The sequence below is a fragment of the Scyliorhinus torazame genome, chromosome 14, assembly GCF_047496885.1.
Source record: "Scyliorhinus torazame isolate Kashiwa2021f chromosome 14, sScyTor2.1, whole genome shotgun sequence".
Taxonomy (NCBI): Eukaryota; Metazoa; Chordata; class Chondrichthyes; order Carcharhiniformes; family Scyliorhinidae; genus Scyliorhinus; species Scyliorhinus torazame.
Genome location: NC_092720.1, coordinates 123,473,774 through 123,617,952, shown reverse-complemented (window position 1 = coordinate 123,617,952; position 144,179 = coordinate 123,473,774). Strand labels below are relative to the sequence as shown.

General features: G+C 50.8%; 1 protein-coding gene across 1 annotated transcript; it reads right to left on the bottom strand.

Annotated features, from left to right (window-relative positions):
- Window positions 1–30,629: 30,629 nt before the first annotated feature.
- LOC140390001 (kelch-like protein 6) lies at window positions 30,630–99,797 on the bottom strand. The gene is made up of 7 exons (XM_072474763.1): window positions 99,519–99,797; window positions 83,020–83,185; window positions 70,029–70,478; window positions 54,197–54,434; window positions 42,470–42,672; window positions 41,768–41,981; window positions 30,630–33,592 (listed from the first exon to the last, which is right to left on the bottom strand). The coding sequence occupies exons 1-7, from the start codon at window positions 99,776–99,778 to the stop codon at window positions 33,291–33,293; spliced, it is 1,833 nt and encodes a 610-aa protein (XP_072330864.1). The 5' UTR covers window positions 99,779–99,797; the 3' UTR covers window positions 30,630–33,290.
- Window positions 99,798–144,179: the final 44,382 nt, after the last annotated feature.

The window sequence follows — 144,179 nt, the reverse complement described above, 5'->3', positions numbered from 1 at the left end:
TGGGAAGACACTGATACATAAACTGGAATCTCTGGAGGACCGTCATCTTCACCGTCTGCACCCTCCCAGCTAGTGACAGCGGGAGCACGTCCCACCTCCGAAAATCGTCTACTAATTGGGCCAGATTTGGTTTGTGCAGCCGCTCTCATTCCCGTGCCACTTGGATGCCTAGGTACCTAAAGCTTCCCCTACCACTCTAAACGGCAGCTCCCTCAGTCACCTCTCCTGCCCCCTTACCTGGATCGCAAACATCTCGCTTTTCCCCATGTTTAGTTTATACCCCGAAAACCAGCCAAATTCCCCCAGAATCCTCATGATTTCTTCCATCCTCTCTGCTGGTTCCAATACGTACAGGAGCAGGTCGCCTTCGTAAAGCGAGACTCTGTGCTCCACCCCCCTCCGGACCATCCCCCACCAGCCCCTTGAGGCTCTCGCCAGCGGCTCAATGGCTAATACGAACAACAGTGGGGAGATGGGGCATCCCTGACTCGTTCCCCGATGCAGCCTAAAATAGTCCGATGTGGTCCTATTCGTCCGTACACTTGCCACAGGAGCCTGATACAGCAACCTGACCCAGTCAATAAAGCCCCACCCAAATCCGAACCGTCCCAGCACCTCCCACAGATATTCCCATTTTACTCGATCAAAAGCCTTCTCTGCGTCCATTGCGATCATTACCTCCACCTCCCTACCTTCCGGGGGCATCATGATCACATTTAACAGCCTTCTTACATTGGCCACCAACTGCCTTCCCTTAACAAACCCCGTCTAATCCTTCCCAATAACGTCCGGAACACAATCCTCAATCCTAGAGGACAAAATTTTGGCCAGCAGTTTGGCGTCCACATTCAATAGGGATATCGGCCTGTAGGACCCACACATGCTCAGAGTTCTTGTCCCGCTTCAGGATCAGCGAAATAGTGGCCTGTGACATCGTTGAGGGAAGCACCCTTCTCTCCTTTGCCTCACTGAATGCCCTCATCAACAACGGCCCCAAAATCCCAGAGAACATTTTATAGAACTCCACTGGGTACCCATCCGGCCCTGGGCTTTACCCGACTGCATGGCCTTCAGACCCTCCACTATCTCTTCCATCCCAATTGGGGTCCCCAACCCTTCTACCAGCTCCCCGTCCACCTTCAGGAAATTCAACCCCCCTAGGAAGTGCATCATCCCCTCAGGCCAGGGGGTTCCAACTCATACAACCTACTGTAAAACTCCTTAAACACCTTATTCACCCCTGCTGAGTTTCCAACCAGGTTCCCATCTCCAACCTTTACATTCCCTATCTCCCTGGCTGCCTCCCTCTTTCTAAGCTGCAGTGCAAGCATTCTGCTGGCCTTCTCTCCATGCTCATAAATCCCTCGCCTTTCTCAGCTGCTCCACCGCCCTCCCTGTGGTTAACAAGCCGAATTCCGCCTGTAGCCTCTGCCGTTCCCTTAAAAGCCCTGCCTCTGGGGTCTCCGCATACCTCCTGTCGACCTGTAATATCTCCTTTACCAGTTGGACTGTCTCTGCCCTGTCCACCTTCTCCCTGTGGGTCCGTATCGAGATCAGCTCCCCTCTAACCACAGCCTTCAATGCTTCCCAGAACTCCACTCCTGAAATTTTCCCCATGTCGTTGACCTGCATGTAGTTCTGAATACATTTCCTCAGCCGCTCACACACCCCTTCGTCAGCTAAAAGACCCACATCCAACCTCCAGTGCGGACGCTGGTTACTGTGTTTACTAACTGTGGTGTTGGGCGTTCTGACTCACAGATGAGCCAACACAGTTGTATTTGGTACAACGCTGTTTTATTCAAACTTACTATCTACAGTTTTGTCTTGATACTCTGCACGTGGGGACTCCCTGTCTGTGATGTTAAAACAGGTCCTGTCCTTGTCCTTGTCCCCAGATCTACTGGCCACCAGGTGTCGTGTTTGTCCTTTTATACTGTCCCTGATCTTGTCTGTGATTGGTTGTGGTGTTGTGTGTTCTGATTTGTCTGTTGGTGTGTCTATCATGATGTGTGTGTTTGAATATCATGACATCCCCCCTTTTTACAAAGATATGTGCCTACGTGGTTATAAATATAATCGTGAGACTTCCGGTTGCGGCAGGGATGAGCTAGCCGCACGTTTCGGCGGCTCCAGCTCCGACGGAACTTCGGGCTCTTTTAAGAGCCCCAACGGGGACTTGGACGGCCGTAAAACCCAGTGCAAGGCGCGAGGGAAGGGAGCCCCCCCCCGAAAGACGGAGGTGTAAGGTTTTCGGGCAATTCGGCCCTTTTTGGACTGCCCAAGAATAAAACTCAGAGACTGTAAACTGACTTTTCAGCCAAGAGAACGTAACCAGATTTCCCAGCAGGCTTGGTCCGCTGAGCTGAGTAGGGGCATAGGTATTTACAAACCCCCCCCTAGGAGCTACAAGGAAGAAGGAGCCAGACAACGAGATAAGATTAACACACAGACAAAGGGGCACGGGAATACACAGGGGGCCTGCCTGCAAGCAGGACAATGGGATGGTCATAGCCCCATGCAGATGTAAATGACCTGGCCTCCACCAGAGCAGAATCCAATTAACACCCCATCAACATAGCAAGGTGAGAATAGCAGCCATCTCCGGAGCAGCTGGAAGACCCTTTGAAAATCTTCACAAGAGAGCCTAACCTTGTTATCCTAAAAAACAGACTGTCTGGGTTCAGTATATTGCGCTGGAAAAGCCCCTTGAAGATAAGCGGTAGAAAAAACCAAGTTGGAGGCGGACCTGGGGGAGGTACTCCAATCTTGACAGAAGCCACCGGCAGGAACTCACTGGGTGGAGGGGGCGGAGTCGGCGCCAAATTCAAATCGCGGACGGTAGAAAAAACCAAGTTGGAGGCGGACCTGGGGGAGGTACTCCAATCCTGACAGAAGCCACCGGCAGGAACTCACTGGAAGGAGGGGGCGGAGTCGGCGCCAAATTCAAATCGCGCAGGTCTGCCTGGCTGGAAGGAGCGGATCTGCGAGGGATACCCGGAAGCAAACAGCTCTGACCGGCTCAAAGGGGGCGGGACCAGCGGGAACTTTAAACTTGGACTGATACAACGCAAAGGAGGAGGAAAACCCGGAAGTCGACAGCTCTGACCGGCTCAAAGGGGGCGGGACCAGCGGGAACTTTAAACCTTACCTTTTCAATGCAAAAGGGGCTGGCCGAACACAGGACAAAGCCTGGTAAAACAATATAAAAGGGGCTGTGTTTCGATTGAGGGTCTCTTGGCTCGACCTCTCCACCTTTGACTTGACCTCTGCAGCCTGTGACCGTAAGTACCCTGCAGCAGCTTGCGAAACTCCCTTGACTTTAATAGTGGTTGAGGCTTTGGGGAAGGGGACTTGATTTGTGTTTTGTGCTATTGCTAAAACTGTGTAACCATAAGATTTTTCGTTGTGTCCGTTATAGTACTTTCTGAATAGACTTAGTTTGTGTTAGAGTTTAAGATTTTATTATATTTTCTTCTGTTGATGATTTTGACCTGGGTTTTGCAATAAACCTTGATTTGCTGATAATTGGAGTCGTTTAAATTCTTCAATCTCTCACCAGCGATCTCTGACCAAGTCATTGTTAAAATATTCCTCACCTTAATTCCGGGTTCAAGAATCAAGGGTCATCTTGAGCGATTCACTCAGGACAGGCTGCTGGTTAGGTAATAAACAGCAGTGTCCTATTCTCTCTCTTGGGAAAGCTACTCCAGCGAAGTAGGAACCGGGTGGGTGTTGCACCACCGGCAAGAGAGAGAATCACCTGGGTATTGGTAGGGGTCTGGAGATCTGTGTGATATAAGCCTCAGGCTGCCGGTTAGGGATAAACGGCAGGCTTGATTCAGTGCTCTCTTCAGTGGAAGTGTCCCAGTGCGGCATCCCCTGGCCTCTGAAGTTTCAGTGCCAGCTGGAGAGAGACACACACAGATACTCAAACCCCAGATATCGGCCCAGTAGTGGAGTAGCAGAGATGGCACCCTCTACAATGGCGACCGCGGCAGGACCCCGGTGGTTTGGAGTATGTGACTTGGCAGAGGGGGTGAGGGAACGAAGTAAAATGGAGGAGAGAATCTCCTCGTATTTGTGGCAAAAGGTCAACCTCACCAAACCTTGGGTCTCAGAACTAATCAATGCGGAGCAACCGGTAATGGCAGCGGCTGCATGGACAGAAAGTAAGGCGCACAAAAAGCACTTGGAGAAGGCAGTTTGGCTGGTTTGCCTGTCTCAGCAGGTAGTCAACGCAGAGCAAAGGATCGAAGAGTTAGAGCAGGAGGCTAGCGCAGCGGAACGACTGCGGGGGGAATTGGCAGAAATGAAACAGGAAAGCGAGTCTAACAGGTGTGAGAAGGACTATCTCCACTGCCAGATAGTGGAGGGTAAAGAAAAGGAACGGAGGCTCCAGGAACTCTATGCTCGGAGTACAGAGCAGTGTAGGAAGCTGGAGGGGAAGTTCCGGGACATCCAGGCAGCGTACCGAGTGGCTCGCGAGGAAGTAGGGGACTGTGCCCATGGGCCGTGCCGGGCACGAATCACGGAGTTGGAGGAGACCTTGTCCAAGTTCAGGGGACAGATACACCTGGTAGGTCCAGGGGGGTTCCCAAGGGGCAAGGTGCTCCTCGCAGCGGATGATTCCCCAAAGGCCAAGGGGAATAGACCGCCTCCTGAGGCACCGGGATTGTGTCCGGGTCGGCAGGGGGGGATCGGGCTGCACGTTCAGGGGCAAGTCCAAGGGGGGTCGGCAGTGTATCCCCAGATAGCGGCGTCTCCTATATGGGTAGCTAGCCCGGGGACAGGGGGGCTACCCAACGGGGCAGGAGAGCTGGACAGTGGGGAGGAGGAGCAGGAACCCCAGGTAGGGCAGATGTGCCCTGTCAGGCAAAGAAGGTATGGTCCCCCGGCGGGGCTGGCAAATAGGGGACCGGTTGAGGGCGACATTATCGTTCCTCATGGGGCATCCGCGCTCAGGGGGATGGTGGCCCACGTTCCCAGACTAATTCCAAAAGGGGATCCGTCGCTTCATTTTATGGAGGTGGAACAGGCAGCCAGCATCAATGACTGCGACGAAGGGGAGCAAATAAGGATGCTCCTGATGACCCTAGATGCCCAGCTATGCAGGACAGTGACCTCTGGGAATGGGGGAAGATCTGACACATGGGCGGCAGCACAGACTGCTGTTCTGGAGGCGATGGGCTTGAATCTGGGGAGCCCTTTCATGAGGGTGGGGGAAACCAACCAGCAACCAGGGGAATCTCCCACCATGTTCGCAGACAGGCTGTGGACTGTGGAGACTATGGAGGCATGCGGGGTTCAAGCGGATAGACGGAATTTAGGGGAAAGAACCGCCCACTGGCTGAAGACCCTAGTTGCAAACTGTCTCCCTAACGTTAGGGCAAAAGCCGAACACTGGTTCGACCCGCAGACCCCGGCCCTTAATGAGGAAGAGGTCCTTAGGAAACTTACCCTCGCATATCGTAATGGGGAGCGGGGTGAGGACAAGCCCCTTAAGGGTAAAGTGCACGAAATCGTGCCAGCAGCCCCTAAGAGAGAGTGGAAGCATGAGGGCACCCGGACCTCCGACAAGAAACCGGTATGCTACGGGTGTGGGAAGGCCGGGCATTTCAAGAGGGAATGTAAAAACCCCAGCAAGCAGGAGAGGGCTCCCGCAGTAGAGAGTCAGACCCCGGTGGCAGGAGCAGCTGCCCCGGGAACCATCGAGATAAGTAAAATTTTAGCCCTTTTGCAAGGCTCAGGACAGGTGGCTATGGCAACGGGCCAGGGTCAGCCCGCCCCCGCACCCAGGGAAGCCTCCGAATGACTAGCCCCTCAGCAACCCACCTTTCTATGCCCACTGGAGTATGGCCCATGCGGGAGACCCTGGGTCAAAATGGAGGTCCAGGATACGGTCGGGAGTTACCTACTGGACACAGGTGCTTCCAGTACTATAGTCCACATGGACAATCCCCGAGCATCCCCTCTGTCTAGCGGGGTACCCTATAGTCTCATTGGATTTACCGGGAACGAAAAAATGGGTTTTTTCTCTGTTCCCCTGTCTATCAGGTTAGGGGCACTCCAGGCGCACTGGAAATGCGTCCTGATGAGATGGGAACAGGAGGGGAAAGGGATCCTAGGAGCTGATTTCATAGTGGCTCATCAGATCCTGGTGGACCTAAGAAATCACTGCCTGTGGGGTGCAGCAACGGAAGGGACTGAAAGGGAGTTGAGGGTAATTGACAGAGCCCAGGAGAAGGGAGCTTTGTGCGTGGTACAGCCAAAGGAAGGGTACGATCTAGAAGCCCTGGAGAGGAATACCCCGGAAGAGTTCAGGGAGTATGTCCGCAGGAATCTGGCTGCTTTTGCCACCCACAAGCATGATTGTGGGAGAGTTACTGGGACAGAGGTCAGGGTAGATGGGGACCCCATGTCCCAGCCCCAGAAACAGTACCGCTTCCCCCGGGAAGCAGAGGCAGACTTGGAGGTGGCCCTAAACTCACTGGTGCGGCAAGGGGTGTTGAGGACAATTGCCACCCATGTAAACTCCCCGCTCTGGCCGGTGAGGAAGCCGGACAACTCCTGGAGGGCCACCGTGGACTACAGAGTCCTGAATAAACACATTCCGGCCTGCGCCCCAACGGTGGCGGCCGTGGCAGACTTGCTAGGAGAAATTCCAGCATCCGCCTCAATTTTTACGGTGCTGGATATTTCGAATGGATTTTGGTCCGTCCCGGTCAGACGGGAGGACCAATACAAGTTTGCCTTTACCTTTAAGGGGCAACAGTACACATGGACCTGTCTCCCGCAGGGATTCCATAACAGCCCGAGCATTTTCCATCAATGCATGGCCGAATGCTTAAAGGGTTTCAGTGAGCCACACAAGCTGGTGCAGTATGTGGACGACATCCTGTTGTTCACCAGTAATAGTGAGGAGCATGGGCCCCTAGTGGACGAGCTGTTGGGGTTATTGTACAAAGGAGGGCTGAAAGTTAACCCTAAAAAGGCACAGATCGGGCTAGGAGAGGTGAAGTTCCTGGGGTTAACCCTGAGAGCTGGAGAGAGAGGGATTGACACTGCCAGGAGACAAACAGTGCAGGAACTCCCAGTCCCCGTAGATGTAAAGGGGATACGGTCCTTTTTAGGAATCACCGGCTACTGCAGGGATTTCATTGAGGACTATGCCACCACAGCAGCGCCTCTGCTTAGGCTGCTGCACAAGGGGGTGGAGTGGGACTGGGACAGTAAGTGTGAGACGGCGTTCGTCCGACTCAAGGAGGACTTGCAGAAAGCCCCAGCCCTGGGAGCCATTAACCCCCGGGAGGAGTTTTTCCTGGAGGTGGCCGCAGGCAGTGATGGCCTGAGTGCTGTGCTCCTCCAGACCCGGCATGGCAAGTTGAGGCCAGTGGTATACTCCTCTCGGGTCCTCACAGACGTGGAGCGGGCATACTCCAACTGTGAGAGGCATCTGCTGGCCACCCACTGGGCGGTAAAGCGGATGCAGGTATTTGTTAGGATGGGCCCCATCACCCTCCTGACACATCACACCCCGACCCAAATGCTGCTGGACGGCCGGATTAAGGACGGCACGGTCAGCAGCGCCAGAATCACCAGGTGGACCCTCCTGCTGTCTCAAATGGCCCTTCAGGTAAAAGGGCTGAATGAGCCACAGCTCGCAGCCAACCTGATATACCCCGGGGAGCCACACCACTGTTCCGTAGAAGGGGTATGGGAGGTAGGGTTCGGACTCCGGGCAGGGCTGCACCCCACAGGGAGGGAGATCTATGTGGATGGGTCCAGTACTGTAGCAGAGGGCGTCAGGTTCACGGGCTGTGGGATCTGGGACCCCGATGCAGAGATAGCCCTGGCCCTTAAACTCCCCCATACACTCAGCGCCCAGCAGGCAGAGCTGGCTGCAGTGATGTATGTGGTGACCCACCCCGACCGTTTTCCCACGCCATATACCATCTGCTCAGATAGCATGTTTACATGCAACTCCTGCACGGAGTACCTGGCTATCTGGTCCCGCCGAGGATACACCTCCTCGGATGGAAAGCCACTGGCCACAAAACCCCTCCTCGAGAAGATCGTGGCAGCAGTTGGGCAGGGGGAGGACAGGTATATCCTGAAGGTGAAAGCTCACTCCAAAACAGAGCCACGGGGCGAGGGGAACCAGAGAGCAGACGGCCTGGCTCGAGAGGGGGCTAAGAATGGGATAGCGTGGGACCCGTACGAAGAGGGACAGGTAGCGGCCGTTACAAGACAGCCCCAGAGGGGGGATGGAACGAGTTTGGCCCCAGATCTAGCCACTGCCCAGGGACAGGACCCCGAGCTAAAGAAAGTCATAACGGCCATGGGTAGGCAGGAAAGGATAGAGGGGCCCTATGGGGGAAAGGACATCACCCTGAAGGAGGGCATGCTCTTCAGAGGGGACCAGTGGATAGTGCCTTCCCAGCACCATAGGGAATTTATCGAAATGGCCCATGAGAGCCCCGGAGCGGGACATCCCGGCCCTGAGACCACCTGGCAACGGGTGGAGAAGGTGGGATGGTGGCCGAGCCTCCGGGAGGATGCTCGCGATTTCTGCGCGAGCTATTTGGTGTGTGCTACTAATAACCCGGATCCCAAGAAAAGAAAGGTCTCGTTGGGGCACATCCGCAGGGTGGAGGGGCCCTGGCAGTCGATACAGATCGACTATATTGGACCCCTTCCCCCAGCGGCAGGGGGTTACAAGTACTGTCTGGTGTTGGTGGATATTTTCACAAAGTGGGTAGAAGCCTTCCCCTGCCGAACAGCCACCGCAGCAGGCACAGCCAGGATATTGGTCAGGGAGGTATTCTCGAGGTGGGGACTCCCACAGTTTGTGGAGTCAGATCAGGGGAGTCACTTCACGGGACAGGTGATGCAAGCGACCCTGAAAGTCCTGGGGATTAAGGCAAAGTGGCATGTGGCTTATAACCCTCAATCCTCAGGTCCTGTAGAAAGGTTAAATAGGACCATAAAAGAGAGGATCAGGAAAGAAACAGGCAGCTCGCCCAACCGGTGGGTAGAAATCTTACCCCTAGTTTTAATGGGGATCCGGGCAAGCCAGTCCAGGAGCACAGGGTACTCCCCGCACGAGCTCATGACAGGGAGAGTTATGAGAACCCCGATCCATGTCAGGGTACCTTCCCTGACAGAGGGGCAGCTTAGGGAGGTAAACCGAGACAGGTTCGCTAAGAAGCTGATGGAGCAGCTGAAGGAAATTAATTGGCAGGCAGCGTTTAACATGGGAACCCAGCACCGGAGGAACAAGCTGCTGCTCGAGCCCCACACTACCCAGGAATGGGCCATAGGGGACCAAGTAATGGTCCGGAATTTTGCACGGGTAGGAGCCTTTGAGCCACTGTACGCGGGACCGTACAGTATAGTGGACAAGGCCAGCCCCATGGTTTACGCAGTACAGCTCCCCCGGAAGATTAAATGGTTCCACGTGAACCAGTGCAAACTTTTCGACCCCACCAGGGCCGGTAAGAGCAAGTTGGGGGGGGGACTGGGGGTGATAGTGGAGAAACCGCCCGCAGAATTAACGACGGTGGGGGAGGTCCCTGACTCCACGATCACACAACCGGTGACAAGGTGCTGTCCCGAAGGGGCAGTCCCAAAGAGACCGACAGTGCTGCAAGCACCCAGCCCAGGGACAGTAACGATCCCCAAGCCCTTACCTGTGGGTCAGGTAGCCTGCCTTAGTATAGAGGCTAAGGAGGCGGAGGAAGTGGAGGTATCACCTTGGGCTTGGGAACCAGTCAGGGGACGAAGGAGCAATCGGGTCTCCAAGCCCCCTCTAAGATGGTCCCCATCACACCTCCCTAGAACCCGGTCCCGCAGCAAGGGGGCCCGAGTAGGAGGGAGCGCTGAGGGATCTCCGAACCCTGTTGGGGAAGGAGAGGCAAGGGGCAGCCCGAACCCCCGGGAGGGGACGGTCTGGCCCGAGCCGTTGGACCAAACAGGCGAACTGCCCCAGTTTAGCGGGGCACAGTTTTAATTTGGCCACCCGGAGACGGGTGGCATTGTATATATCATTTTTTTTTTTTTTTTCCCCTGCTAGTTCTAATTAGTGTGTAGTGGTGTGTGAATTATTTAGGATCGTGGGAACACAGAAGCGCCTAGTGCAATGGTAAAATGATGAAGCAGCAGGCACTAGGACCCTGGTGCAGCCGGGCTGTGCACACAGAATCACAGACAGGCTGCGGCAACTTCAAAGCGGGAGCTGCTGCTGCCGCCGGATAGCAGCAGGCACTAGGACCCTGGGGAGCCGGGCTGTGGACACAGAATCACAGACAGGCTGCGGCAATTTCATGTTGATTTCACAACTTCAAAGCGGAAGCTGCTGCTGCCGCTGGATAGAACCCATGCACTTTAAGGTAGGTAGTTCTGTAGAGGCAAGGATGTGTTTTGTTTTTTTTTACAGATGGGGCACCCGACGATGTGGAGTTTGCTGATCTTGGCGATGGTGGGACCGGGAGAACTCCGCAGAGGCGAGACAGAAGAGTCCTTCGACTGACCGGGTTAGGGTGACTGAGGGCAGGCGGGTGTGTTTAACCTGTGAGGGGGACGTTCCTTTGGGGAGATGGTGGTGGCCCAGGAAGCTGAGGCTGGACATGAGGGATCGGTCCTCGGACTGGGAACGCCTGGACAGCAACACCTACCGGACCATCACGGGGTCACCGGGTAGGATCACCGTTTGCTGGGATAAGTGGTGGGCTTCTGACCAGGGCATTTATCTGTGTTTATGGGGATCTACCAAGGCATGTCCACAAGGGGCATTAATCACTTTTGTAAGGTGGTGGCAGAACCCAGGGAACGGGATAAATTGACCGCAGTGGGGAGGGATGTGTAACGCCCAGGGAAGGGATGACTGTAAAAGCTACCGAACTGCTGGTTCAGGTAAAGCGACCCCTGCCCACAGCCCAACCGATCGACCCTCACAACTGTCCGATCACCACCAGGGGGGGCCTGAGAATGGTTTAGTGTTTGCCCCCACAAAGAAAATGTTGTACAGGGGGTACATTATGCTGTCGCCTCAGTTGGACTAAACCCCTCAGCTGCAGGTATCGACGACGGAGGAAAAATGAAGAGCCTTCAACGGGAAGAAGCGAAGTGCAGCCAAGAAAGGAGGATCCTTGGTGAAATAAAGAGATGCAATTGTAAATAGTTGTATGGATTCGCGGGTTTCAGTTACTTGATTGTGATATATGTACAGGGACCCTTACGTTTGGGGTTCCGGTGAAATGTGTATATGTTACTGTGTGTTTGAATTAAGTATGGTCTTGTCTTTCCCTTTCATTGAAATCAGGGGTAGCCTAGATTAAGGGAACTGTCTTGGGACTTGTAGTTTCGCATGTTGTTGAGGGGGGGCCTACGGTCCACACAAAAGGAAATGATTGCCCTTCACCTGTGTCGATACGGTCCAAGCAGGTAGGGACGTATCGAAGGGGCATCTGTAAGGTTTTCGGGCAATTCGGCCCTTTTTGGACTGCCCAAGAATAAAACTCAGAGACTGTAAACTGACTTTTCAGCCAAGAGAACGTAACCAGATTTCCCAGCAGGCTTGGTCCGCTGAGCTGAGTAGGGGCATAGGTATTTACAAACCCCCCCCTAGGAGCTACAAGGAAGAAGGAGCCAGACAACGAGATAAGATTAACACACAGACAAAGGGGCACGGGAATACACAGGGGGCCTGCCTGCAAGCAGGACAATGGGATGGTCATAGCCCCATGCAGATGTAAATGACCTGGCCTCCACCAGAGCAGAATCCAATTAACACCCCATCAACATAGCAAGGTGAGAATAGCAGCCATCTCCGGAGCAGCTGGAAGACCCTTTGAAAATCTTCACAAGAGAGCCTAACCTTGTTATCCTAAAAAACAGACTGTCTGGGTTCAGTATATTGCGCTGGAAAAGCCCCTTGAAGATAAGCGGTAGAAAAAACCAAGTTGGAGGCGGACCTGGGGGAGGTACTCCAATCTTGACAGAAGCCACCGGCAGGAACTCACTGGGTGGAGGGGGCGGAGTCGGCGCCAAATTCAAATCGCGGACGGTAGAAAAAACCAAGTTGGAGGCGGACCTGGGGGAGGTACTCCAATCCTGACAGAAGCCACCGGCAGGAACTCACTGGAAGGAGGGGGCGGAGTCGGCGCCAAATTCAAATCGCGCAGGTCTGCCTGGCTGGAAGGAGCGGACCTGCGAGGGATACCCGGAAGCAAACAGCTCTGACCGGCTCAAAGGGGGCGGGACCAGCGGGAACTTTAAACTTGGACTGATACAACGCAAAGGAGGAGGAAAACCCGGAAGTCGACAGCTCTGACCGGCTCAAAGGGGGCGGGACCAGCGGGAACTTTAAACCTTACCTTTTCAATGCAAAAGGGGCTGGCCGAACACAGGACAAAGCCTGGTAAAACAATATAAAAGGGGCTGTGTTTCGATTGAGGGTCTCTTGGCTCGACCTCTCCACCTTTGACTTGACCTCTGCAGCCTGTGACCGTAAGTACCCTGCAGCAGCTTGCGAAACTCCCTTGACTTTAATAGTGGTTGAGGCTTTGGGGAAGGGGACTTGATTTGTGTTTTGTGCTATTGCTAAAACTGTGTAACCATAAGATTTTTCGTTGTGTCCGTTATAGTACTTTCTGAATAGACTTAGTTTGTGTTAGAGTTTAAGATTTTATTATATTTTCTTCTGTTGATGATTTTGACCTGGGTTTTGCAATAAACCTTGATTTGCTGATAATTGGAGTCGTTTAAATTCTTCAATCTCTCACCAGCGATCTCTGACCAAGTCATTGTTAAAATATTCCTCACCTTAATTCCGGGTTCAAGAATCAAGGGTCATCTTGAGCGATTCACTCAGGACAGGCTGCTGGTTAGGTAATAAACAGCAGTGTCCTATTCTCTCTCTTGGGAAAGCTACTCCAGCGAAGTAGGAACCGGGTGGGTGTTGCACCACCGGCAAGAGAGAGAATCACCTGGGTATTGGTAGGGGTCTGGAGATCTGTGTGATATAAGCCTCAGGCTGCCGGTTAGGGATAAACGGCAGGCTTGATTCAGTGCTCTCTTCAGTGGAAGTGTCCCAGTGCGGCATCCCCTGGCCTCTGAAGTTTCAGTGCCAGCTGGAGAGAGACACACACAGATACTCAAACCCCAGATATCGGCCCAGTAGTGGAGTAGCAGAGATGGCACCCTCTACAGAGGGAAAAACCGGCGGCGGCGGCTGCAGCCCAAAGAATCTGCAGCCAGAAGATCAGAGAGAGAGAGAGAGAGGGAGTGAAACAAAATGGCGGCGGAGAAACCACAGGTGACATGGGGGCCTGAGCAGGGCGAGGTGGTGAGACGGTGCGTGGACCTGCTGAAGAAGGAGGTAATGACCCCGTTGTTACAGGCAATTGAGGGGCTTAAGGAGACTTTAAAGACCCAGGAGACGGAACTTCGCGTGGTGGAGCAGAAGGTGTCAGGTATTGAGGACGAGGTCCTGGGCCTGGCGGTCAAGACTCAGACGCACGAGGCACTTCATAAAAAGTGTGCTGACAGGACTGAGGCCCTTGAAAATGGAGCGCGAAGGAAGAACCTTAGGATGCTAGGTCTCCCGGAGGGTGTGGAAGGAGTGGACTGTGGAGTGTACGCAAGTAAGATGCTGAGCTCACTGATGGGTGCTGAGGCCCCTGCGGGCCCCATGGAGGTGGAGTGGGCAAATCGGATCCCGGCGAGAAGACCAAAAGCGGGAGAACCACCGAGGGCGATAATCGTGTGATTCTACCGCCTTAAGGACAGAGAAGAGGTCCTGAGATGGGCCAAAAAGGTGCGGAGTAGCAGATGGGAGAATGCGGTGGTAAGGATCTACCAGGATTGGAGTGCGGAGGTGGCGAGAAGGAGGGCGAGCTTCAAGCGAGCCAAAGAGGTTTTGCACAAAAGGAAGGTGAAGTTTGGGATGCTGCAGCCGGCAAGACTATGGGTCACGCATCAGGAGAGACAATATTATTTCGAGACGGCGGAGGAAGCATGGTCCTTCATCAATGAAGAGAAACTGGACCGGAACTGAGGGACTGATGCTGCAGGGAACTGTTATTGTTGTTATTATTGTTTTTGTTAATGGGATGGTGAAAGTTAAGCGAGAAGTAAACAGGGGAGGGGGGGGGGACACTGGGGAAATGTGGGCGCTGGTGAGGGGGGAGAGGCGGGACATAGTCAGAGAATGGGGAAGGAGAGGGGGAGGGGAAAGGGAGCTGCGCCATAAGAGGCGGGACAGGTAAAGGGATGTTCCCGCGCTAGAAAGAATAAGGCGGGAAAACAGGCGCAAGGCGGATGGGAGTTCCCTCACACCGGGGGGGGCGAGGAGCGAGCAGGAGTAGCCGGGGTCAGTTGAAGTCAGCTGACTTACGGAAGTGATATGGGGGGAGTAATCAAGCTATAGAGGGATCTAGCGGGGGGGGGGGGGGGGGGGGGACAACTGGGTTGCTGCTGCGGAAATCCAAAAGGAAATGGCTAAAGAGAAGGTGGTCGGGGGCGGAATGCGACGCTGGGGGAGCGAGCTGGAGTGCGGAGGCGGGATATGGGACTGGCCTAGAGAAGGTAATGGCTAGTCGACACGGGAGGGGGGCAGGTAGCCCCCCAGTGAGGCTGATCACGTGGAACGTGAGAGGCCTGAATGGGCCGATAAAAAGGGCCCGAGCGCTCGCGCATTTGAAAGGACTAAGGGCAGACGTGGTTATGCTCCGAGAGACGCACTTAAAGGTGGCGGACCAAGTTAGGCTAAGGAAAGGATGGGTGGGACAGGTGTTTCAGTCAGGACTGGACGCAAAGAACAGAGGGGTGGCCATTTTGGTGGGGAAACGGGTAGCATTTGAAGCAAAGAACATTGTAGCAGATAGTGGAGGTAGATATGTAATGGTGAGTGGTAGGCTGGAGGGAATGGAGGTCGTGTTGGTTAATGTGTATGCCCCAAATTGGGACGATGCGGGGTTCATGAGACGGATGCTGGGGCGTATACCGGACCTGGAGGCAGGAAACTTGATTTTAGGAGGGCACTACGGTGCTGGACCCGGGGCTAGATAGATCCAGCTCAAGGACTGGAAGAAGGCCGGCAGCGGCCAAGGTACTTAAGGGGTTTATGGACCAAATGGGGGGAGTGGATCCATGGCGATTTCTTAGACCCAGGGCTAGGGAGTATTCCTTCTTCTCCCACGTCCATAAAGTGTACTCCCGGATAGATTTTTTTGTTCTAGGAAGGTCGTTGATCTCTCGGGTGGAAGAAGCTGAATACTCAGCCATAGGGGTTTCGGATCATGCCCCACATTGGGTGGACCTGGAAGTAGGAGAGGACAGGGAGCAGAGAACACTCTGGCGATTAGATGTGGGACTGATGGCGGATGAGGGAGTGTGTGCAAGAGTGAGGGGGTGTATCGAGAGATACCTGGAGGTCAATGACGACGGCGAGGTCCCTGTGGGAGTGGTCTGGGAGGCGCTAAAAGCGGTGGTCAGAGGAGAGCTGATTTCTATTGGGGCCCACAAAAGGAAAATAGAGGCCAAGGAAAGGGATAGATTACTGGGGGAGATTTTAAGGGTGGACAGGGAATTTGCAGAGACCCCGGAGGAGGAGCTGTACAGGGAGAGGAGACGACTCCAGACCGAGTTTGACCTTCTGACCACCAGAAAGGCGGAGGTACTGTGGAGGAAGGCACAGGGGAGGAGGTATGAATATGGGGAAAAGGCTAGTCGCCTGTTGGCGCACCAACTGCGAAAGAGGGCAGCAGCGAGGGAGATAGGAGGAATTAGGGATGAAAGGGGAGACACTGTGCGAAGGGCAGGAAAGATAAATGAGGTGTTTAAGACCTTTTATGAAGAACTGTATAGGTCTCAGCCCCCAGAGGGAGAGGAGGGGATGCGGCAGTTCCTGGACCAGTTGAGGTTCCCAAAAGTGGAGGAGCAGGCGGTGGCAGGCCTGGGGGCGCCGATTGAGGTGGACGAGGTTATTAAGGGACTGGGAAGCATGCAAGCAGGGAAGGTCCCGGGCCAGACGGGTTCCCGGTGGAATTCTACAGAAAATATGTGGACTTGTTGGCCCCGTTGTTGGCAAGGACGTTCAATGAGGCCAGGGAAGGGGGGACACTACCCCCAACAATGTCGGAGGCGACGATATCGCTAATTTTGAAGAGGGACAAAGATCCGATGCAGTGTGGGTCCTATAGACCTATTTCACTATTGAACGTGGACGCCAAACTGCTAGCAAAGGTGCTGGCATCGAGGATAGAGGACTGTGTCCCGGGGGTGGTGCACGAAGACCAGACAGGGTTCGTAAAAGGGAGACAATTGAATGTTAACGTACAACGGCTATTAGGGGTGATAATGATGCCCTCAGTGGAGGGGGAGGCAGAGATAGTGGCGGCAATGGACGCAGAGAAGGCATTTGATAGGGTGGAGTGGGAGTATTTATGGGAAGTGTTAAGGAGGTTTGGGTTTGGGAACGGATTTATTCGCTGGGTTAGACTACTTTATGGGGCACCAACGGCAAGCGTAGTTACAGGTCGACATAGATCGGAGTATTTCCGATTATATAGGGGAACAAGACAGGGATGCCCGCTGTCTCCATTGTTGTTTGCGCTGGCAATTGAACCTCTGGCCATGGCGCTGAGAGACTCCAGGAAATGGAGAGGGGTGACTAGAGGGGGAGAAGAACACCGAGTCTCGTTATATGCGGATGACCTATTGCTATACGTGTCGGACCCAGCGGGGGGGATGATAGAGGTTATGCGAATCTTGAGGAGGTTCGGGGAATTCTCGGGGTATAGGTTAAACATGGGGAAGAGTGAATTATATGTGATACATCCAGGGGACCAGAGTAGAGAGATAGAAGGCTTACCGCTAAGGAAAGTGGAAAGAAACTTCCGATACTTGGGGATTCAAATCGCTAGGAGCTGGGGAACCTTGCACAGACTTAATCTGACACGGCTGGTAGAACAAATGGAGGAGGACTTTAAGAGGTGGGACATGCAGCCTTTATCGCTGGCGGGCAGGGTGCAGGCAATTAAGATGATGGTCCTCCTGAGGTTCTTATTTGTATTTCAATGTCTCCCTATTTTAATCACCAGGACCTTTTTTAATAAAATAGATAGGAGCATTACGAGCTTTGTGTGGGCAGGGAAAGTTCCGAAAGTAAGGAGGGGGTTCCTGCAGCGCAGTAGGGACAGAGGAGGACTGGCACTACCGAATTTGGGAGATTATTATTGGGCCGCCAATGTGGCAATGATACGTAGATGGATGATGGAGGGTGAGGGAGCGGCGTGGAAAAGGCTGGAGAGAAGGTCCTGTAAAGGGACGAGTCTAGAGGCGCTGGTGACGGCGCCGCTACTGTTCTCACCGAAAAAGTACACCACGAACCCGGTGGTGGCGGCAACACTGAACATATGGGGACAGTGGAGGCGACAGAGAGGGGTGCGGGGAGCCCTGGTGGGGTCCCCTATCAGGAACAACCATAGGTTCGCCCCAGGAAGAATGGATGGAGGATTTCAGAGCTGGTACCAGTTGGGAATTAGGAAGGTGGGAGATTTATTCATAGATGGGACTTTTGCGAGCTTGGGAGCACTGGAGGAAAAGTATAAGTTACCCCGGGGGAATTTCTTGAGATATATGCAGGTGAGGGCGTTTACTAGACAACAGGTGAGGGAATTTCCGCGGCTCCCGACACAGGGGATACAGGACAGGGTGCTTTCAGGGGTGAGGGTCGGAGAGGGCAAGGTGTCAGAGATTTATAGAGAGATGAGGGAAGAGGGGGAGGAGTCGGTGGGCGAACTAAAAAGAAAGTGGGAAGAAGAATTAGGGGAGGAGATAGAGGAGGGGATGTGGGCTGATGCCCTAAGCAGGGTAAATTCCTCTTCCTCATGCGCCAGGCTTAGCCTGATTCAATTTAAGGTGCTACATAGAGCACACATAACTGGGGCAAGATTGAGCAGGTTCTTTGGAGTGGAGGACAAATGTGGGAGGTGTGGCGGGAGCCGGGCAAACCACGCACATATGTTTTGGGCGTGCCCGGCACTGGAAGGGTATTGGAAGGGAGTGACGGGAGTGATTTCGCAGGTGGTGAAGGCCCGGGTCAAACCAGGCTGGGGGTTAGCTCTATTTGGAGTTGCGGAAGAGCCGGGAGTGCAGGAGGCGAAAGAGGCCAATGTCGAGGCCTTTGCGTCCCTCGTAGCCCGGTGCAGGATCCTACTCATGTGGAAGGAGGCGAAACCCCCCGGACTGGAGGCCTGGGTAAACGATATGGCGGGGTTTATTAAACTGGAGCAGATAAAGTTTGCCCTGAGAGGATCGGCTCAAGGGTTCACCAGGCGGTGGCAGCCATTTCTCGACTACCTAGGGGACGTTAGAGGGAAGACGGATGACCAGCAGCAGCAACCCAGGGGGGGGGGGGGGGGGGGGGGGGGGGGGGGGGGGGAGCGGGGAGCGGGGGGGGGGGGGGGGAGGGGGGGGGAGGAGGGGAGGCAGTTGAGTATAGGTCAATAGAGTATGAGGTTTTGTTACTTGTATATTATTACTACTATTATTATTATTGTTAAAAAGTTTAAAAATTTCTGTTTTGTTACTGTTATCGTTTCGCTTGTTTTGTAAGCGGGAAAAATGTTGCTCAGGGAAAAAAATTTCAATAAAATATATTTTTTAAAAAAATAAATATAATCGTGTCGTGAGTGCATCTAAGAGTGTGTGTGTGTTGTGTACAGCATGTGCATATGACGTAACTATTTACATGGGGCGATGTCGGGTGCGTCATGCTAACGAGGTTGTACCATAACAAAACATGAATGCAAAAAAGACTTTGAATAGTGGTCCGGTCAAACGATATCTGGAACGATAAACAACAGGTTATAATACAGTAGTGTTTAACTTTTTAAACGTATGAACAGTGTTATAAGTCCAGTCTAATGGATGTGCGACGAATTCGGATTGACCGCCTCAAGGGTGGGTCAAGAACCACCGGCTGATGTGCAAGCCTGGCCATGGGTGGCAATGGAAGGGGCGTGATATGCGGCAGCTCCACAAAGTCATCCTCGGAAGCCTGTTGAGGATCCGGCGTGTGTGTACAGTGTAGCTGCGAGCGTGGAAGTCGGCGAAGGGCGCGCCGATTGCGGCGACGCACTGAACCATCCGGCATGCGTATCAGGAACGAGCGGGGAGCCACACGTCGGAGAACTTCGGCCGGTGCTGACCAGCCACCATGCGGTAGATGGATGCGTACTTTGTCTCCGGAGGACAGGGGGGGAAGATCCGTCGCCCGTGTGTCGTACAGACTCTTCTGGCGATCACGCTGCATTTGCATCTTACGAAGAACCGTATCATGGTCCGTTGTTGGTGCCAGGATGGACGGTAACATCGTCCTGAGGGAGCGACCCATCAGGAGCTGTGCTGGCGAGAGGCCCGTGGCTAGCGGGGCCGATCGATAGGCCAGCAAGGCGAGGTTAAAGTCCGATCCGGCAGCAGCCGCCTTGCAGCGGAGCCGCTTGGCAATGTGAACGCCCTTCTCTGCCTTCCCATTCGACTGTGGATGTAGAGGGCTGGACGTCACATGAGTGAAACCATATGCTGCGGCAAAGGACGACCATTCACGGCTGGCGAAACAGGGTCCATTGTCCGACATGACAGTCATTGGAATGCCATGGCGAGCAAATGTTTCCTTGCAGGCCCCAATGACTGCGGATGACGTCAGATCGTGTAGAGGCATGACTTCCGGGTAGTTTGAGAAGTAATCTATAATAATGATGTAATCCCTGCCGAGCGCGTGAAATAGGTCAACACCCACCTTCGCCCAGGGGGACGTCACCAACTCGTGTGGTAGAAGCGTCTCCGGAGGTTGCGCCGGCTGAAACCTCTGACAGGTTGTGCAATTGAGCACCATGTTGGCTATGTCTTCATTAATACTCGGCCAATATACCGCCTCTCGGGCCCTCCGGCTGCACTTCTCGACTCCCAAGTGGCCTTCGTGTAGTTGATTAAGAATCATCTGGCGCATGCTGTGCGGAATGACAATCCTGTCTAATTTCATAAGGACCCCGTCAATGGTGGTAAGGTCATCTCGCACATTATAAAACTGCGGGCACTGCCCTTTGAGCCACCCTTCCGCCATGTGGCGCATCACTCGCTGTAGGAGGGGGTCAGTCGCTGTCTCTGCGCGTATGCGGGCCAGACTTGGGTCATCAGCCGGCAGATTTGCTGCTGTCAGAGTAACGTGTGCCTCAATTTGACATACGAACCCCTCCGCATCTGATGGTGCACTCACTGCTAGGGAGAGAGTGTCCGCCACGATGAGATCCTTCCCCGGAGCGTAGATCAGTTCGAAATCATACCTCCTGAGTTTAAGTAAGATGCGCTGGAGGCGAGGGGTCATGTCATTCAGGTCCTTGTTTATTATGTTGACCAGGGGGCGGTGGTCAGTTTCGACCGTGAATCATGGAAGACCATACACATAATCGTGGAACTTGTCCAAGCCAGTTAACAAGCCCAGGCATTCTTTTTCTATTTGCGCGTAGCGCTGTTCCGTAGGGGTCATGGCTCGTGAGGCATATGCAACCGGGGCCCATGACGACGTGCTATCTTTCTGCAAGAGCACTGCTCCAATACCAGATTGGCTGGCATCCGTTGAGATTTTTGTGGGGCAAGCCGTGTCGAAGAACGCCAACACTGGTGCCGTGACCAGTTTGTGCTTGAGCTCCTCCCATTCCAGCTGGTGCGATTGTTGCCATTGGAATTCTGTTGATTTCTTCACGAGATGGCGCATAGCCGTTGTATGAGAAGCAAGGTTGGGAATGAACTTCCCAAGGAAGTTGACCATGCCCAAGAATCTTAGGACAGCCTTCTTGTCAGCCGGCCGTGGCATGGCTGTGATGGCGCTAATTTTGTCTGCATCGGGACGGACCCCTGATTGTGAGATGTGATCCCCGAGGAACTTCTGCTCAGTCTGGCCAAAGGCACACTTGGCGCGGTTGAGACGCAGGCCATTTTGTCGTATGCGGGCGAAGACGCGTCGTAGACGATGCATGTGCTCCTGCAGAGTGGTGGACCAAATGATGATATCGTCCACATATACACGTACCCCTTCGATGCCTTCCATCATCTGCTCCATGATTCGGTGGAAAACCTCAGATGCCGAGATGATGCCGAATGGCATCCGGTTGTAGCAGAATCTGCCGAAAGGGGTGTTAAACGTGCATAGCCTTCGGCTGGCCGGGTCAAATTGGATCTGTCAAAATCCTTTGGACACATCCAGTTTGGTAAATACTTTGGCTTGGGCCATCTCGCTGGTGATTTCCTCTCGTTTGGGGATGGGATAGTGTTCCCGCATAATGTTGTTATTTAGATCTTTAGGATCTATGCATATGCGGAGCTTGCCAGAGGGCTTTTTTACACAGACCATGGAGCTGACCCATGGCGTGGGCTCCGTGACCCTGGATAGGACCCCTTGGTCCTGAAGAGCCTGCAGCTGCAACTTGAGGCGGTCTTTGAGTGGCGCAGGAACCCTGCGAGGTGCGTGAACGCCCGGGATGGCGTCCGGTTTGAGGCGAATCTTGTAAGTGTATGGCAATGTCCCCATGCCTTCAAATACCTCCTGGTCGTGAGCAAGGAGGGAATGGAGATTTGCGTGGAACTCAGCATCCGGGAAGTCGGATATCTCATCTGGAGAGAGAGACATAATGCGCTGTACAAGGTGAAGGACCTTACATGCCTGTGCGCCCAGTAACAAATCTTTTGATGAGCCAACAACTTCGAAGGGGAGTGTGGCCGTGTGCGTTTTGTGAGTTACCTGTAGCTGGCAAGAACCCATGGACAGGATGACGTTCCCGTTATAATCAACCGTCTTGAGCCGGGATGGCGTGATGGGTGGTTTGACCTTCATGGCCTGGAATTCAGAATATGCAATCAGGTTGGCGGATGCGCCGGTGTCCAGACGGAAGGTGACGTGCGATCGGTTGACCGTCAGGGTGACACGCCACTCATCGGCCGGATTGATGGTGTTGACCCTGTTTACATCGATGACGGAAACCCGGAAGGCATCCTGGTCATCTGCATCATTTAGCTGGAAGTCTTGATGCGTGGGCTGGACGGTCCTGACGTGTCTGCGAGGTTGTCGGAGTTGTGTAGGATCCATGGGTTGAGCCGCACGACAGTCGGCATCATAGTGGCCCATCTTGCCACATCGGAGGCACTGTCGGTTTTTAGCAGGACATTGCCCTTTTAAGTGTACAGCTCCACAGTTGCCGCACGTCATGACGTCACGGCGTTCGTTGCGCCACTGCGCATGCACAGTGCGATCTTGCATCGGGCGCGCCTGCGCGGTGTGTCCCTCGATGTTGCCGTTGGTTTTGGCGCGCACAAGAGCGGGAGACCGCGAAAAGCGCAGGAAACGGCCGCTCTCGTCGGGGCCGCGGGTCGGGAGATAATCGATGGCCTGGATGCGTTCGGCGTCGTGGGTGGCCTGGCTTGCCGATTCGACGGCAGGGGACCCCCTCCGTGCCAATTCGGACGCCTGAAATCGGGCAAAACGGCTGGTTGCATTCTCGTGGAGGACACAGGCTTCCACTGCAGACACTAAGGTGAGGCTTTTGATTTTAAGAAGCTGCTGGCGTAGGCCACCGGAGGCAACGCCAAAAACAATCTGGTCCCTGATCATGGACTCTGAGGTGTTGCCGTAACCGCAGGACTGCGCTAGAATTCGGAGGTGCGTCAGAAAGGGTTGAAAAAGCTCCTCCTTACCTTGCAGGCGTTGCTGAAAGATATATCTTTCAAAACTTTCATTCACTTCAACATTAAAGTGCTGGTCTAGCTTGAGGATGACTGTGTCATACTTGGATTGGTTTTCGCCTTCCTCGACCACCAGTGAGTTGAAGACATCGATGGCGTGCTGACCTGCGGAGGAGAGGAGCATCGCAATCTTTGTTTCATCCGAGGCACTCTGTTTCTCGTTGGCTCGGATGTACAGGTCGAATTGCTGCTTGAAGAGCTTCCAATTGGTACCAAGGTTCCCCGCGACTTGCAACGGCTGCGGTTTATTGGTGAAGTCCATGTCCAGAATGGCAGGTTAGTCGGCAGGTATCGATCCACTCCTGTACCATGTGGTGTTGGGCATTCTGACACACAGATGAGCCAACACAGTTGTATTTGGTACAACACTGTTTTATACAAACTTACTATCTACAGTTTTGTCTTGATACTCTGCACGTGGGGACTCCCTGTCTGTGATGTTAAAACAGGTCCTGTCCTTGTCCTTGTCCCCAGATCTACTGGCCACCAGGTGTCGTGTTTGTCCTTTTATACTGTCCCTGTCCTTTTCTGTGATTGGTTGTGGTGTTGTGTGTTCTGATTTGTCTGTTGGTGTGTCTATCATGATGTGTGTGTTTGAATATCATGACACTAACCTGTAGATCAACCCAGTGCGGGGCAAGGTCTGAGAATGTGATCGCCGAGTACCCCGTGTCCACCCCCCCCCCCGTCAGTAAGGCCGTGCTCAGAATAAAGAAATCAATCCGGGAGTACACTTTATGCACGTGTGAGTAGAAGGAGAACTCCTTCATCCTCGGCTGCCCAAATCTCCATGGATCCAACCCACCCCCCCATCTGCTCCATGAACCCTTTTCGTTCCTGGCACCCTGCCCGTTTTTGAGCTTGACTGGTCTAAACCAGGGTCAATAACTGTACTGAAGTCCCCTCCCATGACCAACTTATGCGAATCCAGGTCCGGTATCTTCCCCAGCATCCTCTTTATAAACTCCACATTGTCCCAATTTGGCGCATACACATTTACTAGTACCACCTGCACCCCCTCCAATTTCCCACTGACCATAATGTACCAGCCTCCCACATGCAAAACTATTCTTTCCCCCTCAAACACCACCCGCTTGTTGATCAGGATTACGACCCCTCTAGTCTTCGAGTTGAGTCCCGAGTGAAAAACCTGTCTGACCCAACCTTTCCTGAATCTAATTTGGTCAGCTACTCTCAAGTGCGTCTCCCGCAGCATTACCATGTCCGCCTTCAGTCCTCTCAAATGCACGAACACACGTGCCCTCTTGACCGGCCCATTTAGCCCTCGTACATTCCAGGTGAAAAGCCTAGTTGCGGGGGCTCATCGCCCCGCCCTTCGCTGATCACCTTTCTTGGGCCAGTCTCCAGCCCGTGCCCCGCGCCGTCGAAACTCATCTTTAATGAAGCTCATAAGCGATGCGACCGTTGACGATGACCCATCCCTCTCTGTCATCTTTCCCACTGGTGCTGCACCATGAGGCACCTCCAACTCCTGGGCTAGGTCTCTCACCGACTTCGGCCGGGTCTGGTACCACATCGTCATCCCACACTGACGGAGAATCCACCATCCTCCTCACTCCTCACACTTTGTCACCAGCAATCACCCCTCGAATGGGCGGAAAGTTCCAAAACCATCACCTCTAAGCAGGAGCCACCCTGTGTGTGACTGGTCAGACCATGGTCGCCGCCGGAAATCCTGTCCAGGGTTCTAACTTTATGTCTAAAATTTTCTAGGACATAATTAGTAGTTTAGGTATCAAATAATTAAAATCAACCGCTTATCATCCACAAATTCAGGGAGCTTGGGAGAAATATCATTAGGTTCTCAAAACCATGATTAGGGCCTACTGCCATGAATATCCAAGAGATTGGGACAAGGGATTGGACTTTTTACCACATACCACCAGAAATTCTCTGACCAAATCTACTGGGTTTAGCCCATTTGAATTGGTCTATGGCCATAAAGTACGGGGTCCATTAAAATTGATGAAAGAAAAGTTTCTAAAACAACAGCTCGAATCCTCAATTCGATTACGTGTCCACATTTCTGGAAAGACTCTCAAGAGCTCATCAGGTAATCCAAGAGCTTTAAAGGTCTCAGGAGCAAGAATGAAAAAGTGGGCAGACAAACGTTCCAGATCCGGAACATTCCAGGCTGGAGATAAAGTGTTAGTATTGTTGCCATTGCAGGGTGAACCCCGAAAGCGAAATTCAGTGGCCCCTATAAAATGGTTAGGAGTGTGAGTAAGGTGACTTACCTAATAGATACTCCAGACCGTAGGTAGAAGGACCGATTGTGCCACATAAATATGTTAAAGAAATACCATCGTAGGAACGAGAATAGAAAGGGACAAGTGTGTCAGGTGGTACAAGTTGTGGAAGAGGACAGAGATGGGAAGAGTGAGGTAGGAAAAGAAGTCGATAGTTCATGGAATGACCCTTCTGTGGTACGACAAACAAATACGGACAACTTAGAGCAATTAGAGGCCCAGTTTGCCTATTTAGAACAGCAAAAAGATCTAACAAGGCACTGGAAAATATTTAGCAGATTTGTGGGGATGCACCGGAGTGCACTACGCTAACTAATCATGATGTAGACATAGGAAACTCCAAACCAATAAAGCAACATCTGTCTCGACTAAACCCATGGAGACTGCCTCAGAAACACACTGCATGTTGGATATGTTACGGAAACAAGCAAAAACGGTGCTGTCCACAGAACATCAAATAGATTTTGGGAGATTCAGGGCCATGTTAGTGGGTGAATCAGTGTTGACCGCCCCGGATTTTTCCAGGCTTTTAAAATGGCCAGGGATGAGATAATAATAATTGCTTATTGTCACAAGTAGGCTTCAATGAAGTTACTGTGAAAAGCCCCTAGTCGCCACATTCGGAGCCAGTTCGGAGAGGCTGGTACGGGAATTGAACCCGCGCTGCTGGTCTTGTTCTGCATTACAAGCCAGCTATTTAGCCCACTGTGCTAAACCAGCCCCTCGAGATCGAGCTGGGTATGGGGCAGTACTACGACAAGGCAACGAAGCTGGAATACAGAAGCCAGTGGGACTTTTTCAAAGAAAATCTAAGTGCGTGCCAAAGAAAGCATTCCACCATTGAAAAGGAACCCTTAGTATTGCTATTAGCCCTTAAGCACTTAATGTCCGACATGACAAGAAACAAAGCTTAGTTTATACGGACCATAATTTGCTTATGTTTATAGAAATATGTATAGAGATCAGAGGGATTCAGTTTGATTAGTTGGCTGGTGGCCAATGAATTGCCTGAGGGCCATATTCTGTCCTGCGACGGGCGGTAATTGGGTCCGACCCATGAGGATGGTTTTCAGAGAACCCAGGAAGGGCAGGCGGGTCTTGGATGCAGCGACAAGGAACTGTGAGCTCCTGTCTGTCTCCCTCTCTCTTTCTCGAGAAATGCTGCCTAGCTGCTGTTTTCTGAACCTACAGAGACGTTTTGAGACCTGGATGAAGCTACAGTGAAAACCATAACAGACTGAAAGCAAATACCTCCAACTGAAGATCTAGAGTGAAGAAAGGTGTACTGGGAGACATCCATCTGAAACAAAGATTTTTTATCCTTTTTATTTTTCTTCACACCCTTCTTTCCCCTCTGTTTTTGTCTTTTGTGTAAAGGGTAGGGCGAGTTAAAGAGGGGGTGTTAGGAACTAGAGAATAGTTAACCAGTTAGATTTGCTGCCTATTTACTCATAGTTATTGTTGTTGATAAAAATTTATTTTGTTTAGTTTACGAACCTGGTGAATGTCATTATTGTGCAGCCGAAGTCCAAAGACTTTGGCCGGGATTCTCCGACCCTGCACCGGGTTGGAGAATCCCCGGGGGGAGGCGTGAATCTTACCCCTTCGCCCCGACACCGACTTCCTTATTATCCGGCGCTGTTTTTCGGGTGGCGGCGGGATTCCCGCCACGCCGGTCGGGCCGTTGACAGCGGCCTCTCCGACGATTCTCCGGGCCCCGATGGGCCGAATGGCCGACATGTTTTGCCAAGTTTCTCCAACGTGGATTACTCACCTCACACACGGCGAGACTTGGCAGGTGAGTGTGCGGGGGCCGTCCTGGGGGGGAGGGGCCACGGTGGCCTGGCCCGCGATCGGGGCCTACCGATCTGCGGACGGGCTGGTTCTGTGGGGGCCTTCTTTCCTCCTTGCCGGGCCCCTTAGCCTCCTAGAAAGGGGAGAATTCATCACTTTCGGGTCCGTTGACGCCGGAGTCGTTGCCGCCTGTTTTCCTGCCGGCGTGGGGACATAGCCCCATTTTTAGAGAATCCTGCCCTTTGGGTATTTTCTAAGTATTTGTTCATTTCAATTGTGTTGCGACTCCGGGTAAAGTGGGATTGGCATTGACCACGCACTAGGCCTTGGTGTCATAACAGGGGTGAACGTTGTCGGGAGGCTGGTGAACATTGTCGGAGTCAACATTGTCGGGGGGGGGGGCGGGGGGGGGGGAAGGGGGGAGGGGGGAGTGAACATTGTCGGGAGGGGGAGTGAACATTGTCATGAGGGAGTGGAAATTGTTGGGGAGTGAATATTGTCAGGGGATGAATCTTGTCAAGGGAATGAGCATTGTCGGAGGAGTGAACATTGTAATAATAATCTTTATAATCTTTATTATTGTCACAAGTCGGTTTACATTAACACTGCAATGAAGTTACTGTGAAAAGCGCCTAGTCGCCACATTCCGGCACCTGTTCGGGAACACAGAGGGAGAATTCAGAAAGTCCAATTCACCTTACAAGCAGGTCTTTCGGGACTTGTGGGAAGAAACCGGAGCACCCGGAGGAAACCCACGCAGACACAGGGAGAACGTGCAGACTCTGCACCGACAGTGACCCAACCGGGAATTGAACCTGGCACCCTTGCGCTATGAAGCAACAGTGCTAACCACTGTGCTACCGTGCTGCCCTCACAGTATTCCAGGTGTGATCTAACTAGTGCCTTGTATAGTTTTAGCAGGACTTCCCTATTTTTATACTCCATTCCCTTTGAAATAAAGGCCAACATTCCATTTCCTTTCCCTATCACCAGCTGAACCTACATGCTTTTTTTGTGATTTTTGCATGAGAACCCCTAAATCCCTCTGAGCTGCAGCTATCTGCAGTCTTTCCCCATTTAAATAATGTTCAGAACCTTTATTCTTCCTACCAAAGTGCATGACCTCACCTTACCCAGCTGGCACCGACTCAACTGACATCCTACCCACCTACATATCTCGCTCACACCAAAGACTAACAAGATATTTAAATGTCCCAACGGTTTACAACTTTTCTCTGCGTTAGTGAATGAAGACTTACCAAAATATGACAACTAAAGCCATAAAGAGAGGGCGTGGCTTGGCATCCCCACCAGCAATCCTGCACTGTGAGGGCGGTCACCGAGCACAGGCAATTCTGAAGAGGCTCGGTTCAGAGGTCTGGGCGAGGAATTTTGAGCTCCAGCACTATTTAAAAAATAGGAATGGGTTGGCATCCTGACGGTGATTGCCACTCCGCAGAAGATTGGGCCCCAGAAATGTAACTATCCTGCGTAGGTAACGTGGATGTGAGCACGGTGGGACTCCCTTAGGGCCCACAGATGCATCAATGACGTCGACAGAGTTGGAGGCCTCTCCCAATATCAGAAGATTTTTACAAAAGACATTAAATATTTTAAAATACTTTAAGAAATGTCAACTGCCCAGAACTTTACAGCTCAACTCACAATTTATTTTCTCCTTTGGTTGCAGACCTGTTTAATTACTTTTTCTTCTGGCACTTCATATAAGAATCTTTTCTTATCTATGAGATTTTTGCATAATTTAATTTTAATCCCTTCATCTTCCTTGTATTTTATTTGCGCTTCAAGCCCAAGTTCCTTTATGGTTCTCCTAGCGAGTTCAAATTCTCCCCCCGTCTCTTTCTCCCAACCTATCACCCTTTTCCCCATAAATGAGCTGATCAAGCTGGCAGATCTCAGAGGTGACATGTGGCCAGTCTGGGCTCTGAGCCCAGCAACAGCACTCCTTGAGCTTCTCAAGGACCATAACCATGGGAATAAACCCAGGCATTGAACTCAAGAGCCGGGCAAAGTAATGCTGCCAGGCATAGGCGGAAGAACTGTCCATTGTCGCTGTTAGACCAGTGTTGCAAGTATAAGGACAGCAGTCTTCATTAGTGTGTTTCTGCGCAAGACTTTTATTGAGCTGATCTCAAGATGTCTGCCTCCGGAGGGAGACCCCTCATGGCAGAGTCACAAGACTATGGCAAGCCAGTTACAACATTGCATTTCCAAAACCCAAACATCCTCTTTTTCAAATAAAAAAATACAAACAACCCCTTTTTCGTATAAAAAAATACAAAAATCCTTTTGAACAGAAGGCACATTTAGATGCACAATCCTGTGTGATTGTGAGTTACCCAAGTTACCCACTACATACCCACTGTTATACATTAACAACTGTTTGGTCGACTAGTCCAAAGGGGCATCTTGACAAATATATGAATAGGATGGGAATAGAAGGATACGGACCCAGGAAGTGTAGAAGATTGTAGTTTAGTCGGGCAGTATGGTCGGCACGGGCTTGGAGGGCCGAAGGGCCTGTTCCTGTGCTGTACATTTCTTTGTTCTTTGTTCTTTGTAGTCGGTCTCTGCACGTGCATTGCACACACTGGGCAGGATTCCCTGGCCTCCCAGACACATGTTTCTTGGTGACGGGAGGTGGTACGCCATTCGCTGGCAGCGGGATTCTCCGCTGTCAATGGGAATTCCCGTTGAAACCACCTCACGTCGCCAGGAGTGTGCTGCGGGCAGGACCAGAGAACCCCACTGCCTGCGAATGGCCATAGAATTCTGCTCATAGTCTTTAAACCTTGCAGGTTTCTTAATGGAATGCACTCATTTTGACATTGACAATTCTTCTGGGTGATTTACTTTGTACAGAGAGTGTCATTCCCGTGACTCTTCTTGCCTTGGTGATTTTTGTGGTTCCACTGCGGTTATTGGGGACTCATGGACCTCTGGGATTGATGATAGTTCTGTACTCAGTACAGCTGGTGAAATCCTTTCTGCCTGACATCCCATTTTCTGCAAAGGAGCAGCTTTGCTTATTGATCGACCATGCCTGCAGTTACGCCTGTACATCTGGTTGAGTTTTCTCAATTCTGCTTTGAGTTGCCAACTGTGGAATTTTTGGATCATTCTTTCCTCCTGGCACCTTTGTGTTGTCCCTGAAATTTGTATGGTCAGATCTCACACAGCATGGACCATTGAAGACTCAAGTTTATTGTGCGTTTTCAAATTTGTAGACACAGCTGAAATCTTGCATTTCAACACTTCTAGTTTAGATCTGATGAGAACATTTTCCTGCAGAACATTTACCGCGGTGCAGTAATATCAGCAACCATCTGGTGGTTTACTACTGCCTCACTCTCTCTGAGGACTTCTGAATCCCTCTCTCTGGATCTTTGTTTCCTTCTCTCTGGGGTCTTTTGCTGCCCTTTCTCTGAGGCACATTCTTTACGCTTCATTCAGGGTTAGCTTTAGACTTGCTCCCAATGAGATCAAGGACTGATGCATCCCATCTACGATCTGGAACTTGGGATCTTCCTTCTTGCCATTGCATTGAGCTGTCAAACTAATTCTTCCTCTCGGTATGAACCTTGTGCCATCATATAGTCTCAATCTTACTTGCATTCTTGAATGGCCATGTTGACCCACTTAACACAGATCGGTGAAGGTCAATATGTTGCATGACACCCCAGTGTTTATCTGACACCTCTTGTTCATTTGATATCACCCCCTCCCCCCCCACCCCTCCCTCAATGTAACAGTCATAAACCATTTGTCACCTATGGTCTTTACTGAATTAGCCTGTCTTACCGTGTATAATTCTTCATCAGACTCGTCTGCTGAAATCGCTACAGTGGTAGGCTTGTTTTGCTTTTTTCTTGCCATCCACTTGTGCGTGAAATGGTTTTGCTTGTTGCCGTTAAAACAAACCATTCCCTTGCCTGGGCGATCCTTCTTTTCCTCTGTATGCTGTCCTCTGCGGCATTTGCATCCTGCCCCTTGTTTGCAGTTACTCAGCACTTTTGGTTTGATCTGTCCCTCAGCAAACTGTAACACCTGGTTTGCTCTGTCATACATGTGCCCTAGCTGATGTTTCACAACTTCAGCATTCTGACACATGTCTATCACTTTCTTTAGCATCAGTTTCTCATCTTTCAGTAGACTTGCTCTCACTATGGGGCCTCTCACTCCTAGGGCCAATCTATCTTAATCAGAACATCTTTTAGCTGTCCAAATTTGCATGATTCTGCTAGCTGTGTTACTGCTGTGAAGTATTGTTCAGTTGTCTCTGATCTCTAGTTTTCAATACATAACTTGCATATGGAACATTCGCTCGCCGTTCAAAATGTGCATTTAGGGTTTCAAAATCTCTGCTGTCTGTTTTCTTTGCTTGCCTGTTTTGTTTTCTTTGCTTGCCTGTTAGATTTAGGGTGGTAGCAGTCATTACCCAGCAAGTATTAACAGTATGATTAGTTTTTTCCATCTCTGACACAATGTTGCAAGTGTAAGGGCTGGGATTCTCCCCTACCCGGCGGGGCAGGGGAATCCGCCGTAATGGAGTGGCGAGAACCGCTCCGGCGTCGGGCCGCCCCAAAGGTGCGGAATTCTCCGCAACTTTAGGGGCCAAGCCATCACCTTGTGGGGCTAGGCCCGCGCCGGAGTGATTTCCGCCACGCCGGCTGGCGGGAAAGGCCTTTGGCGCCATGCCAGCCGGCGCCGAAAGGACTTTGCCGGGCGACGCATGCGCGGGAGCGTCAGCGGCCGCTCACGGCATCCCCGCGCATGCGTAGTGGAGGGGGTCTCTTCCGCCTCCACCATAGTGAAGACCATGGCGAAGGCGGAAGAAAAAGAGTGCTCCCACGGCACAGGCCCGCCCGCCAATCGGTGGGCCCCGATCACGGACCAGGCCACCGTGCACCCCCCCAGGACCCCGGAGCCCACCCGCGCCGTCTGCTCCCGCTGATAAGGTAAGTGGTTCAATCCATGCCGGCTGGCTAGGGTTGACAGCGGCGGGACTTCGGCCCATCAAGGGCCGGAGAATCGCCGGGGGGAGCCCGCCGACCGGTGCGGCACGATTTCCGCCCCCGCCAATTCTCTGGTGGCGGAGAATTCGGGACACGGCGGGGGCGGGATTCACGCCAGCTCCCGGCGACCGGGTCGGAGAATCGCGCCCAAGGACAGTAGTCTTCATTCATTAGTGTGTTTCTGGCTTTTAAAAGAGGCTCTTATGGAACTGACCTCAAGCTGTCTGCCTCCATGGGCGGACTCCTCATGGCAGAGTCACATGATTATGGCAAGCCAGCATTGCATTTTCAAAACCCAAGCACTGGGGCCTGAAAACAGCGGAGAGACCAGGGGATGTACACGACTTCACCTCTGAACCCAGACAGCCCAACAAGGTGCAACCTGTGTCAGGACTTCACCTGGGGGCTGCATAAGCAGAACCTGCAGTGCGCAAGTAAGTTCGAAAGAAAACACATACAATAAAACTATATCGACATTGTATAAATATGCAATCAAAGACAGATTAAGCTGAAACTGTTTTAAAATGTTTGGGAAGTAGCTTTGTTCTGCATTGGAGGGGGTCACGTTGCAGAGATGTGTAATGCATTAAAGGGATTTTTGTATCAAATACATGGCCCATCAGTTCCCTGTCTGGCTTTACGCCTGTTAATATCGGCTCAAATTTATTTAGCGTTAAACCCTGTGTTATATGTGGGCAGTCAGCCCAGATTCATTCGATACAGGTTCCTGACACTTGACAAAGTGGCCCAATATGACTATCATTGAAGGCAGGAATGGAGCACATTCTCACCCACCACAATTTACTTTTCCCGGTGTAAGCCTGTGCACATGTTGGAAGCTGTGGCTCCCTTTTGAACCCCAATAGCATCACCATTATTAGCTCCACAAAACCTGGGCCATTTGGGTCAATCTGTATCTTTGCTCTAATTAATCACCTTAGTTCCACAATCCCTTCACCTACCAGCTTAGTCCGTGCAACCTGTCCCCATAATTTAACTCTTTAAACCAGTGTTGTACCCTCCCAGTATGTTTACTCCATATCTTTCTGTTCCCCAAAGTGTTTCCAATATATTGCAAAGTTTACCCACTGTGTATCCCCCTACGTCTAGTGTGTAGCTGCTTCATCAGCCAAAGAAAATGCAAGAAATCCTTTTGGACTATATTCCAGTTCCCAAATACTTTGACGATGCAGTGTTTGTCCCACAAGGTTTGGCTGCAACAATTGCACAGCCGATTCTCCGGTGACCTCCAAAAGGATCAAAATCATGGTGACAGGAAATGTTTTGTCAAACGCGTCCAAATGTTAAGATAGACGTTGAGGAGAGCGCAGACTCCAGGAAAGCCCCGAGGCCGGCTCACAGGAGGTCAGTAAGCCGCCCACGATTGTCATACCGAGACAGCTCCCGGGACGATGCGGCGGATGTGTGTGTAGGACTTCCTAACGGTGACGCTGCCGTGGTGCGATACCCCACGGGGCAAGACGCACTCCTCCGTCAGCTTTTTGTTCTCCGTGTCCCAGCACAACACAGTGGCAATAACCTCGTTCTTCTCGTCACGGCCCCCCGTGATGAAGAGTTTGTTGTTGCACGCCGCAATCCCGCAGCTGGCACGCTCGTGGCCAAACTGCGTGACCAGAGTCCATGAGTCCTCCGCGGGGCTGTAGCTGTAAAGGGCCTTCATTGCACCACCTTGGAAAAGAGAGAGAGAGATTAAAGCAGCGCTCGGAGAGTACTCAGGTTGGAGCATGCTAGAATGGAAACAAAAGATATAGGTTTGGACCAAGGATATTCCAGCACAATACAGTATTCCATTATGACAATGTAAGGAATACTAAAGGGAGATTAAAGTTCTTCCCGCTCATGTACCATGTATCTAGGCCATGATTACTCTCACAACCCACCCTACCTTCTGATGCGACCATCAATTCACTCAAAGACACGAGGAGAAGTAAACCATGGTTTTAACAAGCTTAGAACAGTGCCTGCCTATGACTGGTAAGATACTGGGAACCGCCTGCAGGTCAGCTGCTCTTTCTACTTACTTTCAAGGGGAGGAGCCATGGGCGGAGCCCTTACACGCCCCAACATCTCCCCCTGTGGGTGATGCCACACAATGGCCCATAGGTGGAGCCCACAGGGTTAACATAACACAACAGTAGAACATGATACAAATGCACTGGTGAATTATTAGCACTATATGTTCGCCACATTCACCCCCTGTTAAAAAAATGAAGTCAGGCGGGGGTGACGGGTTCATAAGTTAAGCCGGTTAGGCGCACGGATCGTGCACTGTGATCGCCGAAGCACTGGTGTTGCAGCCGGTCCGGATGGCTGTGGAAGTGGGGCCCGGTGCGGGCACAGGCGTGGACTCCGGGAGCAACTCTTCTGGAGCTTCATTCCTGTGGACCGGTGTGGCGGGCGGGAGGGAGCGCGGGAGCCATATAGGGGTGGGGGCGCTGGACATGGTAGGTTGGATGGGATATAGTGTGAGGGCTGCAGTGGTGGTGGTGGTGGTGGAGCCTGCGGGCGCCAGGTCCCGGAGAGAGACGGTATCTTGTCGGCCGTCGGGGAGTTCGACATAAGCGTATTGTGGGTTGGAGTGCAGGAGCTGGACCCTCTCTACCAGGGGGTCGGTCTTATGGCTCCGAACATGTTTTCGGACGAGGACTGGTACCGGCGTCTTCAGCCAGGACGGAAGCGAGGCCCCTGAGGTAGCTCCTCTAGGGAAAACAAACAAGCGGTCTTGAGGAGTCTGGTTTGTGGCCGTGCAAAGGAAGGACCTGATAGAGTGGAGCTCATCGGGGAAGACCTCCTGCCAGTGAGAAACTGGGAGATTCCTGGACCGCAGGGCCAGTAGGACGGTCTTCCAGACCGCCGCGTTCTCCCTCTCCACCTGCCCGTTTCCCCTGGGGTTATAACTGGTCGTCCTGCTCGAGGCAATGCCCTTACTGAGCAGGTACTGACGCAGTTCATCGCTCATGAACGATGAGCCCCGGTCACTGTGGACATAACTGGGGAAACCAAACAGGGTGAAGGCACTATGCAGGGCTTTAATGACAGTGGGAGTGGTCATATCGGGGCATGGGATGGCAAATGGGAAGCGGGAGAATCATCTATGATGTTGAGAAAGTATCTATTGCGGTTATTGGAGGGGAGGGTCCCTTTGAAATCGATGCTGAGACGTTCAAAGGGCCGGGATGCCTTTACCAGGTGGGCCTTATCCGGTCGATAGAAGTGCGGTTTACACTCCGCACAGATTTGGCAGTCCCTGGTCATGGCTCTGAACTCCTCGGTGGAGTAGGGCAGGTTGCGGGCCTTGATTTAATGGGCGAGCCAGGTGACCCCCGGGTGGCAGAGGTCATCGTGGATAGCCGGTAGTCGGTCATCTTGTGCGCTAGCGCATGTGCCGCGGGCCAGGGCATCTGGTGGCTCGTTGAGCTTCCCAAGACGATGTACTATATCGTAGTTATAGGTAGAGAGTTCGATCCGCCATCTCAAGATCTTATCGTTCTTGATTTTGCCCCGCTGCGTATTGTCGAACATGAAGGCTACCGATCATTGGTCGGTGACGATGGTAAACCTCCTACCAGCGAGGTAGTGCCTCCGGTGCCGCACGGCTTCTACGATAGCTTGGGCTTCTTTTTCGACCAAGAAGTGTTGAATTTCAGAGGTGGTGAGGGTGCGTGAAAAGAACGCTACCGGTCTGCCTGCTTGGTTGAGGGTGGTGGCTAGGGCGACTTCAGATGCGTCGCTCTCCACCTGGAAGGGGACGGATTCATCCACCGCACGCATCGCGGCTTTGGCGATGGCCGCCTTGATGCAGTTGAAGGCCTGGCGGGCCGCAGTTGCCAGTGGAAAGAGGGTGGCCTTGATTAGTGGGCGGGCTTTGTCCGCATACTGGGGGACCTACTGGGCGTAATAGGAGAAGAACCCAAGGCACCTCTTCAGGGCCTTAGGACAGTGAGGCAGTGGGAGTTATAGGAGGGGGCGCATACGGTCAGGGCCGGCCCTAAGACCCCATTCTCCAAGACGTAGCCGAGGATGGCTAGTCTGGTTGTGCGGAAAACGCATTTCCCTTTGTTGTAGGTGAGATTGAGTTTTTGGGTGGTTTGGAGAAATCGGTGGATGTTGGCGTCATGGTCCTGCTGATCATGGCCGCAGATGTTGACATTGTCCAAGTACGGAAATGTGGCCCGCAGCCCGTACTGGTCCACCATTCAATCCATCGCTCGTTGGAACACCGAAACCCCGTTCGTGACGCCAAAGGGGACCCAGAGGAAATGTAAAAGGCGGCCGTCTGCCTCAAACGCCGTGTAGTGGTGGTCCTCCGGGCGGATTGGGAGCTGGTGGTATGCAGACTTCAGATCCACCGTGGAGAACACGTGGTAGTGTGCGATCTGATTTACCATGTCTGCAATCCGGGGAAGGAGGTACGCTCGAGTTGCGTAAACCGGTTAATAGTCTGGCTGTAATCAATTACCATCCGGAACTTTTCCCCGGTCTTGACGACCACCACCTGAGCTCTCCATGGGCTATTGCTGGCCTCGATGACCCCCTCCCGCAAGAGACGCTGGACCTCGGACCTAATGAACGTCCTGTCCTGCATGCTATACCGCCTGCTCCTGGTGGCGACTGGCTTGCAGTCGGCGGTGAGGTGTGCGAAGAGAGGGGGAGGGTCGACTTTTAGGGTCGCCAGGCTGCATATGGTGAGTGGGGGCAGGGGCACCCCGAACTTAAGAGTAAGGCTCCTGAGGTTGCACTGAAAATCGAGTCCCAATAGGAGAGGAGCGCAGAGGTCTAGGAGCACATATAGTTTAAAATTAGCATACTCAGAGCCTTGTATCGCTAGGGTTGCAGTAGTGCACCCTTGGATTTGCACCGTGTGCGAGGCAGAGGCGAGGGAGATGGTTTGTTGCGTCGCGAAAATTGGGAGCGAGCAGCGTCTTACCATATCTGGGTGAATGAAGCTCTCTGTGCTCCCGGAGTCGAAGAGGCAAGGTGTCTCGTGCCCGTTACCTGGACGGCCATCATGAAGCTCCGAAGGTGCTTGAGTCACGACTGGTCCAGGGTGACCGCGTTGAGTTGTGGGTTCCGGCGGTGTGGTCGGAGGTGCTAGGGCGGCCCCACGATGACTGTCCGTGTAGAACGTATGCGTCGAGCGGCGTAGCAGATGGCGGCCAAGATGGCAGCCGCCATTGATCGAGTGTGGCAGGCGGTGAAGAAGATGGCGTCCAAGATGGCGGCCCCCATGGATCGCACGTGGCCGGCCGCGTGGGGGAGGATGGCCAAGATGGCGGCCCCCGTGAGTCGCACGTGCTGTGAAGAGGCGGAGTCGGCAGACACGCTGCCACATTGCGGGGTCTGCGGGCCTGTGAGTCTGATGACCGGGTCTACGAGTAGAGTTCTTAGACCTGGCCAGGCAGTCCTTGGCGAAGTGTCCTTTTCACCCGCAGCTGCTGCAGCTCGCGTTGCGGGCTGGGCAGTGCTGTCGGGGGTGTTGAGACTGGCCGCAAAAATAGCAGGGTGGCACCCCATGATGGGCGGGCGGCCGCGCGGCACAGGCCTGGGGTAGTCTCTGGTCGGGGGCCCACAAGGGAGTCGCGTGGTCGGCCAGGAACGCAGTAAGGCTCTGAAAGGCAACCTCCAGTGAGGTGGCTAACATTATCGTGTCGTCCAGGTCCTGGGCCCCTTTTTCGAGCAGGCGCTGTCTCACATAGTTCGACCGGACTCCCACCATGTAGACATCGTGGACGGCGAGCTCCATGTGCTGAGTGGCCGTAACAGCCTGGTAGTTACAGTTGAGTGCGAGGCCTTTGAGGTCGCGTAGGTAGTCATCTAGCGACTCCCCGGGGCGCTGGCAGCGAGTGGTGAAGACGTGTCACGTGTAGACATCGTTCACAGGCCGTACGTAGAGGCGTTCGAGTATCGCGAGGGCATCTGCACAGGAGGCGGCCTCGTCGAGCTGAACAGAAATGCGATGGCTCAGCTGTGCGTGGAGGAGGCTCAGCTTCCGTTCATCAGTGATGGAAGGCGTGGACGACGCGGCGAGGTAGGCCTTGAAGCATCGAAGCCAGTGCGAAAAAATTTATTTCGCCTCCGCGGCCTGCAGATCGAGTTCCAGTCTGTCAGGTTTGAGGGCTGATTCCATAGTTGTATTTAAGCTGATTAAATTGATGCGACCATCAATTCACTCAAAGACACAAGGAGAAGTAAACCGTGGTTTTAATCAGCTTAGAACAGTGCCTGCCTGCGACTGGAACAATACTGGGAACTGCCTGCAGGTCAGCTGCTCTTTCTACTTCCTCTTAAGGGGAGGAGCCATGGGCGGAGCCCGTACATGCCCCAACATCTCCCCCTGTGGGTGATGCCACACAATGGCCCACAGATGGAGCCCACAGGGTTAACAACATAACACAACAGTCGAACATGATACAAATGCACTGGTGAATTATTAGCACTGTACATTCACCACACCTTCCATCTACTTATAACCCTTCATCCTTTGACTCCATTCCCACACTACATCCCTCACCTACCCATTTCACCCTATTCCTCTCCCTCACCTACTCACTGTACCATATCCCTCACCTTCACCTGCCCAATTCGCCATATCCCTCACCTACCCACTGCACCGTATCACCACATCCCTCAGCCTCACCTACCTACTGCACCATATCCCTCACCCTCACCTGCCCACTTCACCATATCCCTCACCCTCACCTACCCAATGCACCCTATTCCTCACCCTCACCTACCCACTGCACCATAGCCCTCACCCTCACCTGCCCAATTCATCATATCCTTCACCCTTGTTCACCATATCCCTCATCATCACCTACTCATTGGACCCTATCCCTCACCCTCAACTACCTGCACCATATCCCTCACCCTAAACTACCCACTGCACCAGATCCCTCACCCTCACTTACCCACTCCACCATATCCCTCACCTTCACCGACATGCTTTACCACTTTACCATATCCCTCACACTCACATATCTAACTCATCATATCAGTACTCGTATTGATCCACCCTCTCACCAAATCCCTCAATCCCACCTTCTCACTCAATCCCTCAATTTTATGTTTCTCCAGAATCTGTCCTATGACTCCATAAACATTCTCTGCTCCACTCTCCTACTCCAGGCAACCTATTCTTCCACTCGACTGTTCCTTTTCCCCTACTCTTCTCTCCTTTTGAAATTAGAACCCTTTTTCTCACAAACAGTTCCGTCCATCCGCAGCTCTTCTTGTTCCGATATTGGAATATTAACTAACTAATCCATCTGATAGTTACAATGGATGGAAACTAATCTGAAGTTATTGTAAAGCAGCTTCTTCAGTAACAAAAGATTGTCCAGAGGATGGCGCTCTTGTTTGCTCTTAGCACATGTCCCACAACAAAAAGAGCATCTGCTGTTGATGCCAATGTGTGAGAGCTGCATTTTCGCACTGAAGCCAACGTAAGAACCTTGGAAAAGTTGACTCGCAGCTCAGAAAATCTGACACAGCCCGAAAGATCAGGCAACTCATTATAACAAAGTACAGCTGAAACACGGGGCTGAATTTTACCAGCCCCCCTGCAGGCGGCTGGGAGCGGCGAGGGGGGTGGGATTTTGCACAATGGGGGCAGAAGGCATTGGGAGGGGCAGCCCTTTGTCTTCCTCCTGCCAGAGGGTGTTCTCGACACCGGGGACATCAGCAGGGCAGCTGCATTCCGATGGAAGTGGGCATCTAACCATTTCCTGCCCCCACTGGCATTCGACCAGCGCCAGAATGGGTCCCACTATGCAGGGGCACCACCAGGTAAATAGGGTTCCCAGAACTCCAGAATTGGCCTGTAGTCTCCAGGAAATGAAGGCACTGCTGTGTGCAACCTTCGGAGAGAAATCATCGGGTTGTTAAAAAATATTGTTTATGTGCCTCTTCATTAAAATATTGAGAATGGAGGGGTGGGGTGGAGAAAACAGGCTGACAGTTAAGCATCATCCAATTGGGTAATTTAATGTAAATTTATTTCACGTTATAGTCATCCTTCCCTAAAGCCTCCTTTACATCGAGATTATTAATTTACATTAATAATCTAATTGGCTTTGCCTCGGTCTATTCTGTACCTCATGATTGCTGGTCTGCTTCCTGATGCTGGTTTAGTAGCCTTCTCTGTTGGTTGTGCTGCCGAGCTGCCAGACCTCAAATCGGGTCTCTTAATTGGCCACCGCTGGTGAATTGCATCCCAGGGCCCCTCGCCCGTTCACCCAGGGTTCGGACCCACTTTAGGTCCCGGAGACAGTGGGCCAATCTGGGATTTGGTAAAATACCAGCCACAATCCAGAACATAGGCCTGTGGCCTGTGGATATAGGCATGGGTGCTCACTTTTATTTTTATTGTCACAAGTCGGCTTACATTAACACTGCAGTGAAGTTACTGTGAAAAGCCCCTAGCCGCCACATTCCGGCACCTGTTCGGGTACACAGAGGGAGAATTCAGAATGTCCAATTCACCTAACGAGCACGTCTTGTGGGGCTTGTGGAAGGAAACCGGAGCACCCGGAGGAAACCCACGCACACACGGGGAGAACATGCAGACTTCGCACAGTCAGTGGACCAAGCCGGGAACGAATCTGGGACCCTGGAGGTGTGAAGCAACAATGCTACCCACTGTGTTACCGTGCGGGAATGGGTGGTGGTGGGGGGGGGGGGGGAGAGGCTGGTCAGGATAGCATTGTGCGTACAGCATAGAGATGGGCCAAGATTGCTGCTCGCTCACTCATTAAGAAGCACTTGGTTGGCAACTGTGGCATTAGAGCATATGTGGAGCAGAGGAATGCAACAGCTAGCCAGATGTGGAGGAGTCCAACATGACACAACCCAGAGGATAAGGGGGTGGGGGTGGGGTGGGAGTGGAGAACTGAAAGTTATTGGGCAAACAATGCATGGGAAGAATATCTGGAAAAACAATAACGATGCCATCACCAGTGTCCAAACAATTAGTTAGCTCCTGCATTAAGAACAGATGTTCTGCACTGAACTCGACTGAAACTGGGAAGTGTCAGTTCCAAATGGCCGAACAACAACCAAAGAACTGAGCAGTGTGGACCCATCCGTACCCTGCAGTAAATTTCAAAGCTCAGATGAGGCCTACACAATTTGAAATCTTCAAAGTTGTTCTGCTGCTACACCGAGAGCGGGGAGCCGCTAACTTGATCTGTTGTCGGCATGCTGGGGACAGCACATGGGGTAATTGGCCCATATTATATCCCGCCATTCAATCTATCAGGCCAACAAGGCAGAAATATTCACTGAGGAACAAGAAAGATGCATCTCCACTGCATGCAATACACACAGCCACCCTCCGCAAAGCTTAAAACCATCTATTGATGTGGAGAAGTATCAAAGGGTCAACAAAGATCACTCGGAGATAGTTGGAATTCAAGTTTTGAGTGATGGGGGAGGAATCTGTGCCAGATTTCTTTGGATAAGAGGCGTTCCTGACATTGACCTACCCAGCAAATGAACATGAGAAATCTTGATGTGGTAAACATCGCAAAATTGGAAACATCAGGAAGGAAATCAGGAAATACCTTTTCACACTCAGGGTAGTGTAAATTCAGAACTTTCCCTTCCAGAAAGCTACCAGTGCTGTGTCCTTTGAAATTTTTAATTCTGAGCTCAGTGGGTTTTTAATACGTAAGGGCGACATGGAGCAAAGGTGGAAAAATGGAGCTGAGGTATGGATCATCTGTGAATGGTCAAACAGACTTTGTATGTTCTTGAACAGAAAGTTACATGCAAACTCTAATCCCAGGTGTTAACGTCTGCACTCATCACCCACAGGCCTGCGACAAAGCATCAAAGTTTACATACCTACAACATAAATGTGGTCATTGAATGTGACGGCATTGATGCACTTGGCTTCAACAGGCATAGGTGACTTCAGGCTCCATTTATTTGCTGCAGGGTCATAGCATTGGGTTCTGTCGGTGGCCAGCTTTCCATTGGGCCCTCCTCCAATGACATAGAGTTTTTTATTATAGGTGGTGGCAGCAAACGAACTCACATTTACGAGGAGCGGAACCACCTGCGGGAGAACATAAGAACATAAGAACTAGGAGCAGGAGTAGGCCATCTGGCCATTCGAGCCTGCTCTGACATTTAATGAGATCATGGCTGATCTTTTGTGGATCAGCTCCACTTTCCCACCCGAACACCATAACCCTTTATTTCTTTATTCTTCAAAAAACTAACTATCTTTATCTTGAAAACATCTAATGAAGGAGCCTCAACTGCTTCACTGGGCAGGGAATTCCATAGATTCACAACCATCGTGGTCCGAAGGGCATGTACTGCGCTGTAATGTTCTATTTGGGTAAAGAAGCTCCTTCTAAACCCAGTCCTAAATCTACTTCCCCTTATTTTGAGGCTATGCCTCCTAGTTCTGCTGTCACCCGCCAGTGGAAACAACCTCCCCACATCTATCCTATAAAGTGAGAAATGTACACAAGGTGCAAAAGAACAGGTTGGCATTAACACAGATAATACAACAGAGACGGTCAGCACAATAGGTACCTCTGACCAGCAGTTGTGAAAGGGGTCGTACGCTTCCACGCTGTTGAGGCGCGTAATGCCATCAAAACCTCCCACTGCGTACACCTTGCCACTCAGAACGGCCATCTTGTGTCGCCACCGTCCAATGTTTAAATATTCAACCTGAATCCATTTATTTAAGGAGGCGTTGTACTTCCACACCTCGTGCTGTGTTTCTTTACCACCTGGAAGGTCCAACAGAAAGACAAACTTTAATCTTGCAGACTCATAAACCTTGGCCTTTTTATTTTCCCAAGCTGAGTCGGGGGGAAACCTCTGGCAGCGGCACGCCTTGAACCCTGGGGCCTCATGCCTGAAATTAAACTTCATTGCTTAAAGAATGTGAGCAACCTGGGCAGCTACTCATACTGAGAAACATCAGGGTCCAGGCCACCAAAGTGATACATACTGCATCATTCACTTCATTTCTGTTCGTCATTTTTAAACCTGGGACAGTGAGAGATGTAATCAGTAGGATTTGAATCTGTGAAGGGAATCAATGGATTCCAAACCCATTGCATTAACCACTCAGCCACATTCCCAAGTCCTGGAAGGAGCTGGGCTAGGATGTCAGTGTTACAGTCACCAACAGGCCTCTGATCTACCTGCTGAGCTATCGGAGGGGAAGTTGAGGCACTTTGATTGGACCCAGCAAGCCTGGACACAGAAATCAGCCAATGTTTCACTGACCCATTAGAAAATGTGCATGTTGCAGGTTTGGGGCTCAGCAAAGATTCCTCCTCACACACATACACACACAGAAACACACACACATACACACACACAGAAACACACACACAACTGCTGTCCCACTGCCCAAGAGTCAGGAAGATCAGCTGATACAAACCCACTCCACTCCGTCGTAAAGAATGGTGACTTAGGGGGAGCTACCGGAGTCGGTGCCCAACAAGCTGAACGCTGGAGAGCAATTAGGAGTTATAGAGGAGCAGAGGGATTTGGGACTCCAAGTACACAAGTGACTAAAACAGGGATTCGCAACTAGGGGTCACAGCCCCCGCCTACCCAATAGGTTCATGAGCTCTGCAGCAGCAATGGATGCAGGTTAGATGGGGTAACATGGATAGGGTAGGGCAGTGGACCTAGGTAGGGTGCTCTTTTACAGCATCCATGCAGAAACGATAGGCCGAATGGTCTCCTTCTGCACTGTAAGGTTTGAAAGAAATCATGAAGGGTTATAATAGTGTAAATAAAGAGGAACGGCTCCAATGACCAAAGGGGCAGCAGCCAGAGGACAAATATTTAAGGTGATTGGCAAAGGAACCAACACAAGAAGAATTTTCTTTACATTGCACTCTCTCAGTAATGACCTGGACTGTCAGCCTAAATGAATGCGATCAAGTCTCTGTCACGGGATTTGAACCCACAACCTTCTGGTTCAGAGTGAAGAGCCTTTGGCTGATGAAAGATAATTGGATAAACAGGTAAAGGAAAAGAGGTTGCAGGGCTATAGGAGAAAGAACGGGATTTATAACTCTATCCCAGGCACATAAGGATGAATGGTTCTATTCTACGTTCCATCATTCTATAATGGGCTGTGTAGACATCTACTCCCTTCAGTCTAGAAGGAGATCTAATTGAGGTATGTAAAATGAGGAAAAGATTTGAGAGATGTAAATAAAGAAAATGTGGGGCGAATTTTAACCCACTCAAAATCTACCCATTTGCACAGACTTAAAATCGAGCCCAATATACTCCGGTGAGGGAATCCAGAAGGAGAGAATATTGGGCGGGATTTTCCGGTCGTCGACACCGAAATCGCATTTGGCGATCGGCCGGAGAAAATCCGTTTGCGACCAAATCGGGGGCGGCGCCGCTTTCACGATGCTCCACCACCGACCAGCCGAGTTCCCGACAGTGTCGGTCGCGTGTGCTATCATCCGTCGTGAACTCGGTGTGGCGACTCCGGTCTCAGTCCCGTACCGCCGCGTCAGGGGAGGGCCAATCCATGGGCAGTGGGGACATTGTCAGGGGCTGGGGGCACTATTCGGGGGTGGTCTGGGGCTCGAGAGACGGCCAAAGGGGGGGGGGCACTATTTTGCAGGCCAGGTCCAAGCGTGGCCGGTGCCATGTTGCACGGTGCGGCCGCTGCGGGCCCCCACTGTGCACATGCGCGGCCACGGACCCAGCAATTCTCCGGGATGTTTCGGCAGCTAGAGTCCGGTGCACTACGCTGCTGGCATGCTAGCCCCCAGCCAAACGGAGTATCGGTGGCCATTTTGCGTCGCATTTCCGGGCGTAAAACACAAGAGTGAGGACATAGCCTCAGAATTGGAGAATCCAGCCCTTAATCTTCAAAATAGAGCTTGGATATTTTGAAACAAAACCTCCGCACAAAGGAAAGCGAAAATCTGGAACTCTCAACATTGCTGGAACAATTTAAACTTTGAGCACTCGGAACTACAGATATCGGTTCGGAAAGGGTATCAGAGTGGGGGAATGAGGGTGAAGTACAGATCATCCATGATCAGATTGGCAACTGTCTGAAGCTCAACCAGACTGTTCACAACTACGGTGTCATATTTGATGCTAAGATGAGTGCCAGTCACATAGCCACACCGTCACGAAGATCACCCATTTCCAACTCCGCAACATTGCTCATCTCTGCTCCTGTCTCCACTCCTATACTGCTGACACCCTGAAACATGCTCTTGTTACCTTTCGTCTTGACTATTCTAATGCTTGATCATTCCCGTCCTTCATAAATCGACCTTTATTCCCTGCTCCCCTCACTGAAATCTCACTCCTTATTCTCCACTCTCCACTCTAAAGTCTCACTCGTTATTATCCACTCTCCTCACTGAAATCTCACTCTTTATTCCCCAATCTCCTCAGTGAAATCTCACTCTATTCCTTCCTCCCCTCACTGAAATCTCGCTCTGTATTCCCCACTCTCCTCAGTGAAATCTCACTCTATTCCTTCCTCCCCTCACTGAAATCTCGCTCTGTATTCCCCACTTTCCTCAGTGAAATCTCTCTCTTTATTCTCCTCTCCTCACTTATATCTCGCTCCTTATTCCCCACTCTCCTCACTGAAGTCTCGCTCTTTATTCCCCACTCTCCTCACTGATATCTCGCTCCTTATTCCCCACTCTCCTCACTGAAGTCTCACTCCATATTCCCCACTCTCCTCACTGATATCTCGCTCCTTATTCCCCACTCTCCTCACTGGAATCTCGCTCTTTATTCTCCTCTCCTCACTGAAGTCTCGCTCTTTATTCCCCACTCTCCTCACTGATATCTCGCTCCTTATTCCCCACTCTCCTAACTGAAGTCTCGCTATTTATTCCTTGCTCTCCTCACTGAAATCTCGCTCTGTATTCCCCACTCTCCTCACTGAAATCTCGCTCTTTATTCCCCTCCCCTCACTGAAATCTGGCTCTGTATTCCCTGCTCCCCTCACTAAAATCTCGCTCTTTATTCCCCTCCCCTCACTGAAATCTCACTCTTTATTCCCCACTCTCCTCACTGAAATCTCGCTCTTTATTCCTCATTCTCCTCACTGAAATCTCGGTCTGTAGTCCCCACTCTCCTCACTGAAATCTCGCTCTTTATTCCCCACTCTCCTCATTGAAATCTCACTCTTTATTCCCCTCCCCTCACTGAAATCTCGCTCTTTATTCCTCACTGAAATCTCGCTCTGTAGTCCCCACTCTCCTCACTGAAATCTCGCTCTTTATTCACCACTCTCCTCACTGAAATCTCGCTCTTTATTCCCCTCCCCTCACTGAAATCTCGCTCTGTATTCCCCACTCTCCTCACTGAAATCTCGCTCTTTATTCCTCATTCTCCTCACTGAAATCTCGCTCTGTAGTCCCCACTCTCCTCACTGAAATCTCACTCTTTATTCCCCACTCTCCTCACTGAAATCTCGCTCTTTATTCCTCGTTCTCCTCACTGAAATCTCGCTCTGTAGTCCCCACTCTCCTCACTGAAATCTCGCTCTTTATTCACCAGTCTCCTCACTGAAGTCTCGCTCTTTATTCCTCGTTCTCCTCACTGAAATCTCACTCTTTATTCTCTGCTCCCCTCATCAAAGTCTCACTCTTTATTCCCTGCTCCCCTCACTGAAATCTCACTCTTTATTCACCAGTCTCCTCACTGAAATCTCGCTCTTTATTCCCCACTCTCCTCACTGAAATCTCGCTCTTTATTCCTCGCTCACCTCACTGAAATCTCACTCGATTCCTTGCTCTCCTCACTGAAATCTCACTCTATTCCCTGCTCCCCTCACTGAAGTCTCGCTCTTTATTCACCAGTCTCCTCACTGAAGTCTCGCTCTTTATTCCTCGTTCTCCTCAATGAAATCTCGCTCTTTATTCCTCGCTCATCTCACTGAAATCTCACTCTTTATTCCTCGCTCATCTCACTGAAATCTCACTCGATTCCTTGCTCTCCTCACTGAAATCTCGCTCTTTATTCCCCACTCTCCTCACTGAAATCTCACTCTTTATTCCCCGACTCTCCTCACTGAAATCTCACTCGTTATTCTCCGCTCTCCTCACTGAAGTCTCGCTCCTTATTCCTCGCTCATCTCACTGAAATCTCAATCTTTATTCCCCACTCTCCTCACTGAAATCTCACTCTTTATTCTCCGCTCCCCTCACTGAAATCTCACTCTTTATTCTCCGCTCTCCTCACTGAAGTCTCGCTCCTTATTCCCCACTCTCCTCACTGAAATCTCAATCTTTATTCCCCATTCTCTTCACTGAAATCTCGCTCTTTATTCCCCACTCTCCTCACTGAAATCTCGCTCTTTATTCCCCATTCTCCTCACTGAAATCTCTCTCTTTATTCCCCACTCTCCTCACTGAAATCTCGTTCTTTATTCCCTACTCTACTCACTGAAATCTCGCTCTTTATTCCCCACTCTCCTCACTGAAATCTCACTCTTTATTCTCCGCTCTCCTCACTGAAGTCTCGCTCCTTATTCCCCACTCTCCTCACTGAAATCTCACTCTTTATTCCCTGCTCCACTCACTGAAATCTCGCTTTTTATTCCTCGCTCTCCTCACTGAAATCTCGCTCTTTATTCCCCACTCTCCTCACTGAAATCTCGCTCTTTATTCCCTGTCATAATATCCACTCATGTATATAATGAGATGCAGACAGGCAGTGATTGACACACAGGATTGGATTAGATTGGATTTGTTTATTGTCACGTGTACAGAGGTACAGTGAAAAGTATTTTTCTGTGAGCAGCTCAACAGATCATTAAATACATGAGAAGAAAAGGGAATAAAAGAAAAATACATAATAGGGCAAGACAACATATACAATGTGATGCGCGATCAATTAAAATCGAAGATGAGGTTGTATCATAACTGAAGGCTTGAATAGACTAGATCTGTTCCCCAGCAGCTTCGGTACAGAATGAGGGCTGCTGGGACGGCATCTGTTCTTATAACCCGCCTGTCAGGGCGGAGCCACATACCAAACATCCAATGGCAAGCTGCTAGGCTTACCCAATGGTGTACAGAGTCTCGGGTACTGCAATACCTGATACTACCACACAATGTAACTACATAAGCACTGGCATCGGATGAAGTATACAGGGTGTAGTGTTAATGAGGTCAGTCCATAAAAGGGTCATTTAGGAGTCTGGTCACAGTGGGGAAGAAGCTGTTTTTGAGGCTGTTCGTGTGTGTTCTCAGACTTCTGTATCTCCTGCCCGATGGAAGAAGTTGGAAGAGTGAGTAAGCCGGGTGGGAGGGATCTTTGATTATGCTGCCCGCTTTCCCCAGGCAGCGGGAGGTGTAGATGGAGTCAATGGATGGGAGGCAGGTTTGTGTGATGGACTGGGCGGTGTTCACGACTCTCTGAAGTTTCTTGTGGTCCTGGGCTGAGCAGTTGCCACACCAGACTGTGATGCAGCCAGATAGGATGCTTTCTATGGTGCATCTGTAAAAGTTGGTAAGGGTTAATGTGGACAAGCTAAATTTCCTTAGTTTCCTGAGGAAGTATAGGCGCTGTTGTGTTTTCTTGGTGGTAGCGTCGACGTGTGTGGACCAGGACAGATTTTTGGAGATGTGCACCCCTAGGAATTTGAAACTGCTAACCATCTCCACCTCGGCCCCGTTGATGCTGACAGGGGTGTGTACAGTTCTTTGCTTCCTGAAGTCAATGACCAGCTCTTTAGTTTTGCTGGCATTGAGGGAGAGATTATTGTCGCTACACCACTCCACTAGGTTCTCTATCTCCCGTCTGTATTCTGACTCGTCGTTATTCGAGATCCGGCCCACTATGGTCGTATCGTCAGCAAACTTGTAGATGGAGTTGGGACCAAGTTTTGCCACACAGCCGTGTGTGTACAGGGAGTAGAGTAGGGGGCTAAGTACGCAGCCTTGCGGGGCCCCGGTGTTGAGGACTATTGTGGAGGAGGTGCTGTTGTTCATTCTTACTGACTGTGGTCTGTTGGTCAGAAAATCGAGGATCCAGTTGCAGAGTGGGGAGCCATGTCCTAGGTTTTGGAGCTTTGATATGAGCTTGGCTGGGATTATTGTGTTGAAGGCGGAGCTGGAGTCAATAAATAGGAGTCTGATGTAGGAGTCCTTGTTTTCGAGATGCTCTAGGGATGAGTGTAGGGCCAGGGAAATGGTGTCTGATGTGGACCGGTTGCAGCGGTATGCGAATTGCAGTGGATCAAGGCGTTCTGGGAGTATGGAGGTGATGCGCTTCATGATCAACCTCTCGAAGCACTTCATTACGACTGAAGTCAGGGCCACTAGACGGTAGTCATTGAGGCACGTTGCCTGGTTCTTCTTTGGTACCGGTATGATGGTGGTCTTCTTGAAGCAGGTGGGGACCTCGGAGTGGAGCAGGGACAGGTTAAAGATGTCCGCGAATACCTCTGCCAGCTGGTCCGCGCAGGCTCTGAGTGCACAACCAGGGATCCCGTCCGGGCCCGTCGCCTTCCGAGGGTTCACTTTCAGGAAGGCCAATCTGACTTTGGAAGCTGTGATGGTGGATATGGGTGAGTTATGGGCTGCTGGGGCACTCGCCAGTGGATTGTTGGTTACTTGCTCGAACCGAGCATAGAATGCATTGAGTTCATCGGGGAGGGGTGCGCTGCTGCCAGAGATACTGTTCGGCTTCGCTTTGTAGCCCGTTATGTTGTTTAGTCCTTGCCACAACCGCCGAGAGTCTGTCTGTGACTCTAGCTTGGTTTGATATTCTCTCTTGGCATCTCGGATGGCTTTGCGGAGGTCGTACCTGGATTTCTTGTATAGGTCAGGATCGTCTGCCTTGAACGCCTCAGGTCTGTCCTTCAGTAGGGAGTCAATCTTGCGATTGAGCCATGGTTTCCGGTTGGGGGACGTACGTACTGCTTTCTTTGGCACGCAGTCGTCCACACGTTTGCTGATGAAGTCTGTGACGGTGGTGGCATACTCATTTAAGTTGGTCGCTGAGTTCTTAAATATGAACCAGCCCACTGTCTCTAAGCAGTCACATAAGAGCTCTTCTGTCTCCTCGGACCAGCACTGCACAACCTTCTTAGCTGGATTCTCCCGCTTGAGTTTCTGCTTGTATGCTGGGAGAAGGAGCACTGTCTTATGGTCTGATTTCCCAAAGTGCGGTCGGGGGATGGAACGGTAGGCGCCCTTGATTTTTGAATAGCAGTGGTCAAGAGCGTTGTCACCCCTGGTTGGACAGGAGATGTGCTGGTGGAATTTTGGCAGTACACTCTTGAGGTTGGCCTTGTTGAAGTCTCCGGCCACGATGAACAAGGCCTCCGGGTGTTCTGTTTCGTAGTTGTTTATAACTGTGTATAGTGCGTCCAGCGCCTTCCTCACTTCTGCCTGGGGTGGGATGTAGACCGCTGTGATAATGGCTGAAGTGAACTCACGTGGAAGATAATATGGGCGGCACTTCACGGTCAGATATTTCAGGTCTGGGAGCAGTAGGTTGCCAGAGTCGCCACATCCAAGCACCAGGAGGAGTTGATAAGGAGGCAAGCCCCTCCACCCTTCGCTTTGCCTGATGATGCCGTGCGGTCCACCCGGTGAATTGAGAAGCCTTCAGGTTGTATGGCACAGTCCGTATGCAACCTTCAGGTTGTATGGCACAGTATGGTAACACTTGGCAACAGGGCCAAGTGCTCATTTGGTCAATCGGATATTAAGTTCCTGGGTGACCACATCTCGCAGCAGGGCATGTGGCCAGATGCCGACAAGGTCTCGGCGATCAACGCCATGAAGACCCCGGAGGACAAGAAGGCGGTCCTCCGCTTCCTCGGGATGGTCAACTTCCTGGGGAAATTAATTCCCAATATGGCATCCCACACCACGGCCCTCCGCCACCTCGTCAAGAAGTCGACGGAATTCCAGTGGCTGCCCACACATGAAGCGGAATGGCGTGAGCTGAAAGCAAAGCTCACCACAGCCCCGGTTCTAGCGTTCTTCGGCCCAACCAAGGAAACAAAGATATCGCCTGATGCAAGCCAGGACGGCATTGGGGCGGTGCTCCTTCAGCGAGATGACTCCTCGTCCTGGGCTCCAGTGGCGTATGCCTCCAGGGCCATGATGCCCACTGAGCAACGGTACGCTCAGATTGAGAAGGAGTGTCTGAGCCTCCTGACAGGGATAGTCAAGTTTCCCGACTACGTTTACGGCCTGCTAAAATCCACGGTAGAAACGGACCACAGGCCTCTAGTCCATATAATCCAGAAGGATTTAAATGACCTGACACCTCGGTTACAGCAAATTCTTCTTTAACTACACCGCTATGCCTTCGAACTTGTCTACACGCCAGGCAAAGAGCTGGTCGTTGCAGATGCCCTATCCCGGTCCATTACCACACCATGTGAACAAAGTGACTTCATCTGCCACATAGAAGCACAAGTGCAGTTGTGTGCCACCAACCTTCCGGCCTCTGACGAACGGGTGGTCCAAATTCGTGAGGAGGCGGCCAAGGACCCTCTGCTGCAGCATGTGATGCAGCATCTTACCAATGGCTGGCCGAAGGGACAATGTCCCCAGTTCTATAACGTAAAAGACGACCTGACGGTGGTGGAGGGAATCCTTCTGAAACTCGACAGGATCGTTATTCCTCAAAGCATGCGGGCTATGGTGCTGGGTCAACTCCATGAGGGTCACCTTGGAGTCGGGAAATGCCGACGCAGAGCTCGGGAGGCGGCCTATTGGTCGGGCATCAGCCAGGACATTGCCGACACAGTCCTCAACTGCCCTACCTGTCAGAAGTTTCAAACGGCTAAACCCAAGGAAACACTGCAACAGCACGAGATCGTGACCTCTCCATGGTCCAAAGTAGGTATACACCTTTTTCACGCCAAGGGGCGTGACTACGTACTCCTGGTCGATACTTCTCCAGTTACCCAGAAGTGGTGAAACTGTCCGACCTCACGTCGAAGGCGGTCATCAAAGCCTGCAAAGAAACGTTCGCCAGGCACAGGATACCGTTCACGGTAATGAGCGACAATGGTCCATGCTTTTACAGCCAGGAATGGTCTGATTTTGCACAGTCCTACAACTTCCATCACGTTACCTCCAGTCCCCACTACCCGCAATCAAACGGGAAGGCCGAGAAAGGGATCCATATTGTCAAGTGGTTGCTGTGCAAAGCTGCAGACTCAGGCTCCGACTTCAACCTGGCAATGCTGGCATACAGGGCCACCCCACTGTCCACTGGGTTGTCCCCAGCGCAGATGCTCATGAATTGCACTCTGAGGACCACAGTTCCAGCCATCCATGTTCCAGACCTTGACCACCTCACGGTACTACAAAAAGTGCAGCAGTCCCGGGCCCAACAGAAGGCCGTATATGACGCTCATGCCACGGATTTACCTGAGCTGGCTCCAGCCGATCATGTTCGCGTCCAGTTGCCTGAGGGCGATTGGTCAGCCACAGCTGTTGTTGTCAAATAAGTTGCCCCGAGGTCTTTCATTGTTCGCATGGCTGATGGCTCCCTGCTACGGCGCAACAGACGGGCATTGCGAAGAGTTCCATGCCCACCACCTGACCGAAGTGCCCCGCCGCGCACGATGCTTCCTCCGGACATACCCTACCACGAGGCTACCGATCTACCAGCAATCCTGCTGGCCCATGCGACCACCGCGATGGCAGCGATCCTGCCTATCCACGTGCAGGCGGCTCCTGATCCACCTCTGCGGCGATCGACAAGAATTCGTCGCCCACCACAAAGATTGAATCTGTCGACTTAACTTTTGTACATTTTGTGACTTCATCAATTTAACCTCTGTAAATATTGTTTCATTTGCCATGTCTCTGCGCTATCGACACCTTCCTATGTATATACGTTCATTTAGACACCTTTTGTATATAGTCAGGCATATATACGCACACCTTACTTAGTATTTATTTATCTAAAAAAAGGGGGAGATGTCATAATATCCACTCATGTATATAATGAGATGCAGACAGGCAGTGATTGACACACAGGATGACCAGTAAGCACACAATACTGTGCAGCCAATTACCAGACAGGACATTACCACTATAAAGCCAGAGGGCACTAAGTTTCCCGCTCTCTCGGGACCCAGCCACTGAGACAGTCAGAGTCCACGAGCTAGCTAGCACAAACACCATGTGGTAGCTAGTAAGTCTGGTCAGGCTACTAAAAGATCTCCAGTCAGTTCAGTATAGTGTCGACCCACAGCTGAATATGTATATCAGTTCTATCGTTGAATAAAACAGTGTTGGATCTTCTCCAGTGTTAGACATCTGTTTCTAGCTTCCCTGCATCGAGTGCAGTCCACATCGAACCAACCTGCCTAACATATCATTCTCCACTCTCCTCACTGAAATTTCGCTCTTTATTCCCCACTCTCCTCACTGGAATTTCGCTCTTTATACCCCACTCTCCTCACTGAAATCTCACTCTTTATTCCACACTCTCCTCAATGAAATCCCGCTCTTTATTCTCTGTTCCCCTCACTGAAATCTCACTGATTATTCCCCACTCTCTTCACTGAAATCTCACTCTCTATTCCCACTCTCCTCACTGAAATCTTGCTCTTTGTTTCCCACTCTCCTCACTGAACATTCGCTCTTTATTCCCACTCTCCTCGTTGAAGTCTCGCTCTTTATTCCCACTCTCCTCACTGAACATTCGCTCTTTACTCCCACTCTCCTCACTGAACATTCGCTCTTTATTCCCCACTCTCCACTCTGAAATCACGCTCTTTCTTCCCTGCTCCCCTCACTCAAATCTCGCTCTTTCTTCCCTGCTCCCCTCACTCAAATTCCGCTCTTTATTCCTCGCTCACCTCACTGAAATCTCATTCTTTATTCCCTGCTCTCCTCACAGAAGTCTCGCTCTTTATTCCTCACTCTCCTCGCTGAAATCTCTCTCCTTATTCCCTGTTCCCCTCACTGAAATCTCACCTCTTTATTCCCCTCTCTCCTCACTGAAATCTCATTTTTTATTCCCCTCTCTCCTCACTGAAATCTCATTTTTTATTCCTCTCTCTCCTCACTGAAATCTCATTTTTTATTCCCCACTCTCCTCACTGAAATCTCACTCTTTATTCCTCACTCTCCTCACTGAAGTCTCACTCTTTATTCTCTGCTCTCCTCACGGAAATCTCACTCTTTATGCCCCACTCTCCTCACTGAAGTCTTGCTCTTTATTCCCCGCTCACCTTGGTGAGTGAAATATAAGAGAATGGAAAGAATCATTGCATTTGACGGTGGTTCTAAACTCACAGCTCACCTGAGATGTAGACCTCATTACGGAATGTGATACAAGCAAACTCCACCCACTTCTTGTTCTCGCTCTCCATTTCCAACTCTGTGATGGGCAACTTGGCCACTTCCAGGCGACTTCGCCGGAGAGGATCCAAACAGGTCACTTCTGACACAAACCTCTCGTCCTTGGTGCAGCCGCCGATTATCATGAAGACTTCCGACTGGAACTCCTGCATCCTGGGTTTCGTCCTCTCTGAAATGATCTGCACCAATGAGAAAATAAAGGGTAAGTATCGGGGTCGAGTTATTCCTTTCTTCTGAATTATCCTGAACCAGCTTCAAGATCAGAAACTTTATTCTTTTCTGTCACACCAAGGTTTCAGGCTCAATCATTGAGCCGATCGCCACTGTTGCCTCAGGTGTTGGCACCAGGATGGGCCTCAGATGTCAGCCATGGCTCAGTGGGGGGAGTTAGAAAGTTGTGAGTTCATGTTCCAGGAGGTTGAGTACATAATCTTGGCTGGCAGCGAAATGCCAGTTTGAGGAAGTGCTGCATTGTCAGACGGTGCCAACTTCTAGATGAGATGTTAAGCTGAGATCTGTCTGCCTTTCTCAGGTGGACACCATGGGCGGGATTCTCCACTCCCGCGCCGAAGTGGCCGCGCCGTCGTGAACGCCGTCGAGGTTCACGACAGCGCGAAACGGCCCCGATCCCGACCGATTGAGGCCCTGACAATGGGCTAGGATCGGGGCCACATCATCTACACGCACCAGGCCTTGTCGCCCGCGTAAAGGCGGCGCCGCATAGGTGACGCGGCCGGCACCGCATAACTGGCGTCATCCGCGCATGCGCGGTTGCTGTCCTCTCTAAGTCCGCCCCGCAAGAAGATGGCGGACGGATCTTGCGGGGCCGCGGAAGGAAGGAGGTCCTCCTTCAGAGAGGACGGCCCGACGATCGGTGGGCACCGATTACGGGCCATGCCACTTTAAGGTACCCCCCGGTGCAGGATCCCCCCCCCCCCCCCACCCCACCCCCCGCAGGCTGCCCCCCCAGCGTTCACGCACCGTTCACGACGGCAGCGACCAGGTGTGGACGGCGCCGAGAGGAACCCGCCGTTTTGGCCTGGCCGCTCGGCCCATCCGGGCCTGAGAATAGCGGGGGTGCCGGAGAATCGCCATTTTGGGTGTGTCCGGCGATTCTCCGGCCTGCGGCCCGCGGAACTCGACGGGGCTGTTCCCGCCGCTTGGGAGAATCGCGGGAGGGCGTCGGACCAGCGTCCCGGGAAATTTTGGCGGCCCAGGCGATGCTCCCAACCGGCGCGGGAGTGGAGAATCTCGCCCCATGATCTGAGGGCACTATTTTGAAGAGCTGCATGGGGAGTTTCCCAGATGTTATAAAAACAGAAAGTGTTGGAAATTCTCAGCCAGTCTGGCAGCATCCGTGGAGAGAGGAGTTTCTGTTTCGAGCCCAGCATGACTCTTTTCTGAACTGACAAAGAGCCATATTCAACTCAACAGGCTATCATTGGGTGGGATTCTGTAAAGGTCCCACATGGAGACTGATCAGGAAGGTAAAAGTCCACGGGATCCAGGGCAATTTGGCAAATTGGATCCAAAATTGGCTCAGTGGCTGGAGGCAGAGGGTGATGATCAAAGGTTGTTTTTGTGATTGGAAGCCTGTGCCCAGTGGTGTTCTGCAGGGATCGGTGCTGCATCCCCTGCTGTTTGGAGTGTGCATTAATGATGTAGATGTGAATGTGGGGGGTATGATCAGTAACTTCGCAGATGACACGAAAATTGGTGGTGTGGTAAATAGTGAGGAGGAAAGCCTTAGATTACAGATATAGATGGGTTAGATAGGCAGAACAGTGGCAAACGGAATTTAACCATGAAAAGTGTGAGGTGATGCATTTTCGGAGAACTAACAAGGCAACGAAATATACAATGGACGGCAGGATGCTAGGAAGTATAGAGGATCAGAGAGATCTTGCGGTGTGTGTCTCTAGATCCATGAAGACAGCAGGGCAGGCAGATAAGGCCGCTAAAACAACCCCAGCCTATCAAGCTTCATGCCCCAAGTGTCATCGTGGACGGAATTCTCCCACTGTTCACGCGGCGGGATTCTCTGGTTCCTGGGGTAGCACACCCCTGCCCATGGATTTCCTGGTGGCGTGGGGAGGTTTCAATGGGAAACCCCCATTGACAGCAGTGGGAGTCGGGAATCCCACCGCTATCAAACGGGGTGCCAAAATTCTCCGACCTGGCTGGCAGCGGGGCGGACTCACAATGGAGAATCCCAACGTCATTTTCCCTCCTTTGATTCAGTGATGATTTTGTGCCTTGAGTACGTTCCTCTGAAGTGCTTTAGGACATTTTACTACATTACTGGTTCTATCTAAATGCAAGTGGTTGATGGGATATCAGGTAATTACCTATGTCACCATAACTAATACAAGACAAATGTAATGCTTGTAAAACATATATATTCCTCTGGTGCAGTATTGAGGACAGTGCAATTAGCAAAGGAGGCACTGGGCAGCACGTGGTGCAGTGGTTAGCACTGGGACTGCGGCACTGAGGACCCGGGTTCGAATTCCAGCTCTGGGTCACTGTCCGTGTGGAGTTTGCACATTCTCCCCGTGACTGCGTGGGTTTCACCCCCACAACCCAAAGACGTGCAGGTTAGGTGGATTGGCCACGCTAAATTGCCCCTTAATTGGAAAAAAATATATAATTGGGTACTCTAAATTTATAAAGAAAAAGGAAAGGAGACACTTCCCTTAAAAAGATTAAATGTGTCTCTCCACCTCGATTAACAGGGAACATAGATGGGGCGAGAGATGAGGCTGGGGATGGAAACCTTGTTTTGAGGTCAATAGTTGAAACTGTTGTATAAAGGGTACTTATTTCAGCACAGTCCATAGAATACCTATGGTGCAGAAGGAGGTCATTTGGCCCATCGAGTCTACACCAACCCTTTGAAAGAGCACCTTACCTAGACACACTTCCCCTCCCTTTCACAGTAACCCTACCTAACCACAGCAAGGGACAATTTATCGTGGCCAATCCACCTAACCTGCACATCTTTGGACTGTGAGAGGAAACCCACGCAGACACAGGGAGAGCGCACAAACTCCACAGAGACAGTCACTCAAGGTCGGAATTGATTTGGGGTACCTGGCGCTGTGAGGCAGCAGTGCTAACTGCTACGGTGACAAGGTGCCCCACCAATTCACTCAAAATGACTCAGATGAGCTGTTTGTAGATTTTCCCTCTCACATGAACCACATCAGAGATTTCTGTCAGTACTTAACCTCACACAGTGTCTATTCTCTTCATTTGCTCTCCCCTCCCTTTCACCCTCATGCTCCATTTACTGTCTGCAAGAACTCCCCCCCCCAAAAGATCTCTCACACTGCACTGCACCCTGCAAATCGGAATACCGACCATTAAGCAGTTTCACCGAGACGCTCCCACATGCGCGGAAACTCTGGCATCCAGAGCGGGCAGCAAATGTTTTTCCCTAACAGGTCTTCCACGAGACAGCTCTAATTGTGTTGTTCCTCTGGCACTGTCCAGCCGCATTAACTTTATTTGTACCCCAACTCTTATATCATCCCCCACAAGAAAAGAAAACAGATTGCCTTTTCTCGCCCACCCCAGGAATATGTCCGACAACCTTCATCCTGCATAACAAGGTGAATACCAAGGTGATTGGCCAGTTGGAGTGTGCCACCATGTTCCGTGCAACGGACAGCTGAACTTGTTAATCAAAGCAAGTCAAATTTGGTCTCTGGGCAGTTGAAATCCTCCCAGCACTCCCAATGCCATATAGTTTAACAGGCAGTGATGGTAGATCTGGCTTGTTCTTATGGTAAACACCCTTTTCACTGCTTTAATTGTTTCAAGGCCACATTGCCTCTCCAAGGAGTTGGGTGGGTGGGTATGAGAGTGATTGACAGTGATAAGGGCCAATCACAAAGGCCCAAGCGGAGTACAGCTGCAGGATAGGGTCCCCCTTGTCCTCACTTTCCACACCACCAGTCTCCACAACCAAACGGTCAACCTCCATCATTTAGCCAGCTCCAGCATGATGCTACCACAAAACACATCTTCCCGTCACCCCAGCTGACAGCATTCCACAGGGACTGCTCCCTACATTACACTCTGGTCCTCTTCTCTATCATCCCAACTCCTCATTCCCCTCCCACGGCACCTCCGCTTGCAATCACAGAAGGTGCCACACCTGCCCCTTTACCTTCTCCCTCCTCACTGTTCAAGGCCCCAAAACAATCCTTGCAGCTGAAGCAGCATTTCACTTGCACCTCTTTCAATTTGCTCGACTGTATTCACTGCTCCCAATATGGTCTCCTTCACATTCAGGAAACTAAATGCAGACTGGGTGACCACATTGCAGAACGCATTCGCTCAAATCGCAAGCATGACCCTAATCTTCCTGTCTTTACTATTTTAACTCAGCACTTTGCTCTCATACCCACATGTCCCATCCTTAGCCTGTTGCAATGCTCTAGTGAAGCCCAACACAAACCAGAGGAGTAGTATCTCATCTTCCGATTAGGCACTTTACAGCCCACAGGACTCAACATTGAGTTCAAGAATTTTAGACTCCGACCTTTCTCCTCCATCTCAATTTTCTTTTAATATCCCAAAACATTTTTTGTCCCAATGAAAAAATTAATTCTTCCCCTCCCCCTCAGGGCCATCTGTCACTTGTTCTTCAGTTTTGCTTTCATTGAACACTGACTTTACTCTCCTAGTTCCCACCGATCACTGACCTTCTACTCTGCTTCAGCTGATCCACTCCCTTTTCCACCATACATAATCCATCACATTTCTCCCTCGCTTTAACTCTGAAGAAGAGTCACATGGACTTGAAAAGTTAACACTGCTGGGTATATTCCAGGAGCTTTGTCATTACGTTACCTCCCACCTTCAACTGCCCCTCCCCCAGACTCCTGCCATTGGTCACCAACATGTCAATGCCAAGGCTTTTCAACATGCTCCAGTTGTTGCTTTTGAGGCCTTCCTGGATTTATATCTTGACATTTTTGAGGCCTCGCTGATTTTCAGGCCTCGATAGTTTTGAGGCCTCGATGGTTTTGAGGCCTTGCTGGTTTTGAGGCCTTGCTGGTTTTGAGGCCTTGCTGGTTTTGAGGCCTCGCTGGTTCTGAAGCTCACCTGGTTTTTTTGCCCACAAGACTGCATTATCCATATTTGGATACTTTATTGTCCACGGCACAGAATGAAAACCATCTGTTAAACCCAGGAAACCAGATATTTATTGTCCCACAGATATCAGGATACATAATGGAGTCTGCTCAAAAAACACATACTCTGGACAAGATTCAGCAGGGACAGCCCAAAGTGGGAGAAGGAGAATATAATCAGGAGTGGGGATAGCATCCAGGAGCACTACTAACCAATTGGCTAAGGTCTTCATAGAATCATAGAATTTACAGTGCAGATGGAGGCCATTCAGCCTGTCGAGTCTGCACCGGCCTTTGGAAAGAGCACCCTACCCAAGCCCACACCTCCATCCTCTTCCCATAACCCAGTAACTCCACCTAACCTTTTTGGACACTAAAGACAATTTATCATGGCCAATCCACCTACACTGCACATCTTTGGACTGTGGGAGGAAACCGGAGCACCCGGAGGAAACCCACGCAGACACGGGGCGAGCGTGCAGACTCCGCACAGACAGTGACCCAAGCGGGAATCGAACCTGGGACCCTGGAGCTATGAGGCAACAGTGCTAACCACTGTGTTACCATGCCGCAGCTGTTCGACCTCAGACCTGTCCTGAGGTTCATTTAAACACAAGACTAAGCTATTGTTGTCCTATTACTGTATTTTGTCCCCGAATGGCCTCCTGCCAGCAGTAACAGCTCTTGTCTCCTGTGTTGTACCAAGTCCAGGTTTATTTGCTCCCGGTTTTGCTGGATCTTCTCCACCTCTTCGTAACCCTTTTCCCAGCAACTAATAGCTCCATGATTTACCCACATATGTTAGTGCTGCTGAGACGACAGATAAGCCTCAAGGATCACCACGACTTGCACCATTTTACGGGCAGGGATCATACACACAGAAACATGGTTCAACGTCTGTGTTGGGTTGCTGCCAAGAGACAGAAGAAGCAGTGTAGTGATATATCTTTCAGCAAAAATAAACTGGGTCTAAAATATCCCTGGGTATGTTCATGAAACTGAGCTCTTTTAATGACATTCTTTAACACCAAATAATTTGCACATCCAAAAATAGGAACGGAGATGAAGACTCAATGAATGTGGTATTGCATTTATCTTCTCAAGATAACCCAACCCATTATGCCCTTTTATCACTTATTTCCACTTGCTGTACTTTCCCCTCCTAATATATCCCTATAACCTTCTGTCTCTCGTTCTGTCTCTCTCTCTCTCTTACAGATAATGGGGGACAAGTTGGTCTATGTTGGCTGTGATCGTACGGCCTTGTCATGCTTAACTCAGTGTCGCGACAAGGCTGGTAAATCTCGTGAGAGGCCTCTTGCGAGATTTACAATGCTCGGGATGCTTCGCGAGGTCTAACGAGAAATCGCGAGACATCACGATCTGGATCTGGATCCTGCATATTTAAGTGTGCAGTTAAGCTCACTTAAATATGTTCGCACTGGAGCCTCCCAAGGCACTGGATAGAACGCCTGCGCCTCGGAGACCTCGCCTCCAGTGCCACCTGGGCCAGGGGGTAGACTGGCAGTGCCAAAGTGTCCAGGTGGTAGGTTGCCCATGCTGGAGATTGGACCCAAGGGTGCCCTGTCCTTATGAGGTGGGGTGAGGGAGACTCAAGGACCCACTAATCAACAAGTTGGGGCATGGCGGTGGGGGGGGGTATCCAGAAGACCCGGTGGGGGGGCCGTGAGATTGGGGCACCATCTAAAAATGGCAGCCCGATCTCTTCCTGTACTGACAATCAGGCTCAGTGTGGCCTCAGCAGGGCTTTCCTCACTTGAGGCCCCCCAAAAAAGCCCAGTTTAATAGCAGGGTCACAGTGCCGAGAAACACCCCGCTAAACATGCCCAAAATGGGCCTCTGCTTTTCCCCCCCATTAAACACCCATTATGTCTGGTTAAAGATGTAAAATGATTGCAACATATACCAATTTTTGGGTGCAAGGTCCTACGCCCAATATGCCTGACCGGCATGCCTGCTGCTTTGTTGATCTCCATTGTTTTTAGGTGTCCCTTTAATTGGACCAATTTAAATATGCAAAGATAAGTCCTAAGTATGTCTCAGGACCCTTCTGCAATATTTGTCCAAATCTAGGTGAGTGTGCACCATATATGTTCCAATTTTTTTCCCCCAGTTTCACAATGGTCTAACCAGTGATCTTTTAGTTTGGTTCTTGTAATAACCCCCGTGAGACCCAAGGGGACGACCCACTTGATGTTCCCATGGGGCTCGTGGAATACGAGCTCCCCCAATGAGGGGCTGAGGTCCAACAGCGGGGCTGGTTAAAACCCACCGATAAAAGCCAGGCAGGAAGGGAACATGCATCTTCGGATGGTCCTGCCTGGGGCTAGATGTATTCCCTGCCTCAAAGCAGCATTGCTTTCGTTTGTTGACTGAACCTTTCTATTTAAATCCTTCTCGGTACTCCTGTGACTCATCGTTCTGCAGATGTTAGGAGGTGAAGTGAGAAAATGATTAAGTGAGGATAGCTTGATGTGAGCAGAAGGCATTACGGGTGAGTGTGATGAGAATTTCCAAAGTTGCAATGGGGCAAACTCGTTGGAGGATAATGGAAAAGTATAACAATGAGCTCATCGTGATCATGTAAAAAATGTTAGAGCAATTTTCGGACGGAGAACTGAAACTATCTGATACAAATAAGGTTAGAACAAGAAATAAACAAAGGGAGCAGTTGAGGGGGTGTCAAACATGTTGGAGGAAGAACACACTGGGTATGAGATGGAAATACAGTCAAAATGGAAAAGCCATGTGTGCTGGATAAACTGAATTTGTGGGTTCAGGTTCGTGGATTAGAGCCCCCCCCAAAAAAACGCATAATGTATTTGAAAATCATTTGGATTCCAGGAGGTTTTGAATATCAAAGCAAGGTAGTTAGAGTCCTTTCAAATCTCAGGGTGGGGAGCCTCACCTCTGAAAGCAAGAATTGGTCAAACTTCAATATTGATTGAGTAGGAGGACAGTTTGTAGTTTCCTGAATCTGCCGTCTCAGCCGTGCGTTTTGCCCACTGGGAGCAGCAGGGAATCGGGCCCACGCATACTGTGACTCTCGGCCTAATATTTCTCACAACTCTGCACAGAAATACAGGTGCAAAAATTCCCCCAGAGAACTGAAGACCCAATGAAACTGGAAATCTTGCTTTATATTCCTTGGGGATGAGGCCGCACGAGGTGGAAGGGAAATCTGGTTAAAATGTTTGAAACACTGGAGGGGACTAGTAGGCTATGTGGGCCTGGCCCCATTAGAGTTAAGGTCAAGGCAGTTAAAAGGCACTCCAAAGGTTTCACCAAGCTGCTCGACTGTAGGGGGCATCACTTTCAGGCCCAAACCTTTACTCAACTGTCAAGTGCATAAACACACTTTGAGGGATTCACCAGAAAAAAAGTGGCTTTTCCACACTTTGGAAGTCACCTATTGCTCAGTTGATATCAGTTTATGTTGAAGCAGGGTTGTCTGTACTGTCTGCCCCAGCAGCACATTGGGCAGTGTCTTTTATCAGGCGAACCATCGAGAGAGTTCATTCTTCGCCACCTCGACTGACTGAATCCAACTATCAGACCAGTGGTAGCTCAGAATCAGAAGGATCTGGGTTCAAGTCCCAGTCCAGCACCTTCAACACACAATCCAGGCTGAGACTGCAGTACTGAGGGAGTGCTACACAGTCAGATTAGATCTTTCAGACTAGGTATTAATCTGAGTCCCCTCTATCCTCTCAGATGGACATGAAAATCCCAGGGTACTGTCTCAAAGAAGAGCAAAAGAATTCTCCCCCACCATCCTTGTTCAATATTCATTGCTCAACTATCACTAAAACAGATTAACTGGTCAGGTTTCTCACTGCGAGACACCAATTGGCTTCCACGATTCCCTACATTAAAACAGTGACTCTATGTCGTTGATTACAAGGCACTTTGGGATGCCCCTGACATTGTGTAAATGCTATAAAAATTGCAAGTTCTTGACTTCCGGTGGCGGCCATGGTGTGAGTGGTTGCATATTTGGTGGCTCCTGCTAGTGGTGTTTTTTTTCTTGACCTTTTCCCCGGTGAATAGGTGGATGTGTGGAGGAAAAAAGGTGCAGGAGTGCTGGTAGGAAAGAGTGTTCCACCAGTGCATGGAGCTGAGAACCAGAAGCAGTCGCAAAAGAGGGGAACAGATAGTAAAAGCTGGTGTGATGCCAGTGACACGCCTGGAGATGGCAGAGGGGCAGGGAGCGGCCCTGCTGGCTCAGTGGTCAATGGAGCAGCTGGTGGGCTTCCTGAACGGGATGTTCACCCAGCAACGAAAGGAGACAGGGCAGTGGACCCGATTAAGGCGGTGATCGGCCGCGTGGAGACGAAGCTGGATGCCCAGGGTCCGGCGATCCAGAAGATGGAGGGGTGGCGGGGGAACACAAGGTGCAACTCGCCTCGATGGCAGCGGAGTTGGGGGTTGATGCGGGATCAGCAGAGGCGGCTGCAAGAGAAGGTTGAGGACCTGGAGCATCGGTGGCGCAGGCAGAATCTAAGAATCGTGAACCTGCCGGAGGGAAGCGAGGGAGCAGATCAGATGCCGGCGCATATGTGGGGAAGACGTTGGAGAAGCTGCTGGGATCACACGACCTCTGGAAGTGGGTCGAGCGCACAGGGCGCTAATGAGGAAGCCGCAGGGGACTGAGCCGCCGAGGGCGACGGTGCTGCAATTGCACCGATTCCTGGACAAGGAGTGGATCTTGAGGTGGGCCGGGCAGCTGTGGTGCTGCACCTGGGAGAGCAGTGAACTTCGAGCATATCAGGACCTGGGTGCAGAGATGGCCAAGAGGAGAGCGAGCTTTAATAAGGTCAAGCCGATGCTCTTCAAGAAGGGGGTGAAATTTAGGATTCTGTACCTGGTGCGCTTGTGGGTGACCTATGAAGGCCGGGAACTGTATTTCGGGACGCCGGACGAGGCGATGGAGTTTGTCAGAGACAATGGACTGGCAGGGAAGGGGGACATTGAATTTTGGAGGAGATTTGGCGCTGTGTTTCTGGGGTTGGGTTGGGTCACTGTGATACTGTGTTTGGGACCACTGTTTTGCTTTGGGTTTGATTCTGTTCTTTGGTGGGGGATGGGGGGTTTGTTCTCTTTGATTGGGTCTGGGGTGGGGTTGTTTTGTTTGCACTAGCAGGATAGCTGAGCGGGGGGGGGTAGGGAAATCGGGGGGGTAGGATGCTAGGCACCATGGGCGGGGGCTACCAGGCTAGCTGGGAGGGCTAGTTCACGGAAGCGCAGTTGGGGGTGAGCAGGTGGTTAGTGGGGGTTTGGGATTGTTGTTTTGGGGGCTTGGTGGGAGGGGGAGGGTGGATAAACTGCTGACAGCAGTAGGAGGTGGATTGATAACAGTGGGTACCCGAGGACGGGCCTGAGGAGGTGCAGGACGCGGACTGGTGGCTGACCTAAGAGGGGCTATGGGTGATCGGCCATAGGGGGGGGGTCCCCAGACCAGATTAATCACGTGGAACGTGCAAGGGTTGAATGGGCCAATCAGGAGGGCCCAGGTATTCGCACCATTTAAAATCTTGAAGGCGGACGTGACCATGCTACAGGAGACCCACCTGAAGGTGGGAGACCAGACTAGACTGATAAGATTAACAAGCATGTGGCATTTGAAGTGGTAAATATAGTGGCTGAGGTATATTATGGTGATTGGGAAATTGGAGGGGATGCCGGTGATATTAATGAACATCTATGCTCCGAACTGGGACAACGTCGAATTTATGAGGCGGGTGCTGGGGAGAATCCCCGACCTGGACTTGCATCGGCTGGTCATGGGGGAGGATTTAGTTTAGTTCTGGATCCGCGACTGGATCCGTTGGGTTCGAGGTCGGGGAGGGTGTCGGCAGCAGCGAAGGAGCTAAGAGGCTGCAGATGGAGTTTGGGCTTCTATCTACGGGAAAGGTGGTGTGACTGTTGAGAAGGGTGAGAGGGGCGGTGTATGAGTATGGGGAGAAGGCGAGCAGGATGTTAGCACACCAGTTGAGGAAGCAGGAGGCTGTGAGGGAGATCGGGAAAGTAAAGGACGCAGGAGGGAATATGGTATTGGACCTGGCGGCGGTGAATGGGGTGTTTAGAGTTTTTATAGCAAGCTGTACGAACCAGAACCTCCAGCCGGGGCAGAAGTGATGTGGCGGTTTTTCAAGGTGTTGGAGTTCCCGAAGGAGCTGCTGGAGGGCCTGTGGACCCCAATTGGGCTGGTAGAAGTGGTGGAGGAGCTGGAGGCAATGTAATCGGGCAAGGCCCCGGGGCCAGATGGGTACCCAGTGAAGTTTTATAAGACGTTCTCGGGGGTATTGGGGCCGCTGCTGGTGAGGGCTTTTAATGAGGCAAGGGAGCTGGGAGTGCTCCCCTCAACATTGTCGCAGGCTTCGATCTCCCTCATTTTAAAGCGGGACAAGGACCCGGAACAAGGTGGGTCATACAGACCGATCTCTCTGCGAAATGTAGATGCCAAACTATTGGCTAAGATCTTGGCCTCGAGAACAGAAGGTTGTATCCCAGGGGTGATAGGGGAGGACCAGTTGGGGTTTGTGAAGGGGAGGCATCTGGCGGCCAACATCAGGAGGCTACTCAATGTGATCATGATGCTCCAGAGGGACGAGAGGTAGACGTGGTGATCACCACGGACGTAGAAAAGGTCTTTGATCGAGTGGAGTGGGACTATTTGTGGGAGGTCATGGGGAGGTTTGGGTTTGGGCAGGGCTTTGTGGACTGGGTCCGGTTGTTATACAAGGCACCGGTGGTGAGTGTGCGGCTGGACCAGGTGAGTTCAGATTATTTCAGGCTGCACTGGGGGACGGGTCAGGGTTGCCCACTCTCCCCACTACTGTTTGTCCTGGCTATAGAACCATTGCCGATGGCGCTGAGTGTCAGGGGATCTGGCAGGAGATAGTCCAGGGGGCTGGGAGGGGAGGGGGAGGGGCGGGGGGGGGGAGGGGGGGGGGCGGCTGGAGGGATTTAGAGATACTAGAGGAATTCGGCCAGTTTTCGTGATATAAATTGAATATGGGCAAGTGCAAGGTCTTTGCGATCCAGGCGAGGGGGCAGAAGAGATTGGAGCGATGCCGTTCAAGGTGGTAGGGAGGAGCTTTCGGTATTTGGGCATCCAGGTGGCGTGGGAATGGGAGCAGCTGCACAAGCTGAATCTTGGTCGGTTTTGGTAGAGCAGATGAAGGGGGACTTTTGGAGGGATTCGCTCCCAGCAGTCATTGGTAGGGAGGGTGCAGACAGCGAAGATGACGGCTCTTCCAAGGTTCCTGGTCGGCTTTCAGAGCCTACCAATTTCTAGCCCCAAGGCGTTCTTTAAAAAAGCGAATGCGGTGATCTTGGGGTTTGTATGGACAGGTAAAACCCCACGGGTGAAGAAGGTTTTGCTGGAGTGGGGACGAGGGGGGCGGGGTTGGCGCTTCCGAACTTTATAAATTATTATTGGGTGGCGAACATAGCGATGGTCAGGAAGTGGGTAGTGGAGGAGGGTCGATTTGGGAGCAGGTAGAGGCGGCCTGATGTAGGGGCACGAGTGTCGGGGCACTGTTAACGGCACCTCTGCAGTTCGCGCCGGCCAGGTACTCCACAAGTCCGCGACTTCCAGTGACGGTGGGCGGGAGGCGGCCGCACAATGGAGAGCCCCCTTCTCGGGAACGGCAATTTCAGGGCTTTAAGCCCGGTCCCAGGGTCCGCGGAGGCGGCAGAAGAAGGGAGAAGGCACGGAGGAGGCACTGAGAAGACACAGGAGGGAAAAAAAAAAAGAAAAATGTCGAGGGTGTGCAGAAAAACGGCCGAAAAAAAACCAGCTGGAGGTCCGTCGGGGAGTGGAAAGGTCACCACGGGGTCACCAGGAAAAATGGAGGCTGGAGCACCAGGGAAGGCCGCCCTGCTTACGCTGAAGAAATAACCAAGGTGATGGCTGCGGAATTTGAAAAGCAGTTGGCGCAGATTGTGAAATGCATGGAGACGGTGAGGAAGGAGATGAGGGAGGTTTTGAGTGTGCTGGTGGAGGAGGCGGTTTCCCCGGTGAGGACGGAGGTGGCGAGCGCAGTGGCGGAGGTGCGAGAGCAAGGGGAGGCGCTGAAGGAAGTGAAGGAGACGTTATTGCAGCACGGTGATTAACTTGCCTCGATGGGGAAAGAGATGCGGAAGGTGATGGATACCAACAAGGATCTGCGAGGAAAAATGGAAGACCTGGAAAATAGATCCAGGCGACAGAATTTGAGGATTGTGGGGCTGCCCGAAGGAGTTGAAGGACCGAAGCCGACTGAGTATTTTGCCGCGACGCTGGCAAAACTACTGGGGGAGTGGGAGGACCCCATCCGATATGAACTGGATCGGGCTCATCGGTCGTGGAGGCCTGTACCAAAGGCGAGTGAGCCGCCAAGGGCAGTGACTCTGTGCTTCCATAGGTACAGGGTGAAGGAGAAGGTCCTGAGCTGGGCCAAGCAGAAACGGGTGGTGCAGTGTGCTAGAGCTGGTATACGTGTATACCAGGACTTTACGGTGGAGCTGGCAAGGAGGCGGGCTGCCTTCAACCGGGTGAAGAGGGCACTGTACATTAGCAAGGTGCGGTGCAGCATTGTATATCCAGCTAAGCTGAGGGTGACTTACAAGCTCAGGGACTTTTATTTTGGAACGGCGGAAGCAGCGGAGGAGTTTGCGAAAGCAGAAGGACTGTGGCAGAACTGACAAATTGAGGAATGGCCATGTGCCGATGTAACCTCATGACTGTATTTTCTTCTTTTTTGTATCACTGCGCGCGGGTGTAGAGACTAAAGGAGCCAATGTGGTATATATTTGGACAAGGGAAGAGGCGGGACTTTCACTCAAAATGAGAGTTCTTTGGGGTGTAGGTGGATAGGCGGGGTTTGTGTGCTAAAAGGGGATCTTTGGGCTTTCCTGGGGCCGGGCAAGTGAGAAAGGGACCCGGGCGGGGGCCTCCACGCTGGCCGGTGTGTGCCGGCCAGTGAACGGGAGTGAGGTGGGGGGAGGGGCTGCGGCCATCGGAGTCTGGCAGAACAGGGTCCGAGTGGTCTAGCCGGGGTGGAAAGTTGGGGGGGAAGGAACCGAGGGTAGGGGGAGGAGTTTTACAAGAGGCAGTGGACGGGAGGAGCTGGAGACCTGGGGTGGGGGGGAGCTGTGTAAGATTAAGGGTGACTACGGGTAATCCCTGATTTATTTTTGTCATTTGTTTATGTAAACATGCGGGTTGAGGTTTGGAGGTTGGTGGGTAGATGGGATCGTTGTTGTTATTATGGGGACTGGCATATCTTGCTGATTATTGTTTATTGTTGATGGATGTAAATGTGGGAGAAAAATTTGAAAATGGAGGAGAATTTTTTAAAAAAAATTTTTTTAAAGGTACTCCACAAGCCCGGTAGTAGTGGCAACCCTGAGGGTTGGGGACAGTGGCGGCAGCACATTGGGCTGGAGGGGGTGTCGGTGTGGGCACCGATATGTGGTAACCGCCAGTTCGCTCCCGGGGGTCTGGATGGGGGGTTTCGGAGGTGGCAGCGGGCGGAGATCGAAGGATTTGGAGATCTTTTTATCGATGAGGGCTTCCCGAGCTTGGAAGAGTTTGAGCTGTCAGGTGAGAATGGGTTCCGGTATCTGCAGGTGAGGTACTTTGTGCGGAGGCCGGTGTCGACCTTCCCCCACCTGCTGCCCCAGGGGCAACAGGACAAGGTGGTGTCGAGAGCAGGAGTAGGGGAAGGAAAGGTTTCAGAGATCTACAAGGAACTGATGGAGTGGGAGGGAGCCCCGATTGGGGAAGTGAAGTGAAAATGGGAAGAAGAGCTGGGTGTGGAGTTGGAGGCTGGATTATGGGAGGAAGTCCTGAGGCGAGTCAATGCATCCTCGTGGTCCACAGGGCGCACATGACTGCGACCTGGATGAGCAGGTTCTTTGAGAAGGTGGAGGATAGGTGTGGGCACAGTGCGGGTAGCCTGCGAGCCACGTCCATATACTTTGGGCATGAAGGTTTTTTGGCAGGGATTTGCTGACGTCATGTCAGAACTATTAAAGGTGAAGGTGGCGATCTTTGGTGTGTCGGAAGATCCGGGAGCCCAGGGGGTGAGAGAGGCCGACGTCCTGGCCATTGCCTCTCTGATGGCCCGGAGACGGATCCTACTTGGATGGAGGGACTCAAAACCCCCGAAGTCGGGGGTATGGGTGAGCGACATGGTGGGGTTTCTCAAACTAGGGAAAATCAAGTTCGCCTTGAGGGGGTCGCTGCAGGGGTTTGCTCGGAGGTGGCAGCCATTCATCGACTTCTTCGAGAAAAATTAAGCTATCAGCGGGCAGGAGGGGGGGGAGGGAAAGGGGGGCATGGGGGGTTGAATAAGGTTAGGAAGACCAGTGGAAAGGGGGGCTGGGGAAGGAAGTCCTGTTTGTGTAAGCCATGTTGGCTGGGGTTTGTTATTGGGTGGGGGTCTTGTTTATCTTGTTTTGTTCCCTTTCATACCTGGTGGTTAAATTGTTAAAATTATAAATGCCTTAATAAAATATTTTCTAAAAAAGAATTGCAAGTTCTTTTTCCGCATCTAAGCAGCACAAACTAGCAAAATCTGAAAGAAAAGGTTGGAATGATTAATCCAATAGGCTGACCTCATTTCCCGACAGGTGGTACATCCTGGCTTCTTGCAGCAAATGGAACACCTCTGGGTTCTGCCGAACAATTTCATCGCCTTCCACTTGCTCCACAAAATACCAGGGGTCCAGGAGAGGCAGGCGGACGTGCTTGAGGACCTGGAACAGCTGAAGCCGCCTCTCTGGCTCTCGGTGGCGCACCCAACGGGTCACCGTCTCGAACACCTGCTCCTCGTCCGTGACGTAGAGCTCGTCGCTTCTGAGGATATCTGACAGGATCTCCGCCGGCAGCTCCAGGAACTCCTCGTGAGTCAGCACCTGAGGGAAGTTCTGTATGATGTAATTCTCGACTCGCCTCCGCAGGTTGTCCAGGGCGTGCGTGTCGGCCAGCCTGAGGATCCCCACGCAGTTATCCGGGTGCAACGCTTCCATGAGGAAGCTGGCGCAGGCATCCACCATCCGCGGGAACTGTCAGACAAGGAAATAGGCACAAGGTCAGTGTAGTATAAGAGTCTGGCATATATTAGGTTAATGTAGGACTGAGTACACACAATGATGTAAGAGACACATGACCCTGATCCAGGGTCAGTGTTGTGTTGAGCAGAGATGTGTATAGACCGAAGCATGGAGACAGCTTCTAGGCTGTACATGGGCAAATAGTTCTAGCCATTAATAAAGACTCACAGTAAACCTACAGAAAACTATGGAGACTTCTTTAAGAGATACCGATCTGTAATCAACACCCTTCCAACAGTCAGTAGTCACAAAAAGCACCTCTCCGCCCCTCCCGCCCCCTCACTGTCTCTTCGGTTTTCTGTTCCTGCCTCTCCCTCATATTGAGGTGGCACTGTGAGTATCGGAAGACGAAGTGACCATGGGTTGTATCACAGCCAAACCCAATCTTGATGTCCACACAAGTATAATAGGAGTCACCAGTTCTGCAGGTGTTTTTTCCATAATCATAGGGCACTGAGGCCAAATGTAGCAGCCCTAGCACAACCTCTCTATCTCCCACCCCACCTCAATCCGGCACCGAGATCACCAAAGTAAAGTTTTGTTTATGAGAGCACCAACAAACGAACCAGTGGGCTAGGCTTCGAAAAAAAATAAGGTCCTACTTTCAGTATCTCAGGATGTCCCAAAGCACGTTACCACCATTAAAATAATTCTTGAAGACGTGTCACTCTTAGGATGTGGAAAACCCCAATTTAATGTCCGTGTTTGGGAAAGTGAGTGTTGACAAGCTCATGAACCGAACGCACGCATCCATTTTCAACGTGTGCATGGATTTCTCGTCTCATATGTCAGCTTGGCTCATTGCTAGCACTATTGTCTCAGAGAGAGAAGGTTGTGGGATCATAGCCTCAAACATGAACTTTAATTAATTAATCTGGGTCAACATTCACCAATTCAGTACAGAGGGAATGCTGCACTGTCGGAGTTGCCACCTTTGGGATAAGACATTAACCTGAAGCTCAATGTGTCCTCTCAGAGGACGGTGAAAGATCACTTTCATGAAGGGCAGGGAATTCTCCAGTTTCCTGTCAAGTACTTATCGCTCAACTCAAACCACCAAAAAATATAAATGCCCATTTCCCTCATTGCTGTGAGTGGAATCTTTCTGGTCAAAAATTGGCTGCACATTCAGTAAAGCAACAGAAACTACACTTCAACTTACAGTTTTGGCTCAGTGTAACCTTCCTGGATCTGGGTTTGAAGGTCCCACTCCATAGACCAGGCTGCTACATCGCTGCAGAGCTGATGGAGTATTGTACTGTCGCAGGTTATATCTTTCCAATGGGACATTAAACTGAGGCTCTGTCAGATCTCTCAAATGCAGAGATCCCTTACCGCTCTTTGAAGGACATTTATCCCCAGTGTCTGAGCCGATATTCATCCCTCAGACAACAATGCTAATGGAGGCTCCACGACCAATGAAAGTAAAACAGTTTGGGTGGGATTCTCCGGCCGCATCCGCCCGGCGACCGGGGAATCCTGCCCGAGGTCAATTGACTTCTCCATTGTCCACGGCTCGCGTTTTTGCGGCGGGCGGGTCAGGAGAATCCAGCCCTTAAGATCATTCCTAGGAATAATTAACAACTATAGAAAATTTGTATCAAATCTAGTAACCCTACTCAAACTGTTATTGTGCGGGAAACAAGCTTGGCATTGGATTCCAGAGTGCGAAAAAATATACCAGTCAGCTAAACATGTACTAAAGAAGTCAGAGTTGTTGGTACATTTCAACCAAAAGTTACCATTATAACTTGCATGTGATGCTTCAGTGTGTGGTGTTGGAGCAGTGGCGTCTCATATACTACCTTCAGAGGAAAAGAGATCAATAGCTCTTGCATCACATACATAAACAAGTGCTGAATCAAACTATGTTCAGTTGGAGAAGGAGGCACTGAGTATTATTTTTGGTGTGGGAAAATTTCACCAACACCTCGATGGTCATCATGTCACACTATTGACAGATCACAGGCCGGAACAGCTTTTTTGGGCCACACAAAGGTATTCCTTCATTGGTAGCAAGTAGACTCCAATAAAGGTCTTTTCACAGAATCACAGAATCTACAGTGCAGAAGGAGGCCATTCGGCCCATCGAGTCTGCACCGGCCCTTGGAAAGAGCACCCCACTTAAGCCCACACCTCCATCCTAACTGAGTAACCCAGTAACCCCACCTATCTTGTTTTGGACACTAAGGGCAATTTAGTATGGCCAATGCACCTAACCTGCACACCTTTGGACTGTGGGGGGGAAACCAGAGCACCCGGAGGAAACCCACACAGACACGGGGAGAACGTGCAGACAATCCTCCCATAATCCAAAGATCTGCAGGCTGGGTGGGACCATGCTAAATTGTCCCTTATTGTCGAATGGTGTGCAGGTTAGGTGGGGATTATGGGGTTACGGAGATAGAGCAGGGAAGTGGGCTTAGATAGGGTGCTCTTTCAGAGGGTCGGTGCAGATTAATGCTCCGAATTGCCTCCTTCTGCACTGTCGGAGGTCTATGGTTCCATGATCCTGTGACGGGAAATGTACTGGAAATTTAAGGGGAGGATAGCAGGAAAACATCCTGAATTTAAACCATACATTTCCAGGAAATTTGAATTAACAGCAGAGTGTCTATCTATTGTGTGGGATAAGAGTAATAATTTCTCTAAATTTGTGACAAAGAGTACTGGAATAATTACATGAAGGACACCCAGGTATAGATCAAATGAGGGAACTCGCACGGAGCTACTTTTGGTGGCCAGGGATCAATACCCAGAAAGAGGAAAAAGCTGGACTGTGCCAGTCACGTACGCGGGTAAGGAACGCACCACTGTTGTCCCCATTGCATCAATGGGAGTGGCCTAAAATGCTGTGGCAACATCGACACATTGGTTTTGCTGGTCCATATGAAGGGCACACGTTCATGGTCGTAATAGATGCACACTCCCAGTGGCCTGAATTGGTCCTGATGAAATCAACAACCGCGGAACAAACTACTGAAAAACCTGATGGGATTTTCGCCAGATATGATAAACCAGAACAAATCACGAGCGACAACGGTCCACAGTTTATGGCTCAAGAATTTGAGGATTACTTAAAGATGTGTTTTATTAAAATCAGCACCCTACCACCCACCCATGAACAGTTTAGTGGAAAGGTTTATTCAGTCCTTGAAGCACGCACGGAAAGTTTCCAAGGACCAAGGTTAATTCCATCGCCCTTAAACAGTGTCTGGCGATATATCGCAGCAACACCACACCTAATTACCAAGAGTTTCCCCAGCTTTTTTCCAAAAAAGAGGAAACTGAGAACTACCTTTGATCTTACCCCAGGTGACGTCCGAGATAGTAGGACATAATCAGCAGTCGCACATCATGAGAAGGGAAGGTAACTCGAGAAGATGCTTGTTTAAACAAGGAGAGAAAGTGTTGGTGTGCAGCTATACCATGAGCAAGAAGTGGGTTCCTGCAGCTGTGTTGGCTCAAACTGGTCCAGCCTCTTATACCGGACAAACGGGAGATGAGTTTTTGTGGAGACGACACGCAGATCTGCTGCTATCTACACGTATTGATGTGCCAGTGCCAGGTACAACAGAACCACCTCAAGTGGAAACACCATCCACGCAGCCAGATCATGTGACTGTGACATGTGGTCAATCCACTGAAGTAAAGATTGCCGAAGAATCCTCTGCTGCTACTAGTCTTCCTCATGCAAAAGGGATTGCAACGCCTTCGAGGATAGTAATCCACAGACAAACTTGAGATTACATCTAATGTCAAGAACAATCAAGTCCCTGAAGTGTGCAGGCAAATTGTGAGATTGTTACTGATGCCCCAACCAGTGGAAAGAAAGGGGTGTGGAGTAAGGCATATGTTAGGTGAAAAAGTTACACAGAGATTTATTAAAACATAGGAAACGCGACTAGAAGTTGACATTGAGCCACAGGCTGGTCCACCAGCTCAAATGGAATAGGATGAATACTTGTCAAAGAAGAATATAATAAAGATACAGGGAAATGGGGATTAAAACAGACTGCTGAAGACTGGCACAATGGGCTGAACAGTATCCTTTGTTGCAAGGTCTAGAATTCCCAGTGTTCGAAGAGCCAAAGAAAGTTGCCAATTTCACTTCTACAGGTTGCTATAGGGGGCTTTAGCTGAACTCCCTGGAGAACAGTACAATCAACATGAAAAATGGACGGCAAGTATGGGAAATGGGTGTGACACTGGCCTATGGGTGTCCAAGCTAATGTGATAAAATTCCCCTCTGTCTGTGGCATCTAAAGGTTCCAAGTGAAATAAGTTGAGGCAGACTCAATCCAATAACTAGCAGGCAGGGAGCCAAGTACAAATCAATGCCAGTGAGTAATCTTACACAGAATATGAAATAGGAAATATGTTCATGTCGTTAAGTGTGTTCTTCCAAGGTTAACTCTGAACCATGTTGATCAAACAACATTTTTCAAAATCTTTCATGGGATGTGGGTGTTACTGGCAAAGCCAACATTTGTTACCCATCCCTAACTGGCCCTGAGCTGAACATTTCAGAGGGCAGTTAAGAGTAGACCACCTTTTGCTGTGGGTCTGGAGTCGCATGTAGGCCAGACCAGGTAAGAACTGCAGATTTCCTCCCCGAAAGAGCATTATTGAAGAAGGGGGGTCTTTAGAACAATCAATGATAGTTTTATGGTCACCATTACGGAAGCTAGTTTTATAGTCCTGATTTTTATGAGAATAATCAAATTTAAATGATCTGGTGGGATTTGGACCCCTGTCCCCAGAGCATTAGGCTGGGTCTCTGGATTGCTAGTGCAGTGGCATTACAACTATTATACCATCTTGACAGAGGGCATCAAGGAAGCTATACTCAAATCTCTTACAGTGGCTGTCCTGGAAATGTTTGCTGGGACACTGCTTTACGTTGTATTTAACCATGCTGTGGCCTGGATTGGACCTGTTTGAAATAGTGTGAGTGGGGCTTTAATCCATAACTAAATGTGTTTCGTATCTCACCTAGTAATACCTGATGTATAGTACAGAAGGAGTTTCACCCTGTATCTATCCTATACTGTGCCTGCCCTCGGAGTGTATGACGCAACATGTTGAAGGAGCATACGTTTAGCCGGGATTTTCCGGCAACTCCTGCGGCGAAATTCCTGCAGAGGATGAGGCGAGCCATTGGCTGCTGGCGGGGTCTCCCAGTCTCGCCGTGGACTACGGATCTTTGCGTGGCTCACCCGCTTCACCACCAGGGAACTCACCACGAGGGACCGGAAGACCCCGTCAGTGAGAGGAGCAGGAAAGTCCCGCTCTTTGAGTTAGGTAGCTGTGGGTTAAAGTCCTACTCCAATACTCGACCATAAAAATCAAGGCTGACACTTCAGCGCTGCTCGGTCAGGCACCCTTCAGATGAGATGCTAAATTAACGCCCTGTCTATCTTCTCAGGTGCATAGAAAAGATTCCATCGCACCATCCTGAAGAAGGACAGGAGAGTTATCCTGGTATCTTGATTGATACTTATCTCTAAACCAACATCATATAAATGGAGTATCTGGTCGTCATCACATTGTTGTTTGTGGAGTTTGCTGTGCTCAAATTGTCTGCTTCAGTTCCTGCATCACAAGAGTGACGACACTTTAAAAAGTACTGCACTGGCTGGAAATGGCTTTGGGACGCCGTGCAGTTGTGAAAGGTGCTATATAAATGCAGGTCTTTCTATCTTTACTCTAAGTTCCCCACAATTAGCCTTCTATGTCTTAGACTGTCACACAAACAAAATCATAAACAAGAAACATGTTGCAGGAGAGGGGAGACATTGAGACATTGTGTGTGGGGGGGGGGGGGGTGCCTGATTTTCCACCCCCTGTTTTTGACAGGCAGGAATGCCGGAAGTTGGGGGGGAGGGCAGAGAATTGAGCAGGAGACATAAAATGGATTGAAAGATGGCTGCAAAACAGGGGTTTGGAGGGTGGTTTATCAGACCAGATAGAAGTGAAATATGATGCTGCGCAGGAATGCATGCTCAGGCCACTATTGTTTACGATAAACATAAATGAAATGAACTAGAAAAATAAAGATTTGGCGGCAAAATTTGTAGATGACACCATATTCACGAATAAAGTTAAGGACTGCCGGAGAACTCAGGAAGACATGAACAGGTTTGCAGAGTGAACGGATAAATGATAGAACAAATTTAACATGTAGCAGTGGTTCATTTAGCTGAATGAATAAAGAGGGAGGCGATGTTAAATTTATGTAGAGTGGCTAGAGTACACTCGTACGCCACTCCAGCCCCCATACTGCAAAACGATTAATTAAGCCCCGGAGAACGTGCAAGGTAGATTTACAATGGCTACCGATGAAACTCTGAGGGAAGATCGGGTGAACTGGTACTCTCTTCTTTTACTGGACAGGATTTGTTTATTTGTTTTTTGTCATGTGTGTCGAGGTACAGTGAAAAGTATTTTTCTGCAAGCAGCTCAAACAGATCATTTAGTACATGAAAATAAAATAAAAAGAAAATACATATGTGGTATTATAGGTATTATGGTACCTGATCGGCTGAAGCATCATTGGTGGAAACTGTATGCTTTCTATTGGTTAGGATGTATGGTAGCTCCGCCCTGCTAGGCAGGGTATAAGAACCCGTGCCGCCCCAGCAGCCTTCATTCTGTACCTGAGCTGCTGGGGGAAACATCTAGCTTATTAAAGCCTTCAGTTGGACTACAACCTCGCTTTAGTGGTCATTAATCGTGCATCAATTTAATAAGCTAGTTTTTTAAGAAGAAAGGATGGAGCTCCGAATCAAGCCGGAGTTTCTGCAACTTAGCCCCCACGCGGCGAACTCAGTGGCAATCTTTAAGCACTGGCTGGCGTGCTTTAAAGGGTATCTTGGGATGTTCGAAAACGCACCCACGGGAGAGCAGAAACTGCAAGTCCTGCACTCAAGGGTAAGCCCGGAGATTTACACCCTCATCGAGGAAGCAGAAGACTTTGATGCAGCAATACAGCTGCTAAAAGGACACTATATTCGCCGGGTAAACCAGGTCTACGCCCGGCACCTGCTTTCAATAAGGCGACAAACCCCTGGGGAATCGCTGGAAGAATTCTACCGTGCACTCCTGGTGTTGGGAAGAAGCTGCGGCTGCCCGCAAGTTTCGGCGAGCGAACACACGGAACTCTTCGTCCGGGACGCTGTCGTGGCAGGTATGCTATCCTCACAAATCCACCAGCGACTGTTAGAAAAAGACACTCTAGGTCTCAGGGAGGCACGGGCCCTTGCAGGCTCCCTGGACGTGGAATTCAGGAACGCCCGCGCTTACGTCCCGACCGCAACACGTACTTCCTGAACGTGATTGACGAGTACTCCCGGTTCCCATTTGCCAAATTCTGCCCCGACATGATCGCAACCATCGTCATCAGGGCCTTCCATAGCACCTTTGCACTGTTCAGGTTCCCCGCTTACATATACAGTGATAGGGGGTCCTCCTATATGAGCGACAAACTGCGTCAATTCGTGCTCAGCAAGGGCATCGCCTTGAGCAGGACGACCAGTTACAACTGCCGGGGTAACAGACAGGTAGAGAGGGAGAATGGAACAGTCTGGAAGACCGTCCTACTGGCCCTAAGGTCCAGGAACCTCCCAGTCTCCCGCTGGCAGGAAGTCCTCCCGGATGCCCTCCACTCCATCCGGTCACTGCTTTGTACGACCACCAACCAGACACCTCATGAACGTCTCCTTGTCTTCCCTAGGAATTCCTCCTCTGGGACCTCACTCCTGACCTGGCTGGCAGCACCGGACCCATCCTGCTCCGAAAACACATGCAGGCGCACAAGTGGTCATTGATCGTGCATCAACATAATAAGGCAACACAAGGCACACTATGTAAATCCATAGGCACCGTCATCGGGAGTGTTGTACTAATCAGGTCAGTCCTTAAGAGAGTTGTTTAGGAGTCTGGTAACATCGGGGAATAAGCTGTTTTTGAATCTGTTTGTGCGTGTTCTCAGACTTTTTTTATCTCCTGCCCCATGGAAGAAGTTCAAGAGTGAGTAAGCCGGGTGAGAGGGGTCTTTGATTATGCTGCCCACTTTCCTCAGGCAGCGGAAGATGTAGATAGAGTCAATGGATGGGAGGCAGATTTGTGTGATGGACTGGTCTGTATTCATGACTCTCTGAAGAAGCCTCAAAGAAGACGCAACTGTACAGACAGCTCTTTAAAATTATGAAGAGGATGGACAGGTCTCCACTGTAAATGCATCCAAGAGGCATAAGGTCTAAAATAACCAAGAACAGGTCAACTAAAGAATTTAAGCAGGATATCATTACCCGGGAAATGGTGGGATTGTGGAACTCGTATCCTATCGAATAGTCAAAACAGATATATTGATACATTTGAGGTGCACATACATGAGCCAGACAGGAATAGAAAGGCAACGCAGAGGCAGAAAGAAGCAGTGACTTAAGCAAGAGGAGAATAAACATGGGTACAGAGCTTTTTGGACCAAATGGCTTGATTCTGTGCTGTAGATTCTCTGTGGGTTTCAGAGTAAGAGAGTCAGTATAGAGGCAACAAAGTACACTGGTGTGCAAAGCACACCACCCTGTTGCTTACAGACTAATGGGTACATGTGTGTGAGTTCAAATCATCAGGGGATAACAGTCGTCAAGCACGGACAACAGATAAATAACAAACAAGCTGGTGCCCCGATATAATTCGAGATCCAGCTGCCCAGCTTGTTCAGTGAAGATGACGTTAATTTGAGTGAAAGTTGAGGTGGCTGAAACCTGTGAAGCAGTTTCATATCAATTCAGAGTGACTGCAAGTGCGTGAAAGGAGAAGCTGAGATGTTTATCGCACTGTAATAATGTGTTTTATCGTACCTTATTCAGCGAAGTTTGCGGTTTGATGCAAAACTTTAGTCTGTGTCAAAGATTCCGTGTGCTGGAATCGACCATGTGTAAACAACAAATATTTCCCTGTGACATTTGAGTCAATAACTGCCTATAGGGGCTTGTGAGGTGAGGGGGTGGGGGGAGAAGGGACTGGGGGATGGGGGGGGGGGGGGGGGGGGGGGCGGTTACCATTGTGCTACTTAGTCACTCACCAAATTCAACACTTGGACCCTCTAACAGTTTGTACTAGCTCAGCCCAGATGGATATCCACCTTCTCCTGGCCGCAAGTTGCTGACAGTTGAACTCCATGAGTAGTATCTGTTATTTCAGTCAAATGAGCAGACTTTTATATCTCAGATTTGCAGGATTAGAATAGAAACATTTGCTGCTGTGTTAAAGTCACCTCAATGACCAATGCAGCTGAGTGAGGGTTGAATTTTGTCTGATATCTTTGGCTGATTTCAGTCCATGGATATAATTTGATTTTTTTTTCAGGATTAAGAAATCTGCAAATTCCCAGCGACAGGTCACGTTTAAGTAGTGTTCAATTTTCCGATGTAAAGCTTATTCGTATAGTTATTCACAACACCAGATACAATCTCAAACCGATGATTGGCGGAGGAAAGCGGTTTAATCCGACTTAAGTTGATAAAAACTGAGCGAGAGAAGTCAGAAAGCTTTAGGTGATGATTAGAAAGGGCTTGCAACACATGGTTGGTCATCAGGAAGGCTAGTGGAGCAAGGGATTGAGCCATGAGGGGGACCCTACAGGCATGTAAATGTCTGGCAGCAAGTGATGGAGCAACCCAGCAGCCGTGCTCCTGTTTGACACCCGTGAATGGCGAGGCTCTGCTGCAGGAGCTCCATTGCAAGGCAAGGTGACCCATAAACCACCTCACGGTGCTACTTCCTTCAGCCAGCACTGCGGCAAGCCTGCAAAGAGATGCTACTTCTGCACCTGCACACTGCCTATGTTGCACAGTAGCTGCAGGAAGTTTTGCGGTGACTGACACAGCTCTTCTTTCTTCGCCCAGATTCTCAGACGACTTATCTCTGTGCCAGGAAAGCGTTCCTGCCGATGCCTGGCAGCACCTTGGCATCTGCGACCAAGGCTTATCGGTTACCTTGGGGCGGAATTCTTGTTAACACACAGTGCGGGGAAGAACATGGCCTGCTGTGATTGCAGCACTTGCTTCTGGAAACTGTGTATGACAGCGGTTAGCCAGGCATTCACACCTCTCAGTGATATCACCCAGAATCTGCTGTCACAACTCCCTTTGCGAAGAGGAGATTTGTGTCTGCCAACTCTGTCTGCAGAGTGGGTGTTGGAAGGATTGCTTGGAGCCCCTCTTGGGCAGTCTGGCCTACTTGGTATTTCTCCCGCATCCACTTCTTCCAAGCAAATCACCAGGGCAGTGGGTGGATTCTCACACATAATTCACTATAAATGGTATATTCCATAGTTGTGGCAATACATAGCAGCAAAATGGACAGAAATGTGGGCAGCACGGTAGCATTGTGGCTAGCACAATCGCTTCACAGCGCCAGGGTCCCAGGTTCGATTCCGGCTTGGGTCACTGTCTGTGCAGAGTCTGCACATCCTCCCCGTGTGTGCGTGGGTTTCCTCCGGGTGCTCCGGTTTCCTCCCACAGTCCAAAGATGTGCAGGTTAGGTGGATTGGCCATGCTAAATTGCCCTTAGTGTCCAAAATTGCCCTTAGTGTTGGGTGGGGTTACTGGGTTGTGGGGATGGGGTGGAGATGTTGACCTTGGGTAAGGTGCTCTTTCCAAGAGCTGGTGCAGACTCGATGGGCCGAATGGCCTCCTTCTGCACTGTAAATTCTATGAAATTCTATGAAAATTCAATAACAATTGTAGTAACTCACTCTTGGCAAAAAAAACAATGGGCGGGATTCTCTATCCAGCGACGCGGGAATCGCAAAGCACGATTGGGCAGAGAATGGTACATCAGACGGAAATCGAGGCCGGCGCGAGGCGCCCAGCAGAATGCTATGCTCCGGTGCCTCGACAGCCTGTGTGAATGCCTTCCACACCGCACTCCAGCCTGGGCATGCAAATTGTACAGGAAACACTGCTGGCAAATCATTAACGGGCCCGACCCAACAATTCCCGAGCCCCCACGCGCGATGCTCCACTTCCGTCAGGGGGAAATACCGATGGCCAGGTTCACTTGTTGCATTTAAATTCAGGAAACAGGCGCCTTGGCTGCTGAGGGAGAGAGGGGGGTACGAAAAGTGCCCAACATCGCTTATAGCGTGCCGACCCAGTTGTGCCGCTGGCCGAGGGGCTTCTGTCAGGGCTGGGGTGAGTAGTGGGGAGGGCGGGGTGGGAGGGGCATGGATCACCATTGCTGCAGCCTGCAAGGCAGCCATGCGGCTGCGCATGCCGCTGACTACCCACTGGTGAACTTAGCACCACTGGTCGTATGGGTGCCTCCTCAAGCCACCCCCCTAGGTATCCTCTGGCCCCAGCTGACCCATCAATGGGTTGTGTGGTATTATAGGTATTATGATACCTGATAGGCTAAAGCACCATTGGGGGAAACTGTATGCTTTCTATTGGTTAGAGTATATGATAGCTCCGCCCTGATAGGTGGGGTATAAGAGCCCGTGCCGCCCCAGCAGCCCTCATTCTGTACCTGAGCTGCTGGGGGAAACATCTAGCTTATTAAAGCCTTCAGTTGGACTACAACCTCGCTTTAGTGGTCATTGATCGTGCATCAGGTTGGGAATGCTCCAGTGCAACCAGTGCCATCTTCTTGGTTGGGATTGAAAGTGTGTGGGGAGTGGAGTGCTTATATGCAGCTGCTGTTTGAAAATGAAATGAAAATGAAAATCACTTATTGTCACAAGTAGGCTTCAATGAAGTTACTGTGAAAGCCCCTAGTCGCCACATTCCGGCGCCTGTTCGGGGAGGCTGGTACGGGAATTGAACCGTGTTGCTGGCCTGCCTTGGTCTGCTTTAAAAGCCAGCTATTTAGCCCAGTGTGCTAAACCAACCCTTTGTCAGGCTCTCGAGTGCCAATCCCAACCCTGGTGAATCATACACCAGCATTTGTTGTAATTGCACTCGTTCCACGTGGCACCAGTGCTAGCCCATTAGGATGTCCTGAATCGCACCAGGATCGGCGCCAATTTCAGGGCCATAAAACGCACACCATTCAGCCCCGGCATTAGCACTTAATCTCTGAGACAGAGAATTCTGGCCTATATATTTAGAACAAAGATTTATTGAAAGCCTCAGTGGCAGTGGAAGAATAAAACAATAGGGAAAGGAAAGGCAACAAAAAGGTCCCGGGCATGTTGGTTGCATTTGTGCCCTACAAAGGAAACTTTGAGCTGTCCCGTCCCGAGTAACCCTTTGTTTTGTTTTTGTTGAAAATGATTGTTCCATCTTCATTTTAATATTGAAGTGGAAGCCCAATCTGCTGCCGATGGGAATTTCCACACCTTCCCACCACCCACCTCCCCCATGTCCCCCAAGAGCTGAACAGAAACCAGCCCCCAGTTTAACACGTCCATCTCTGTGCATGTTGACATAACATGAAACCAACCCCCGCCACCTCTATAGTGGAAGGTTTGCTTGTTGCTAACCTGAAAGAGGCTCGCAGCCTCGAGGATCCTCTGGACATTTTGCCTGGTGATGTAGACTTTGCTGGTGTAAGTGTAATCCACTAACATCTGCATGGTATCGGCATCGACGCCCTTAATCACTATCTTCTCTTCGTGCTTTTCTTTAAGGTCATTACAGAACATCGCCCTGGGAGAGAAAAGAAGGTTTGCATGAAACAATGATTCACTCATTTTTGGGCGTTTTCTTTTGCCAATTCCATATTCCGTCTTGTTGAAATTGGATCTCTTGGAACCAAATACAGGATGAGACAGATTTTGAATATGGATTGTTCCACCACCATCATTAAAGTCCAGCCTGTGATCAGACTATAAATCGTATAGCACGGAAGGAGACCATTCAGGCCATCTTTCCTGTGCCAGTAATTTGATAGAGCGACTCAGTGGCTGGAAATATCCACTACCCCCCAGCGCTGACCCGCCCATAGTGGGTTTTCCGGTGGTGGAGCCGGCTCGCCATTGGCGGGTGGCATCTTCCCGTCCCGCCAAAGGCAATGGCTGTTTCCGTTGCTCACCGGTCACGGCCACCGGGGAACCTCCCAGCCAGTGGTGACCCAAGGTGGCTCGAAAACCCCGGCCAATGAGTCCCATTCCCTGCCTTGACCCACAGCCCTGGAAAATCTCCTTTTCAAGTATATATTCAATTCCCTTTGGAAAATTACTATTTAAACTGCTTCCGAGTCATCACACTTTGCTACATTAAAATAAATTAACATACTTTACCCTCTAATCTTTTTGCAAGTGACCTAATCTGTGTCCTCAGGTTATCGACCCTCCATCATAGTTTTCCTTATTTACTCCAATAAAACCGCATGATGTTGAACACCTCGATCAAATCTCCTCTTCACCTTCTTTGCTGTGGGGCTAACCCCAGCTGCAATCTCTCCACATAACTGGAGCCCCTCAGCCTTGATAATTTGGTGCATCCTTGCCGGGGCAGCACGGTGGCACATCGGTTAGCACTGCTGCCTCACAAAGCTGGGGACCCTGTTTCAATTCTGGCCTTGGATGACTGTGTGGAGTTTGCACTTTCTCCCCGTGCCTGCGTGGGTTTCCTCCGGGTGCTCCAGTTTCCCCCACAATCCAAAAATGTGCAGGTTAGGTAGATTGGCCATGCTAAATTGCCCCTTAGTGTCCAGGGATCTGCAGGTTCGATTGTGGGGTTCCTGGGATAGGGAGGAGTGGGCATGGTTAGAGTACTCTTTCAAAGGGTCGGGGCAAACTCAATGGGCTGAATGGCCTCCTTCTGCACTAATAGCAATAACAACAACATGCTGCTTTGGAAGAAAAGAACCCAAGAGGACTTCATTCCATCTCTCATTTAGAAATGGATACCCATAGCCCTCTCAGTCACCAAACCACCCTCCATTACATAGCAGACATCAGGAAGAAGTCTTACAACACGAGGTTAAAATCCGACAGGTTTGTTTGGAATCACTAGCTTTCGGAGCACAGATCCTTGATCAGGTGAAGGAGCTGCGCTCCGAAAGCTAGTGATTCGAAACAAACCTGTTGGACTTTAACCTGGTGTTGTAAGACTTCTTACTGCGCTCACCCCAGTCCAACGCCGACATCTCTACATCATAGCAGACAACGTGAAGTTAGTTCTAAATTTGTTGTGGATTCAATCTCATCTCGGATTCGAGAACAAAACTCAGTGCGAACACTCCAGTACAGAACTGATGGAGTGCTTTAAGAATGGGATAGGTGCTGTAGTGAGCAAAATCACCCAGACGCCTCAAAGAAAACTGTCTTGTTAGAGCCTCAGTAGCAGGCCCGAGCTTATTGAGCATCCTAGGAAAAGTGGATTAAATGAGCCACTTGAACACATGATGATTGGAAGCTGCAGAGAGGCATAAGTAATCTATAGTCCCTAACTGAGAATCTTTTAACTACTGCTTACATTGATGTGATCCCTCACTTGGTGAAGTCATCCGCATTTTTAGCTCACATCGATGCTTAAGTCTTTTCATAATTTACTCCTTTATTTTCCATCAACTGGTATCTGGAGGGATATGGCACCCCCAGCCTTCTGGGTCCCCAGTAAATCTATTCCACCTAGTCATCAGTAATTGGAGCCTTTGCCTGCTCCTCGTTGAGGTTACCGGGGCGATACAAAATCTCGTAGTTGGAGGTGGAGAGCTCGATCCTCCACCTCAGGATATTATCGTTTTTGATCTTGCCCCGTTTTTGATCTTGTGTTGTTGAACATGAAGGCTACTGACCGTTGGTCAGTGAGGAGAGTGAATCTCCTGCCGGCCAGGTAATGCCTCCAATGCCGCACAGCTTTAGCGATGGCTTGGGCCTCTTTTTCGATGGAGGAATGCCGAATTTCGGAGGCGTGTAGGGTTCGTGAGAAAAATGCCATGGGTCTGCCTGCCTGGTTGAGGGTGGCGGCGAGAGCGACGTCTGATGCGTCGCTCTTGACTTGGAACGGTAACGTCTCGTCGACTGCGTGCATCACGGCCTTGCCGATGTCAGCCTTAATACGGTTGAAGACCTGGTGAGCCTCGGCCGTCAGGGGAAACAGAGTGGATTGAATGAGTGGACGGGCCTTGTCTGCATGGTTTGGGACCCACTGGATGTAATAAGAGAAGAACCCCAGGTTGGTGACGGCAAAGGGAACCCTGAAAAAGTGGTAACGGTGGCCATCTGCTTCGAAGGCAGTGTATGGGCGGTCCACCTTACGGATGGGGAGCTGGTGATAGGCGGATTTCAGGTCCACAGTTGAGAAGACCCGGTACTGTGCAATCTGATTGACCAGATCAGATATGCGTGGGAAGGGGTGCGCGTCGAGCTGCGTGTACTTATTGATGGTCTGGCTGTAGTCCACGGCCATCTTGTGTTTCTCCCCAGATTTCACAACTACCATTTGGGCTCTCCAGGGGCTGTTGCTGGCCTCGATGATGCCTTCCCGAAGCAGTCGCTGAACTTCGGACCTGATGAAGGTCCTGTCCTGGGCGCTGTACCATCTGCTCCTGGTGGCAACGGGTTTGCAATCCAGGGTTAAGTTTGCAAATAGGGAAGATGGGTCGACCTTTAGGGTCGCGAGGCCACACACAGTAAGGGGTGGTAGGGGCCCGCCGAATTTCAATATTAGGCTCGGGAGGTTGCACTGGAAGCCCAGGCCGAGTAGCAGGGCAGCGCAGAGGTTGGGAAAGATGCAGAGGCGGAAGCCGCTGAACTCCACGCCCTGGACAGTGAGAGTGGCTATGCTGTACCCCCGGATCGCCATGGAGTGGGACTCGCAGGCCAGGGAGATTCTCTGGTTGGCGGGGTGTACCGTGAGGGATGAATGAAACTCTCGGTGTTCCCGGAGTCCAGCAGACCGGCGATCTCGTGCCCATCGATCTTCACGTTGGTAGAAGCAGTTGACAGGTTGTGTGGGCGAGACTGGTCAATCGTGACCGAGGCGAGATGCGGCTGGCTGTCGATGGTGGCAGGTGATGAGGTGCCCTGGGCATGGGTCCTGGTAAGATGGCAGCGCCCACAGGCCGCACGTGTCATGGGGAAGACAAGATGACGGCGCCTGATAATCCTGGGGAGAACAAGATGGCGGCGCCCACGGGCCGCATGTGGTCCGAGGAGGGGAAGATGGTGGCGCCCACTGGTCGCACGTGGGGGGGAGTCGGAACAATAGCGGCGACTGCGCGGGCCTGGCACACCGCTGCGAAGTGTCCCTTTTTGCCACCTTGCAAAGGGCGCTCCGGGCCGGGCAGCGCTGACGGGGATGTTTAGACTGCCCACAGAAGTAACATTTGGGTCCCCCGGGGTTGGTTGACTGTGGCGCGGCACAGGCGTGGGGTTGGCTGAGGGGGGTCACTAGTGAGGTCCACGATGGGGTGGTTGTCTGCGGAGTCCACGATGTGCAGGAGGGGTGGGCCACGCGGCCGGAGGAGTAGGCCTGGATGTTGCGCAAAGCGACCGTAAGCGAGAGCGCTAGCTTTTTTTGTCTCCGTGAGGTCGAGCGTGGCTCCTTCAAAGAGCATCTCTCATGAGCAAGTTCGAGTGCTCTGTGGCCTCGACGGCCTGACAGTCACAGTCTCTAACTAGGGGAATCAGGGCACGCCAGAAATCTTCCACTGGCTCACCAGGAAGTTGACGACGAGTGGAGAGGATGTGCCTGGCGTAGAGGGTGTTAGTCTGCTGAGCGTAGTTTTCCTTCAGTAACGCCATGGCGCCTGCGTAGGTCGGCGAGTCCTGGATAAGTGGAAAGATGTTGGAGCTCAGCCGTGTGTAGAGGACCTGAATCTCCTGAGCTTCTGAAATTGGGTCTGGCGCAGACCCGATGTATGCTTCAAAACAGGCTAGCCAATGTTCAAAGTCCTTTTTGGCGTTGTATGATTGCGGATGCAGCTGCAGGCGATCCGGCTTGCTGCGGAGGTCCATCTTCTGAAAACTTAGTGTAATAAATTGATGCACGATCAATTACACAAAGACGAGAGTTGGATGCAATCGAGGCTTTATTACACTAAGATGTGTGGCCTCCTACAGCAGCTGGCGAAATGGCTGCTGTACGAGGAGCACACATATTTATACCCCGCCTACTGGGCGGAGCCAGCAGGCAGTGAACTACTCCGTACCTGTAGTACAGGGCCTTACCGTAAAGCACCTACATCGACATCCTCTACATACAATATATACATCAGTGGTGACTACCACAAGCTAATTCCAACACTCTCCAATCCTGCTGATTAATGTTTGCGTCACAGAGGCTACTGGGGAAATATAGGACTATATGTGAGTGAAGCCAACATACATTTAAAGAGCTGTATTTTAAAATGTAACTTTTGTAAGGGACAACAAATTGTCCACACTGAATAATAGAGAAAAACAAAACTTATTTTATTTGACACGTTAACTATTGTGGTTAGCACTGTTGCTTCATAGCACCAGGGACCCGAGTTCGATTCCCGTCTTGGGTCACTGTCTATGCGGAGGCTGCAGGTTCTCCCTGTGTCTCCAGGGGCTCCGGTTTCCTCCCACAAGTCCCGAAAGACGTGCTGCTAGGTGAATTGGATATTCTGAATTCTCCCTCTGTGTACCCGAACAGGTGCCCAAGTGTGGGCACTAGGGGCTTTGCACAGTAATGTCATTACAGTGTTAATGTAAGCCTACTTGTAATACTAATAAAGATTATTATTATTATGCACAGCTCCAGTAGTTCCCAACTGGGTCTTCTCTAGTCGGTGTCTGACTGGTCAGTTCTATTTATACAAAGAAACATGCGCCTGTTGAGGGTCCCCCTCCCCCATAACGGGGGAGCTCATATTCTGCAAGCTCCACGGGGTAGTCAATGATCCCTATCCTGTAAGGCCTGTGGGGGATATTCTCTAACTCTCACTTCACGGTTAGCATTGAGCATAGCAAAGTAATGAAGCCCAAGAGTGAACACAAAGGCTGGTGTAACTGTGCTGAGTTAAGTTGGGAGTAGGGAATAGGAGTGTTGATTGCTGGTGAGTTTGGCAATATCAGAGGAGGGAATCAGTTTGATCTCTCTGAAATGTCTGCACCTAAATCTCCATCTTAACGCACCCTGGTGAAACAATGACTAGTTGAACCACCAATATTCCAATAACAGAATAACACCAATAACAGAATTGCCAGTCTGTCCTTGCCCTTATAGATGCTAGAGCACACGGGTTTAGAGGGGGCTGCTGAAGTAACCCTGGGGACCGGCAACAGTGCATAGTTCATATAGCAGCCAATGGACTGAATGCGAAGGGTGTGGAATGGGCAGTCAGTCAAGCAGCCTGCAAAGTCTTAGATGGTGTGTTTAGGTGTGCGTGGGAGAATACGGGAGGGGGCATGAATGCCTCACCGTATGAGCAGCGGACAGCCAAGCTGGCCGAGGAGGACTGTGACCCTGCATGTGCCAATGGCAAGGTCAACCTGCCCCTCCAGGGAGAAAGTGTGTTTAAGCATTGCAAATAGGAAACTGAGTAATGTTTGTAATGTAGGAGGAAGCATAGGCAGACACTCATTCTCTATTCCCTTCATTCCAGGTGCCAGTAGGACGAAGGGGAGGCCAGACCCTGCACCCAACCTCAGCCCCCCACCCCCCACCCCCAGAAGACCTCAGAAGAGGACAAAGGTGACATCTCCAAAGTATCAGCAAGACACAGGGGAACATCAAGCAGACGTGTCAGAGGCCCTCAACAGAGTGGCACACAAGATGGAGAAGTGCATTGGCTGGTTCTCCTATGTAGTAGCACCGACATGTGAGGGCATTGAAGCCTCCATCGGGAGGACATCAGATGTCATGGAGGCGCTGGTCGAGCAGAAGTCCAGTGTCTGTCAGAGATGTGCTCAAACCTGCACTCCACGGCTGTAGCCATGGGTGATCATCCGCAGTGACTACACAAGAGGGGGACAGGGCAACTCGGTATCCCTCCAGGTGCCCCTGTTCACGCAGGACTCAGGCCCTCAGGCACCCAAAGGGAGGTGTATCAGGCAGACACCCCTGAGGCTTCTACCCAGGACTCTCCAAGGGTGTCCATGGATTCCGCGTTCTCTCTCCCTGTGACCCCATCAGCACCAATCTCTGAAACTACTGAGCAGGCCCCTGAGCAGGAGACCCAAAGAAGGCAGGGTCCCTCCGGGCCTTGGCCCTCCAGAGGACACCTGCCAAAAGTCATCAGAGACAAAAGGGCAGAATAGTCAGCATGCTGCCTCCAGCTCTACTGCAGTTGTCAGAGAAACACCTGGAAATAATGGTACGGTAAGAAAAATGAAGAAGCGTGGTTACGCGAGGCAATACTAAAGAAGGGTTTATTGGCAACAAGCAAAGGTAAACTATGCACTGGCACAGATTCACTAAACAGGTCTTCAGTCCCACTCTGACCGGGCTCATGCTCCCAGGGCCCCCCACTTTTTCCCCAGTGGTCGGGGTTCACATGCTCCTGCCTGGTAGGCCCCAGGCCGACCATATGTACCGCGAAGGCTTGCCCCTTAAAGGGACCTTGCTACCACATCCCTCCCCCCTTAAGTCCCTCAATAACATGTTTGCAGACAAAAAGGTTGAGAAACACAAGAAGAGCGAGAGTCCATGACAGTTCATCACAATGTCAATCTGTTGGGGGATTTTCTGGGCATCGTAGACCGCCTTAGTCCCCCAACCGGCTCCTCAACCTCAATGGTAGCAACGTTTTTATTCGTGGCAGGTTGTCTCTGAGATTCGACCATTACGACAGGAGCATTCCCTTCTCCAGCTCCCTCCTGGGTCGTCGACGGATCCTGCTCAAAACCACAAGATTCCTTCTGTTATGGCTCCAACTGTTTAAAAGTTAGAGCTGTGGTCCCTTGGCTTCTCACGTGGTCAACATACTTCCGCACTGCCCTGCTGTTCAAATCCACCACGTATGAGACTGGGCCTGACTTTGATACAAGTCTGCCAAAGTGGGCATGAAGCAAAGTTCCTGACAAGGATCAATTTGCCCACTTGAAATGATCTGTCTCCTTTGTGAAAAACATGCTGTTTCCTCTGGGAGGCCTGCTGTGCCTCCGTCCTCCCTGCCAAATTCGGGAAAACTAAGTCTAATCGGATCCGAAGTGACGGCCCATGAGTAACTCCGTGTTAGCATGTTGGGAGGTGGGAGGTTGGGTCATGTTAAAAGACAGAAGGAAGTTGGCCCATGTAACGTGTAGTGGTCTGCAAGACCGCTTCCGCATATCTGCCTTGAACATTTGAACAGCTCTCTCCACTAACCCGTTTGAAGCAGGGTGATAGGTGGGTGTTCCCGTTTAGCAGATGCCATTTTTTCATAAAAGGTGCTGAAACCTTTTCCAGTGAAGGCAATGATGTTGTCAGACACTATTACTTCGGGGAGGCCACGTGCAGCAAACATCTGCCACAGGGCCCTTACTGTGGCCACCAAGATTGTCATCCCCATCTCTGTATGCAACCGTTTTGAGTGGGCGTCAACCAATATGAGGATCATTCTGCCCAAGAAGGGGCCTGTGAAGTCCACATGTACCCCCATCCACGGGCAACCTGGCCATTCGTATGGGTCAAGGTTGGCTGAGGGTGTCAATATCTGCTGTGTCTGGTAGGTGTCGCACTGGCGCAACATGTATTCAAATGTCCTTATCTGTGCTGGGCCACCAAATGTAGCTCCTAGCTAGCATTTTCATTCTTGTTTGGCCTGGATGGGCACAGTGCAATTCCTGAAACAGTGGTTCTCTTGCTAGGAGTGGTACCACAACTTGGGAACTCCAGACATTGACTCCATCCTCCCAATCATCCTTGCGAATGAGATGAGGCCGTAACTGCTCCGATTTATCATGGTGCCACCTGTTATGATCATGCACTTCACTTTGGACAGGACTGGGTCGAGCTGCATCCAATTCTTAATGTGACCTGACAATACTGGCAAAGTGTCAAGAAAGTTTAGTGCCAGGATGATTTCTTGAGGCACTGGTGGAGATGCCAGGTTCTTTGGAAGTAGAAGCTGACTCAGTGCATCAGCATTTGAAAATTGTGTGCCTGGTCTCTGCTAAAAGATGGAATTGTCGGCTGTCAACAACAAAGCCAACTGTTGTATCCTGGCGGAGGCAATTGAAGGTATCGGCTTTCCCAAAGGAGCCCCAACAGTAGTTTGTGGTCAGTTATTACCGTGAAGCGTTGCCCAAAGGCATACTGGACACGAAGGGCATTCAAATGGTCATTGGATAGACATATGGACGATAAGGGAATAGTGTAGATGGGCTTTAGAGTGGTGTCACAGGTCGGCGCAACATCGAGGGCCGAAGGGCCTGGACTGCGCTGTAATGTTCTATGTTCTATAGATTACTGCAAGGCCTTAGTTTTTGATCTGTGCATATTTCCACTCAGCATTGGAAAGAGTTCCGGAGGTGAAGGCAATTGGCCTCTCTGACCATCTTCCATTTTCTGAGACAAGACCATATGGCGTTGTCATATTCCATATGGTGATGCATCACAAGTTAAAATTACTTGGGTCAAAGTCAAATAATAGACCGGATGACTATAAGGTCTGCTTGAAATACTGGAAGGCCTGCCCCTGTGGTTCCTTCCAATACCAACGCTGGTGTTTTCTCAAGAGCAAGTGCAATGGCACCAACGTCGTTGCTAGGTTGGGGATAAACCGGCCACAGTAGTTTACCATCCCCAGGAAGGACTTTAATTCTGCCACTTCCTTAAGTGCCGAGTCTTCTCTTACGGCTTTCATTTTGTCCCCCAGTGGGTATAGGCCTTTTGAGTCCACTTGATCCCGATGTAAGTGACCTCACAGCTTGGAAAGTGGACTTCTCACGCTTCAGTCAGATTCCCGCATCTCTAGATCTTCTCAACACCTGTTTTAGGCTTGCTAGCTGATCTTCATGGGATGTTCCTGGCACTCGAACGTCATCCAGGACGTCAACCATTGGGCTGCCTTGAAGCAGATTCTCCATTGTGCATTGGAATATCGGACAGGCCAAGGAGATGCCAAAGAGTAATCTGGTGTATTGAAATAGGCCTTTATGAATGTTAATTGTCTAAACTTTCACGAATCTTCATCCATTTCTAACTGCAAATAGGCTTAATTTAGGTCAATTATGGTATACAGGATGCTCCCCACCAATGGAGAAAAGTGTTCAGTTCATTTGTCTACCTGGGCCGGCTGGTTTATCGTAAGTCAGTAGTTCCCTCATATTCTAACTGCGAAGTTCAGTTTTAGCACAGGTACGATGGGGACTGCCCATTCAGAAAATTGCACAGGTTTGATAATTCCCAATTCCTCCAGTCATTAAAGTTTGTTTTCCACTTTTTGGTGTAAGGGATGGGTCTCGCCCTGAAGAACTTTGGCATTGAATCAGGGATGACGTAGACCCTGACCCCGTGCTCAATCCAACTGGTTCTGGAATATGTCTTTATATTTACATAAAACTTCCAGGAAGACACTATCTGAAATTTTGAAGATCTGCAACCTGTTTTGCTCACTTTCACCAGAGCTGCAGGGACTGCCGTTCAAACAGGCCCAAAACAAATTCCGTTACCTGGTGAATCAAATTATACACGACTGGACATGGATCCACAAATTGAACCCGACGAGTCTGGAAAGGGAAGGAAGAGGGGGGAGGAAGGGGGGAGGGGAAGAAAGGAAGGGGAAAAGGGAAGGGGGCAGTAACCAACAAGGCAGACAGTGGAAGGTTGAAAACGCAGCCGCAAAGGAAGGACCCAAAAGCTGGATAAAAGGTGCCAGGGCAGAACCTCCCCCAGCCCCCCACCACCCACCTCCAGATAGAAGCTAGGACGTATACTTGGTAGATTAGGATTGGATTATTGTGATTTTCTTTTTCATAGAATTTACAGTGCAGAAGGAGGCCATTCGGCCCATCAAGTCTGCACCGGCTCTTGGAAAGAGCACCCTACCCAAGGTCAACACCTCCACCCTGTCCCCATAACCCAGTAACCCCACCCAACACTATGGGCAATTTTGGACACTAAGGGCAATTTAGCATGGCCAATCCACCTAACATGCACATCTTTGGACTGTGGGAGGAAACCGGAGCACCCGGAGGAAACCCACGCACACACGAGGAGGATGTGCAGACTCCGCACAGACAATGACCCAAGCCGGAATCGAACCTGGGACCCTGGAGCTGTGAAGCAATTGTGCTATCCACAATGCTGCCGTGCTGCCCTTGCTATACCTGCTATTGGAATGACCATGCTCTTCATAGTGGGGTTTCGTACGCATGGATATAAAATGACAGAAAGCCAATAAAAACATTTATTTAAAAAAAAGAATGACAAGGGCAGCAGATACACAGGAACGCCATCACTTCCCCTCCAAGACACACACAATCCCGACTTGGAAATATATCGCTGTTCCCTCCTGAACAGCACTGTGAGAGTACCCACTCCACGTGGAATGCAGCTCACTACCACCCTCTCAAGGGCAATTAGAGGTGGGCAATAAATGCTGGCCTAGCCAGCGAAGCCCACATCCCATTAAAGAATTTTAAAAATAGCTGCAAAAAGCTGCAGTACAGAGGCATCTGGGTGCACGTGTACCTGAATCACAAAACGTGAGCCTACTGGTAAAGTCAATAACTTTCAGCTGGCCTGCGGATCCTGCTACGGCGGGACAGGAACATCCTGGCCGATATTTCCTCTCATGGGGGGATCCTCGATCTCGGAGGCACAGTTTAAAAATAAAGGACGGGATTCTTCAGTCCGCCGGCCACGTTTTCCTGCGCTGCGCGCCCTCGCCGGCAGCGGGATCCTCTGTTCCGGTAGCCCGCCAATGGGATTTCCCATTCTGGCCACTCCATGCCAGCGGGAACCCCCCACGGGCATGGGTGCACTGCAGGAGAATCCCGCCAACAGAGAATTGCCCAGAAGGTGTCTCCCATTTAACAGGGAGATGAGGCGGAATTTATTTTCTCAGAGGATCGTTAGTGTTTGGGATTCTCCTCCACAGAGAGCAGTGGAGGCTGAGTCGTTGAATGTATTAAAGACAGAGTTAGACGCATTTCTGATTGACAAGATGGTCAAGGGTTAGGGGGGACAGGCAGGAAAGTGGAGTTATAGTCACCATCGGAACAGCCATTATATTATGACATGGCGGAGCGGCGTGAGAGGCCAAGTGGCCTACTCCTGCTCCTATGTCTTATGAGCTTAGGTGTAAGCCATGATCCTGAGGTGACTCCCTTGCCTACATGTCTAAAGGTTGTAGGCTCAAACACTCCAAAGACTTGAGCGCGTCGCCTGGGCTGGCACTTCAGTGCAGCACTGTCGGAGTTGCTATCTGTCAAATGAGGCGTTAAGCTTCTCGGCTAGGCATACAAGACCCGGAGTGGAAAAGGAGCAGAGGAGTTCTCTCATATCCTAGCCAATATCATTAAAAGAGATTATTGTTGTCCATGAGAAGCCCCGAAAAGATAAGTCAAAAGTAATTTATTTCTTACTCACAGTGAGGAAATACAACAACGAAGCAACACTTCAAGTCCCAGCCGGAACCATCCCGAGATGCCGGGTCCCGCTTGGGCTGGCTTTTATCCCGGAGAATTAACAAGCCCCGCTGCGGTGCCTTTGCCCCCTGTTATGGGCCAGGGTTTAGAGAACCCCAAAGTTATCATGGAGTTCACCTGACCCACAACTTTTAATAGATTGTGGTGTGGGGCGCACACGGCCCACCCTACAGGTCTGGTGTAGCAGACATCGAAAAGTATTTTTTTAAAGTAAAACAATGTTTATTCTATGAACTCAAATTAACCTTTTTAAAACATACAGTGAACATCTTAGCAACCATCAATTCAAATACAAGTCCCAAAGAATACAACACTAAGTAATGCTTACCCTATCCTTTTAACATCCAGAAGACTTACAAAAAACATAACCTTTAACAGAAGCACATCAGGTTAAAGTCACTACTGAAAACATTTATAATTCTGAATTCACCAAATGATCAAGAGATAGTCTTTTCATGGCAGAGAGAACAGCAGTGCAGCTGCTTTGTCTGGCTTCAGCTCCAACCATGAAAACAAAACCAAAAAGACAGATACACCCAAGCTTTTCTCAAAGTGAAACTAAAAAGCAGAGCCAGAGCTCAGCTCCACCCACACTCGGACACCACTGCAGTAACATGAGCAGCCAAACATTTCTTAAAGCGACATTCCCATGACACCACTCAGCAGGAGAGCTCGTACTCCACAAGCCCCATGGCGAGATCGATCCGTTCGTCCCCGTGTGTCTCGTGGGGGTTATAACACATATCAAGGGAGGCAGTGGTGCAGTGGTATTGTTGCTGGGATAGCAATCCAGAGACCAAGGTAATGCTCTGGAAACCCGGATTCGAATCCCACAAGGGCAGATTTTAAAAATCTGGAATTAAAAGTCTAATGATGACCATAAAACCATTGCCGATTGTCGTAAAAATCCATGTGGTTCACTAATATCATTTAGGGAAGGAAATCTGTCATCCTTACTTGGTCTGGCCTACATGTTACTCTAGACCCACCAGCAATGTGGCTGACTCTTAAATACCCTCAGGGATGGGTAATAAATGCTGGTCCAGACAGTGATGCCCACATCCCATAGACGAATAAATAAATAAATAAATATTGCTTTGCTGTTTGGTGCTGCATTTTCGACATTGCAACATGACTTCATTACTTGTAAAATGTTTTGTGATATTTTCGGGTTGTCTGAGGAGATATATAGTTGCAATGTCTCTCTCTCTTTCTCAATAATGGTTTATAACTTTATAACTTTTACCTTTAGGTTTCCTCATGAAATTCTACCCAGTGGGTGCTTCCCTCACCCTGTGCTATGAGGTGTGCTGTCGTGGGGCTGAGTGGATTGAAGTCCCCCTCAAACTGCTTCCCACCAGTTAATTCATTGTTCCACTCCTGTTGGAGCTCTGGGACACAACTCACTGCGCCGACCTGAATTTGCCTTGTCTTCACTTTTTTAGTCAATATGAAAAATATTTTCAGCATGAGATGCAGCACGGTAGCACAGTGGGTAGCACTGTTGCTTCACAGCCCCAGGGTCCCAGGTTTGATTCTCGTCTTGGGTCACCGTCTGTGTGGAGTCTGCCTGGGTTTCCTTCGGGTGCTCTGGTTTCCTCCCACAGTCCAAAGATGTGCAGGTTAGGTGGATTGGCTATGCTATATTGCCCCTTAGTGTCTTAAAAAGGTTAGGTGGGGTTACGGGGATAGGGTGGAGGTGTGGGCTTGGGTAGGGTGCCCTTTCCAGAGGCTGGTGCAGACTGGATGGGCCAAATGGCCTCCTTCTGCACTCCATGAGATATATCACAAAGATAGAGTTAATGCCTTTCAACATCTTTTGGTATTTTCCGAGGTTTTATAGTGCTTGTTCAAGTGGCTAAGACTTGTACTTTTGGTCTAGCCAGATGGTGCCATAGAATGATCCACGGGGAGTCTCTCTCCACAACAGTTTACCCACAGGAAATCACTCGTCCAGTTGTCACTCTCCCCACAATTGTCTGCTGGGAGTGGCATGTATAAAGAGTGAGTTAGTGGCACCACTGGTCTCCAGTTCAGACAATAATGGGTTCAATAAAAGCAAAATACTGCGGATGCTGGAAATCTGAAACAAGAGCAGAAAATGCTGGAAAAACGCAGCAGGTCTGGCAGCATCTGTGGAGAGAGAACCTAAAGTTAAGGGAAGGGATTCTCCCATCTTGCTCGCAGCTGGGATTCTCCAGTCCCGCTGAAAACGAATAGGGTTTTGGCTGGGATGCCAAATTCTCCGTTCTCACTTGCAGTGGGGCGGCAATGGACGAGACCGGAAAATCCCACAGAATGTGTCTTGTCACATGATTCTTCTTCAGACCCCCCAATCCAAGCTTGCGCATGTAACCTAGCCTGATGTCAAAGCGCAGTACTGAGGGAAAGTGCTGCATTGTCAGAGTTTCTACCTTTCAGGTGAACTGGCTTTACTTGTAGATGATCAAGAGCATTCTCCTGGTGTCCTGGCCAACGTTAACCCCTCAACCAAAACTAAGAGGGTCAGTTCAACTTTGGTGTAATACTGTTGACTTTGATTCAGTCGCCTGTTTTTCACCTCTCCCTGTCTATGAAATTTGGGAGAAATGTATAGCAGGTGCCAGAATAAATATTGTCTATTTCACACTATATCGTAAAATCAAAATTACTCTCTTGATAGTGAGGGAAGAGTACATTATCTCATCGCTGCCTTCCTGCACGTGAATTGGCTGCTTCATTTGCTTACCGACCAACACTGACTATTTAGAAAGTCACTCAGCTATCACGTGCTTCTGAAAGCTCAGGTGATACAGAAGTTTTTATATAGTTTCTGTCTTTATCAATTTAAAACTAAAGCAGAACGTAATACATCTGATGGAAAAACGTGAGCCTGTCAGCCTACAGTCTGCAGTGAAACACATTTATTTTGAGATACTTCACACGCCACACTCCTTTGCACATTTACACGGGTATGTGGTGCGTCTTGCACTTTGGGTTGCCAGCTTTACTTGGACGTACTACTGAAGATTTCATCACATCTCCCACTTCCCAGTCACCCTATGACCCAACCACTTTACTTCTCATTTCAAATATTTCCACAGCTGATAAATGAAAGCCAACAAACAAGTGAAAGAAAAGTAAAATAGGTTTATTTTATTGTAGCCTAATGATTTTCAACTTGGGGTTGCCTGTTCGAGAGCCAGGAGATTGAATGTGTTCTAGAGCCAGGCGATCTCACTCCTCGCTTCTCCCCAATGTTCTGCCATAATAATTACAGACAGCAAGAGGAAACCACATTGAGACATCAGGAACAACTAGCTGATGCTATCCTTATTTACCAGCAATAGAACAGTGAACGGAAGGATGGGTACAGAATTTCATTGAATGAAGGAGTTGGCCACACAACAGTGAGGATCTGGAGGATTGTTGTTGAATATTTGTTTATCTTCAGTCAGCAGACTCCAGCTCAAAGAAGGGACTGCGAGGGAACACCTCCAGAACAGCTCAACTCAACTGGATATCAACAACTTGCATTTATCTAGTGCCTCCAACCGAGTTCAAACATCCCCAAGGCTATTCGCAGGAGGATTATCAAACACAAATTTAACACTGAGCCACAGAAGGAGATATTATGGCAAGTTCCCAAGGGCTTAGCGAAAGATGTCTAAGGAGCCTCCCAAAGGAGAAAGATGGAGAGTCAAAAGGGGTTTAGGGAGGAATTTAGGGCCAGGACAGCTGAAGGCACGGTTACCAAAAGCAGGACGCAGGAAATATCAAAAGTTCCCAGCATGTTAACAAAGAAAAGATGCTGGGCGGGATTCTCTGTTGTCCATCTCCAAAATCGGGAACGGCAATCAGGCGAAGAATGGTTCCCGATGCCAAAATTGCGACAGGCGCCGGTTTGACGCCGGGTCGTGATTCTCCGCCACCTCCAACTCGACGTTATCGAGACGCACACCGCGCACAGTCACAACCGCGTTTGAATATCAAGCTGTCTCCGATAGGCCGAGTTCCCGGCGGCGCAGGCCATGTGTGGTCTCAGCGGTAGTGAACCTGGCTTGGCGGCTGCAGAGAGGGCACGCTGACAGTGTCCAGCACCGCCATACTCCGCCGAGAGCCGTGCCGCTGGCCGAGGGGCTACTGCCAGGGCTAGGGGGAGTAGTGGGGGATGGACGGGAGGTGGCCTGCGGGGTCGGGTTGGCCGGGTACGCAGTCCAGCATAACCGGAGCCAACTTGACGGGGGCAATCGGTGTGTGTGTGGGGGGTATAGGCATACCCGCAGCTTGTCAGCCCTGCGCGTATCCAGAAAGGACCCGGTGATTCTCCCACCATTTTAGCGCATTCCGCAGGTGTTTCACGCGGCGCTGGTGCGAGCCCCTCACTGGTAGCAGAATCGGTGCAGGTGTGACGCCGATTTTTCCATCGTGAAACACCACAGATCCGTTGTTGGCGTCAGTACGTAGACGCAGGAACGGAGGATCCAGCCGGCTCTCTTTTGGCCTACCTGAAATAACTGCTAGCAGCTGCCAGGACCACCCGATGGCAGGAGAACTCCCTGTCTTCCACACACAGCACCACATCTGTCAGGGACCCCTCCAGGCGGAGGCCCTCCAGGCCACCCTGGAGGACGGAAGAGAAGCCAGTGTCGTCAAAGGTCATCCTCCCATCGGACGAACCCTCCGTCAGCCCCTCGACGTCCCAGGAGTGTGTCCCAGTCTGGCTGCTCGAGGACTGGTCGGTGCTGTTCTCCACCACGTCTGCCATTTCGCATGCTACTGTCTGATTGCTCCACTCTCCGCTGACTGCATCAGCGTTCTGAGGTTTCGAAGTCGGTTGTAATGTTGCCCTTGGACGGATTTCCTGCTCATGACTCGCTCCTTATCAGAGACCAACACGCATGCATAACAGGAAGAGCTCGCTTTCTCATTTTTTAAAATCCATCTCCCCCTCTCACCCAGTACTGCCCCTCACATGCTTTTCTTTCATGGAGTTTAGTTAGTTCACTGAACGATGATAAATAAACACTTCTCATCTCATTCGTGTTTCTTTAGTGTAAAAAGGAATTGAATGTAATGTGCAGATATAGCGTGGGTAAAATAAGAAAGCAGCGCTCTAAACCGGGCAGGCAATCTATGTTAGAGTCAAAGCAGGGCTTGGGTGACGTCAAACACCATGAGTCTGCAGATCGAGAGTGTCTGATCTGACTCCTCAAATCATGTGGGGTTAGTTCCTGCCCTAAGGATGACCTTCCCCTAGCAAAGTGCTTAATGATAAAGGTCGCCCACAAACAGATAGCAATGATTTTCAGTGAAACAATTTATATTTTTTGGTTTTCTACCTCTCGTGAGGACAATGACACTTGTTGCCTTTGATCCCTTTGGCTGCGGACAGTTCATGGGTTGAATTGCAAGGTGCTCAACTACATCAACTCTCACAAACTTCTACAGATGTGCCATAGAGAGCATCCTATCCAGCTGCATCACAGCTTGGTATGGCAACTGCTCGGCCCAAGATCACAAGTAACTGCAGAGTGTGGTGAACTCAGCCCAACGCATCACACAAGTTTGCCACCCTCCCATTGATTCTGTCTACACCTCCCACTGCCTCAGGAAGCATTGTCATAAACCCCTCCCACCCAGGCTTTGCCCTCTTCCAGACCCTTCCATCAGCCAGCAGATACAGAAGTCTGAAGACCCGCACATCCAAGACATAGGAACAGCTTCTTCCCCACAGCTATTAGACTCCTCAACGACTCTCCCTCGGACTGATCTGTTCCCTGTAAGAACACTATTCACGATGCCCTATGCTGCTCTCCAATCACTATTTGTTGATGTACCATTTGTCAATGTATCATAGAATCGTAGAATTTACAGTGCAGAAGGAGACCATTCGGCCCATCGAGTCTGCACCGGCCCTTGGAAAGAGCACCCCACTTAAGCCCACACCTCCACCTTATCCCTGTAACCCATTAACCCCATTTGTCCTTTTTTAGACACTAAGGACAATTTATCACGGCCAATCCACTTAACCTGCACATCTTTGGACTGTGGGAGGAAACCGGAGCACCCGGAGGAAACCCACGCACACTCGGGGAGAACGTGCAGACTCTGCACAGACAGTGACCCAAGCCGGGAATCAAACCTGGGACCCTGGAGCTGTGAAGCAACGTTGCTAACCACTGCTGAAAAATACTTTTCACTGCACTCTGGTACATGTGACAATAAATATCAGTCAATCAATCAATCATGCTGCCTCTCTCCGGGAGTTCACAAATTCAACAGCAGTGCCAAGCTGTATGACGGCAGGACGATGAGGTCCAGTGAAGTGAGTGTGACAAACAGAGTAGGCAATGGATCCCAGTGGAAGTCTGTCATAGGAACTTCTAACTATGGACATGCTAGCTATTCTCATTATGTGGGGCCTTGGTGCAATGTTGGAGCCTCCAAGAAGGTCAAGACCACCAGTATCTCAGACAGAACTTAGTCACAGCAATGAAGTGAGGAGAACCTACCAACAAGTAAATGTCTTCTGGGTTGTGGAATATCTGCTCAATTGGGATAATTCTCCCCTCTTGTACTTGCGCTCCATCAAGCACTCCTGAGTCTAGAATCAGGGGCGCCATTCTCCGCCGGCGGGAGTCTCCGTTTTGCCGGCGCCCGGGGGTTTCCCGACGGCGTGGGGCTGCCCCACAATGGGAAACCCCATTGACCGGCCGGTGTTACGGAGACTCCCGCCGGCCGGTCGGGGCAGAAATGTGGCGGGGCGGGTAGGAGAATTTCGCCCCCAGGTGAGTTAAATGTTGAGTAAAGCTTCCTCCATACTGTGCCAACAAACATTCCAAAAGCAATGCTAAACACAGAGTAATCTCTTTGACATTGTCCCACAAAAACTCCCAGGGCAGGTACAGAAAGGATTTGATATAGAGTAAAGATCCCTCTACCCTGCCCCATCAAGCGCTGTCATGGTAGGTACGGCATGGGTTAAAAAAAGTACAGCATGGGTTAAAGGCCGAGTAAAGCTAACGCTGTACTGTTCCCTGAAGCATTCTCAGATCAAATACAACACAGTTAGATAGAGGGCGCGATCTGACGAAAATGTTTCTAGGGGCATGATGTACTGGCCAAGCTGCACCCGAAAAGTAGCGATCTGTGGCACACGTGGCCAGTAAATGACGGGAGACCCCACTCTCGGGATCTACCCAGCTCGCTATGTCTTGCGTGATTTAATGCGACCTCACGAGACGTCATGATGTGAAGCCCACCAATTGTGGGCAGGATCGCTTTTTGGCAAATCTGCATATTGGAGCAGGACGGCTAATATCACTCTGATATGCAGTTCCTGGAGTTAACCAAGGCATTGGGATCTTCCTTTCACCTTGGAAACCTTGGGCTAGCACCGTTCAGTGCTGGTCTCCACAAATGGGAACCAGATGGAACGTCGCTCGTGGAGGTCACCCAGGGGATTGGAGGCCCCCAAGTGCTTGCCCTCTGGTCAGGGTGGCACCCTGGCACAGCCAAGGTGCCCAGGTGGCACTGCCAGCCTGGCATGCTGGCTGCGCCAAGGTGGTATTTTTTACACAGTGGTGATAGGGCCGGGGGACCCGGGGACCCCCTTAAAGTGAGTTGGTGTTTGGGGGGGGGGGGGGGGGGGGGGGGGCTCGCCGATCACGTCAGGTGCTCAAAGGATCCAGACGCCATTTAGAATTGGTGCCCGATCTCTCCCTGCACGGAGGAGTTCCAGCAAGCGGAGCTGCTCAGTGCAGAAAACGCAGCTGAGTACGTGTGTGTTCCCTGCTGAGGATGTTAGAAAGCGGGTGTTTCTCAGCACTGCGTGCACTGGGGAAACATGTGGCGAAACGCGCTCGCTATGGGACTCTGTTCCCATTTGGTTAGATCGGCCCGAGGTGTCATTTGTGGTGGGTTTTGCTGGGATTTTCTCCCCGGCTCTGTCAGAGAGTTCCCCACTGCTATCTAACCACACTTAGTCACTTTTGTGGGCCCTGGGAAGTTTCTCACCGGGCTAGCCCTCACATTATTGTCATCACTGGGTAGCTGAACTCACTGGCCAGACCGGATCCTCAGAGATCTTGCCACCATTTTGAAAGAGTGCCCCGATCTTTAAGTGAGCTTGAGGGTTCCCCCACACCACCACCATCCACGGGCAATGTCGCCCTCAACACACATGGGTACTACCCCACACCCCCCAAGAGGGGACTTTGGGGTTGCTGATGGCTCCCCTTTTTCAGGACCCCTACCCTTCACCCCCCCCAACCTTCCAGAGGTCTCTTAATATCTGTCCTGTATCCCTCCACCCTTCATGCCCTCCTTTCATGTGCATCGTCCCTCCCAGGCCCTCACACGTGGCAGTGCCACCCTGGCACCCTCACACCCTGCCACCGTGGCACACTGGCAGTGCTCCTGCCGGCTTTTCAGTGCCATCCAGACACCTTGACTGTGCCAAGTTGACAGTGACAGGTTGCCCACGTTCAAAGGGGTGGGCCAAGGGGGCCACCCTGTCCCTGCCCTTGACTGCCCAGGGGCCTCTAATGACCCGCGAGACCCCCCCCCTCCCCCCGGATGCTGTTCGGCCTGGCTCACATTTGTGTGGACCAGCAGTGAATGGCGCCCAGCTGAGGACTGCCTGGGAGTCCAGCAGAGGCCAGGATCCCGCTAGATCCCGGGTGAGCACACCTAAGCAGGTTTTAAACCTACCCATTGTAGTCGGGATACCGATTGCGACGCTTCGTGAGACCTGGGTAAATCTCCGAGGCAGACTGACTGCCGAGAAGCGCATGCAAGGCCTCTCCTGGCATCTACCTGGCGTCACGCTCCCATTCAGGTGTAATGCAGCTGGTACAAATTGTATAAAAGTGCAATGGGATAATCTTGCATGGTTATGGGGACCGAGTGGGACTAGATTATTCCATGGGGTGCCAACTTGGACTTGATGGGTGAAATGGCCTCTTTGTGCCATAGATGACTCTATGACTCCACTCCATTAAAAACTGCCCAGATGAGGCACAGCATAATTTGCATACAAAGTAAAGCTCCCTCTGCACTGTTCTAAAAAAAGTAGCATATCGTGCATAGCATGGGTTAAATATCTTACCCAACAACTCTATCTCTGCCCAACATTTTCTGCCTCAGAGGAGCACTTGGCAATGCCACCCAGGCATCCTGATATTAGTCTATCCTCATGACCTCTCCAAGGGAAGTTGTTAATTCGATTCCAGTTTTTTTCAAAAAGGTATTTTATTCCAAGCATGTTCAAAATAAAATCACAACTTTAACATCCAACAGAATATAGTTTGTATATTTTGCCCATTTACTTCACCCTCCCTCCCCACAACAAACAGCTCCTCAAATATAGTCATAAACGGCCAGTCCCATACCTCGAAGCCCTCCTCTGAACCCCCTGAGGCAAATTTGATTTTCTCTAATCTGAGAAACTTGTCCAAGTTTCCCAACCGTGACGCGACCCCCAGTGGCGTAGCCGACCTCCAATTCAAAAGTATCCATTGCCGGGCAATCAGGGAGACGAAGGCCATGACAATCACCCCCTTCCCCTCCAGCAGCTGCAGCACCTCCGACACCCCAAAGATCGCCACCAGAGAGTCCGGCTTCATCTCAAACCCTACAATCCTCGATAGGTTCCTAAACACTGCCTCCAAAAAGTTCTCCAACTCCACACACCCCCAGAACATATGGGCATGGTTCACCAGTCCCCTGCCACACCTCTCGCACCTCTGGGAAAAACCCATTCATCCGGGCCCGAGTCATGTGTACCACCATAAACTTTGTAAAGTTCACCCTTGCGTAGGAGGAGGTCGAGTTCACTCGGCGCATTTCCTCGCACCAAAGTCCCCATCCTATCTCCCTCCCCAACTCCTCCTCACACTGCCACTTGATCTTTTTCACGAAGGCCATGCCCTGCTCTCCCAACCACACATATATGTCCCCGAAATTAACGTCTACATGGCAAACTAAGCAATATTTACCTGGCCTTACGGAGGAAAATCGCAAGGGACTGAAAAACAAACAGGAACCTTGGCAGTATGTTCATCTTTGCCAAGGCCTCAATCGCCAGCATAAACAGCAGCGGGGACAGGGGACACCCCTGCCCCATTCCCCTACGCAGCCAAAAATACCCTGGGTTTGTCTCATTCATTTGCACACTTGCTATGAGGGTCGCATAAAACAACCGAACCCATGCCACAAACGTCGGCCCGTGCCTCCCCAGGATTTCAAACAAATATCTACACTCTACCTGGTAAAAGGCCTTCTCTGCGTCCATTCAAACAATCACTGATGTGTTAGGCACGTTGGTTCGACGTGGACTGCACTCGATGCAGGGAAGTTAGAAACAGACGTCTAACACAGGAGAAGATCCAACACTGTTTTATTCAACTAGATGAACTGCTGTACATATTCAGCTATGGGTCGACACTATACTGATCTGACTAGTGACCTTGTAGTAGCCTGACCAGACTTACTAGCTACCTCCTGGTGTTTGTGCTTGCTAGTTCGTGGACTCTGATTGTCTCAGTAGCTGGGTCCCGAGAGAGCGGGAAACCTTGTGCCCTCTGGCTTTATAGTGGTAGTGTCCTGTCTGGCGATTGGCTGTGCTGTGTTGTATGCTTACTGGTCATCCTATATGTCAATCACTGCCTGTCTGCATCTCATTATGTACATGAGTGGAAATTATGACATCTCCCCCTTTTTTTTTTTGAGTTAAATAAATACTGAGGTATAATATAAATATATATAAATATATATAAATACATATAAATATATATAAATATATATATATATAAATATATATATAAATATATATAAATATATATATATATATATACACAAACGGTGATTGAACAAACGTATATACATGGGAAGGTGTCGATAGTGCAGATACATGGCAAACTGAGCAATATTTACAAAAGTTAAGTCGATGGATTCAGTCACAAAAAGTTACAAACGTTATGTCTACAGATTCAGTCTTTGTGACAGGTGACGAATTCTTGTCGATCGCCGCAGAGGTGGATCAGGAGCCGCCTACACGTGGAGAGGTGGGATCGCAGGATCACTGGCAGATCGGTGGCCTCGTGGCAGGGTACGTCCGGAGAAAGCATGATAGCCGGTGGAGAACTGTGGTCAGGTGGTGGGCGCGGAACTCTTCGCAATGCCCCTCTGTTGCGCCGTAGCAGGGAGCCATCAGCCATGGGAACAATGAAAGACCTCGGGGCAACTTGTTTGACAACAACAGCTGTGGCTGACCAATCGCCCTCAGGCAACTGGACGCAAACATGATCGTCTGGAGCCAGCTCAGGTAAATCCGTGGCATGAGCGTCATATGTTAGGTGGATTGACCATGATAAATTGCCCTTAGTGTCCAAAATTGGCCTTAGTGTTGGGTGAGGTTACTGGGTTATGTGGATAGGGTGGAGGTGTTGACCTTGGGTAGGGTGCTCTTTCCAAGAGCCGGTGCAGACTCGATGGGCCGAATGGCCTCCTTCTGCACTGTAAATTCTTCTGCACTGTAAATTCTATGATAAATTCTACGATGTGGCCTTCTGTTGGGCCCGGGACTGCTGCACTTTTTGCAGTACTGTGAGGTGTCAAGGTCTGGAACATGGATGGCTGGAACTGTGGTCCTCAGAGTGCAATTCATGAGCATCTGCGCTGGGGATAACCCAGTGGACAGTGGGGTGGCCCTGTATGCCAACATTGCCAGGTTGAAGTAGGAGCATGAGTCTGCAGATTTGCACAGCAACCGCTTGACAATATGGATCCCTTTCTCGGCCTTCCCGTTTGATTGCGGGTAGTGGGGACTGGAGGTAACGTGATGGAAATTGTAGGACTGTGCAAAATCAGACCATTCTTGGCTGTAAAAGCATGGACCGTTGTCGCTCATTACCGTGAGCGGTATCCCGTGCCTGGCGAACGTTTCTTTACAGGCTTTGATGACCACCTTCAACGTGAGGTCGGACAGTTTCACCACTTCTGGGTAACTGGAGAAGTATCGACCAGGAGTACGTAGTCACGCCCCTTGGCATGAAAAAGGTCTACACCTACTTTGGACCATGGAGAGGTCACGATCTCGTGCTGTTGCAGTGTTTCCTTGGGTTTAGCCGTTTGAAACTTCTGACAGGTAGGGCAGTTGAGGACAGTGTTGGCAAAATCCTGGTTAATGCCCGGCCAGTAAACCGCCTCCCGAGCTCTGCGTCGGCATTTCTCGACTCAAAGGTGACCCTCATGGAGTTGACCCAGCACCATAGCCTGCATGCTTTGAGGAATAATGATCCTGTCGAGTTTCAGAAGGATTCCCTCCACAACCATCAGCTCGTCTTTAACATTAAAGAACTGTGGACATTGTCCCTTCTGCCAGCCATTGGTAAGGTGCTGCATCACACGCTGCAGCAGAGGGTCCTTGGCCGCCTCCTCACGAATTTGGACCACCCGTTCGTCAGGGGCCGGAAGGTTGGTGGCACACAACTGCACTTGCGCTTCTATGTGGCAGATGAAGTCACCTTGTTCACACGGTGTGGTAATGGACCGGGATAGGGCATCTGCAATGATCAGCTCTTTGCCTGGCGTGTAGACAATTTCGAAGTCATAGCGGCCGAGTCGAAGAAGATTTTGCTGTAACCGAGGTTCCATGTCATTTAAATCCTTCTGGATTATGTGGACTAGAGGCCTGTGGTCCGTTTCCACCGTGAATTTCAACAGGTCGTAAACGTAGTCGGGAAACTTGACTATCCTGTCAGGAGACCCAGACACTCCTTTTCGATCTGGGCATACCGTTGCTCAGTGGGCGTCATGGCCCTGGAGGAATATGCCACTGGAGCCCAGGACGAGGAGTCATCTTGTTGGAGGAGCACCGCCCCAATGCCGTCCTGGCTTGCATCAGTTGATATCTTGGTTTCCTTGGTTGGGTCGAAGAACGTTAGAACTGGGGCTGTGCTGAGCTTCGCCTTCAGCTCACGCCATTCCGCTTCATGTGGCGTTGATCGCCAAGACCTTGTCGGCGTCTGGCCGCACACCCTGCCACGAGATGTGGTCGCCTAGAAACTTTATATCAGATTGACCAAATGAGCACTTGGCCCTGTTGAGCTGGAGACCATGTTCATGAATTCGCTGGAAGACCTGCTTGAGGCGAGCGATGTGTTCCTGGGGCGTTGTGGACCAGATGATCACGTCGTCCACGTATACTCGTATCCCCTCGATGCCCTCCATCATCTGCTCCATGATGCGATGAAACACTTCAGAGGCAGATATGATACCGAAAGGCATGCGGTTGTAACAGTAGAGGCCGAACGGGGTGTTGAACGTGCACAGCTTGCGACTGGACGCATCCAGCTGTATTTGCCAAAAACCCCGGGAAGCGTCCAGCTTATTGAAGAATTTGGCATGAGCCATCTCACTGGCTAACTCTTCACGCTTCGGGATCAGCTAGTGCTCCCGCATAATGTTGCGGTTTAGATCCTTGGGATCAATGCAAATGCGGAGCTCCCCTGATGGCTTCCTTACGCAGACCATGGAGCTGACCCCGTCTGTTGGCTCCTTGACCTTCGAGATGATGCCCTGGTCTTGGAGGTCCTGTAGTTGCTTTTTCAGACAATCCTTGAGGGGCACCGGCACCCGGCGTGGCGCATGGATTACAGGGTTGGCGTTCGGCTTGAGCAGTATTTTGTATCGGTACGGGAGCGTGCCCGTTCCATCGAATACACTGTGGTACTGCGTGGTAATGTCGTGTATGTTGGCTTGCAAGTTTCCATCGGGTGAGGCCGTCGCCGGTGATGATGAGATGGTGTGGACTCGCTGAACTAGGTTCAGGAGCTTGCAGGCGCGAGCACCGAGCCGGGACGCCGTCAGGCCTGACGATTTCAAATCGTAACGTTGCCTCGATCGCTTTGTTGGATAGCCCTAGTTGACACGAACCACTGGCAGCTATGGCATTGCCATTTTAGTCAAGGAGCTGGCAGGCCGGTGGAAGAATGCTTGGTCGGGCCTGGATGGAGTTGAGGTCGGATTGAGAGAAGAGGTTCGCAGACGCGCCGGTGTCCAGTTTAAATCGGATGCGAGCCTTGTTAACTGTGAGGACGGCACACCACTCATCGTCGGGATCCACACTGAGGATCGGGAGGCGTTGTGCAGGTGTGGTGGAGGCCAGCTCATGTGTGGTTATGATGCCCACCTGATATGGAGACTTGAGGCAGCCAGCATCAGGGTCCGTTGGGCTGTCGGGATCAGAATCTGGCATGCCTTGTTGTATTGAGTGGATACTTCTGCGCCGCAGCTGGGATCGCTGGCTGCTGAGCGGTGGAGCGGATCTGCAGAGGGCTGTGTAGTGGCCAAGCTTGCCACACTGGAGACATCGGCATCTTTTTGCCAGACATTGCCGCTTTAAGTGGGCGGAGCCACAATTCGGACGCGTCATGATGCTGACATCAGCGTGATCCGTGCGCCATTGCGCATGCGCAGTGCGGTCGTCCGACATATGCACCTGCGCAGTCGGATTTTCGGTCTCGTCGTCCACTCAGTCGTGGCGCACATGCGCAGGGATCCGAGAAAAGCGGCCACTCTCCTCGATGCTCAGGCCCTGCATCTGTGCAATGGCCTGCACCCTTTCTGCCTCGTGGGAGGCCAGCTTTGCAGTTTCTGCCGCTCTGATGTGGGAGTAATGATTCTTAGCATGCTCATGGACAACGCACGTCTCGATAGCGACAGAGAGGGCCAACTGTTTGACTTTCAGGAGCTGCTGCCGAAGGGAGTCGGACTGGACCCCGAAAACGATCTGATCTCGGATCATGGAATCAGCCGTCGAGTCATAGTTACATCACTGCGCGAGGATGCGAAGATGGATCAAGAAGGACTGAAAAGGTTCATCCTTACCCTGAAGCCTCTGCTGGAAGATGTACCGTTCAAAGCTCTCATTCACCTCAATGTCGCAGTGGCTGTCGAACCTCAGCAGGACTGTTCTGAATTTTGTTTTGTCTTCGCCGTCAGCGAACGTAAGCAAATTGTAGATGTGGATGGCGTGGACCCCCACAGTGGAGAGAAATAGCACGATCTTCCTGGCATCCGATGTTGCCTCGAGGTCGGAGGCCTCGATGTACAAGAGGAACTTTTGCTTGAAGATTTTCCAGTTGGCGCCGAGGTTGCTGGAGATGCGGAGTTGCGGAGGAGGCTGGATGTTTTCCATTTGACCGGATGGCTGCTTGCTGGTCATTGCTGATTCACTCGAGGTAGGTCCGTCAAGATCAGTATCACTCCGGTACCATGATGTGCTAGGCAGGTTGGTTCGATGTGGACTGCACTCGATGCAGGGAAGTTAGAAACAGACGTCTAACACTGGAGAAGATCCAACACTGTTTTATTCAACTAGATGAACTGCTGTGCATATTCAGCTGTGGGTCGACACTATACTGATCTGACTAGTGACCTTGTAGTAGCCTGACCAGACTTACTAGCTACCACATGGTGTTTGTGCTTGCTAGCTCATGGACTCTGACTGTCTCAGTGGCTGGGTCCCGAGAGAGCGGGAAACCTAGTGCCCTCTGGCTTTATAGTGGTAGCGTCCTGTCTGGTGATTGGCTGCACTGTGTTGTATGCTTACTGGTCATCCTGTGTGTCAATCACTGCCTGTCTGCATCTCATTATATACATGAGTGGATATTATGACAATCACCTCTGGCACTCGCCACCCCCTCCACCCCTCCCTCTGACAGGGTCATAATTATGTTTAGCAACCTCCTAACATTACTAGAAAGCTGACTCCCCTTCACAAATCCTATTTGGTCCTCCGAGACCATCTCCGGTACACAGCCCTCCAACCTTCACCACGACTTTCGCATCCGTGTTCAGCAGTGAGACGGGCCTGTAGGACCCGCACACCAGCTGATCCTTCCCCTTTATTGGGATCAGCGAACTCGACGTCTGTGCCTTCGGAGCCGGCAGCTCCCCCTTCTCCACCACTTCATTGAACATACCCAGAAGTTGGGGGGCCAACTCTGCCGCAAACTACTTATAAAATCCCGCCGGGAAGGCACCCAGCCCTGTGCCTTGTCCGGCTGCATCATGCCAATGCACTTCATCACCTTCTTCAGCCCTAATGATTCCTACAGCGCCTGCTTCTTCCCCTCCTTCAACTCCAGGAAGTACAGCCCGTCTAGGAGCTGACCCATATCAGCCTCCTCCTCCTCGCGCCCCCCCCAAGCTGGTGGGCCAACATACGGCTTGCCTTCTCCCCTACTCATACTGCACCCCTCCTCCTGCCCCCTGCAGATGACCCACCTCCCTTCCCATCATCAACTAGTCAAACTGCCCCTGAAGCCTCTTTCTTTCCGTCAGCAACTCCTTCATGGGGACCACAGAATACCTCCGATCCACCTCAACTATCTCGTCCAACTATCGCCTTCCTACCCATCCTATCCTTATGGGCCTTGAACGAGGTAATTTCCCTCCAGACCTGCGCTTTCCAAGGCTCCCAGAATATGGCTGCCGTTACCTCCCCATTCAGATTGAGCACAACATAATTCTGAATCGCCTCTGCCACCTTCCCGCAGAACTCTTTGTCTGCCAAAGCCTTGTATCCAATCTCCACCCCGCCCTCTGTACTTGACTCGAACAAGGTCTCACATCTAGATAGTGCGGAGCATGGTCCAAAATCACTATTCCCGCATATTCCACTCCTCCCACCCCCATCAGCAACGCCCGCCTCACCACAAAAAGGTCAATCTGGGAATATGCATACAAGAAGAAGGTTAATCCCTCTCTCCTGGGTGCCTAAACCTCCACGGATCCACCATTCCCATTCTCTCCAGAATCCCTCCCAGCTCTTGCATCATTCTCTACCTCCCCATCGACGTAGGGCTCGAACTATCCATCCTCGGCGACAGTACACAAATAAAATCGCCCCCTTCATATTCAGCTGGTAAGAGTCCAAGTCCAGAATCGCTCCTTACAGCCTCTTCATGAATCCGGAGTCATCCCAATTAGATGCATACACATTCACCAAAACCACTGGAGTCCCTACTGGCACCGGACTCACTATCACAACCTCCCCCCCTGGGTCTTGCACCTTCCTTGCCCCATAAACCCTGTTTTCTTATACATTAATATGGCGACTCCCCCTCGACTTCGAGTCGAACCCCGCGTGGAACGCTTGCCCCACCCATCCCTTCCTCAGCCTCATCTGATCTGTCACCCAGAGATGCGTCTCCTGCAAGAAAATCACCTCTGCTGTCAAGCTTTTCAAGTGCGTGAACACACGGAACTGCTTAACTGTCCCATTTAGCCCGTAGCATTCCATGTCCCGACTCTCACCAGAGGCTCTTGCCTCCCTTCCCCATCTAGAGTCCGCATTCACCCTTGGGCTCCACCCCTCCCATTTCACTCTCTGAATCGGGATCACCCAAGATGGCCCCCCAGCCCCGTCCATGACCAAACCGATTCTAAATATTGGCCTCATTGTCTCTCCTCCCCATCTCCCCAGGCCAATGGCCACAGCCCCCCACACTTCAGTTCCGTTCTCCAACATTCCTTACTAGCGTGGCGACTCCCACCTGAAGGGGCAGCACGGTAGCATTGTGGATAGCACAAATGCTTCACAGCTCCAGGGTCCCAGGTTCGATTCCGGCTTGGGTCACTGTCTGTGCGGAGTCTGCACATCCTCCCCGTGTGTGCGTGGGTTTCCTCCGGGTGCTCCGGTTTCCTCCCACAGTCCAAAGATGTGCGGGTTAGGTGGATTGGCCATGCTAAATTGCCCATAGTGTCCAAAATTGCCCTTAGTGTTGGGTGGGGTTACTGGGTTATGGGGATAGGGTGGACGTGTGGACCTTGGGTAGGGTGCTCTTTCCAAGAGCCGGTGCAGACTCGATGGGCCGAATGGCCTCCTTCTGCACTATAAATTCTATGATTCTATGATTCTAAGGCCCTAACTTTCACCAAGTCCTCGACCCATCCCCCATCTCTCCTGCACCCCCTTGCTGCTTCTCTCCAGCCCTCCTCCCTGGCCCCTCTCCCAACCCAATGCAAGAAACATAACCCCAAAATGGCCCCCATACAGAGAATTCTCGAACTGCACACCCTGACTCACTACAACCCCTCGTGCACTGTGCAGAGCATGACAAACAGAGAGAGTGCAGTACAAGTAAACATTGTACCCCATCACCGAAGGCTCCCCTCCAAAAAAAGCAGCAATTTGACTTCAATACAAAAACGTGGTATGCAACCAGCTCCATGCCAACCTTTTCCAATTGGCAAACAAAAACGAGTGACAAAATTTAGCAGAGACGGAAATTCCACCCACATTCCTCCTTCAGCCCTCCCCCAGCTTATTTTCCTGAATAAAGTCAATGGCCTCCACCGGTGTCCAAAGTCACATTCCCAAACCTCGACAGTGACCCAAAGTTTGGCCAGGTACACCACCCCAAACCAAATCTGGCACCGGTACAACAGTGCCTTGGCCTCGTGAATTCCTCGCGTCTCTTGGCCAGCTCCGCACCAATGATAAATCCGGATTCAGCTTCCTTCCCACTCGCAGTCCTGCTGAGCTCTGGCCCACCTCAGGATCTTTTCCTTGTCCTGAAACTTGTGCATACGCACAATCACTGCCTGCGGTGGCTCCCCCGCTTCTGCCTCAGAGACCTATCCACCTCCGGGACCCGATCCACCTCCGGGGCCTTGTCCAGCACCTTCTCGTCCATAAACCTGGCCATCCTCGCAACTTAGCCCTTTGCACTTGTTCCCTTCACTCCCTCCAGTCGGCCCACAATCTGAAGATTCTGCCGCTGGGGCCTGTTCTCCTGGTCCTCCACCTTTTCCCGCAGCATCTTACACATGTACCCCCAGGATTGTCATCTCCGCTTCCAGTGACGCCATCCGGTCGCTCTGGTCGGACACCACCTTCTCCATCTCTTGGATCGTTGCCCCCTGTACCTCCAGGCGCTTCTCCTCCTGCTCTAAAGTACCGCAGAGAGGTGCCACTGCCCCCTCAACGGTCTTCGACCAGTCACTCAGCATTTCTTTACGCTGCTGTCGAACTTCGATCTTAATGATGCTCATTGGCAGCTTTCCAGTCAATGAAGAGCCTTCCCCCTCCGCCATTTTTCCAACCGATGCTGCACCACGAGTCTCCTCCAAGTCTTTAGCCAGGGCTCGTACCGTCTTCTGTCGAGTTTGATACCCCGTAGAAATGCCCATCCGGGGGAGAACTGATCCCCCTCCACTCTCCATACAACCTTTCCACCAAAATTCCCTGAAATTCAGGTAAAAGGGACCAAAACCAACACCTCCAGGCAGGAGCCACCCTCTGTGCTAATATGTGAACAATTGCATGCTCTGGTCACTAGGAATTACGGTATTAACTGTCCAAAGCAGTGCATGTGAAACCCATTAAAAATACAAAGGCCTGCATCGCATCAGCCTGGCCTGCATTTAGGTCCCAGAGTTAGATGGCAATGTTTAATGATCCGTGGAAGCCGATTTGCATTGATTATTTCTGTCTCTGTTCATTCATTAAATCATTTCCATACTTTGTGCTACATACTTTGTGGCGCTAATTCCTGCAGTTTGGTGAATGGGAAACAGTAGTGAGAGTTTGAATGATCTGTGCATTTTATTTTGCCTGCGGAAGGCAGAGAAGCAATCTGGATTATCTGAAGCAAGTTGGAACATAAAAAGGAGGAAGCATATTGTAACGGTTGCACAGAGCCTTGGTCAAACCCCATCGGGGTATTGTGATCAGTCTTGGGGCACTTCAACACATCCTTCCTGCACCTCAGGAAGGGTATGTTGACCTTAGAGGGGGTACTGTGCAGACACACCAGGATGATATCAGGGCTTTAAAGGATGCCGAAACTCAGATTTTTTTCCCTCGTAGAGTTAGTAATTTGGAACTCTCTGCTGCGAAAGGATGTTGGGTCAACTGAAATTGGTCATTTCTGGGGGGGTATTAAGGAATATAGAACAAAAACAGGTGAATGGAATTGAGGTACAGACCAGCCATTTTCAATGGTCAAGTGAACATAACTTGTAGCATGCGTAACATCATGCCCTAAACAATGTGACCTATTCAAAATTTTATCATTTGTTTTCTTTTTCCTCCATGCGAATAAGTTACTATATAATATGAAGGATGAGGTAAATATGCAATACATAGCCACACAATCAATTCCTAGCGATCTGCCTAGTCACTTAAAGATGTTTATTCTGGCTGTTACCCAGGTCATTCGATCTTAATAGCTATCCTGCCTCAGAGGAAGTGCACTTTACTCCAATTTACTGAAATTAGGCCTCTATTGTTCTGGAGAAACATCCGTTCCACTGAAACAATCTTGACTACCGTGGACATCCTGTCTCACTTTGAGTTCTGTGCCCTACCTCTGTCATGTCTTTTTCAATGGGACATCTTAAAGGGCCACGAAGAATCCAGCACGAGTTGAAGAATAGAAATAAATAACATTTATTTACAATAACATATATATATGTATATATATATATATATACACACATACAACAGCAGCAGTAACTCCCTTGCTGCTCACTCCTCTCTAACTGGTTCCAAACTGGCCAGCTCTATTTATGCAGGGAATCTGCTAATGATTTCTCCCCCCCCCCCCCCTCATTGGGGAATCTCATACTCCCTAAGGATTGTGGGATTGCCATTAGTCCCCAGCCAGTGGTAAGCAGGCAGGTTATAACATCCCTCTCCCCCAAAGTCCAAGAAATTCACCGAAGACTGTGGCGAAGGAGGGCGTGGGACTTGTTTTGCCGCAGGCCGGACACCATTTGCACGAGGCGTCGGATCGAATGGCGCTTCCTGATAAACAGTGTAACGGTTATACACCCATGGCTCCTGGGCCCGAGGACTCCTCCTTTGAGGCGTCCTGTGTCTTCATCTTGGAGTCGGAGTCCGCTGCCTCTGTCATCTCGGCGTCTCTATCGCCACGCGGTTCTACAACGACCTGTGCAGGCTTTGAGTGCGGCACCAGAGGAAGATTGTGAGGAATACTCTCCACTGTGTCTGGTCTCTGTGGCTGTAAAAATGAGCTCCGGGGGCGGGTAACCTTTGGAAGAAATGGTCTTCTGGACCGAACGTGGTCTACATGCTTGCGCTGGAGATGACCCTGGGCTTGCACCTGGTAAGTGATAGGGCCCGTTCAGCGAACGATAACGCCAGGGACCCACTGGGCACTACCAGCAAAATTTTGAACGAACACTGGGTCACCGGGCGCAAACTGCTGAATCGGCCAGTGCCGAGAAAAGCCATGTCCCTGCCGTTCTGGAGTGCGGCGTACCTTTGCGCCAATGTCCGGCAAAACCATGCAAAGGCGGGTGCGAAGTCTCCAGCCCATTAGGAGTTCTGCGGGAGCTACCCCAGTCACCACATGTGGAGTGGCCCTGTATGAAAACAAAAAACAAGCCAGTCTCGTGTCCATCGACCCAGAAGACTGCTTCTTTAGGCCCCGTTTGAATGTCTGTACTGCACGCTCCGCCAACACATTGGAAGCCGGGTGGTATGGAGCGGTGCGGATTTGGCGTATGCCGTTCATCTTCATGAACCTCGCAAACTCCTCACTTGTGAACGGAGTGCCGTTGTCCGTGACCAGCACCTCGGGGAGGCCATGCATACTGAGACAAACGCATCTTCTCGATTGTTGTGCAGGACGTTGTGCCTACCATCTTATGCATCTGTAACCATTTTGCACCTGTAACCATTTAGACTGGGCATCAATTAATAGAAGGAACATGGATCCTTGAAAAGGGCCAGCAAAATCTGCATGCAAGCGCGCCCAAGCCACCCTGGCCATTCCCAGTGATGTAGGGGCGCGGCCGGCGGAAGCTCCTGGCAAATGAAGCAGTTTTGGGCCACCTTCTCAATGTCGGTGTCGAGGCCTGGCCACCAGACATAACTCCGGACCAACATTTTCATTTTGGTCACGCCTGGATGCCCATTGTGCAAGTCTGATAATATCAGCTCCTGGCCTTTTTCCGGGACAATCACACGCGTCCCCCACAAGAGGATGCCGTCTTCCACGCTGAATTCTGACAGCTTGGAGGAAAATGCCCGCAACTTGCCTGGGAGCTGTCTATGCTGCCCATCATACGGGACAATGTGCCGAACTTTTAACAGGACTGGCTCCGTCTGGGTCCACTCGCGGATCTGTGATGCCGTGACAGGCAAGGGATCCATAAAATTTAGGGTTACAACCACCTCACCGGTCATAGGGGTCGACATGGGGCTGGTCAATAAAGGCAATCGGCTCAGCACGTCAGCACTCGCTATCTGGGTTCCTGGTTTGTGCTCCAGAGAATACTCATAGGCAGCGAGCAACAAAGCCCAGTGCTGGATCCGTGCGGAAGCAATGGGCGGTATTGGCTTATCCTCTCGGAAAAGTCCCAGCAGAGGCTTATGATCAGTCATGATAGTGAAGTGACGGCCATACACATACTGGTGGAAGCGTTTCACTGCAAAGACCACCGCCAGGCCCTCCTTCTCGATCTGCGTGTACTTCTTTTCTGCTGCTGTAAATGTGCGGGAGGCTGTTGCTAACTTTCCCCTTGGTTCAATTGCTCTGTTTCATTACCTTTGCTCTCAAGTTGCCGGGTATCTTTATGATACCGCCATGAGGTTCAAGTCCGAGTAATGATCAATAACCCAATACACCGATTAGTAAGATTCAAATCAAAGCACATTTATTATACACAGTAATCGCGACTCATGCACAAATTCTACGTCTAAGCTACTTCTACAACTAAAAGGCCTATACTTAACTTCGGACTGGCCCACCAGGTCAGGGGAACAAATGGCCTTTCGTTCGGTTTCTGAGCCTGCGGGATTCGAAGTTGGTACGGATTGGTAGCTAGGAGCGCCTATCTCTTGGCGAGCGTTGAATTAGGACTTACTTGTCGGGAGTCACTGCACCGGCCATGTTCAATGTTGGTTTGTGTTGCAGGGTGACCCGGGCAGGATGCAGAGGTGAAGAGAGAGCGATTTGAACTTGGGGCTTAACTCTTATAGTCCCCAGGGGCTTCCCGCCTTTCAGTGCGGACCCTATACCTGGTCCCAAGTGATTGGACTTTGTCCCAATCGCTTGGTTCGATTTCTCCAATACTGGAGCAGTTCCCTAATAGATGGGCGGTCTGGAGGTGCTCTTTGGCGGTCTTGAGGTGCTCGTTCACCTCCTTTGTGTTGGCTCCTGCTGGCGCCGTGGAGTCTGGCTTTGCTTTGTGTGTCCAAAATGTTACTTATTGTTCCCGGGAATTGCTCATCAATATGCCGATGGCTGCTACATTGTTATGCTGATGGTCGCTGGTATCGATGTTGTCTGGCCTTTGCAGAGGTAAATACACAGCAAACCTGCAGCTGCTGGTTTCTGTCTTGTTGGTTGACTTTCCCATCAGCCTTTGCCGTTCGCCATTTTAAATCGGGAGCTGCCCAATTTAGGTGGCGACACTGTGAAAGCTATCGGCCGCTCAACCCCGTTCTCCATCTTGTGGGACAAGACGGATTAAATACCATGCGGGGATGCATCACACATGATGAGCACAGTCTTTCCAGGATCATAGTGGGTTAGCAACCCAGACGACGACAATTGGTGTTTAACCCGCCGGAAAGCGATTTCTTGCAGCTGACCCCAAACCCAGGTGTGATTCTTCTTAGCAGAAGGTGCAACGTCCCATAGTTGCCAGATTGGGCAGGAACTTCCCGTAATAGTTTACGAGGCCGAGAAAAGAATGAAGGTGCGAAGTGTCAGTCGGGGCGGGGGCCTGCTGAATTGCGTGCACCTTCTCTGCGACGGGGTGCAAACCTTCAAGGTCCACCCGATAACCCAGGTAGACTACTTCCTTCGCCTGAAAGACGCACTTTGTGCGACGTAAACGGACCCCAGCCTCTGGAAACGACTAAGGACAGCCTCCAACTTTTCCAAATGTTCCTGCTCCGACGTCCCTGTAATCAAAACGTCATCTAAGTAGACAGCGACACGCGGTAAACCTCTCAAAATGCCCTCCATGAGACGTTGAAAAATAGCGCAGGCAGAGCATACTCCAAAGGGCAACTGTCATAATATACACCAGTATACCATGGTGCAGACACACACTGATGGACACACAGTGGGACCAATCAACATGCACAACACCGCAGCCAATCACCAGTGAGAGCACACGCACTATAAAGACAGGGGAAATCAGAGTTCCCGCTATTTGAGTAGCTGCCAGCTCAGAGCACAGAGCTCACAGCCTGTAACACAGACATTCACCATGTGCTGAGTGCATCAACTGGTTAGGACAAGGGAAAGGTCTTCAGTTAAAGCTGGTATCGTATTTACCCACAGTTCAAGTATGTTTAAATAGTTAACCTTTTAATAAAATAGTGTTGCACTACTTCAAGTGTTGGTGACCTGTATGTGATCCAGGACACCCAACACATCATGATACCAGGAGTGGTTGCATACTAGCACTTCTTAGACCGACCTGCAAGTGATCTGCCTTCCGCCAGCATTCCATCATTCTGCAACATGGACAACATCAGCCCGCCACCGCCGCTCCGCATTGCCGGCAACCTCGGGGCCAACTGGAAGATTTTCAAACAGCGCTTCCAGCTCTACCTCGAAGCCACGGACAGGGAGGACGCCTCGGACACCAGAAAGATTGCTCTTCTCCTCTCCACGGCCGGGGACCATGCCATCCATATTTTCAACTCTCTCACCTTTGCAGATGACAAAGACAAGACAAAGTTCAAGACGGTTCTCCTCAAATTTGACACTCACTGCAGCGTAGAGGTGAATGAAAGTTTTGAACGCTATGTGTTCCAGCAGCGTTTGCAGGGTAAGGACGAACCTTTCCAATCCTTTTTAACGCACCTCCGCATCCTTGCGCAATCTTGCAGCTACGGGCCCACCTCCGACTCCATGAAACGCGACCAGATCGTTTTCGGTGTTCAGTTGGACCCCCTACGTCAGCAGCTCCTCAAAGTAAAGCAACTCACCCTAGCGACCACCATCGAGACCTGTATCCTACATGAAAATGCCACCAGTCGGTACTCCCATATATAAGTGGCTGAAATGGCGCGGCAAGGTCCCCACGAGGTGGAACGGGTCCAAGTGATTGAACACCTCCAGGGCCTCAGCCTGTATGAGGGCGGCCATTTTGCGTGCTTTTCGCAGACTCCCGCGCTTGTATGCACCAAACGAGGGGACGGCGACATGGAGGGACGTAATGCGCAGGCGCGCACCACGCAGGACCGCACCGCGCTTGCGCGGTGGCGCAGAAAATGGCTGACGTCACGACGTGCGGCAACTGTGGCTCCGCCCATTTAAAGCGGCAATACCCTGCAAAATCTCGACAATGCCTACGATGTGGAAGACTCGGCCACTATGCTGCCCGCTGTCGAGCTGCTCAGCCTTCCAATTGATATCGCTTCAGCCAGCCTCGCAGGAATGTTTGGGCAATTCAACCCACGGTCACGGAGTCCGATTCCGACCTCCCACACAGCAGTGACACCGAGGACCCAAAGGCGCCTTTTCGAGTCGGTGTCGTAACGAAAAACAGGCTGTCCCTGAAGCAAAGACACCAGCCGCTGTTGGTATACAGCATCGATCCAGACAATGAGTGCTATGCCACCCTGACGGTCAACCGGTCCTAAATACGATTCCGCCTGGACACTGGTGCCTCCGCCAATCTCATGGTGTGGTCTGCTTTCCAAAGCCTTCATGTCAAACCAAGCATTCTCTCATCGGCCTGCCAGCTATTGGACTACAATGGCAACATCATTCCTGCTACTGGCTCATGTCAACTCGAAGTGACGCACAAGTCACGAAAAGCCATCCTTCCTTTCGAGATCGTGGGCTCCTCGAAGGACTCTCTGCTTGGCGCACAGGCATGCAAATTGCTAAACCTCGTTCAAAGAGTTCAATCTCTCTCTCCTGATGACACGTTTGCCTTCCAGGATGCTGACTTCAGGGCGCAACTCAACGCCATCATCGACCAGCACCGCGACGTCTTCGAAGGCATGGGCACGCTCCCATATACTTACAAGATCATACTCAAACAGAACGCCACCCCTGTGGTGCATGCACCTCGCAGAGTCCCAGCACCCCTCAAGGACCGCCTCAAGCAGCAGCTGCAGGACCTCCAAGACCAAGGAGGTCCTGCAGATCTCCAGAGTTATGGAACCAACCAACTGGGTCAGTTCCATGGTGTGCGGAAAGAAGCCTTCCGGCGAGCTCAGAATCTGCATTGATCCAAAGGATCTGAATCGCAACATAATGAGGGAGCATTACCCAATCCCCAAGCATGAAGAGGTCACATGCGAGATGGCTCGGGCCAAGCTCTTCGCCAAACTTGACGCCTCGAAAGGATTCTGGCAAATTCAACTGGACAGATCCAGCAGGAAACTGTGTACTTTTAACACCACTTTTGGCAGATATTGTTACAACAGGATGCCTTTTGGGATCATATCGGCATCAGAAGTATTCCACAGGATCATGGAACAAATGGTGGAAGGCATTGAAGGTGTTCGCGTCTATGTTGACGACATAATCATTTGGTCTACCACCCACCAGGAGCATATCAGTCGCCTCCAGCGCGTGTTCAAACGCATATGGGAGCAGGGCCTACGCCTCAACAGAGCCAAATGCTCCTTCGGCCAGACAGAACTCAAGTTCCTAGGGGACCACATCTCCCAGTTGGGTGTGTGGCCGGATGTGGACAAGGTGGCTGCCATCACAGCTATGAAAAAGCCAGAGGACAAGAAGGCGGTCCTCAGATTTCTGGGCATGGTCAACTTCCAAGGGAAGTTCATCCCTAACCTCGCCTTTCATACCACAGCTCTCAGGAACCTGGTCAGGAAGACGACAGACTTCCAATGGCTTCCTGCCCACGAGTGCGAATGGACAGAACTTAAAGCCAAACTTACCACGGTCCCGGGATTGGCCATTTTTGATCCAGCGAAAGAGACAAAAATTTTGACCGATGCCAGCCAATCTGGCATTGGGGCAGTGCTCCTGCAATGCGATGAGGCCTCATCATGGGCCCCTGTTGCATATGCATCACGCGCCATGACCCCCACGGAACAGCGCTACGCACAGATAGAAAAGGAGTGCCTGGGCCTGTCGACAATTTTCATGATTATGTGTATGGCCTTCCCCAATTCACCGTCGAGACCGACCATCGCCCGCTGGTCAATATAATAAAAAAAGACTTGAACGACATGACTCCTCGCCTCCAGCGCTTTCTGCTCAAACTCCGGCGATACGACTTTCAGCTCGTATAGACCCCAGGCAAAGACCTGATCATAGCCGACGCTCTGTCCAGGGCAGTCAACATCCCAGTGGGATTCGTCTGCCAGGTTGACGCCCATGTGGCCTTCGTGGCCTCCAATCTACCGGCCACGGATGAACGCCTCATCCAAATTCGCCGCGAGACTGCGGCTGACCCCCTGCTACAGCGTGTCATGCGCCACCTAACAGACGGGTGGCTCAAGGGCCAATGCCCGCAGTTCAACAATATCAGAGACGATCTGGCGGTAGTCGATGGTGTCCTGAAGCTGGACCGCATTGTTATCCCGCACAGCATGCGCCAGCTCGTCTTGGAACAGCTACACGAGGGCCATCTTGGTGTGGAGAAGTGCCGCCGACGGGCCCGAGAGGCAGTGTACTGGCTCGGCATCAATGACAACATCGCCAACACAGTGCTCAACTGCCCCACCTGTCAGCGGTTCCAGCCGGCCCAACCACGTGAGACCCTACAGCCCCATGAGTTGGTCACGTCCCCTTGGTCCAAGGTCGGCATCGACATGTTCCACGCGCTGGGCAGGGACTATGTTCTGATTGTAGACTATTTTTCAAACTACCCGGAGGTGGTACGTTTGCACGACATCACATCGTCTGCAGTTATCCGTGCCTGTAAGGACACCTTTGCTCGTCACGGCATCCCACTCACTGTGATGTCGGACAATGGCCCCTGCTTCGCAAGCCAGGAATGGTCCAACTTTGACAGGAGGTACAACTTTGTGCATGTGACATCCAGTCCCCTGTACCCCCAATCCAATGGCAAAGCGGAGAAGGGCGTCCACATATTCAAACGGCTCCTCTGCAAAGCTGCCGATGCGGGATCCGACGTCTACCTCGCCCTGCTGACCTATCGCTCGTCCCCACTGTCCACTGGCCTGTCACCAGCCCAGCTGCTCATGGGTCGCACCCTGAGGACGACGGTGCCGTCCATTCATGTCCCAGACCTTGACCACGTTCCGGTCCTTCAACGAATGCAACTGTCTCATGCACCGCACAAGGCGGCTCATGACTCCCGTGCAGCTGATCTCCCTGCTCTGGCTCCAGATGACAACGTCTGCATCCATCTTCCGGATGGTGGCTGGTCTGCAACTGCTGTGGTTCGTTGGCAGGTGGCTCCCCGCTCGTTCCTGGTTCGTCTACCGGATGGTTCCATTCTGCGTCGTAATCGACGTGCCCTTCGTCTCGTTCCGCGCTCGCTACGTGATCCTCCGCCAGTGCCACGCCCTCCTGTTGTCCCTGATCTGGACTATGCAGAGATTTTGGTTACTCTGCATCCTCCTCACTCTGATGCAGTCCAGCCCGCTCCTCAGCCGGTGGCTCCTGACCCACCCTTGAGGCAGTCAACCAGAGTTCGTCGCCCACCTCAGAGACTTATTTTGTGAACTTTGCACTAATGGACTCTCTGGTCTGTTCTGTTCTTCCGTTTAATCGTTCAAGTGGTTTGCATATAGTGTTCATCTCGTTATTTCTGTGACACACTGTTTTTTTCTGCACCAGGCACCTTCCCATGTAAATAGCTTAGTTTTACGTACATAGTCCTGAAAATATTTCACACACACGTAGTCAGGAACATTCGCCACACACTATTTATTGTCACGCAGGCACATTTCTTTATATAAAAGGGGGGGATGTCATAATATATACCAGTATATCATGCTGCAGTCACACACTGATGGACACACAGTGGGACCAATCAACATACACAACACCGCAGCCAATCACCAGTGAGAGCACACGCACTATAAAGACAGGGGACATCAGAGTACCCGCTCATTTGAGTAGCAGCTAGCTAGGAGCACAGAGCTCACAGCCTGCAACACAGACATTCACCATGTCCTGAGTGCATCAACTGGTTAGGACAAGGTAAAGGTCTTTAGTTAAAGCTGGTATCGTATTTACCCACAGTTCAAGTATGTTTAAATAGTTAACCTTTTAATAAAATATAGTGTTGCACTACTTCTTTTTTTTTAATATATTTTATTCAAGATTTTTTGGCCAAACATAACAGTACGTAATGTTTCTTTTAAACAACAATAAAGCAATATAAATAACAGTGGCCAGTTTTAAACAAATAAATAAATAATATATTAACAGAAACAAAAACAAAACTAAATGGCAACTGCCTGGTCAAGAATAAATACTCTCCAAAGATACAATCCAACAGTCCAATATACATTACATAAAACAAGTGCCTATGCATATACAATAACATCCCTGAGAGTCCGTCCGATTCCTCCCCCCCCCCTCCCCCCTGGGTTGCTGCTGTTGTCTTCTTCTTTTCCTTTACCACTATCTTTCTGTGAGGTAGTCGACGAACGGTTGCCACCGCCTGGTGAACCCTTGAGCCGAACCCCTTAGTACGAACTTAATCCGTTCTAACTTTATAAACCCTGCCATGTCATTTATCCAGGTCTCCACACCCGGGGGTTTGGCTTCCTTCCACATTAACAATATCCTGCGCCGGGCTACTAGGGACGCAAAGGCCAAAACATCAGCCTCTCTCGCCTCCTGCACTCCCGGCTCTTCTGCAACCCCAAATATAGCCAACCCCCAGCTTGGTTCGACCTGGACCCCCACCACCTTCGAAAGCACCTTTGCCACCCCCACCCAAAACACCTGTAGTGCCGGGCATGACCAGAACATGTGGGTGTGATTCGCTGGGCTTCTCGAGCATCTCGCACACCTATCCTCTACCCCAAAAAATTTACTGAGCCGTGCTCCAATCATATGCGCCCTGTGTAACACCTTAAATTGTATCAGGCTTAGCCTGGCACACGAGGACGATGAGTTTACCCTACGTAGGGCATCAGACCACAGCTCCTCCTCAATCTCCTCTTCCCATTTCTCTTTCAACTCATCTACCATGATCTCCCCCTCGTCCCTCATTTCCCTATATATGTCCGACACCTTACCATCCCCCACCCATGTCTCTGAAATCACTCTATCCTGCACCTCCTGCGTCGGGAGCTGCGGGAATTCCCTCACCTGTTGCCTCGCAAAAGCCCTCAGTTGCATATACCGAAATGCATTCCCTTGGGGCAACCCATATTTTTCCGTCAGCGCTCCCAGACTCGCAAACGTCCCATCGACAAACAGATCTCTCAATTGTGCTACCACTGCTCTTTGCCATGCTCCAAATCCCCCATCCATTCTCCCCGGAACAAATCTATGGTTATTTCTTATCGGAGACCGCACCGAGGCTCCAGTCTTTCCCTATGCCGTCTCCACTGCCCCCAAATTTTCAATGTAGCCACCACCACCGGACTTGTGGTGTATTTCTTCGGTGAGAGCGGCAACGGTGCCGTCACCATAGCTTGTAGGCTAGCCCCCCTGCAGGACGCCCTCTCCAATCTCTTCCACGCCACTCCCTCCCCTTCTCCCATCCACTTACACACCATTGAAATATTGGCGGCCCAGTAGTACTCACTTAGGCTCGGTAGTGCCAGCCCCCCCCCCCTGTCCCTACTACTCTACAAAAATCCCCTCCTCACTCTCGGGGTCTTCCCGTCCCACACAAAACTCATAATACTCTTCTCGATTCTTTTGAAAAAAGCCTTCGTGACCACCACCGGGAGGCACTGAAACACAAAAAGAAATCTCGGGAGGACCAACATTTTAACCGCCTGCACCCTACCTGCCAGTGACAGGGACACCATGTCCCATCTCTTAAAGTCCTCCTCCATCTGTTCCACCAACCGCGTTAAATTAAGCCTATGTAATGTACCCCAATTCTTGGCTATCTGGATCCCCAAGTACCGGAAGTCCCTTGTTATCTTCCTCAATGGTAGGTCCTCTATTTCTCTGCTCTGCTCCCCTGGATGCACCACAAACAACTCACTTTTCCCCATGTTCAATTTATACCCTGAAAAATCCCCAAACTCCCCAAGTATCCGCATTATCTCTTGCATCCCCTCCGCCGGGTCCGCCACATATAGCAACAAATCATCCGCATACAGAGATACCCGGTGTTCTTCTCCTCCCCTGAGTACTCCCCTCCACTTCCTGGAACCCCTCAATGCTATGGCCAGGGGCTCAATCGCCAGTGCAAACAATAACGGGGACAGAGGACATCCCTGCCTCGTCCCTCTATGGAGCCGAAAATAATCAGACCCCCGTCCATTCGTGACCACGCTCGCCATCGGGGCCCTATCTGATATACCCATCTCCAAAGCCAAATCTCCTCAGCACCTCTCACAAATAATCCCACTCCACTCTATCAAATGCTTTCTCGGCATCCATCGGCACCACTATCTCCGCTTCCCACTCTGGTGGGGGCATCATCATTACCCCTAGCAGCCTCCATATATTTGTATTCAGCTGTCTCCCCTTCACAAACCCAGTTTGGTCCTCATGAAGCACCCCCGGGACACAATCCTCTATCCCCGTTGCCATTACCTTGGCCAGAATCTTAGCGTCCACATTCAGGAGGGAAATGGGCCTATAAGACCCGCATTGCAGCGGATCTTTTTCCTTCTTTAGGAGGAGCGATATCGTTGCCTCTGACATAGTCGGGGGCAACTGCCCCCTTTCCCTCGCCTCATTAAAGGTTCTCTTCAGTAGCGGGGCCAGCAAGTCCATGTATTTCCTATAGAATTCAACTGGGAATCCGTCTGGTCCCGGGGCCTTCCCCGCCTGCATGCTCCCAATCCCTTTCACTACTTCCTCCGTCTCAATCTGTGCTCCCAGTCCCGCCCTCTCCTGCTCCTCCACCTTAGGAAATTCCAGCTGATCCAGAAAGCACATCATTCTCTCCTTCCCATCCGGGGGCTGAGCTTCATATAATCTTTCATAAAATGCCTTGAACACTCCATTCACTCTCTCCGCTCCCCGCTCCATCTCTCCCTCCTCATCTCTCACCCCCCCTATCTCCCTCGCTGCTCCCCTTTTCCTCAGTTGGTGGGCCAGCAACCTGCTCGCCTTCTCCCCATATTCGTACTGTACACCCTGTGCCTTCCTCCATTGTGCCTCTGCATTACCCGTAGTCAACAAGTCAAATTCTACATGTAGCCTTTGCCTTTCCCTGTACAGTCCCTCCTCCAGTGCCTCCGCGTATTGTCTGTCCACCCTCAGAAGTTCTTTCAACAACCGCTCCCTTTCCCTACCCTCCTGCTTTCCTTTATGTGCCCTAATAGATATCAGCTCCCCTCTAACCACTGCCTTCAGCGCCTCCCAGACCACTCCCACCTGTACCTCCCCATTATCATTGAGTTCCAAGTACCTTTCAATACACCCCCTCACCCTTAAACACACCCCCTCATCTGCCAATAATCCCATGTCCATTCTCCAGGGTGGATGCTGTTCTGTTTCCTCCCCTATCTCCAGGTCCACCCAATGTGGAGCGTGATCCGAAATAGCTATAGCCGTGTACTCCGTCCCCGTCACCTTCGGGATCAGTGCCCTTCCCAAAACAAAAAAGTCTATCCGTGAATAAACTTTGTGGACATAGGAGAAAAACGAAAACTCCTTACTCCTAGGTCTACTAAACCTCCAGGGGTCTACTCCTCCCATCTGCTCCATAAAGTCCTTCAGCACCCTAGCTGCAGCCGGCCTCCTTCCGGTCCTGGACCTCGATCTGTCCAGCCCTGGGTCCAGCACCGTATTATAATCTCCACCTATTACCAACTTCCCCACCTCTAGGTCCGGGATACGTCCTAACATACGCATCATAAAGTTGGCATCATCCCAGTTCGGGGCATATACATTCACTGAGACCACCGCCTCCTCTTGCAATTTGCCACTCACCATCACGTATCTGCCCCCACTATCCGCCACAATGGCCTTTGCCTCAAACATTACCCGCTTCCCCACTAGTATAGCCACCCCCCTGTTTTTTGCGTCTAGCCCCGAATGAAACACCTGCCCCACCCATCCTTTGCGTAGTCTGACCTGGTCTATCAGTTTCAGATGCGTCTCCTGTAGCATAACCACATCTGCCTTAAGTTTCTTTAGGTGTGCGAGTACCCGTGTCCTCTTTATCGGCCCGTTCAGCCCTCTCACATTCCACGTGATCAGCCGGGTTGGGGGGCCCCCCCTTGTCGACTAGCCATCTCCTTTTTCAATCCAGCTCCTCACCCGGTTCCCACGTAGCCGTATCTCCCCCCAACGGCGCCCTCCCGCCCCGACCACCCCACCCCATACCAGTTCCCCCTTCTCCCCAGCAGCAGCAACCCAGTTAACCCCCCCCCCGCTAGATCCCTCACTAGCGTAATTGCACCCCCCATGTTGCTCCCGTAATTGCACCCCCCATGTTGCTCCCAGAAGTCAGCAAACTCTGGCCGACCTCGGCTTCCCCCCGTGACCTCGGCTCCCACTGTGCGAGGCCCCCTCCTTCCTGCTTCCCTGTTCCCGCCATGATTACCATAGCGCGGGAACAAAGCCCGCGCTTCCCATTTGGCCCCGCCCCCAATGGCTGCCGCTCCCAGCTCCCCCCCCCCCCCCCCCCCCCACGACATGGGGAAGAGAGAAAAGTTACAGGGCCGCAGGATTAACAACTTGGGAAATCATCTCTTCCCCCTTTTCCCCCTCTTCACCCCACATATTCACCCCACCACTTTGTCCCAAATGTTCTTTTTCTAGCCCGCTTACTCCAGTTTCTCCTCGACAATAAATGTCCACGCCTCTTCTGCCGTTTCAAAGTAGTGGTGTTTCCCTTGATGTGTGACCCAGTCTTGCCGGCTGCAGCATTCCAAATTTAACCTTCCTTTTGTGCAGCACCGCCTTGGCCCGATTAAAGCTTCCCCTCCTTCTCGCCACCTCCGCACTCCAATCTTGATATACGCGGATCACCGCGTTCTCCCACCTACTGCTCCGAGTTTTCTTTGCCCATCTGAGGACCATCTCTCTGTCCTTATATCGGAGAAATCTCACCACTATGGCTCGAGGAATTTCTCCAGCCCTCGGTCTTCGCACCATAACTCGATAGGCTCCCTCCATCTCCAACGGGCCCGTCGGGGCCTCCGATCCCATTAACGAGTGCAGCATCGTGCTCACATATGCCCCGACGTCCGCCCCTTCTGGAAGACCAAGAATCCTTAAATTCTTCCTCCTCGCATTATTCTCCAGCACCTCCCGCCTTTCCACACACCTTTTATGTTGTGCCTCGTGCATCTGTCTTCACCACCAGGCCCTGTATGTCGTCCTCATTCTCAGCAGCCTTTGCCTTCATGACCCGAAGCTCCTGCTCCTGGGTCTTTTGCTCCTCCTTTAGCCCTTCAATCGCCTGTAATGTCGGGGCCAACAGCTCCTTCTTCATCTCCTTTTTAAGTTCTTCCACGCAACGCCGCAGGAACTCTTGTTGGTCAGGGCCCCATATTAAACTGCCTCCTTCCGACGCCATCTTGCTTTGTGCCTGCCTTCCTGGCCGCTGCTCTAGAGGATCCACCGCAATGCAGCCACTTTCCTCTCCTTTTTCCATCCGTGTCCAGGGGGGATTCCCTTCTGGTTTACCGCACAGTGTTTTTAGTCGTTAAAATTGCCGTTGGGGCCCCTATCAAGAGCCCAAAAGTCCTTTCCACTGGGAGCTGCCGAAACGTGCGACTTAGCTGGTCATCGCCGCACCTGGAAGTCTGTTGCACTACTTCAAGTATTGGTAACCTGTATGTGATCCAGAACACCCAACACATCAGCAACCATGTATATTCATACAGGCCCCAGTGTGTCTTAATAGTTACACATGGCCGGGAGGCAGGGTCGAGCTCCAACTGTAGGTAGGCGTGACTCATATCTAATTTCGTGAACGAGAGTCCGCGTGCAAGCTTCGCGTAGAGATCCTCTATGCGAGGCATTGTACATCGGTCGAGCCAGGAAGCCGTATTCACTGTCAGTTTATAATCGCCGCACAAGTGAACTGCGGCATCTGGCTTCATTACAGCTACAAATGGTGCTGCCCAGTCAGCGAAACGGACGGGCCTGATAATACCCAAGGACTCCAAACGAGTGAGCTCCCCTTCTACCTTCTCGAGGAAGGTGTAAGGCACCGGGTGCACCCGGAAATAGCGTGGTGTGGCTCCTGGTTCGACTTGGCTATGGGCTACAGCCCCTTTTATTTTCCCCAAACCGGGCTGGAATACATCTGGATACCGTCCTAGTACCACTGTCAACCCTCCAGAACCTGTTTCGAGGATGTGCTGCCACTGCAGCCGCAAATGGCACAACCAGTCCCGACCCAACAGCTGGGCCCATGGCTGCGCACCATGATAAGTGGGAAGCGTCCTTCCTGGCGACCATAAACAACAGGGGTCATTGTAGTTCCTGCAATGTCCAATGGTTCCCCCATGTCGGTGGCCAACCTGGCCTGTGTGTCGGTTAATGTAAGGGTCTGTATACCCTGCTTGATGCGGTCGAATGTCCTCTGGGCGATCATGGAGACGGCTGCACCAGTGTCCAACTCCATCTCAAGTGGGTGACCACTGACTCATACTGTCACCTTAATGGGGGCCACACGGGGAGCTGCCACACAATGCAGCTGCAGGCAGTCGTCCTCCGTCTCCACGTCCTCGGGAGTAGTCGCCGCAGATTCATCCAAATGGAAGGTAGAGCCCCTGGGATGGCCCCAATTTCTGTCGGAACGGTGGCGCCTCTGATGCCCCTAGACCGGCATCCGCGACGGGGTTGGCACCACAAGTCCGAGAAGGCTCTGGAGAAGGCTCCCTTCGCGGAGGAACGTCCAGCGGCCACTGGCATCGATCCGGAAGCCCAAGGTACCGGAGGGGTGCGGGGAGACGCTTTTGCATGGAAGGGGTTGCGCCCCAAGGCATGCACTTCCATTCCCTGTATCTCCTGCACTCCCCGTTCTGTGCTCTCTCGGGACAATACTATTTGAATGTCCTGTTGAAAAGTCAATGTTGGCTCACCTAACAACTTTCTCTGGGTGGCCGCATTGTTAATACCGCAAACCAAACAGTCGCATAACATTACTGACGAAGGTCTCACCATAGTCACAGTACTCCGCAATCCTGCGTAGTCTGGATAGAAACTCTGCAAGGGATTCTCCTGGGGTCCTCTCAGCGGTATTAAACCGGTAACGCTGAAATATCGTGGACGGGGTTGGGTTAAAATATTGCCTCACTCAGTTCACAAGTTCATCAAATGTCTTGGTGTCCGGCGAAGCTGGGTACGTAAGGCTCCTAATCACCCCAAACGTATGCGGGCCGCAGGCGGTGAGCAAAATGACCACCTGCCGCTAGTTTTCGGTGATGTTGTTTGCCCGGAAATAGTAACACATCCGTTGTGCATACTGATTCCAACTTTCCAGCGCAGCATCAAAAACATCCAAACGTCCGTACAGAGGCATGGTGCAACAGAAAAAAACTTCCAACCTGTATCCAACAACAATCCAGGGAGGTGGCTTCAGCAGCGTAGACAGCTATCCACTTTAACCCTCGTCGCCAGTTTTGTGAGGGCCACGAAGAATCCAACACAAGTTGAAGAATAGAAAGAAATAACATTTATTTACAATAACATATATCTTTACAACAGCAGCAGTAACTCCCTTGCTGCTCACTCCTCTCTAGCTGGTTCCAAACTGTCCAGCTCTTTTTATGCAGGGAATCTGCTAATGATTTCTCCGCCCCCCTCATTGGGGAAGCACATACTCCCTAAGGATTGTGGGATTGCCATTAGTCCCCAGCCAGTGGTAAGCAGGCAGGTTATAACACCAACCTTTTCTCTAGTTGTTCCAACATAGGTGGAAGGGAAGCCAATTGTGGAATCTCAGAAAATCATAGAATCATAAAATCCCTGCAGCGCAGAATGAGGCCTCTAGACCCATTGAATCTGCACCGACTCTTCGAAAGAGCAGACTACCTATGTCCACCCCTCCATTCACACTGCCCTATCCCCATAACTAACCTGCACATCCCTGGACACGAAGGGGCAATTTAGCATGGTCAATCCACCTAACCCGCATGTCTTTGGACCGTGGGAGGAAACCGGAGCACTCGGAGGAAACTCACGCAGACACGAAGAGAGTGTACAAACTCCACACAGACAGTGATACAAGGCCAGAATTGAACCTGATGTCCTTGGCGCTGTGAGGCAGAAGTGCTAACCACTGTACAACCGTGCCGCCCCAAATCAATGGACAATTTGTGTCCTTCATTGAAGTGGGTGGGGGAGGGAGGTTAGAAGTGAGGATTGCGAGCACAATCTTTGTGGAAATGTTTTTAACAAAGCTTTCTTTTTTAAAACATAATGTGACCTCTCCACTGTGTTGCTGTGCAAAGTTACATGATGGGCCTGCCAAAAATTTTCCTCATGAAGATCATGCTTCCTTAAATCCAGTTGATAGAATCATAGAATTTACAATGCAGAAGGAGGCCATTCAGCCCACCCGAGTCTGCACCGGCCCTTGGAAAGAGCACCCTACTTAAGCCCACACCTCCACCCTAGCCCCGTAACCCAGCAACCCCATCTAACCTAAGGGCAATTTAGTATGGCAAATCCACCTAACCTGCACATCTTTGGACTGTGGGAGGAAACCGGAGCACCCGGAGGAAACACACGGAAACACGGGGAGAACATGCAGTTTCCGCACAGTGACCCAAGCGGGAATTGAACCTGGGACTCTGGTGCTGTGAAGCCATAGTGCTAACCACTGTCCCAAATTCACAATCTTTTATAATAATAATCTTTATTATTGTCACAAGTAGGCTTTCATTAGCACTGCAATGAAGTTACTGTGAAAATCCCCTAGTCGCCACACTCCAGAGCCTGTTTGGGTACACAGAGGGAGAATTCAGAATGCAAATTCACCTAACAAGCGCGTCTTTCGGGACTTGTGGGAGGAAACGGGAGCACGCGGAGGAAATCCATGCAGACACGGGGAGAATGTGCAGCCTCCACACAGACAGTGACCCAGCGGAGAATCGAACCTGGGACCCTGGTGCTGTGAAGCAACAGTGCTAACCACTGTGCTACCACGCCACCCTTACAAACACCCCATTCCCTAACTACCATTCCCTGAAGGAACTCACTCCAGCTGGAGCAGAACTGGCTTTGTCCCTCCATCTGCTATTTTGTCCAAATTACCATTATTTATTCATAATCCTGGACACTCAATATCAGAAAGGAATAACTTGAATTTACATAATCTTTTGCAAACTCAGGACACCCCAAAACATTTACATCTAATGAAGTTCTTTTGAAGTGCAGTCGCTGTTGTAATGTAGTAAATACAGCAGCCAAATTGTGCACAGTAAGCTTCCACAAATATCGATGAAATAAATGACCCTCCATTTTGGTTGTTGGTTGAGGGGAAGAGGTTATCCAGAACATCTGAAGAGTTCCCCTCTTCTTTGTTGAACTGGGTGTCTTTATAATCACAGAAACACCCACCAAGCAAGTTTAATGTCTCATTTCGAAGACAACACCTACAACAGTGCATGATTTCATCAAGTGCTGCTTTACGCATGAGTCGAGATTATGCAGTCCCATCCATAAGAACATAAGACCATAAGACATAGGAGCGGAAGTAAGGCCATTCGGCCCATCGAGTCCACTCCACCATTCAATCATGGCTGATTTCAACTCCATTTACCCGCTCTCTCTCCAATGGGTTTGAACCCCTCAGCCTTCCAACTCAGTGTTAAAAGTGCTACCAATTGAGCCATGGCTAACAGGCAATGGGAAAAAGGCAGTCATACTGCCTTAGCACAGTGTCCTTAGATGTGTACTTTCTCTTCATGCCTAGAGGCACCCAGGGAAATTACATTGTTTCTACTATTTCCCCTTCTGAGATCAGCTCACCCAGTACAGTCCAAGGATTGAACCTGGGAATCCTTTGCTCTGTATATATAATTCTTCACTGCAGCAAGAGATTATGAAGCCTGTTACGGGCCAGGGTTTAGAGAACCCCAAAGTGTATATGGAGTTCACCTGACCCAAAACTTTTCATAGATTGTGGTATGGGGAGCACACGGCCCACTCTACAGGTGTGGTACAGCAGAAATGGAAAAGTATTTTTTAAAGCAAAACAATGTTTATTCTATGAACTCAAGTTAACCTTTTTAAAACATACAGTGAACATCTTAGTAACCATTAATTCAAATACAACCCCCAAAGAATACAACACTAAGTAATCCTTAATAACTTCCCAAACAACATCCAGAAGACAAAGGAAACACCTTTTAACAGAAGCACATTAGGTTTACATTCACTACTGAAAACATTTATAATTCTGAATTCACCAAATGATCAGGAGATAGTCTTTTCATGGCAGAGAGATCAACAGTACACCCGTTCTATCTGGCTTCAGCTCCAACACTGAAAACAAAACTAAAACACACCCTGCAGCAAACAGCCTAAAACAAAAGTAAAAAGCTGACAGACAGCCCAGCTCCACCCACACTCTGACATCACTAATAAACACCCATTTCTTAAAGGCACATTTCTTAAACATCCATTTCTTAAAGGTACTCTCACATGACAAGCCACACATGCCAACATGAAGAAGCAAGTGTTGAGTTATTTGGGAAGGATAGTCTGGAAGGCATTGGAACTTTGGGTTGGTGTTCAAAACAACTGGCGTAAATCATATTCATGATATATTATTTTTATGATACACATTATCACATGTCCACAATAAGTTGATTATACAGAAGCACATGATGGTGTATGTATTGAGAAGAGAATACATGAAGAACCCTGCTTTGAACACCAGGAAGTGGCTTCAGTATATCAACCGCAAGTCTTTATTAACTATATACAGTAGAGGATACAGGTATGGAGCTGATTCCATCCTGGGTCTTCACACATTAATGGACTGACCCTAGCCCATGTGCCTTCTTCCATCGCTGTGTGGGAGGTAGTGTACTTAATCCCACATTAGCCCTGTGTGTACCAGACCCTAACTATTAACATACACAAATGGGTCAGTGTGCTTTATGTACTCACTGTTGGTAAAATTGGTCTTTGCCAGTCATTCAAAATGGGCTCTGAGCAAAATGAAACAGGTTTTACACCACAACCAATTGAAATCAGTACAGGTGATTCATGTAAACAGTTTATTCACTGGGATTCCTTTCTGTGCTGCGGCCAAAAAAGCAATTGTACCCCGATAATCTACTATCGACGGAGCAAGCAGAATCCAGTTGTCTACAAGGGGCACCTAAAGAGAATCACTCACTGAGACACCAGCCATGCCCATCACCATCATCCTGGGGGTTGGCACCAGAACAGACAGGTGTATTATTGAAAAGGATCGCAGTGTTGTGGAGCAGGAAGCAAATTGAGGCACTGAGTGTCCTGATTAAATGATGGTGGGATGGGGACTAGTGAGGCCTCAGCTGGCCTGGGGCTGCTCAATACCATGCCTGAGTTACAAGCTGATCCAGGCCTTGGCCAGCCTGCTTCAGAAGGTATTAATTGTATTAACTGAGGTTAAGTACATGCAGGTTAGGGACAGTGATTGGATGATTACTGAGATTATAAAGACACACTTGATTCCTTTAAAGTCTTGTCTTTTTGTTACAGTGCCCCTTGAAGGGGATATTAATTTGGCTAGTTCATCATTAGTTTTTAAAAATCATTTACACAGAACAATAGCGGGTAATTCCTCAGAGTGGCAATCTCTGTCAAATTGCCACTCTCGCTGGACTTATCTTCGCTGGGAATCCGAAGCCCCAGTCTCGACCAACCTTCCTTACTCAGACTGGGTGAGACAGGAGTAGTGGAGTAACTAGGACACAGAGAGTTAAGTCACTCCCCCTTTTTACAGCAGTAACTGCTGTCAAGGGGAGGTTTAAAGAGACAATTTAAAGGTAGCAGGTAAGTTATAAAGTTTAGTCAATCGGAGGAACACAGAGGAGGGGAGGGGAGGGGAAGGGAGGGTGGTGGGGTTGGTCTGGTCTGGGAGGGGGCAGGGCAGTCGGGAAGGCAGGTCAGGCCGGTAGAGAGGGGGTCAGTCTAGGAGGAGGATGAGTCAGTCTGGGAGGGGGGGTCAGTCCGGGAGAAGGGGGATCAGTCCAGGAGGGGGAGGTGTGACATTATACAAGTGGACAGCATGTGAAGAGTTAATGTTATGTTAAGCCTCGCCACTAGGGAGAGCTAAGGGACAATACTATAAATTGCACTGGCTTTTGGGGCTTGAGGAGGAGATTAGATTGGAGCTGAAGAAGACAAGGTTCATACTTTTTCACAGAGCTAGTTAAGATAGGGTCTGATTTAGCACATTGGGCTAAATCGCTGGCTTTTAAAGCAGACCAAGACAGGCCAGCAGCACGGTTCAATTCCCATTCCAGCATCCCCGAACAGATGTCGGTATGTGGCGACTAGGGGCTTTTCACAGTAACTTCATTTGAAGCCTACTTGTGACAGTAAGCGATTTTCATTTCATTTCATTTTCATATAATAGTTAAAGTTAGTAGATAGAGATAGTGTTAGTGAGGGTAATTTAATTCTTACATGTATGTTTGCTATTTAGAATAAGTGTCAAACTCAAATTTAGTAGTGTTCATAAAACTAGTTTATTTCTTCAAAAGAGCTTTGTGATCACTACGCCTTCCATCCTGGAAACCCCTCACAGTCTGGGAGGTGGGGTTAGTCCGGTAGTAGGGGGGTCAGTCCAGGTGGGGAAACTAGGCAGTCTAGCAGGGAGTCAGTCTGGGAGACGGGGAGGGGGAGGGGGAATGGGCAGTCCGGGAGGGGGGTAGTCGGGTGGGGGGGGGGGGGGGGATCTGTCCAGAAGCATGGGGGTCCATCTGGAAGCAGCCGCATCAGTCTGGAGAGGGAAGGAGGGATGAGAGCGGCGGGGGGGGGGGGGGGGGGGGGGGGGGGGGGGGGGGGGTGGGGGGGGGGGGGGGGGGTTAGGTGATATGGTACGCAATTGTCCCGAGGAAGGGAGAACTTTTGGGAAATTGCTGGGGAAACACTTACGTGGGAACCTCCTGGAGGCAATCCTCAGTGTACTTTGGGGTATCCCTTAAATGAGACACTGGAGAGCCAGGAAGTTATGTCCTACTCGTGTCCTATAGACTTACTGACATTCGAGTCGAGTGAAGAAAGAAGGTCTAAATCTTTGATGTTTGATTCTGTGCATAAATCCATTCCAAAGAAAGGCTTACTTTGGTTTCTTCCTTCACCCAACTGTCTGTCGAGAATATGACACAAAGGACCCAGATTTAAGAGTTTTGAGAAAGATACGCAGTGAGATGTGAGCTTGAGCTATTTTTACACAGCATGTAGTAAAGACCTGCAGTTCAATGCCCTCGAGAGGGATGGAAGCAAAGACAATTGATGATTTCAAAAAGAAATTGAACTAGCACATTAAGGAAATAAACTTGCAGGGCCAGGGGAATGGAGCAGGTGAATATGAACATATGAGCAAGGTGCAGGAAGAGGCCTCTCGGGTCTGCTCTGCCATTTAATAAGATAACAGCTGACCTGACAGTAACATCAGATCTGCATCCCGCCTACCCTCTGATATCCTGTCATCGACTTGCTGACCAAGAATCTATCCATCTCTGCCCTAAATATATTCAGAGATTCTGCTTCCATTGCCTTTCCAGGAAGAGAGTTCCAGAGACTCAAGATCCTCTGAGAGAAAGAAATTCTCCTCATCTCCGTTTTAAGTAGGCGATCCTTTGGGCGCGATTCCCCGGAAAGATTTCTAAGTGTTGTTGCGAGTGGAAATTGCCGCGAGCTTCCCGGCACTGAGCCCAGCGAGGCCGACAACGCTATTCAATATTAATTGGTCGACTTAACGAGGCCTTGTTGCCGCAAATGAAGGCTTGCTAGCTGACTCACCGGCACTGTGCTTGACAGCCCCCCGCTAACAAGGTCGAGCAGCACTTAAGTTGCACTTGCTCAGCCAACCCCAGCCAGCTCGCAACAATGTCACCCAGGAGACCAACCCCAAGATTCGGGGATGCAGACCTGTGGAAGCTCCTAGGCACATTAGAGACCAGGAGAGGTGTCTTCTTCCCCCAATGTCCCGGAGGGTCAGCCACAGGGCGGCTGTCAGCTCCGGGTGTGACCAGGAGGACTGGCCTTGAGTGCCGGAAAAAGGTCAACAACCTACACCAGGAAGCACAAGTGAGTAGACACCAACGCACCCCCCACCCCCGCCAAGACCTTTCCGCTCCCAAGCGAGTATCCACCCTTCAACTCTCCATGCGACCCCAACCCTCCCTTCACACCCCATCCCCCCACCACTGTGAACCACATGTGTGGCTAACAATGCCCTCTCTGTGTCTCATCAGGAAAAGCTGTTGCACATTCGCTGGGAGAGGGCCCAGACTGGCGGTGGACTGCCGGACATAAGAAGCCTCACCTCTTTCGAGGAACAGGCCCTGGAGGTGACTGGGGAGGTCAAGGTTGGCGGACGCCGCAGAGGTGAGGAACCACCGGGTTCCACCCGGAGGACCTGTCAAACGTGAGTTGTTATTGCCATACTGATTGAACTATCCCTCCTACTGATCACATGTCCATTCTCCCGCAAGTCCTCCAGCCGACGGCACCGGCACATTCTGGGTGGCACCCTCTCCAGCCTCATGGGAGAACACCTCGGAAGAGACCTCTAGGGAAGACACAATCGAGGTAGGTATGTGGTCAGAGTGGAGTGGGAGGGTGACACCATTGGGAGAGTGGGGAATTGTTAAACACGATAAACACCCTTGTGCACAACCAATATGATTCCTCTGTCACTATCTTCCACAATGCGGGCCAACCTCCAAACCCTTGGCCCATCTCTCCAGGCATCCCTCACCTCCCCATAACACTTACCTAACCTCCGGCCGTGGACATGTCCCCAGAGCTGTGTCCCATCCCCTGGATGTTTGGATGTTGGCTGATGCATGTGTGTGGTGTTGCCTCCCGCAGTGTTCAGGCACAGTGTCCATGTATCAAGGTCTGATTGAGATGCTGGGCAATGATTCCCACATGCTACATGGCCCGCCCACCCACAGGAATCCACTTGGGTTGTGTGAAGTGCTCACTTAACCACAATTGCCAGTTCCCTATTAGCAAAAGCCAGAGGCCTCGGCCATCGGTGGGGGGTTATTGGTGGTGTGTGGGGCAGACAGGCAGGGAGAAGGATTGCCCCCGGAACAAGTACACACGATCCTGGGGTTGGCATGATGGTGCCGTATGTGGTTGCCCCCAGTTGCCTCCCCAGCACCTCTCCCCACCCCCACCCTCCTATGGTCCCCACCCCCAGCCGAGGGTCCCCCGCCACCAAGCACTTGGGTAGCAAGCCCAGCGCCCCTGGGCTCTTTGTGTGTGAGCAAAGATGGCTACTCACCTCCTCGGCACCACACAGAAGTCTTTCCGCCAGGTTCACACTTTTCAAAAGGAGTACTAATCGGCGCCAGTGTGACCACTTGCTGGGGAGGCCGATGAATGATGTGAGGCTGTTGATATGGGCTGGCTCGCGTTAATTGTATGGAAATAGGGCTTAAGTGGTGATAATTGGTTTCTTGCTACCCTACGGTGAGATCCCGATTTCGCCTACCGGAACGGGCCGATGGCATCGCAAACTGCTTGCCACCTGGCGCGATGCTCGTTTTCGGCCTCTCCCGCTATTCACCGCCCTCATTACATCGAGTGAGAGCGCAACGAGGCCGGGGAATTGTGTCCATAGTGTAAAAAAAAAACAGGATTGCTTCAATCCAGACAGTGTAGAGTTGGATAAAATTCTGATTCATCCACGACATAATGTCTGTTAGGAACAGTAAGTTTATTCACGATAAATAGCCACTGCTCATTCTTCAGATAGTGAGGCAGTAGCTGGAGACACGTCCAGAAGTGGGATCTCTGGTACATTTCAGTCACAAATGCAGATAATGGCCCTGGACATCATCAGTTGACTGTGGAGCTACCCACTATTGTGATTATCTCAACTAGGTGACCATATGCAGCATATTCTCAGCCAACAGAAAGAAATTCACAACATATAAGAGTTGATTATATAACTAAACACATGAAGTGTGTGCACCATAAGCACTGCAAAGCCAATGAATTTAATATTAATTTGGAGTATGTCGAGTAGTCTGCCATTCTTGTGCAAAAAATAATGCATCAGTTGTTCAAGAGCCAAACAAAATGGGTAACTCCTGGACTGTCCCTGTGATGCAACAGTTGAGGGCGGTGGTGATCTGCATAGCCATTGGTAGCATTCCACATGGCTGACTGCTTCTGCAGGTCTTTATGACTAAGAGGCATCCCCAGTCACAGTCTCCCACATGAACCTGATCGCCTTCAGGCACGATTCCTCGACCATTCTAAGTCATTGACTTTGCTGTCATTTTCTCCCAGAATATTGGGCGGAGAAGGTCTCTGCACCATTGTCTCCTTATTGCGAGGATAATATTTGGGATATCTGACTTGAGTAAAACAAAACGTCCTGTTCAGTTTCATTGAGCAGTCACAGAATATTGAACAAATTTGTCCTTGGTGGGGCTAACAAGGTCTTAGTAAATGCAGAATATACTTCTTTCCTTCTTTTTTATGACTATTCATTGATTTGGTTGCAGAGGAATAAGTATGTCAGTGCCGTGTTAACAATTGACATGTTGTCCACTAACACTTTCTGACAACATTCACCACAGGCTAATTTCCCAAAACATGTTCCCAGCCAGTCAAGCTTCCACACGGGACATACAATTCCGTGAAATCAGCCCTCACGTTTATTTGGATCAACTTTCTGGCTAACGTTAGCAGAGAGGATATTCTGGTGCAAATTGTCTGTTCCCGACCTGCCTCCAGCCAATGGGAAACTTGTTTTTCTCAAAAGAAACATGAGGATGCAATGTCTTTGAAAATATTTGTTTTCTTTGTGGAATGATTAATTCCGCTTAATTCTTTGTGTAGATAGTTTGTGGAACTAGAATGGTGAAGGGTTTCTCTCCCATTTCTCTCTGTACGTCATACACCGTTGATCGTTTTGGAGCACTCCCTACATTGCAGAACAGACAGGCCTAAGTGATTCAGATGGAGACAATCGAGTTTACATGTTACTTTAGCCTTCAGCACTGTTTCCAGTCAGGGCTCCTCCTGACTCGAAACCAGTTCTCTGGTATGGAATTAAAGTCCTACCTTCTTACTGCCACACCTACAAAGGGCTTAAGTAAATTGCTCCCGGTGACCATAGGAAATGCAGACTTTTCACAATTAGAAAGGGAAAATTGACACAAATGATCCAGGCATATTGGTCAGGGAGTTGAATTTCATGATAAACAAGCATTGAAGGAGAAGGCTAGGAGTAAGAAGGAAAGTTTTTTTAAATATATATTTATTCAAATTTTTCAACAAATTTTCAACAAAAAAAAAACCCCAACAGAAAGAAAGAAACAAGAACACAACAATCAGAAAATATACATTGGATTTCCCCCATATACAATAACCCCCCATATAACATTTAAAAACACAAATAGGGAACCCCCCCCACCTTCACCCAAACACCACCCCAAAAGAAATCCCCCCCCCCCCCCAGCCCTTGGGTTGCTGATGCTGACCTCCTCCTAACGCTCCGCGAGATAGTCTATGAACGGTTGCCACCGCCTGAGGAACCCCTGCACAGACCCTCGCAAGGCAAACTTTATCCTCTCCAGCTTGATGAACCCTGCCATGTCATTGATTCAAGCTTCCACACTAGGGGGCTTCGCATCTTTCCACAGTAGCAAAATCCTCTGCCGGGCTACCAGGGACGCAAAGGCCAGAATACCGGCCTCTTTCACCCCCTGCACTCCCAGCTCATCCGATACCCCAAATAATGCCAATCCCCAGCTCGGCTTGACCTGGGCATTCACCACCTTGGACATAGTCCTCGCAAAACCCCTCCAAAACCCATCCAGCGCCGGGCACGACCAGAACATATGGACGTGATTTGCCGGGCTCCCCGAGCACCTCCCACATCTGTCCTCCACCCCAAAGAACCTACTCAACCTTGCCCCTGTCATATGCGCTCTGTGAGTAACTTTGAACTGTATTAGGCTGAGCCTGGCGCAAGAGGAAGAGGAGTTAATCCTACTCGGGGCATCAGCCCACAGACCCTCATCTATCTCCTCCCCAAGCTCCTCCTCCCACTTGCCCTTTAACTCCTCCACCAAGGCCTCCTCCTCTTCCTTCAGCTCCTGGTAGATCGCCGAAACCTTGCCTTCTCCAACCCATACACCCAAAATCACCCTGTCCTGAATCCCACGTGCCGGAAGCAGCGGGAATTCCCTCACCTGCTGCCCCACAAACGCCCTCACTTACATGTACCTGAAAGCATTTCCCGGGGTTAGCCCAAACTTCTCCTCCAGCGCCCCTAGGCTCGCAAACGTCCCATCGATGAACAGGTCCCCTATTCTCCTAATCCCTGCCCGATGCCAGCTCCGAAACCCCCCATCCATCTTTCCCGAGACGAACCAATGATTCTCCCGGATCGGGGACCAAACCGAGGCTCCCTCCTCGCCCCTGTGTTGCCTCTACTGCCCCCAGATCTTCAGCGTCGCCGGCACCACTGGACTCGTGGTGTACCTTATCGGCGAGAGCGGCAGCGGTGCCGTCACCAGCGCCCTCAGGCTCATGCCCACACAGGACGCCATCTCTAGCCTCTTCCACGCCACCCCCTCTCCCTCCATTACCCACTTACGGATCATCGCCACATTGGCTGCCCAATAATAGCCACACAAATTCAGCAGCGCCAGCCCCGCCCCTGTCCCTGCTATGCTCCAGAAACACTCTCTTCACCCTCGGGGTCTTAGTCGCCCACACAAAACCCATGATGCTCCTGCTTACCCATTTGAAAAAGGCCTTGGGGATCATAATGGGAAGGCACTGGGACACAAAGAGAAACTCGGGAGGACTGTCATTTTGACCGACTGCACCCTACCTGCTAGTGAGCGTGGCAGCATATCCCATCTTTTAAAATCCTCCTCCATCTTCTCCACCAACCGCGTCAAATTGAGCTTGTGCAGGGCCCCCCAACTCCTAGCTACTTGGATCCCTAGGTACCGAAAGCTCCTTTCTGCCCACTTCAGCGGTAGCTCGCCTATCCCCCTTCCCTGGTCCCCTGAATACACCACAAAGAGCTCACTCTTCCCTACATTGAGTTTATACCCTGAAAAGTCCACAAACTCCCTAACGGTCCGCATGACCTCCGCCATCCCCTCCACTGGATCCGCCACATACAACAACAGGTCGTCGGCATACAGCGACACCCGGTGTTCCTCTCCCCCACGGACCAGTCCCCTCCATTTCCTGGACTCCCTCAGTGCCATGGCCAACGGCTCAATTGCCAATGCAAACAACAAGGGGGATAAGGGGCAACCCTGCCTCGTCCCCTGGTACAGCCGAAAGTACTCCGACCTCCGCCGGTTCGTAGCCACACTCGCCACTGGGGCTCTATATAGCAGCCTGACCCAACTGATGAACCCCTCCCCGAACCCAAACCTCCGCAACACTTCCCAAAGATACTCCCACTCCACCCGATCAAAGGCCTTCTCCGCGTCCATAGCTGCCACTACATCCGCTTCCCCTTCCACTAAGGGCATCATAATCACATTGAGGAGCCTCCGCACATTTGTGTTTAGCTGCCTACCCTTCACAAATCCCGTCTGGTCCTCATGAATCACCCCCGGGACACAGTCCTCAATTCTCGTAGCCAGCACGTTCACCAGCAACTTAGCGTCAACATTGAGGAGCGAGATCGGTCTATACGACCCACATTGCAATGGATCCTAGTCCCGCTTCAAGATTAAAGAAATCAGCGCCCTGGACATTGTCGGGGCAAGGTCCCCCCTCCCTCGCCTTATTAAAAGTCCTCACTAGCAACAGGCCAAGCAGGTCCACGTATTTCCTGTAGAATTCAACTGGGAACCCATCCGGCCCCGGGGCCTTCCCCGCCTGCATGCTCCCCAATCCTTTAACCAGCTCCTCCAGCCCAATCGGCGC

Coding starts and splice junctions, on each gene's coding strand:
- LOC140390001 (XM_072474763.1), bottom strand. CDS start 99,778: ATGGCAGACGTGGTGGAGAACAGCACCGACCAGTCCTCGAGCAGCCAG. Junction 42,673..54,196: donor TAATGAGGTCTACATCTCAG/GTGAGCTGTGAG, acceptor TGGACCTTCCAG/GTGGTAAAGAAACACAGCAC. Junction 41,982..42,469: donor TTCACAACTGCTGGTCAGAG/GTACCTATTGTG, acceptor GTTCTCCCGCAG/GTGGTTCCGCTCCTCGTAAA.